Genomic DNA, 144,179 nt, shown 5'->3' with positions numbered 1-144,179 from the left:
TATTTCCTTGACCATACAGAGAAGGAATCCTCTAAGGATGACAAAGCATGCCTCATAAGTGAATCTTGGTAGCACAGCCTTTTCCACTCAGAGAGACAGAAAAAGCCTCTTGCTCTTTGACCCCTGGGGAGATTGAGCCTGTTGTACAGGGCAATAAAAGTAAATCACCAGATCATTAGCATGTCTACAGGAGAGACACAGTGCCTTGCTGGCCTGTAGGTCAGTTCATAACAATGACAGTCAGTAAAATGGGCTGGAGAGGTGACTCAGCTGCTAAAACTGCTTGCTACTGTTGAGAAGACGCAGTTCTGTTCTTAGCACCCACATCAGGTATAGCATGCTTCCTTTTGGGCCACCAACCAGCTCCCAAATCATGACATGGAGACTTTTTATTAGTTATGAATGCTCAGCTTTATCTTAGCTCTTACTAAATCTGTTTCTCTTTATCTATGTTTTGCTTTTGGGCTTTTTACCTTTTTACCATTCTATATATCTTACTTCTCTTTTTCCTCCATGTCTGGTTGGCGGCTGCCTGGCTTCTGGCCCTGGGCTGTCCCTCTCTTTCTCCCTTTTCTTCTTCTTCTTCTTCTCTTGAGCCTAGATTCCTCCCACTTATTCTCTCTGTCCACCAGCCCCACCTATCCCTCTTCTGCCTAGCTATTGGCCATTCAGCTTTTTATTAGACCAATCAGGGGCCTTAGGTAGGCAAGGTAAAACAGCAACACAGCTTTACACAATTAAACAAATGTAGCACAAACAACTATAACACATCTTCACATAGTTAAAGTAATATTCCACAACAATCAGGTGGCTCACAGCAGCCTCCAACTCCAGCTGCAGGGCATCTGTGCCACCTCTCTCCCCAAAACGGAAGCTTCCAGTAAGTTTCCATGGATGATTTTGAACATCTTTAGTTTTGTTTATGCCTCTTGCACCCCCCTTCTGACCTAGTCTCCCATTCCCACCCTCACCCTCTTCCCCTATTATTACATTCCCCCTTCACAATACCTGTGTTTTACTATTCTCCCTCCCTTAAGCCCTCCCCCAATTCAGCCTCTTTCTAGTTTCTATTGAAAGGACCAAGCAGATGCCATAACAGGCTGCTCAGTCTTCTCTCAGAGATCAGGCCTCAATTTCAGTTTCCTGAGACTTGAGCAAGCAGTTTCTGGGAGGGCCATGAACAAAAGACCTAGTCCTTGCAGTAGCTCCCTTTCTGCACGTACTCTGACTGCTCAAGGTTCAGCCAGATGTTTACTGTCTGGGACCCCTCACCAACTTAGAGCTATGTGCATGGGTCAGTGTGAGCATGCTAGGCCAGCCAGCCTCTGTAGCAGCTCAAGGACAGAGCCTGGGTCACTAAGTCAGCCCCCATAGTCAGCACATGCAAGGCCAGCCAGCTCCCATGGCAGCTCAAGGACAAAGCCTGAGACTTGTCCCAGACAGCCCCCAAAATGATAATTGTAAACCCCAACCAGTACATTCAAAGGTTACATACTCTCACTCAATTAAAAGAGAACAGAAACCTTCAAAAATAAAAATAAACCAATCCAAGTTACACCCATGCCAAACCCCCAACACCCCCCCACCCCCCCACCCCCCACCCCCCTACCTCCCCCACCCCCCCACCCCCCACCCCCCTACCTCCCCCACCCCCCCACCCCCCACCCCCCCCACCCCCGCCAACCGCTCTAAAGGGCTTGTGGTTTTTGCCTTTAAAAAGCCAGCCTCACAAAGAAAGAGCAACTCCTCCCTGCCTCACTGTATTGGGTGTAGAATAAACCTTGCTGTTACATTCTGGACATCCTCAGTCTTCAGTGTTCTCTTTGGGGTCACAATCTGGGCATAACACTATAGGTACTTCAATTTAAACACAGAAATCTAAAGAATCGAAGCTAAGATACAAGTATGAGAAACAACATGTAGTATTTGTCTTTCTGTGTTACCTCCCGCTGAATGATTGTGGGGTTTGTTGTTGTTGTTTTGTTTGTTTATTTTTTCCAGTTCTATCCATTTACCTGTAAATTTCACAGAATCATTTTTTCAGTTGAATAAAATTCTGTTGTGTATGTATATACTATATTTTTCTTATGTATTCTGTTGTGCCCAGATCCATTGAAGATAAGCTTGCTGGAATGCAAAAGCAAGGCTTTAATACAAGCCTAGGCAGGGACTCCCGTCAAGCCATCCAACACAGTGGAGGCTGGAGGAGGTGCCCGCCCCTCTGCAAGCTCAGTTTTTAAAGGCAAAAACCACAAGGTTACATCCGTTAGGGGTGCTAGAAGGGTACCGTTAGGGTACGATTCTGATTGGCTCACTTCTAGGGACTTTCCAGAAACCTAATCATCATCTTACTGCTAGGTGGGTGGTTGTTTGTCAGCATTTCTCATCGGCTGCCCGCGGGTTGGGACATTCCATGGCTAACCAGTCACTACCAGATGGTTAACTTGATATCAGCAGTTCTGAGAATTCGAAACTCAGGCCTGTTTCAAACTGGGGTTAGGGGCTTGCTTAAAATGGAGGTGCTTTGGTTCTTCACATTCAACAGTTGATTGGATGTCTAGGCTGTTTCCATTTCTGGCTAGTTTGAACTGAGCAGCAATAAACATGGAGGAGCTCTGCGGTAGGAACTACATCCTTTGAGTATACACCCAAGAGTGGCATTGCTGAGTCATGTGATAGATCTATTTCTAGCTTTGGGCCCCCACACTGATGTGCACAGTAGTTGCGCCAGTTTGCATGGCACCCACAGTGACTACCGGCTCCTCGTTCCCCACAGCCTCGCCAGCATTTGCTTTCTTCATCTTAGCCATGCTGACTGGGGTAAGATGAAATCTCAAAGTCGTTTTAATTTGTGTTTATCTGATAGCTAAGGATATCAAACACTTTAAAAATGATCATCAGCCTTTTATAGATCTTCTTTTGAGACCTCTATTCAGTCCTCTGCCCCAATCTTTAATTGGAATGTTTTATTGGTGTTTAGTTTTTTAGCCTTTTTTTTTTTTGGTGTTGTTCTTTGTATATTATAGACACTAACCTTTTGTCACATGTTGTGGTGATTTGAAAGAAAATGGCCCCCAAAGGGAGTAGCACTATTAGGAGGTGTGGCCTTGTGGGAGGAAGTGTGTCACTGTGGAAGTGGGCTTTGCAGTTCATATATGCTCGAGTCACGCCCAGTATCTCAGTTTACTTCCTGTTGCCTTTATAGATGTAGAATCCTCAGCTCCTTCTGCAGCAACACATCTGTTTGCCCAATACTCCCAGCCGCCATGCTCCTTGCCATGATGATAATGGACTAAACCTCGCAAACTGTAAGCCAGCCCCTCAGTGAAATGTTTTCCTTTATAAGAGTTGCCATGGTCATGGTGTCTCTTCACAGCAATAGAAACCCTAACTAAGACACATGAATAGATGCAAAGTTTTTTTCCCCATTCTGTAGGCTGCCTCTTTACCTGAGTGATGGTTTCCTTTGCTTCATAGAAGCTTTTTAGTTTCATACTAATTCATTTTTTTTGATTGCTGGTCTTGTTTCCTGTCCTACTGGAGTCCTTTCCAGAGCTTGTAAATTGAAGTGTACTCTCTACTTTTTCCTCCCACAGATTCAGGGCCTGTGTTGGGCTACCTGATCCACCTGGAGTTGAGTTTTGTGCCACTGAGAGATAAGGATCCAGTTTCATCCTCTCACGTATTGATGTCTGTTTTCCCCAGCACTTGCTGAAGATTCTGTCTTTTCTCCAATGTGGATTTTAGCATCTTTGTCAGAAATCAGGTGGTTGCTGTGACCCTGAGCTACTACCATCTGAAGAATGTGTACAGGACTGTGTATGCCTTCCATAACTAGCACCCCTAGATCCCCACACTCCACACCCCTCAGTCCCCAAAACCCAAGTCACAACTATCTGAAGGCCTGAGCTTGGAGCCATGTGAGTGTCCTATAGCAAGACCCTGCTAGTTCTGTGGAGAGTTCCTTCCTGTATTCAGAAGCTGCACCTAGTCCTAGCTCAGGTGGAACCATTTTTGGTACCCAAATTACACATCAACACATAATCACCCCAGGACTGCCTTGAGCACCATCCCAGTGATCCTAGACTGTTGAGTTGGAGAGATCCAACTGTATGTGAGGGGGCATAGTAAAAAAAAAAACAACAACAACAACTGCTAACATGACCACTCCACGATATGTTTAAAGTTTTTATTGTAGATATGAGCAAGAAAGCAGCCAGAGGCATCTGGAAGGGTCCAGAGCAGAAAGAAGCAGAAACAGCCTGGACATGGCCAGGGCCAGGGAACCAGGAGAGTGGGAGAGATTAGTGGAGATAGCAAGAGACAGAGAATAGAGCATAGCAGGTGTGACTGTACACGGAACAGTTGTATCATGTGAGGCGAAATTATGACATGGTTATTGTTTTCATTTGGATTTTTGTTTCTTTGTGTTTTGAGACAGGGTCTTGGAACTCATTCTATAGACCAGGCTGGCCTCGAACTCACGGAGATCCTTCTGCCTCAGCCTCCTGAGTGCTGGGATTAAAGGCATGCACCACCACTGCCTGGCTTCATTTGGAAATTAATCATGACATAAGGAGATATGATTGTATGACAAGTTGATTAAACCCCAAATGATTGGGTCTACTTGTGTGAGGGTTTTTTCCTTAATTAAATCATTTGGGGTGGGAAAACCCATTTCTAATCTGCATCTTTGAGGTGGAAAGATCCACCTTTAATCTTTACCACACCTTCTGCTGGAAGCCTATGTAAGGACATGAAAGAAGGAAGCTTTTGCTCTTTGCCTGCTTGCTTTCACTCTTGCTAGCAAGTCCTATCCTTCACTGGCATTAGAACCTACTTCTTCCATATTTCAGTATACACTGAAGATCAGATGAGTCATCTAGTCTCATGAACTGAAAAACTACTGGGTTCTTGGACCTCCCATTTATAGGCAGCTGTCATAGGATTAGCTAGACCACAGCCTGTAAGTCATTCTGATAAATCCTCTATAAGTTCTGTTTCTCTAGAGAGCCCCGGCTCATCAGGATGGAGTAAGAGAATAAGAGAGAGAATAAGTTAAGGTAAAAGAGTCAATAACAAGAATAGCTGGGTTAGGGGAAAGCCTAGCTGCTGTGAAGAGAACAAATGGGTACTGTGGGTATCTCTCTGTATAAATAAAACGCTGATTGGCCAGTAGCCAGGCAGGAAGTATAGGTGGAACAAGCAGAGAAGAGAATTTTGCAAAGTGGAAGGCTGAGGCAGAGAGATGCTGCCAGCCACCATGATGAGAAAGACATGTTAAGATACCGGTAAGCCACGAGCTACGTGGCAACTTATAGATCAATAGAAATGGGTTAATTTAAGATATAAGAACAGTTAGCAAGAAGCCTGCCATGGCCATACAGTTTGTAAGCAATGTAAGTCTCTGTGTGTTTACTTGGTTGGGTCTGAGCGGCTGTGGGACTGGCGGGTGAGAGAGATTTGTCCTGACTGTGGGCCAGGCAGGAAAACTCTAGCTACAAATGGATACCTCAGAGAAGGGAAGTCAGGGAAGTGAGGAGGGCCAGGTTACCAGGCTTTCAAACGTGTAACAGGTACTTCTGAGTAGGGACTGAGGGCACCTGGAGGCCCCATGGGCTTTGGTATGCAGCCACAAGTGTGTGTCAATGGGGCCACTTGCCCCTCTGGCCAGAGGGGAGGGAAATCACACCTTTCATCACACAGGAACTGGTGTCACAAGTTCCTGAGGGATGCTGGCTTTTACCTAACCCCCAGAAATCTTCCTACAATCCAGGTTGAGCTAATTTCTGGATGCATGGACTGCCTTTTAGAGTTGGAGGGATTGGAGTTTCCTTTGGACCTGACACCAAGCAACACCCCAGCTCTAGACACCCAAGTCCCATAGCAAAAAACACAAGTGACACACACACACACACACACACACACACACACACACACACACACACACACCAAGACAGTGTGTCTCCTCCAAACATTAGTATTCCTTGAGTAATACCGTTCCCTAGGAAGACAAGTGAGATGGCATCCAAGAAAATGAACTCAAGATATCCGTAATAGATATGTTCAAGGCTCTCAGAGAAGACACGCCTATCTACCATCCTACCCAGAAGCCTAGTTATGTTTTTATAGTGGAAAACACACACACAAACTGTAAAATAATTCCACAGATGCAGTAAGGTAGATGGGAGGAAGCCTTCTGACAGGGCGGGTTCATGGACTTAGTGTAGCTATTCATGAGTGACTCAGGATGAATCTTTGAACTCACTCTAACAGCACCTGCATGCTAGGAGGCACAAAGGAGAGCGTGACTTCTCAGTCACCATCTGTTGTCAGCACCCATGGGGTAGAACAGTTTTCTATCCAGCCCGGTGACAGAGAATCTGCTCCACCAGGTTAGTATGCAAAACAACCTTTCTGCCTTCTGGATGCTTCTACTCTAGTGGTCCAGGAGGAGTTAACATAATTGACCTGGATTAATTTATTTGGTAGTCTTACTGAAACTCTTGGGCCAGTGCTGTATTCACTTCCTTTTAGAGGCGAGGAAGTTGAGATGAGTAAGATGTTGAGCGCCTGTCCATAGGGACAGGCTGGGGGTGTCCCTGTCCTGCTTACCTCTATGCTAGACTGATATGTCGTGAACATGAGTTTCTGTGGACCCACGCTCATCTGAATCAGCCTGTACTGTTTGGTGGCAGCTGTCTGCTCTCAGGAAATTACTTCCTTCACTACCACAATCAAGTGGGAGGTGTTAGCATTGGAGTGTGAAAGAAAGACACCAGAGCGCTGCTTGCAAACTGATTATCTCCAAATTACTTTCCGTGTTACATTATCCCCCAGGTTGTGGCAAGAATGGCACCTTCAGTCCTCCCCAGGCCAGCACATGACAACACCAATTTCAATATTTTTTTCAGAGGGCACGCAGATGTAATGTTTCTTTCAAAAGTAAAATACTTTCTTCCTGGGACAATTTACCTTTGGGTATTGGGAGAGCTCAGGTGAGTGTGTCTGTCTCCACCACCAGCTCACTGTGGGAGTGCTGGGATTCACATGTATGCTGCTACATCACCTTTATGTAGGTTCAGGGGTCCAAACTTGGGTGCTCATGAGGGCATGGCCAATGCTTGCCCCACTGGTCTAGTCTGCTTTCTATTGCTCTGCTACAACACTGACTGAAATCAATTCTTGGAAAAGAATGGGGTTTATATGGCTCACAGGTTACAGTCCATCATCTGGGGAAGCCTTGGCAGGAACTCAAGGCAGGAACCTGGAGGCAGGAACTGAAGCAGGGACCGTGGAGAAACACTGCTTACAGTTTGTTTCGCTGCTCAGGTTTAGCCACCTTTCTTATACAGCCTAGGCCCACCTGTCTCTGGATTGTGCCACCCTCAGTGTGCTGAGCCCTCCTACAACAACTGGCCCTCAAGAAAATGCCCCACAGATGTGCCTACAGTCCAATCAGATAGAGGCAAATCCCCAGCGAAGGTTCCCAGGTACGTCAAGTCTACAACTGTAGCTAACTGTGACATCCCTTGAGTCATCTTCCCAGCCTCATCAGCACCCCTGTTTCCAAATCTCTCCAGGGTTGTCTTGGGTAGGGGTCAGGATCTCAGATGCCCTGCCTCGTATACCATGACTTCCAGAAACACTTCAGCCCATCAACATGCCCTGTCCCAAACCCTCAAACGTCCCCAGCTCACCGGTGGCTGAGCACTTCCTGTCTTTGCCGTGTTCCTGGCCCATTCTTCCACCTTACGTTTCCTACTAGCCTTCAAGTGCTGTAAGCTTTCTCCTTACATACTCATTTCCTCTGCAAATTCAGTTACTCCGCTAACCTTCTTTTTAGACTATTATACAGCTGGGCTCTGGCTTTTTGTGGTGTGACTTTTGGATTTTATTTTATAATAATGTATAATGTATAAATCTGTAAGAGCAGTGCATATTGGCTATTGCTGTGGTTTGGATTTTAAGCATTCCTTCAAAGGACCTGTATGAAAGGCTCGGTCATCGGCTTTTGGTGCTACTGGGAGTGGCCGGAACCTTTAGGAGGTGAGACCTGATGGAGGTGAGAGAGGCTATCGGGGGAATCCTGGGACACCGTTCCTCCCCTCTCACTCTCTGACCTTGTGCAGCACACAACTTCATTTTGAGCTTCAGCCATGCTACCACAGGCCCAAACAACAGGGCCAAGCAATTTTGGCTAGAAGTGTGTGTGCCGGCCCTCTCCCTTGATGCAAGGAGGACCCAGCTAGCCACGTCATCAGAGGAGAAGCAAGTCACACAGACAAGCCTGCCGTGCCGCCGCATTCAAACTTTCCATATGCTAGGGTATTGGTGAAATTATCAAGGCCACTCCACGTAGTTACAAAGGAGATTTATTTAATGGCGTAACTTACAAATGAAGGAATAGGTAGGTTGAGGGTTCTGGGAAAGACGCAGCAGTAGTCCGGCGATGTTCTCTGGAGAACTCTCCTCCATCCATCTCTAGCGTCCAGGCTCCCAGCAGCAAGAGAGCACGTCCCAGATCTCCGGTCTTCAGGCCCTCCCTTGGCCCCGCCTTGTGGGCGTGATAGTTACCAAAACCTCAATGGGGGTTGGAACTTCCAGACCAAAGCTGGAATGGCTACCCACTACGCTAGGGGCCTTAGCTCCATTTTCGATTTAAAGTACTTCTAATTCGTGATGGGTCTGTTGGGATGCCAACCCTAAATCAAGCAGCGTGTGCACCATTAGCCAACCAGGTGGCAAGCACATCAAGGTAAGAGTTGATGTCCTGCACCATGCCTGTGCTATCTAGCAGGAAGACTGAGAGGCATTAGTGAGGCCTGTGGGGTCGCAATACTTTGTGCATTGCAGTACCATTTCGAACACTTTATTTTGTTTTGTATGCATGTGTGTTTTGCCTACAAGTGTGTCTGTGTACCACTTGTGTTCTTAATATCCACGGAGGCCGGAAGACCGAATCGAACCTCCTGGAACTGGAGTTACAGATGGTTGTGAACCACCGTGTGGGTGTTGGGAATTGAACCCAGACCTTCAGGAAGAAGAACAGCCAGTGCCCTTAACTGCTGAGCCTATCTCTCTAGCTTCCTGCAAAGTCATTTCAAATACAAGTGGTTGGTACAAAAATAAGCTAACTCTCTGAGGGTCATGTAAAACTAGAATTTTGACACTAGAATTCCTATCCAAGTAACAAATTCAATTAAGGTTCTGTATTTTTAAAAAAGTGTGATATTCATTTTTCATTTTTTCCCGTCTAGTTGTTTCCAGGCAACCTTGAGCTTGTCAAATAATCAAGTATAAACAAAGATTGTGAAATGCCTAGGCTTACTTTGAAAATTCTGCTCTTGACAGACTAAGTACACGGTTCCACATTATGACTAGACAGTTGTTAAGGGCCACTTCCTTTTCCCCATATTGATTTTTCTTGGTTTGCTTTATGAAAACTTGGGCTAGGAAAGAACGAAGGATATGGAATTTTATGTTTCAAATGATTTGAACCCCAGCTTTACTGTTTTGAGAGCGTCAGAAATGCTTTGGCTTTTTTTTCCTCTCCAAAGTAGGCATGGTCACCTACCTGGGAGTGAGGTGATAAAAGACCCTAACCCTTTAGGCTTACACACCCCCCAAGCCCCAGGAAATGAGAAAAAATCTAGTTCCAAGGGCAAGCTGACTCAGCCATTGTTCAACCACCCCTGACACAATGTAACAATGTTAAAAGATTTCTGTTAAGAGATGTGCTCAACTGTGACTGGGATAGTTGCAGGTGTTCTAGGAAGGACCACTGTGACCTTTGTGTAAACTCCACTCCCGCCCTGATATCCCCCTTGAGGTTTCAGGAAGAATGTACCTGTTGACGTAACTGTACCCCCTCTGTGATCACTCTGTACCCAGACCATGATCTTGTGAAACAAAATTGTATGGGAATTGTAATCTTATGGCTTTTGTGGGTTTTTCCTTTAAAAGCCCCCATGGGGCTGCAGTAAATTGCGGCTCTTGCTCTTTGGAGCAGAGTTTGCCCTTCTGTACAGAAGCGTCAATTAAAAAAAAAAAACAAACTCGTGCTGTTGCATCAACTGGACTGGAGTCTGGGTTCTTGGGGTGCCCACTTGAGACCCTAAATTTTGGGGTCCAACAGCGATGGGTACTGGGAGGCCAATGAGTTGACGGAACAACAGTAATGCTGCTTATTGTCATCACTATAAACTCCATGATAAGGGCCCGGAGGATCCATGGCCCTTGGAATCTCTGATGCTGGGAATCTGGACACTTGCTTCTAGTTCCATCTGGACTGTCTGCCAGGGTCAGTAAGCATGCAGCTTTAACCAGTTCTTGAGGCACAAACTCTGCAATCTGTTTTCTGAGTTATCTTCATGCAGTAGAATTAGAATGTGATTAGCTCGACCTTTCTGTTTTCCAGATCCTTAATCCCTGGCCAAGGGTCACTCACTCTAGCACAACATCCCCTCTGCCCAAAGCCCCTGACTCAATGAAGAGACAACTTTTTTCCCTCCCAGGAAAAATCTGGACCAGTTTGGGGTGACCCTGGATGGCAATGACCATAGTCGTTCCTACCAGATTTCAAGTATATAAAACAGAAATCCTGTCTGTTGATGTTGACCTTGGTGTTGAGTCCTGATCACCATCCAGAGCTGCCTTTGGCAGCCTCAGGCTCCTGTGAACACAGCAAAGGAGCAATTATCGCCTGTGACAGTTCTCGGGACTCCTTCCTTCTCTGTTTGTGGGCAGCACCAGGGTGGAGCAGATGCACATTAAAGTGACTGGATATACCTCAGCTGATCACTTCTTTCTGCAAATCCCACGGATGTTCAATCTCACGATTGGCAGAAAAGGGTTTTCGCAAGGAAAGAGGAAGTGGACATGGTGGCTCAAACCTGTAACCCCAGCGCTGGTGAGGCTGCGGCAGGAGGATTGCCTGGATGTCGTAGTGAAGTCGAGGGTTGGCCTGGCCTCCAGCATGAAGCCCCAAACAGGAAATGAGAACAAAGAAAAGAGGATCCATTTTAAGTAGATCCATTAAAATGCTGGGCCCGAGGCTGCCAAAGGTCAACACCAAGGTCAACATCAACAGGCAGGATTTCTGTGTTACTTACTTGAAATCTGGTAGGAACACTATGTCAATTGCCATCCAGGGTCACCCCAAACTGGTCCAGGTTTTTCCTGAGAGGAAAAGAAAGTTGTCTCTTCACTGAGTCAGGGGCTTAGGGCAGAGGGGATGATGTGCTAGAGTGAGCGACCCTTGGCCAGGGATCAAAGTCCTGCTATCTCACCATGAAATGCCATTTCAGAAGAGAACATGTAATTTTTTTCTGTTATGACATAATGACATGTTCCTGTGCCAGGAATGTATGGACCTTAGAGAGGTGACACCCAAGCTTTTAGAGCAAAAGGTGGCTATTGGAAGACTACAGAGTCAGAGCGAATTACCTCATGTTAGTCTCAGTGAAGGGTTCACAACATGCCCCCCCCCCCACGGTCGCATTTACCAGGCGGACACTTCTGCCTAGCCAATTCCGGTCATGCCGGACACCTCTGCCTAGCAAGTTCCGGCCAAGGCATCTCGCGTGACCAGAATCCGTGACGTTACATGGCTACATAAGCACGCAACGTGACCATGTGATCTACGCACACACGTGGAGTAGTGACGTGACCTGGCCACGCCCCCAGCCGGTTTTTAAAGTGGAGCGCCATATTCCCGGTTCTCTTCTCTCCTCTCTACTTCTCCACACACGTGTCTCTCCCACAGGCCTACGCACTCTGTCCCTTTATCTCTAATAAACTCTATAAGCGGATTCTGTCATGTTTCGTGACATTTCCTTGCAGGGTAAGAACACAACGCAGCTAAATAACTAACACTTAGTCCTTGGAATTGATTCACAGTCCTGACCAATTACGTATCTCAGATTAAAGGTTCTTTTGTTTATTTGTTTTTACTTTAAATTGACTTTCATACAGAGTAAGAGATACGGGTCGAGTTTCATTCTTCCCCACATGGAAACCCAACTTTCTAAGAAGCATTTGTTGGAGAGGCTGGTTTCTTTCTCCAACACCTTTGTCGAAAGACGTCACTGTGTGAGTTTGTTGCTGAGTCGTCCTTCCTGCTGCATGGGTCTGTGTGTCTGCCTCTGCGCAGTGCCATGCTGCTTTTGTCTCGATAGCTCTGCAGTATAATTTGAGATCGGGTGCTACAGTAGCTTCCGAGCTGCTCATTCTCATAATGACAGCCTTGGAGATGCAGGGTCCTTTGTGCTCCTGGGGAAGCATAGAAAGGCAGGCAAAGCTGGGGGGCAAGGGAGGAGACTCAGAGGGAAGCCCCCCACTCGTGAATCTATTTGAAGCTCTTGCCAGCAGCAGAGCAAGAATTCCAGGGTAATTAACGACTGTTGGAGACTTTCTCCTGCTCCATCCATAAACCTGCAGTTTTCCAGGAATCTCACCAGAAACCCCATTTCCAGGGAAAGTCCATGCACAACCCTAGCGGCTTCTGGTTTTATCCCATCCGATTATAATTCCCCCAAAGGCATCTCTGGAGCCATCTCACAGACCCCTCTTGTCAAAAGAGAGAAGAAGAAAGAAATGTCTTAGCAACATTTTGAGATGTAATCTGACAGTCACCAGCAGGGTGTCTGTGGCTAATGCTAAGACATTAATTTCTTGCTGTCACATGAGGAGCCTGTATTCACATTTGGGGACCTCTTACTTTCTCCTTTCCTTTGGTGAGCACATACCTCCATTTGGGTATGTCCTGCTTTCTTCTGAATGCCTCTCTTTATCATAATGCCATGCTGAGGCACAGTTTCCAACCTTTCTTCACTATACCTGCTGGTCCTGAAATACTTTTGGAGCGATGAATGGCAGTTTGGCTTGCGGTTCTTAGGCGAACACCCCAGGCACTGAAGGAGGTAGTGTACAGATGGGCTTCCTCACCGTGACATTTTCATGGTTATCTTTTTATTGGAAGTTTGACGATGATTGCATTGAATCTGTAGGTTGCTTTGGGTACTGTGCCATTCTCACAGTATCAATCCTGTCAATCCAAAAACATGGGGAATATTTTCATTGCCTAGCATCTTTTTTAAAATTTCTTTTTTGTTTGTTTGTTTTTTGTTTTGGTAATTTCTTTGAGTGTGTTAAAAATTTTCATTTTAAAGATCTTTAACATTGGTTATTTATTCCTAGGTGGTTTTGTTTTATGTGTGGAGTGTGTGTATGTGTGTGTGTGTGGGGTGTTTTGTTCTTGAGCTATTGTGAGTGGAGTTTCCCCCTGATTTCTTTTTTGGAATATGTGTTGTTTGTTTTTCATACTTGGAATTGATCATTTGCTGAATGTGCTTATCAGGTCTGTGGGTGTTCTGATGGCATCTTGAGAGCATTTGTGGTCTTTTAAGTACAGGGTCATGTTGTCTGCAAAAAGGCAAGTTTGACTTCTTCCTTGTTCTGTTCACATTCCTCTGCTTCCTTTCTCTTGTTCCTCTGGCTGACTCCAGGTGCTGCCTTGAGTGGAGAAGTGGTTCAGCCTTCTCTCTCTCAGAGGCCATGTGCTTAGTTTTCCCTGTTCAGCACTGTGTTGACTATAGTGTTGACCTGGGCAGCTTTTATTATGTTGAGCTATGTTCTCTCCTAATACCTTGGATCCTCTTACCATGAAGGGATGCAGAATTATGTCAAAGTCGGTGTGACTTTTACTCCTGTGTTGTGGTACCCTTCTTGATTTGCATAGATCGAACCAAATCTGCATCCCTGAAATGGAACTAAAATTGGTCATGCTGTATGACTTCCTTTCTTTTTTCTTTTTCCTTCTTTTTTTTTCTTTTTTTAGTTTTTCAAGACAAGGTTTCTCTGTGCAGCCCTGGATGTCCTAGAACTCGCTCTGTAGACCAGGCTGGCCTCAAACTCACAGAGATCTGCTTGGCTTTGCCTCCTGAGTTTTGGGTGTTAAAGGTGTGCGCTAGCACCACCCAGCCTCTATGGTTTTCTTAATGTGCTATTTATCTGAGTTTTACTGGGGATTTTTGTTTCTACGTTCACCAGGAAATTTGATCTATAGTTTTCCTTTTTAGCCATGTCTCTATCCATATCAGAATAATGCTACATTCATAAAGTGAGCTTGGAGTGCCTTTCAACTTTATGGGACATTTTGAGGAATATTGTTAAACCCTTCTTTAAAAGTTTGGCAGAAATCGCCGGGCAGTGGTGGCACACGCCTTTAATCCCAGCACTCGGGAGGCAGAGGCAGGCGGATCTCTGTGAGTTCGAGGCCAGCCTGGTCTCCAAAGCGAGTTCCAGGAAAGGCGCAAAGCTACACAGAGAAACCCTGTCTCAAAAAAAAAACCAAAAAAAAAAAAAAAAAAAAAAAAAAGTTTGGCAGAAATCATTGGGGGAATTTCTCTGCTCCTGGGCTTTTCTTTGAGGGACTTTTTTATTACAGCTTCAAACACATTGATGACTGTGGATCTGTTTATGCTGTTTATATTCTCTTTGTTTACGTTTAGTAGATCATGTACGTCCATGAATTCAGACAGTTTTCCCAGTCTTCTAGGTTTTTAAAGTATGTTTTCAAAGTACTCCCCAGTGACTGGGTTTCAGTGGAAACTGTAATAAATCTTCATTTTCATCTTTAATTTTATTAATTTAGGTCTTCTTTCTTTTTCTGTTAGCTAATTAGAGACATATTTGTCAGGCTTGGTTATATTTTTCATGTCCAATTATTTGATTTCTTTTGTGTATTTTTGCTCTAGTCTCAATTTTATTAATTTCTGTCATGATTGTTAATATTTCTTGCATCTGCTGTCTAGGGTTTGGATTGTTCTTATTTTTCTCAAACATGAGGTACATCATTAGGCTGTTTATCTGTTAGTTCCAATGTTTTTTAAAGCGAGCACTCAAATTTATAAACTGCTTTGCTTAGAATTGATTTAATTCTATCCTAAAGGTTCTGTTAAGTTATAGTTTCATTTTTATTTGATTCTAGGATCATTTAAATGTCCTCCCTTATGTTTTCAATGACCATCTACTGGTCAGTCATGAGTTCAGTCTCCAAGTAAACTTCTCTCTATATTTTTTGTTTATATTCTGTTATTTCTAGTTTCATTTCACTAAGATCTGATAAGCTATATGAAATTGCTTTGATTCTTTTGCATTTGGTGAGACTTCAATAGTGGTCTATAGTGTAATCTATTTTAGAGAAGGTTCCTTGGGTTGCTGAGAAGGTGTAATCTTTGTTTGTTGGATACACTGTTCACCTCTGTGTTTTCTTTGTTAATATTTAGTTTGAAAGACCTATCTGGAGATGAGGTCGGGGTATGGAAATCACCCATCATTATTGTGCATGGACCTACAAAACCTACCATGTCCATTAGTGTTGGCTTTTATGAAACTTGAAGCCCCATTGTACAATCATTATATCTTCTTGATGAATTCCTCCCTCTGTTAATATATGGTGGCTTTGTGTCCTAGTATAATTTTTGTTGATGTGATAAAATACCTTGACAAAAAGAAAGGTTTTCTTGACTTACAGTTTTAGGTGACAGTTCGTTATCCTGGGGCATGAAAGCCACCACAGCCACAGTCCACAGCAGGGGACAAGCACACACATCTTTATTTGCCAATCTGCTACTCAGCAAGCTTTGTTCACCCTTTATAGTTCAAATATCAAAAGCCAAACCAAAATACTCTGCATTTTGAACATTTTGTGCATTCCAGCATGATTGAGTAGAGTTTTATGATGTCTATTTTATCTCCCCCTAGAAGATTTCCTCTTTCTATGTTAGTTAATAACATGGAAATAACACATGTTAGTTAAGGAAAATTCTGATATGTCCATTCCTGGTGGAGTGCGGTAACTATTCTTGATTGCCAAATTGACTACTTATGGAATTAATTAAAACTTCAAAATGTAGGAGCACAACTATAACGAGTCTTTCTCTGTTCGACCAGCCAGCTCCCAAATAATGACATGGAGACTTATATTAATTATGAAGGCTCAGTCTTAGCTTAGGCTTGTCCCACTAGCTCTCACGACTTAAATTAAACCATTTATATTAATGTGCGTTTTGCCTCACGGCTTTTTTATTTTTATCTCTATACTGTCCATTCTGCTTTCTCCATGTGTCTCACTTCTCCTGGGTGCCTAGATCCCGCCACCTCCTCTTTCTTCCTCTCTCTGCCCTGAAGTCCTGCCTATAACCCCTGCCTAGCTGTTGGATGTTCAACTCCTTATTAAACTAATCACAGCAATATATCTTCGCACAGTGTACAAAGTGTAAAAATATCCCACAACACACACCTGTGATGGATTTTTTTTTTTTTGCTTAATTTGAAGTGGGAAGATCCACCTCTAATCTGGATCTTTGAGGAGGGACAACACACCTTTAATCCAGATCTTTCGACATGTGAAGTCTGACTTTTAATCTGGGCCATGCCTTCTGCTGGGAGCCTGTACAAGGGCATGGAAGAAGGAAGCTTTTGCTCTTTGCCTGCTTGCTCTTGCCTTACTAGCAAGTCCATTCCTTCACTTAAATTAGAGCCTACCTCTTTAGGATTCCAGTGTCTACTGAAGATCCGCTGAGATATCCAGCCTCGTGGATGGAACAGCTACTGGATTCTTGGACTTCCATTCATAAGCAACCATCATTGGACTAGCCTGTAAGTCATTCTAATACACCCCCCATGTGTGTATGTCTGTGTGTGTGTGTGTGTGTGTGTGTGTGTGTGTGTGTGTAGAGAGAGAGAGACATTCATTCTATAACTTCTGTTATTCTAGAGAACTCTAATACACAGACCAAACATGAATAACTAAGCACTAAGAAAATTCTAGCAATTCATTTTATGAAGGGATGGTTTGGCCATTCTGCATACAGTGCAGTGGCAACCACTGGCTATTAGGATGGCAATGCTTTCGTTTTGTTTTGTTTTTGTTTTTGAGATAGGGTCTCACTGTGTAGCCCTAACTAGCTTGGAACTTGCTATATCGACCAAGCTTGCCTTGAACTCACAGAGATTCACCTACCTATGGTTAAGGATGTGTGCCACCATGCCTGGCTCAAGATCTCTGATGCCACTTCTTTCCACTTTGCACAAGTCCTTGTGGTCTTGTGAGCGTCGATTTGCACTTCTCTCAACAGGAAAGTTGTAACTAACACACCCACTTCATGGCAATTGTTTATTTCATGCCTATCTTCTCTTTCAGACGCCTTCTCCTGTAGGACTGGGCACACGGCACCCTACACAGAGTGGAGGAAAATGGATGCCTGTGGTGTTAATACTGTCTGTGGGTGGGAGATGGACATAGAAAGGGAGAAACTGGTATAGTCTAGAAAAGATGGAATACAGACTTTAGCTTGCCAAGGTGGCCAGGTCTTGGTTCAAATAGCCCAGCTATGTAGAAACAGTTTTGTTAATATTTAAATAGTATGATCTGAGGGGGAAACCACTGTCTTTGTCACTCTTGTTCAAAGGGTAATCATGTGAGATATCTTCGTTGTTAGGACTTGACCTCATGGAAATCACCACTCACTTGCGTTGGATCATTGTGGAGCAACAAAGGTTCCTAGTGAGATCTGAGCTTGCTCCACCCAGTGGGGCTGCATTAGAGGATTGCTTGACCACGTGCAAAGTCACCAGGTGTTTGGAAGGGTCTGCACTTGGCTGAGTTAGGGGGAGGTTTTTCTCCACCCATTGGCATTCCTATAAAAAGCCCTTTAGAAGAGACAGAAGGGGCTGGTGGATAGGGGTCCAGGTCATTCTGAGCTGTCCCGTGTTTCTGTCTTTTTCTCTCTCCTCTATTCTTCTATCTAAATCTCTTATTCCTCTCTCCTCAAGAATATCCTGGGGGTAAAAAAGTTGGAGCTGGTCTCCCACAGATCACCCTCAGTTTCTATGTGGCTGCCTCTCTGCAAGGTGCATGCAGATCAAACATTAGCCCAGACACTATCATCTATGGAACTCTTATTTTGTTAACTTATAAAGAGATTTATTTATTTTTGTTTTATGTGTTTAGGTGTTTAGTCTGCATGTATGTGTGTGTACCGTGTGTGTGCCCAGTGTCTATGGAGCCAAAAGAGGACATCAGATCCCATGGAACTACAGTTATGAATGGCTGTGAGCCACCATATGGGTCTGGGAACTGAACCCAGGTCCTCTGCAAGAGCAGCCAGTGCTCTTAACCTCATAGCCATCTCTCCAGCCCTTATGAATTGTTTATTTATCTTCAAGTTGAACTACACACTTCATCTGCCTTATATATGACCTCAAAATTGCACCTAGAAGATGCCTTTATACCCATCTTACAGAACAAAGAAGCTAAAGCTAATCCACACAGATATTAAGATAGAGCGAATTTAAACCCGATTGTTTTAAATAATCCTTTCCTGGGACTACACTACATCACCACAGAGACTGTGTTTTTACCTTGTCAGCATGTGGCTTGTGTAGGCCAACGGTTCTGGCAAGTGGAGATGGAAAGAGTTAACTTTTCAGGTCTGTTTTCCTCTAAAATTCTGCCAGTGGAAGAGTGAGGACGAGGTGGAGCTGTCCACGGTCCTGAAAAGGATGCTGGACCAATAAGGCAATAATGAGCTTATCAAAGGAAGAAACACAGGAAGCCAGAAATGCCTGTGTTAATAAAGATCTTACTGCTATTCCCCAGGTCTTTAAAGTAATTAAGCATCCTCTCTCTCACTGCCAAGAGTGAGGATTATTAAACAAACCAAGTCAGTGCTAACTGAAACATTCACTCTCCACCACCACGCGCCTGAAAAACTCCTCACATTTTATCCGAATAAGTAATGTGTGCGATGCTTTTATTTCTTTAACCTTGAATTTCAGATTCTTCTACGTGACAGGTTATTGGGGCTGACTTTCCAAAGGTCATCACCCCAAGAACCGAGATTAATCTAATGAGTTTTCTAAGAAGCCACACGAATTCCTTTGTTTGTAGCAGTTTTCATCTCTCCCTCCACTTGCTCACAAGAAGGCATAACTCCACACATCACATCAAAGGGCAGAGAAATTACTGTATAAATGGTAACATAAGCAAGAGTTTCATTTTCGTCTTGATTGTTGAAAACGTTTATGCGTTTATTGAATGTAGTGCACACACCACCACACGCACATGGAGGTCAGAGGAGCGCTCGAGCGAGTGGGTTCTACCATTTGCGTTCTGGGGGCCAAGCGCAGGCAGTCGTTTAGCATCACGTGGCTTACTCCACCGAGCCGACTCTCTGGCCCGAGTGTCAGTTTTTAAAAGGTGTAATTGATGCAGGATATGTGAAAATATTTAAGCTGAGCACCCCCTCCTACATCTTTCTGACAACGATTGCTAGTTTTTGAGTTCTGAAGCATCCTTCCTTATCATTCTCAACATAACCCTACTATGTACCTCCCAAAATCACATGGGATTTGGACATCTTTTCACTCCAACATGATCACTGAACAGTGTCTTCAAAAATGGTCATTTTGAAGATATAAGGAAATTTTGCCCATTAAATACATTAAAAGACTATATCACACCCAGAATTCATTATAAACTATTATATACATACATACATACATACATACATACATACATACATACATACATATACATGTATATTGGACCATAGCAAAACTAAAATTCTAAAAGGAACAAATGGTAAAAATTTTTATCTAGGTGCCCTTATGGTTATTTGGGAATGTGTGAGTGTGTGTGTGTGTGTGTGTGTGTGTGTGTGTGTGTGTGTGTGTGCTCAAGTGGTAAGTTCACATATATGGAAGGAGCTCTTTCAAATACAGCTAGATATATTTACACACATCCACATATTTGAAGCTGGAACTATTTGCCTAAGAGACCAGAGATCATCTGCATTTCTTTCTTCTGAAGGTTGAGCCTGAGCACTTTGCAAAGAGAAACCTCCCAGAAGTTGGAAGGATTGATTGCTCGTGTAGACCCAAATCTTTCCCTAAGCCAACACAGAGTCTGGAGCTAATGCAACTCCAAGGACTGGAATAAAATATAGGACGATATAAACATTTTTATTCCATGGGTGGAACCCTCACAGAGCTGGAGGCCCAAGGGTTAACACAGGTCCATTTGGGATCCCACAGTGTTAGTAATTTGGGAGATACTGGAAGCAGCACCCTAGACAGGGCAGCATCTTCCCAGGAGGCTGCAACAGAAACCACTAGAAGGAGGTGGTGAGTGCCCAGAACTCAAGGCAGATGCATGGGACTGGCTAAGCCAGGGCAGCAACCAGCTCGTGCAGAATTAACAAACACCGTGGACAGCATCGAGGATCTGAAAAATGCATCACTCAGCCAGAATAAGGTGGAAGAGCCCTCAGCTCCCATGATGGCTGATGTCTGTGTCTCTTGCTGCACCACAGGAAGTCCAGATATTTGCCTGAATATCACCCTGAGGATGTCCGAAAGGATGTTTCAGACAAGAAAAACAGGATTTTACAGTAGGAGGAAAATAGAGGGAGAGATTTGGGTCTACACGAGCAATTTGTGGGTTATTCAAAGGAGAAGGAAGAGAAGAAAGAAGAGCGGAAGGGAGAAAAATAGAGGAGAGAGAGAGAGTGTGTCCTGGTTAGTTTGTTGTCAATTCGACACAAGCTAGAGTCATTTGGGAAGAGGGAACCTCAACTGAGAAAAGCCTCCACAAGACTGGCCTGTAGTCAAGTCTCTCTGACATTTTACTGATTAATAATTGGGATGTGGAAGGGCCCATCCCACTGTGGGTGGTGCCACACCTGGGCAGGTGGACCTAAGGTTTTTGTTAGTTAGTTAGTTAGTTAGTTAGTTAGTTAGTTAGTTAGTTTCTTCCAGACAGGGTTTCTCCTTGTAGTTTTGGTGCCTCTCCTGGATCTCGCTCTGTAGACTAGGCTGGCCTTGAACTCACAGAGATCCACCTGGCTCTGCCTCCCAAGTGCTGGGATTAAAGGCATGTGCCACTGCTGCCCAGTATACACCTAAGTTATTTAAAACACAGGCTAAGTGGGCCACAAGGAGCAAGCCAGTGAGCAATGTTCCTCCATGGCCTCTGTTTCAGTTCCTACCTTGGGTTCCTGCCCTGACTTCCCTCAATGAAATAAACTCCTTTCTCCTCAAGTTGCTTTCTGTCATGATGTTTTATCACAATAGAAACCCTAAGGCAGAAGGGGTGGTAAGAAAAGAAGGAACCAGGCATGGTAATGTCCACCTGTGATCCAGCACTGGGGCAGGGCACTGAGGCTGGATGATCACAAGGCAAGCTAGATTACATATCCACATGAAGCGAACATCTGCTGATAATGATGACTCACTTTTCCCTGACTGCTGTTTTCACTGTGGGAAGCTGATGAAGTCCAGAGTGAATGTGTATTCCCCTGGTCCAAGTACGGATGTTGAGAGCATGTGCAGAAAGCATCAACCACAAAAGCTCCCTCCTTCTTGATGACTGCAGCCTGGGACTGCTCCTCCACAGAGACCTGAACCAAGATCAGCTCGCCCACCTCCGCATCCATGCTGTTTATCATAAATGTGTTTCCAATTACATTCTATGGCTCCATCCAAGTGCACAGCCAACCATGCCCCAGCTTTTCTGCACGTGTGTCTGTGATCTCTTTTTATCTCTTCCTCATGGCCCCAGCCAGGTCAAGTCCAAAGCCATCTTGTCTTCCAAATCTTGTCTCCACACTGAGGGTTTAAGGCATCTGAGAGATTAAAGGATTACTATTAGGATTAGAATCTAAATTGTCCTCAGCAGGCTCATGCTTTGAACTGCTGCACACCAACTGCTGCCACTATTTAGAGGGGGGCTGTGGGGTCTAGCTGGTAGCAGTGGGTCATTAGAAGCAAGCCTTTGGGGGTTATAGCCCATTCCTGCTGGTTGCTCTGCCTCCTGGTCAGCTGTGATGTGAACAGCCTCTGCCACGCCCTCCTGCCTCCATGAACCCCCCAAAATAGAGCCAAAATCCGTCCTTTTTTGTCTACATCATTCCTGTTGGTCCTGTAGCCACAGTGATGTGAATGTAGCTAAGACACTGCATCTCATGTGTGGCCTATTAATAAATTATTAGGAGGTGAACAGTTGGAAAAGTTCATAAATCGAACAAACGTTCCTGTCTGAACATTTTCACCGAACAGAAGTGCGTCTGGTTGCACACACAGCCTGCCAGGCCTCTGCGTGTGGTGCTCTCCTTTGTGTCCCTGTGTAGACACAGGGACACAAGAATTTAACTGGCTGTGGCAGGTAACTGCTCTGAGATGGTAATCTGTTAAGAGGGACTCTCGCGCAGAGAAGAACCACATAGCTTCCAGAAGTGTTCTGTAAGTGCAGTCAATGACATATTTGTCTTTCTGCGGCTGGTTTGTTTTGTTTCCTTCATTTAGTGTCCGCAGGAGTCGCCAGTGTTGTAGCATGGACCAGAATGCCCAGCTTTTTAAGGCTGAGTAATATTTGACTGCTCTCCAGCCTGTTGAATCTCTATCAGGCTATAGAGGATATCACTGGATGGCATCTGATATGCCATTCTGGGAATATCACTTTTATAGAGATGGCCTCACAAATGATTTGAAATGAAATGTATCCTTCTGTTGATGGTTTCAGGTTGTATATGTCTAAATTTATGAATGAACTGATCAAAATTCCATTGTGTATATAGAACCCATATTGTGTGAACAGGTTTCCATCCATTGCTTATACTGGTTTGCTTTGGCATTTCAGTAATCGAGAATGATATTACTACAAGCATGAGTATACAATCTCTCTCTCTGTATCTCTGTGTCTTTGTCTCTGTCTCTCTGTCTCCCTCCCTCCCTTCCTCCCTCCCTCTGTCTCTGCTCCTCCTTTTCCTCCTCCTCCACCAAGATGTGATGTTAGGGATTGCAAGCTTACTTAACACCAAGAGGACACTTGAGAACCATTAACACCTTGGTGCAAATGTGTTTGAAGTGCTGTAAATGAAAGCATCCATATCCTAAAAATTAGGCCAAAGTGAAAGTGTACATGAATATGAACACTACATCACCCATTTTTCATTTGAAGTCTTTGAGCACATGGCCATGCTGCTTACAGGCCTGAGAGCACCCCAGGGGTCCACAATGACAGCACAGCCCTGTTACCACTGTTTCAGGTCTGCTTTTCTTCTCTCTCTGTCTCTGTCTCTCTCTGTCTCTGTCTCTCTCTGTTTTTATTCTTTGAGATTTCATCTATGTACACAATGAAATATGATCATACCCACCATGCACTTCTCCCCCCACCCCCACCCCCCGTATGCCCCCATCCCAACTTTATGTCCCCTCTCCCTCTTCTTCTTTTCCCCTTTGATAATCCATCAAGTTCCATTAGTGCTGCCCATATGTGCATGGGTGTGTGGCCACCACTGGAACGTGGAAAACTTACCAATGGCCACACCCTTAAAATAGAATAACACTTTCCCCCACAACAGCTATCAGCTGGCACTCACTCTTCTCTAGGAGTGGGGCTTGACAGCAACTCCCGACCTATGTCGGAATTTTGGCTGGATTAATCTTCTGCAAGTCTTGTGTAGGTAACTAGAGCTGCTGTGAGTTTATGAGTTTGATGACCGCGTCTTGCCCAGAAGACAGTGCACAATGAACACGGGTATGCAAATACCTCTGAATTAGGATATGAAGTCCTTCTGCTGTATGCTCAGGAAGGGAATACCTGGGTCACACAGCCATCCTACTTCCACTGTTTTGTTTTGTTTTTGGGGAGGGGAGGGGAGGGGGACCTAAAGATTTTTTCCAAGGTGGCTTCACGCGTTTGCACCCCCACCAACTCCCCTTTGCCACATCCTTACCAGGATTTGCTGTTTGTTGTCACTTGGATTCTTCCTGATGACCATTCTGACTGAATCTTCAAGACATTTTAATCTGTGTTTCCCTGATGGCTAAGACTGCTGAGCACTTTTTTTTAATGGGGTCCTCAAAATAGTCTGGCTGTCCTGGAACTCGCTCTGTAGATCAGGCTGGCCTTGAACTCACAGAGATCCACCTGCCTCAGCCTCCTGAGACTTGTGATTAGAGGCATGTGCCACCACCCCCAGCTTGCTGATCACATTTTAAAAAATATTTCCTGGACATTTGCATTCCTCCTTTCGAGAATTTTCTGCTCAGTTCTGCAGCCAACTTTCTAGATATTGTTTCTTTTCTTAGTGTCTAGTTTTTTAGTTCCTGGTACAGTATGGACACTAATTTTCTATCGGCTGGTAGCTGGTGAAGACTTTCTCCCACCGTGTGGCTGATAGCTGGTGAAGACTTTCTCCCACTGTGTGGCTGGTAGCTGGTGAAGACTTTCTCCCACTGTGTGGCTGGTAGCTGGTGAAGACTTTCTCCCACCGTGTGGCTGGTAGCTGGTGAAGACTTTCTCCCACTGTGTGGCTGGTAGCTGGTGAAGACTTTCTCCCACCGTGTGGGCTGCTGTTCCCTGTTTCACAGCTTTTCAGAAGCTATTCTGTTCTATGAGACCCTAGTTGTCAATTGTTGGCTTTACTGTGCTATAGTCTTACTCAGAGCAGTATATATTCGGCATCTTTGTCAAAAATCAGTTAACTGTAGTTGCATGGACTTATATCTGGATCCTCAAATCTATCCCATTGATCAGCGCATCTGTTTTGTGCCAGCACTATTTTGTTTTTTATCACCATTACCCCTGAATGTCCTTGCCATCTGTGGTCATTTCCAAAGGACGCCCATTTAACCAGAAAGCATAGGCAGGAGTTATAAAGTGTGCATGCACCTCAAACTGCTACCATCTAGTGTTCCATCAGGAAGAGGAAGGCCTAACGGACTACAGAGGCTCATTTGGCTCAAATTACGGTTGGAGTGAAACCACAGCACACATCCCCACGCCTTCCTGCACACACCTTAGTCCTGCCGCGCTGCAGCCTCCCTAATCTCTTCCGGTTGTCTTGTCCTCGTGAAGGCTGCACTGACTGGCCACACCTGCCGTCCATCCTCCTCTCCGAGTTACACACTCAGAGTCTCCTCTAGACAACAGTCCTTCAGAGAAAGGTGTGCAACCGGACAAACAGTTGTCATCCTGCAAACTGCACATCCTGTTCTCAGAAACTGTTAATAACCTGCCGGGATGCTTGGCTGCCACGCCGCGGTTCTTTCTCTGATCATAATGTCACATCATCTTGGCCTGTTGTATCCAGTCAAGTCCTACATGCACAAAGACATGCTCCTCCCTAGTAACAACCACACCCACCTCAGCATGGTGGGTGTGGTTGTTACTAGGGAGGAGAATCATACAAACCTTTATAGCTCCTTCTTTCTCAAATTTGTCTGTATCATCCAGTTATTCTAGAGCCGGTATTTATTTAATTTTTTTTTCATTTTATTTTTATTTTATGTTGGTGAGTGTTTTGCCTATGTGTATGTTTGTGCATTGCCTGAAGAGGTCAGAAGAGAGTGCTGGATTTCCTGGAACTGGAGTTGCAGACAGTTGTGAGCTGCCATGTGGGTGCTGGGAACTGAACCTAGGTCCTCTGCAAGAGCAACCAGTGATCTTAACCACCGAGCCATCTCTCAGCCCTTCAGCATTCGTTTTAATAAAGAAAGCAATGAAAATGCATTGTTGGATTTACAAATATATGAGGTACAATAAACCCCGAGGGTCCTGGTCCATGCAAAGAGGGCAGAGATCTCACTGAGAGCATCAGTGCCAGAGCGGGCAGCTGGGTCCCAGTGTGTTGGGCTCAAACTACTGAAGGCAAAAGAAGGTTTGCAGATGGCGACTGTAAGCGATGTGTCTGGTTTTGTGCTCCAGTGTCCCACTGATTAGCTGTGCACACCTTCGCAAGTTCCTTAGTCTCTCTGTGCCTTGAGGCTTTGACTTGAAGAGTAGGATAGGTTTATTTTACGCATAATCCCCTAGGAACATTTTGAGGACTAATCCTTATGTAATAAACATACATAAGGGTACCTGGTACACAGTAAGCACTCAAGCAGTATTAGTTATGGTTCTAGGAAAAGGTAGATAAGCCTGGTAGAATCCTCCTGGCCCTCCAGCACTCATGGTCTAAGCCCCTTCGGATGCCTCTTTTTTTGTTCCCCAAGTCCACACATTCCTTAAGGTCAAAACCTTCTCCCAAGCCTGTCTTTTCTGAGCCTCCAGCCATTAGAAGTCCCATCATCGCCCGCTCCACAAACTCTCTCCATCACCTCCAAACATCTCTGCTGTGTATTTCTGAGCTTGCTTCCTTCCCTCTTTGAGCCTGTTTGCAGCAGGAACTGTGCTGCCTGTCACTTGCTGGAAGGCACACTAATTCTGTGGACTGAACTCCACGTTTTTGGAAATGATTGACTTGTCTTTTTAAAAAGTGTCAGTGGTGGTCAGGTGGTGGCAGTACACACACTTAATCCCAGCACTGGGGAGGCAGAAGCAGGTGAATTTCTGTGAGTTTGAGGCCAGCCTGGTCTACAGGGTGAGTTCCAGGACATCTAGGACTATACAGAGAAACCCTGTTGCAATACACACACACACACAAAAAAAAAAATAAGGAGAGAGAGAGAGAGAGAGAGAGAGAGAGAGAGAGAGAGAGAGAGAGAGAGAGAATGCAAGTTTTCACCTGGAGAACCTGCAGCATGTAGACCTGACTGACTGCCTTGATGGAATAGTTCACTTCTCTGCCTCACACCTACAGAGAGATTAACCTTGCACTTAACACTGACCTTTGTTCTATGGGAAGGCTGCAGATAACAGACAGTACCAGCTGGCTCACCCTTTTAATCTGCCATCTGAGTTGAAAATCACGGATGTCTGATGGGGTCTTGGTGCTAATAACTGTGCATCTCATTCTTGGCCAGTTTTAGTTTGGGGAGCCATGCAAAGCTGTGCTCTTGGCCTGAAGTCAGCAGCTTTATATTTAGAGATGCAAAAACGCTAAATTTGCTAGCGTGTTCTTTTCTATTTACCTCCTACATGTCTTGGCAAATAAAATGTATACCATTTATTAGTCTCCATCTAGACCACACTTCTTGTTCAGATATTATCTTCCATTAGTCAGAGAGCTACAGAATCTTAACTGCTGTGCTGTATCTGTTGCCCAGGACTGATTAGAGCACCAAGCACCTATTCACACAAAGCCTTGTGTACTGAAGTGACATTATCTGAAAATGAGGGCTGAGCGTCACACATTTAATATTTTATCTGTATCAAACAGTATGCTGCATGACCTCTTGCATGAAGCCTACTTTAAACTTGCCAGAAAGTGTGATTGCCTGGGTTGGAATAGATGTTTGATTGATCTTGAGATTTTCTTAAAAGGCATCTTTTTGGAGCACACAGAAATCGTGTCTGCACACAAGGAGCCTAGAGCGCTAATGGAGCCAATGTAGGCACACAGGCTAAGGTACAAAAGGAATAAGAGAATATTAAAGTATGGCTGCCAGGATAGGGTTTGGGGACATTGTGTCCTGGTGATGTTTCCATTGGAAAGATGGCACCTTACTCTTTAATGCATGCCAAAGCACTATGATTTGGGGGTGATGTGGGAGAGATGGGAGGTATCTTCCCTAATTCTGACCCCGGGGCCTTTTGTTTGTCCTGAAGCATTGTTCTTGATCTGCTTGACCCTTGGAGTTCCCATGCACATGTTGGGGTGAGTCAAGTACAGATTTATGGCTATCTGATAAGTTTGAAAATAGACCCCTAAACTGGAAATTTTTGAGGGTTAAAGTGGGCAAAGTTTTGAGGAGTGAAAAATGTATGATTTATTGATTATAAAAGACTTTTAGTCTTCATGATAATTGCTAAAATGAAATAAGGATAATTTTCAAAGGGAAAATTACTTCCCTTTGAGAGGTCTGATGAGGAAAACTATTGCTGGGTTGAATGTAGACATGAGTTAGGGAGCAAAACGGTAACGTTCCATGAAATTCCCACCCTGAATTCTCGGGGATGAAGAGTGGACAAGCTGGAAAGACGGGACACTGTGCAGCAAGCGTCCCAGCTGTGGTCTCTTTGACACGCCGAAGACATGAAGGTCAGAGGCATCAAGCCTGTCTTTCAAAAATCTGGAATTCAGAAAGATTGGGAGGGGCAGTGACAGCTTCCCTAGCTGGGCTCTCCTTGACCTCTTCCGGCTTCCACCAGTAATTGAGTGGGGAACTGCTTTCAATGAGGCTTCTCCGCAGTTGTCAATCGATCATTAGCTGTAGCTATATTTAGCCTAACAAGGATTGATCGCTGAGATCCCAGCAGCTGTTGTCCACACAGAGATGGTCCCTCAAAAAAAAAAAGTGTTAAAAACTGTGATTTTGCATCTTGGTAGACAGATAGATGATATGTGGATGGACAGACGGATGATGGACAGACAGATGATGGACAGATGGTTGGAAGCTTTTTTGCATCTAAGCATGCCTGTGTATACCGGTCCTTTTCCAGTAACATGGCTAGAGAGGATTGGGAAGAATTTGTAAGGATCCAAAGCTGGACTTGGGAATGAGGACAACTAGGAAATATTTTGCCGGTCTCATCAAGGTGTGGTGGTGCACACTTTTAAATCCCAGTGCTTGGAAGCTAGGAGCAGGTGGATCTCTGTGTTCTAGGCTAGCCTGGTCTACACAGTGAGTACAAGGTTGACTTAAAGAGAACTATACCAGTTTGTATATCAAGAATGCTCTTTCATCTTTCCTAGTTCTTGATATAAAACTGATGATTTGTGATGAGATCTCACCATGCAGAGAGTTCTGGGCCAACCAGGGCTACATACTGAGATCTTGTTTCAAATCAGTTTTACAGCAAGAATTGGGAGGTGTTGGAGTAATGTTGATAAGTCAGTAGATAGCTTTCCGTCAGAACCACACCTGTCACAGAGAGCAGGCGCCACACGTAGGCGTCCTTGTATTATCTGGTATTATAGGCCAGGCTCATCAAAAACATCAAAATATAGCCAAGAATAGCACTGAAGCTAATTAGCTTGAATTTGTCTAAGCAATGTCACAACACAAGATGTTTTCTCACCATCTAGAGAAGAATGAAAGTGATGAGTCCAGCACTGTGGCTTCTTACAGGGCTCTGAGAAGCGGAGCATCCCAAGTCTCTTTGGTAAAGTCTGCTACCATGGAGACTGCAGGACCACTCTTGGCCAGGGGAGTGGATGCACCTGGCCTCTTAGCGGTCAGAGGGAAAGCCAGATTCTGGCCTGGCGGCTCCCACTGAACTGTTTCCAGGTTTCCTATATGGTTTCAATTCTCTAGAGCTATGCATATGTCTCACCCAGCATATGCTAAGCAGTGTGACTGGTGGGCAGGCATTTTCCTAGACACTTGAGTAAGAGACCAAGTGCCCTAAGCTCCTGGGCCAGCTGAGATCTGCGGTGGTCAGGGGCAGGAGTGCTGTGCGGGCATCGGAGGGTGGTGTGGTGCTTGTCTGCATCCGGCTGCTCTTCGCCCGATCCCTGCCCACTTCTGGCTTAAAATTGCTGCATTACAAGTTTAGGGTTTCCTTCTATGATGCAGGGGTCCTAATAACAGACGGCAGTAGTGCTCTTGGCACACGACACTCTACGGAGTACCTTGCAGTTTGCCTCTCTACAAATGCTTATTGAATACAGTTAGTGTTTTGTAGTAACCAAGAACCTGATGGTCTTACACTGGTCGGGAGGGCTAGTGGACCTGACACAGGCATCATGGAATTGACTGAAACATGGTCCTTGCTAACAGACTGATTCAGACCAGAAACCTGGCCAGTCAAGAAACTGGGACCTGTGATGGCAGGCAAGTCATTCAATTTCCATATATATTAGGTGCCTGACTGACTGGTGAAATATCTTCTTATTGAGGGTTTCTCTGAGGAAAAATAAAATTTAACAAACATCCAAATCTGTGAGAAATATTTGTTTTGTAAGCAGAGTTGTTATACGATAACTCGTGCATATGGGCATAGATAGTTAAATGGCAAACCCCTCCCCCAGGCCTTGGTGTCAAGGGGACTCTAATAATGAAGGCAAGTCATTCAATTCTCATCCACCTGGGATTTGTTTGATTTCCGCCAAAGGCCTAGTGGCTTATATCACTCTACCTCACCACAGCACACAGATAAAAGCCAATCCTCAGTGGCTGCCACAGGTAATTTTGCACAGGATGCTCTGGAAGAGAGTGTGCGATGTTTATTTTAGAAGCAAACTGGGTATAGTAATAACCCAACCAATAAAATGAAGATGCTATAGTTTAATAGCCAAATTTGGGGCCATCCGAGGGCCATTGTCCTCAGCTACATCAGTCTGTAGGGTGTATTTCAAAAATAGAATTCTTTATTGGAAACTATAGGCATACCACACGACCTAGTTCCTATTTGTTTAAAATGTGTACAGTGAGCCTTATTTTGCATTACGGGCTTAGAGTAGGTCACCCGCAGGCCACTCTTCTGTTTGTCCTGTAAAACACTGACTGCAAACACACTTCCTTCGGGAGGTTTTGTTGGTCAGCTTTCCAACATTATAATTGTAAGTACCTGAGATGATTAGTTTGTAAAGAGGCAAGGTTAACTGGGCTTACAGTACTGAACGTTTAAGTCCATGAAGGGTGGGTCCAGTTGCTTTGAGCTTGTGGTTAGGCAGAGCATAATGGTGGGAGTTAAAGAGAGAAAGGAGGGGCCCAGGGTTCCCCCATAACCGAAAAGCCTCTCATTAGGCTCCACCTCAGAAAAATCTTCCAATAGTGCCATCCTGGGGTCTCAGCCTTTAGGATTTTTTTGGGGGGAACACTGCAGATTCAAACTACTTCAATGATGAAGGGAATTGATCTCACTAATCACAAAACATAAAGAGGAAAGGATGGTGAGAACGGTATTATTAATGTCTTTCTTAAGCATAATTTTTCTATTATTTTATTTTATGTACATGGGTCTGAATGTATGACTGTGTTCCACATGCATGCAGGCACCTCCAGAAGCCAGAAGAAGACACTGGATCTCCTAGAACTGGAGGTGTGAGCTGTCATGTGAGTTACAGGCAGGTGTGAATCACCATGTGGGCTACAGGCAGGTGTGAGCCATCATGTGAGTTACAGGCAGGTGTGAGCTGTCATGTGGGTGACAGGCAGGTGTGAGCTCTCATGTGGGTTGCAGGCAGGTGTGAGCCATCATGTGGGTGACATGCAGGTGTGAGCCATCATGTGGGTTATAGGCAGGTGTGAGCTGTCATGTGGGTGACAGGCAGGTGTGAGCTGTCATGTGAGTTACAGGCAGGTGTGAGCCGCCATGTGGGTGACAGGCAGGTGTGAGCAGTCATGTGGGTGACAGGCAGGTGTGAGCCGTCATGTGGGTGACAGGCAGGTGTGAACAGTCATGTGGGTGACAGGCAGGTGTGAGCAGTCATGTGGGTGACAGGCGGGTGTGAGCTGGGAACAAAACTGGCGCCTCTGGCAGAGCAGCAAGTGTTCTCACCAACCCCTGCGTAGCTACTTAAATACTTATTATATGAGGGCAGTAGGGGCGTAGAGATGCTAAGTTCACCCGAGTAAACTATGGATTTGGAATTTAATCCACATAGGCTTGATTCAAGAGGTCATGTCCTGTGCATCCAATCCTCTGAGATTCTAGAATCCAGAGGAAATGAGCAACGAGTCATGACTAAGTGTGTCCTGCACATATCTTGGTGTACTCACTGTCTCAGCAACCAGGTAACTGCAAGTCCTGATGTTTCCTATGTCTCTTCCCTCAGCAAGTCTAGCGCTGTGCGTCTGCCTCCTGAGGGTAAGGGGAAGCTAGCTGTGTCATGGCACACAGGGCTGAGCAGTGTGGGAACAGGTAACGTGCACTGTCCAGACTACATGGAGTATCACACTCTGCCAGCCAATAGTCACATGGCCACCAGCATCTTCCTGGAAATTTTTTTTTTTGAAATTTACTTATTTTTTAATTGTATGTGTATGGGTGTTTTGCTTGCATGTGTATGCAGTGCCAAGACAGACCAGATGAGGACACCAGATCCCCTGAAACTGGAGTTACAGACAGTTGTGAGCCACCATGATTGCTGGGAATTGAACCCAGGTCCTCTAGAAGAGCAACAAGTGCTCTTAGCCACTGAGTCATCTCTTCAGCCCCATCCTGAAGTGGGGATGCCTATTCTCCACATGTTTGCCACAGATGTTTTCAAGCCTGCTGCCTTGGAGCCCTCTGTCTCTTGTTGTTGTTGTTACTATTCTGGTTTTTTGAGACAGGGTTTCTCTGTGTAGCCCTGGCTGTCCTGGAACTCGCTTTGTAGACCAGGCTGGCCTCAAACTCACAGAGATCTACCTGTCTCTGCCTCAAAAGTGCTGGGATTTAAAGGTGTGCGCCATCATACCTGGCTTTGTCATTATTATTATTTTTAGTTGGCATAAAAATACTGAGTTTCGTTGTCACTCATGGATATCATTGCACTTTGATCATACTACCCCACGACCCTTTCACAATCCCCTCTGCCCTTCCCACGGCCTCTTCTTCCCCATATACACATGTGTATTCTATGTATGAGAAGACATATGAGATATGTCTTTCCTCTCCTCATTACGTTCTCTTATCATTTAGTCCTCTTTCTTCCCTCAGTCTGAATTATGTGGTCATATAATGTATAATGTATAATATATATATGTGTGTGTGTGTGTGTGTGTGTGTGTGTGTGTGTCTTTTCATATGCTAAAATCTGTATTTTGTATATGAAAGTAAACATGATATTTATCTGTGTCTGGCTCACTTCAGTAGCATCATGATCTTCAACTCTATCCATTTCCCTACAGGCGACGTAATTTTATTTTATTTCTTTTTTCGTGTGTGTGTGTGTGTGTGTGTGTGTGTGTGTGTGTGTGTGCTCCCACACACGCACATCTGCACACATATCCGTGTTTGCATATGGAGGTCAACCTTGGATATTATTCCCCAGGGCCCACTCACTTTTTATTGTTTTATGAAACAGTTTCTCCCTGGGACCTGTTCTTACCAATTAGTCCAGGCTAGCAGGTCAGTGAGTCCCAATGATCCACCGGACTCTGACTCCCCAGCGTTGGGATTACAAACATGTGACGTCACACCTGGCTATTTTTATCACCTGGCTGCTGGGTATCAGCTTCAGGTCCTCATGCTTGCACAATCTGCACTCTACTGGCTGAGCCATCTCCCCATGTTCCTTTTGAACCCACTGTCTAAGTACTGTTTAGATTGCTGGGACACTAGTTAATGTTAGGATATCATGAATATTCATTGAACAACCACAAGCTAGCTGCTGAGCATGTGATTGCCGCTGAGGAATTAGAAATAACCTCCTCCAAGGAAGAATGTCCACTGCTATAGAGAACAATGTTTTTATTTTATTTAATTTTTTAAAAAAGGCCCTAATGCCATGGAAAGCCCAGAAGAATGACAGAGGTAGTCAGGTCAACTACCCAGGAAAGCTTCAAAGAAAAGCAGGTTTTGAGCTATGAAGATAGCAGTGCCTCCCAGATGAAGACGGACAGACAGACAATGCTGAGAGTACGTGAGGACAGCTGGATTTGTTTGGTAGAGAGTGGGAACCTCCTCCGAGGGCTTCTGAACAGGAGATAGATGAGGTTGGGGCTATATTTTAAAAACTCCCGCCATCCTTGTGAGACAGACTGAGGGAGAATAAAAGAAGGAGAAACGAAGCAGAAGTGAGGATGCTGACCTTGGGTTGCGGGAGTGGGAACTGGGGGCGGGAGCTGCTTTGAAAGAATCACAAGCCAGCTATTTGTCAAATGCTGTCTTCCTGTGGCCATGCTACTCCCCCTGGCAAGAGCACCAACATCTGCAGCTTTATTAGTTACCTTTTCTTGCTGTGATAAAACACCATGACTTAAGGTACTTACGGACAAAAGTGTTTATTTTAGCTTATGGTTCTGGAGGGAGAGTCCATCATGGCAGGACAGGCATGGCAGCAGGGAGCTGAGCAACCATACCCCTTCCACAGGCCAGAGGCAGAGACACAAACTGGAAGCAGGGTGACGCTATCCATGCCCAAATCCACCCTCAGTGACATATTTTCATCAGCATGGCTCCCCCTTCTAAAGGTTACAGAACCTCCCCCAAACAGCGCCACCTAGTGGGGACCTAGTGTTTAAACATCTAAGCCTATGGGGGACATTTCTAATTCAAACCACCACAGTGACTGTCCTGGGTTATTGGAAAAAATAGCTTACCTGTAAAATAACCTGGATGGTATTAGGGAAAATAACACTTCTTTATATTTTCACTGCAGAATGGACATGAGAACACATATCTGCACACCGTGAGTTCGTGATAAACGTCTGTTATTTTCATCTCTAACATTGCTTCCCTCATGATAAGCTTATCACCAATATATTGTCCTGCTGCTGTGAGGTAATTCAGCAAAGATTTCCATTTAAGACCTGGATCTTTACATAACTGGAGATTTTATCCCTATGAAATGTATGCATACTGGATATGCTTACATGACTCTTGGGTCAAGATGAGAATAAACACTAATTTCTAAATTTTAAAAAGGATTTATTTTTAATTGTGCATATGAATGTCTGCATATATACATACATAAGCCAGAAGAGGGCACCAGATGTCCTGGAACTGGAGTTACAGGGGCTGTGAACTGCCATGTTGATGCTGGGGATTAAATATGGGTCCTCTGCAAGACCAGCAAGTGTTCTTAATTGATGCGCCTTCTCTCAAGCCTCCAATACTATTATTTTCTTTGATCTAGGGTTTCACTATGTAGCCTTTGGCTGGCCTGGGCTATGCAGGACACTATGTAGGACAGGCTGCCTCGAATTCATAGCAATCCACCTGCCTCTGCCTCTCAAGTCCCAATACTGCTTTTTTATTTTTATTTTTTAAGGAAGCTAGAATAAGTGAAGTAGATAAGTAAAAATTTATGCATGGATCTAAATTAATTCCCGAGAAGCCAAGTATCTGTAGTCATTTCACTTCATTCTGAGAACAAATACAAATGAACATGTCAGGAGCAATGGCAATGATTGTATCTTTATAATTTTATTTCTTACATATTTTAATTATATTCTCTTAATTAGTGGCACCTCTTTGTTCTTCAGCCTTCCCGAAGTGAGACTGAATTCTGCATCTGATACAAAACAGTGTGTAATTTTTCTGTAAGATGACATGCTATTAAGTGCAGAAGAATGACAATTGTTTCTCTACTAACAGGTTAACAATCACAAAAGAGAGCCTAAACCAATTAATGAGCAAATGTCTAATTTATAAAGTGTCTCAGAAAAGACCTGGGCCATCACTATCCATTCCAAGCACAGATGGACTTCTAGAGCCTTACTTCTTTTAACTTGGGAAACCTACCCAAGAGTGTGATTAGCCAAGGAACAAAGATGGCGTGTTTTGAGAGGTTTTAGAAATGTCACTGTGATGCTCTTACTAGGATTATGATTGAAAGCTGTCCAGGTACGTAATAACGCTGGACAGATGCATCCCATACATAGAAAGGGGTGGGCTCAAGTCTGGCTCCACCTTGTGCTGCTCACACAGGATTCCATGGAACATTAACAGTCACTCACATCACCAGAATTCTCACCACCATGATGGCTGATCCCCTCTAGCCTTGTTCCAAATTTAATTTTGCCACCTTAGTAGGATGCTGGCTCATATCAGGTGGCTGAATATTTATAGCAAAAATAAAAGGAGGCACAGTGAAGTCTGAGTGCCTGGTCTCTAGGATGCCACTACATGCCTTTTTTTCTCTTTCTTTCTTTCTTTTTTTTTTTATTTTTTTTATTTATTTATTTTTTTTTTTTTTGGTTTTTCGAGACAGGGTTTCTCTGCGTAGCTTTGCGCCTTTCCTGGAGCTCACTTGGTAGCCCAGGCTGGCCTCGAACTCACAGAGATCCGCCTGGCTCTGCCTCCCGAGTGCTGGGATTAAAGGCGTGCGCCACCACCGCCCGGCATCTTTTTTTTTTTTTAAAGATTTATTTATCATATATAGACGAGGGCACCAGATCTCATTACAGATGGTTGTGAGCCACCATGTGGGTGCTGGGAATTGAACTCAGGACCTCTGGAAGAGCAATCGGTGTTCTTAACCTCTGAGCCATCTCTCCAGCCCCACATGCCTTTCTTATACGCCTAAGAAGTGAAGGAAGTTTGAGATAGTTGTTTGAAGTATTTAGTGATATGGTTTGAATTTTAAATTTCTCCCAAAAGCCCACGTGTGAAGGTGCTGTTGGGAGGCCGTGGGTCCTTTAAGAGTTGGGATCTTGTATGAGGAGGGGGGTCACTGCGGAATTACCTTTGAAGGAGAAAGGGATAGTGGGGTTTCCACCTCTTCTTCCTGTTTTGCATAACCACTATGAAGTAAGCAGTCACCACAGGGTTCCTGTCATGATGTCCTGTCTTACTAGGAGCCCAAAGCAACAGTCATGAAGTCATGAGCTAAGCAAACAGGGACCTGGACTTCTGTATGTACCATAGTCAAAATACAATGCCCCACCTTTACAGTTAATTTTCTCAGGCAAAAATTTTTTTCCAACTCTGATGGAAAACCAACACATTTAGTGTCAAATGTGTTTGTGTTTGGAATTTGCCTCCAAGTGGTTTAGTTAAATAACTTAGGTGGCTAGAGGAAGAGAGGGGATGGAGAGGAGGGGGGATGGAGAGAGAGCAAGGGGGAGAGAGATGGAGGGATGGAGGGAGAGAGAGAGAAAAGAAGAGGGAGAAAGTGTGAGGGCCAAAGGGAGCGAGAGTGAGCACCTGCAGGAGGAAAAGCGGATGTGGCAGTGTGTGACAATGACAAAATACAACAGGCATTCATCCTACAATCCCTTACCTTTTCTGCTGCGTTTGGAAGGTTTTCAATACAAAGTTGCATGAGAACTTAATTATCTATGTGAGGAGAGACTCGGACGTAATTTGTGACCTCGCTAGGGCAAAGGTGACCTTTTGAGACGATGAAAGTTTGTCTTCATTGTGTTGACTACAGTTTCTATGGGTCTGTCATTGTCAACGATGAACTCATTTTAGAAAGGACATCTGGATCTACAAAATAATTCAGTATGTAAGCACACACATTTCCAGGCACCCAGCCTCTCCTCCTAGTTTTGGTTATAAATGTATTAGTGTGGCCCACTTGTTTCAATTGGTAGGCCCATGTAGGTGCATTTTGATTAAAGAGAGCCCACGGTTTACATGAGAACTTTTCATTCTTTGGGTCTGGACAAATGTGTGATGTACACGTGGCCACTGTAGTGTCACCTCCAGGGGCACTGCATTGTCCTAAGGGTCTACTTTTGCTTTTCTACTTCCCGCCCCCTAGCAACTACTGATTGGTGCTCTTCGTATTTTTGACTTTTTCAGAATGTCACATTTTCAGAATCATGTAACACACAGTTTTCCCCCCCACAACTGGCTTCTCTTATTTAGCTGTGAGTGGTTTCAATATTCTTTTGTGGCTCTGTGGCTCAATTTTTCTCCTTGTGGAATATCCACTATCTGAATACACCACTGGCTATCTCCTTACCAGTAAGGACATTTTGGTTTCTTTCAGTGTTTAGTGATCATGGCTAAACATTTAAGCATATGTTTTAAGATTTTAAAAAATATTTATTTTATGTGTATGTGTATATGACTTATATATGTATACCATGTGTGTGCAGTTCCTATAGCAGTCAGGACAGGGTGTCTGATCCCTGGAACTGGAGTTACAGATGCTTGTGAGCTCTCTATGGGTGCTGGGACTTAAAACCCTGTCCTCTGCAAGAGCATCGAGTTCTCTAACCATTGAGCCATCTCTCCAGTCTGAGGTGTGAGTTTTGTATGCACTTGGATACATTTTAATTCCATTGGATAAATTTCTAAAAATGTGTTTGCTGGACCCTATGGAAAAACTAGTCTTTACTTTGTGTGGAACTGCCAGATTGTCCTCCAGAGTGCCTGTGCCATTTGCATTCCCAGCAGCAGTGAATGAGCAGTCCTGTGGCTCTGCATCCTTGCCAACGATTGGCATTGTTGCATTTTTGGATTTCAGTCAATCCAGTATGTATGCTGTGCTGTTCAATTTGTGTTTTAATTTATAACTCCCTAACGGTGTATTTGGTGGAGCATACACCTATTCGATCCCTGTGCTTTCCCATGACCATTTTGACAAAGGGTTTGATCAGATATATTGCTCATTTTCAAACCCTGTACATTGTTTTCTTATACTGAGATTTCAGTAGCTTTTTATAATGCGGGTCTTCTCATGAATAAGGCAAATGGGAGACTCAGTCATGAATTTACTTATTTAGCAACTTGGGCAGGTACTGGCCATACACAGGCTCTGCACACTTTTCCCCTCTTACTAGCAGAAACTGGATGTCTTTCTATCTTAAATATGTAACGCTTTTGACTCCTTTGTAGCCACGTGACACAGGTCTGACTAAGAAGAAGCAAAGAGAAGGTGCTCACTGGGGCTTCCTGGAAAGACTGTTAAAAGGGGTCGAACCCCCTGGCATGGAAATCACTCATCTTTCACCCTTTGTCTGTCTATCCACCGTTTTCCTGAATGTGATGCAATGTCTACAGGAGCCATCTTGTAAAGATGGTGGCAAGCGTCACACATGAGGGACATGTTACTAATGACTCTAAAAAGCCCGAGACATGTGACACCATGGAGATGTTTTTGCAGGAGCTCTGGTGATTGCTCCAGACTTCTTGTTTAGAGGTGTAGTGCATTTGAAATAATTTTAGTATGTTGTGGACATGATGCTAACAGTAAGTTATATGCACTACATACTCAGTATGATGGTACATGGTATCACACTGGATGGAAGCAGAGAATAAAGTGATGTCTTCCCCAGGGAACTGAGATCTAGTTAAAGGGCAGTGACCTGCATGTAGCAACTGCCAACACTCCAGGAACAGCCAATTAGGGATCACAGTACGTTCAGAGCAAGTCTAGAGCAGCTCAGGTACGGGGAAGGTTACTGGGGAAAATGTTAACTAGCAAGACAAGGCATTCTGGGTATCAAACACCTTCAGCGTTTGGAGTTCTTGATCAATGACCTGGATATACACAGGGCACCCATTCCCCTGGGTAAGAACAGATGAAAAGGAGGAAAGACAATTTTAATTTGAATGTCAATTCATCTTTGGGCTGGGCATAAATTTATCATCCCAGTGTCAATGTTTAGAATATTGAGGAACTGAAATCTTGTTTACCTGTATATTCCACATTGCTACGTTGTGGAAACTGAGGATAGAGCTGTTAAAATTCTTGGAAAGCAGTGTAGATTTTGTGAATGGTGCATGGTTTTTCTGCTGTCTTTCTGGTGGTGTGAACTCTGCTAAAATCTCTATCAACAGTTAGGCATTTACGCGTGGCTAGTTTATTACATACCTTAAAGACGACCTGAATCAGTTTTTCTTGAGCTCTTTATTGGGATTATGTATATTGGGATTACACACACACACACACACACACACACACACACACACACACACACACACACACACCAGTTTCCATTTTGTGATCTGGTTTGTAAATAAAAACAAAAGGCATCTGTAACACTTCTGTTTGTAAAACTCATTTCCTTTGGAACCTGGGAGAGCATACTGTCTTCTCTTTTATTCCTTTTCTTCCCTGTCTTGTTTATTTTCGCTTATTTTTCAGTTATCTGGCACCAGCTGGGACTGGGATGAGTTGATAGTTCAAGACTGTCCTCTTTAATAGGTAGTGTGGCTTTCCTCATAGGTGGGGGAACAGGATTTGGAAATGGGTGAAGACAGAGGGAAGAGGAATCTGTGGGTGAAAATGATGGGAGGGCCCTGAACCGATCTGATCGGGGCTTAATGCCAACTGATGACAGGGCTATAATCCTCTCAGGCTTGGGTGAATCCTCAGCCCTGCACGGCGTCTGAGGCCCTACAGGTATGTAGACAGCTTGTGTCAGAAGCCCTGGAGACCCAGGTGAAGGGTAGGCTACAGGTGGTGACTCATGGGGTCTGCAAGCAGAGGGAATACCCGGGTCCTCTAGCTCCCCACCTTGGAGGAGGAGGAGGAGGAGGCCTGAGGAGGCGCCGCCTCCTCCGCAACGCCCCGCCCCCGCAGCGCCTACGCTGCCCGCTCCTGACCGCTCACCATTGGCCGCAGCGCTCGCCAATCCAGCCCCCTGGCCGCGAAGGGGGCGTGGCCGCGCGGTGCCGGGCCGGGGGCGGCGTCTGTCGCCGCTGCGCGCTGCGGTGCGGGCGGCGGGACGATGGAGCCGGGATCGCGGCACGGTGAGTGCGGCTGGGGGTCCTTGCCAGGCTCCTGGCCGACCTCTGGGGGACGTGGAGCGCGATTCCGGGGGCGCCGCGCTCGGGCTGCGGACCTGCCCTGGTCCCTCCCGGCCGCAGGTGGCGCCGCATCCTCCCTGCGCATCCTTCATCCCCATAGCTCCCGTCCCGCGTGCGGCCTGGCCTGCGCCGGGGTCCTGCGGGCCGCGTGCACCGAGGCTCCGGCTGCTCCCGGCCTGGTCCACGGCGCAGCTTCCCGGACTGAACATCTTTCCCCCCCTCTGGCTTTGGTTCTTCCCAGCAAATGCCGGTTTTTGCTCTTGGTTTGGCCTCTCTGCAGTGGAGAGCAGAGTTCTTAATTATTGAGAAACTATGCGATAGGCCTGGGATTAAAGGGAGCCTGTCATCTTCTTGGCTGCTGTTGAGTGGAGTAAGGGATTCTTTATCATTTAGGGGTTGGTTTTAATGTGGTGATTGCCTTCTAGCAGTGATTTTTTTTTTTTTTTTTGAGTTTTCAATAGACGAAGGTTAAAAAGGGTCCTTTTTATTCCGCGTCGAAGCTGTTGAATTCAAATGCCTAATGAGGCATGATATTTTGACTTTTAAGATTCTGAATCCACGTTTTTGTAAGGGGAGAGAGAGACCGAGCATTTGAAATGTTTTACATTTTGAAAGTTTAGCTTGTCTGAAACGGTGACAATACCTGCGACACTACACCACACCGAGCTTAGAGTGTTAGACACTTGGCTGGTTTCTCTGTCTCGTCCAGGGCAAATTCTCCCGAGCACCGGCTGTTTTGTGTATGCTTTACCAAACTTTCCTATTCAAGCAGCGAGACAATGCAGTGAGTGGATCTTTTCAGCCAGTTCTTTCATGTGCTTGAGAGTCAAAACCAGAGAGAGCAGGTTTGACCTTTCCCAAAGGCAGTTAAAGATCGTATCCTCTCGGCTTCCTTCTCCCAGGAGTCTCATAGCTGCTTTGTAGCGCTCAGTTTCTGAATTTAAAAGATCTTCAGAGTTGATTTTTAAGAAAGCTGTGTTGTTTTAGATGTTCAAAGCTCGCTGCATTGTAAAGGAGACCTCGCTTGGACTGGTGTTTGTGATGCTTTACTTACAGCAGGGGAAAGACTCTTGTTCTAGACCCATGTATAAACCTCACGTTTGCGCAGTTGGCTTTTTCAAGTGAAGCTGCTTTAGAGCATGGCTTGACCGGTCTGCTCAAAATTTATAACCTCGCTCTCACTGATGGTTGCCGGTCATCTCAAAAATTCTGCAGATAAAGCTGGAACACATTTCGCTAGGTGGTCGTGCCAACATTGACAACCCCCCTCACCCCCAACGTGGTCCGTCATCAGTGTGTCTGTGTAGACACACTGTACGGTTTTCACAGAGACTTACATGTTGACAGGCAATTGGAATGCTTGCATGGAAACGGTTTTGTCCGATGGATACGAAAAGACCTGTCTGTGCTGTGTTTTACTGGTTTTCTGATTCCAGAAATTTCCTTTGAAGAATGTAGGTTGTGGTTCTCCCTTGGGAGTGTGTCTCTAAATTGCTGCCCAGACTTCAGATTGCTCACCTTCTCCATTCTTTGCAAGTTAATTAACTTATTTTTAAGTGCTTGTTTTGGTGTGTCTAGTGTACATGTGTGTGTATGTGTGTCTGTGGGTCCTCTGTTGATCTCTGACCTTCTTGAGGCACAGTCTCATTAAACTTTAAGCCCTCAGTTTTTGTCTTTTTTTTTTTTTTAGCGGATGGTCATCAACCCCTGCGATCCCCTTGTCTCTGCCTCCGCTTCCTCCCCGGTGCTGGGGTTATAGGTGCACAGCTGTGCCTGCCTGGCTTCTTACGTGGCTGCTTGAGCCCCAAACCCAGTCCTCATGCGTGTCTAACAAGCTCTTACCCCCTGAGCTGTCTCCCCAGCCTCAGAGCGCTCTCACTTTGCTAGGCGTCCTTTCTGACATTACTTTTGGGCATTTGGAACCACATGTACGTGGGAAAAAATGTTTAATGTCAATACAGAGATGCATGGACTAAAGAATGTCGACTTCTACCCTTCCCGCCTGCGTCTGCGACAATGCTCTTTCTTCGGGACTAACTAAACTGTGGGGTATGTCTTTCCAGACTGTTTAGAAAGTTTTTATGTATTTAATGTGTATGGGTGTTTTGCCTGCATATATGTCTATGCACCATGTGCATGTAGCGCCATGGAGGCCAGAAGAGGATATCAGATCCTCTGGAAATGGAGTTATAGATGGTTTTGAGCCCACATGTGGGTGCTGGGAACTGAACCGGAGTCCTCTGGAAGAGCAGCAAGTGCTCCTCCTGTCCACGGAGCCATCTCTCTAGTCCCCAGATTTGGTTTGATTTTTTTTTTTCAAGCGGCCTTTTCTACTTAGGTGAGTGCGTACTCGGTACCAAGCATTACCTTATCCGCTGGGGTTACAGAGGTGAGAGACAGGAGATTTTCAGATCTCCATACTTTATTCTGGCAGACAGTGGAGTGTGGTCAGTATCATGATGGGCAAGCTTCCTGAGTGACCTAATGTATTCATTTACTTCTCTTCAGCCTTCAGGATGCCTTAGAGTTTGTCATGTACGGTAGCAATATACTGATAACAGGATAGATAGCTCTGCTGGCTGCTTGTGAAGCTTCCTGTGTGCACACTGGCTATAGTTTGTATCTTTTTTTTTTTTTTTTGGTTTTTGGAGACAGGGTTTCTCCATGTAGCTTTGGTACGTGCCCTGGATCTTGCTCTGTAGACCAGGCTGGCTTTAAACTCACAGAGATCCTCCTGGCTCTGCCTCCTGAGTGCTGGGATTAAAGGCATGCGCCACTGCTGCCCAGCCTACAGTTTGTATCCTGACTGGACCATAAAACCTCAGAGGAGGACCACTGACCAGGATTAAGGGGTTGTCCTGAGATGAGAAAAGCTCCCAGAGTGAGTGAATGAAAAGGAGTCGGCTCTAGTCTCAGAGGAGGGAGAACTAACGTACAGAGAGATGGGCAGGGTAGAGTGGAGTCACTGAAAACAGTTGGAGGGCGTAAGCGCACAGAAGTAGCCCGAAGTGAGACGGGAGAGTGAAGCAGTGTAGGCTGTTGCTGATGGTGGAGTTGGAACATCAGTGGACAGTAGGCTGTGGTTGAAGGATTTTGAGCAAAAGAGAGCCATGGTTAGATGTGGTGAACCGGAAGAGGGTGGGCTGGGAGGCGGGAGGTTTGAAGAGGTCGGATTGCTGGGACGCCATCGTTAGTTGGCTGGGTGGTGCTTCTAGGGTGGTCCTCTGTTGTCCTTGCTGGCTGTGATTTGGTTGGCAGCCTGGGATTTCTAGGCTTAGATTGGGACAGCAGCATCTGGTGCTAGTGATTGGGGGATGGCGGCTTACGCTTGTCCAGGCTAGGTCTCAGCTGCCACGGGACAAGTGTTCTGGAGTGTAAGAACAGTGGTGGGTGGCATGAGATTTGAGGAACTCTGCATTTGAAAGATAGGTGTGAGGTGATTGAGAAGCAAGAAGGTCACGGTGTCCAAGGGAGCCTATACCAGGAGAGCGCTGCAGCCAGGACATCATGTGACCCTGAGGTGACGGTGACACCTAGTGATGCAGGCTGGAGCCCTAAGGCCGGGGTGCAGCAGGGTTTACTAGTGGGTGGGGATCTGGAGTGTAGACTGCGCTGTTCTGGAACTTTGGGGGTAACGGTAAAGGGTGGACTTAGGGAGGGGAGATGAAGGGTGGATGCAGGGGATGGGGATGAAGGGTGGATGCAGGGAGTCCAGGTAAAGGGCGGCCTTTGGGGTTTTACCTGGATGGCTGTGCGTTAGTATAGAGAACTTGGATGGGAGGAGTCAGAGAGAAGTTCCTCTTCATAGGGACTTCAGGGGAGCCGTTGGGTTTGCCCAGGGGTTCATTAGTAGCTTTGGTGAGCAGTCTCCCAAGCCTTGCTGCTGTGGATTAAGAAATGAAGGGAAGAGAGAGGAGCCAGCCAGGGTAGGTGGGCTCCTAAAACCCCAGGAAGAGAGAAGAGCAGAAATTCTTTTTTCCAGATGGGAACCAGAGAAGGGCATCAGGTACAGGATAATTTTTTTGGAGATTTTAGAACAGGGTAGTTCTTATTTGAATGGATCCCAGCTTGGGCTAGTCTGTCTTTGGCTTCCCCTTGAGGTCATGTTGTCCTTAAAGGGGCAGTGTCCCTTTTTGGCTGTTTTTCTTTGATGAATGAGTACTCTCTCTGAGTTATGTTTTGCACTTGCCTCAAGGCCAGCTCTGTTTGGGTCAGAGCCCGCCCCCCTAGGCTGGTAGACAGCCCTAGATAGAGTGACTTTCCCATGCTCACATTTCAGTCGCTCTTCCATCGTTTTTCCCTGGTCCCATGCCCACTCTTGGAGCTCACCACTGTTTTTTTCTTTCTTCTGAGGACTCTTTTAAATTATTTTTATTTTAATTTTAGATGCTCCGAATATCCCACGGTACACTCTCGTGTTTCAGGTCAAGCTCCTAAGCCTTGGTTCTGATCTCAGGATCTGTGGATAATTTTCAGCTTTGGCTTTACCTTTTCTGGATGGTACAAACAATTAGACCTGCGCCCTGTCCACGCTAGGTATCCTTTCCACCACCAAATCTTCTTAAAGCGTTCTTAATTGGAGACAGGTTTCGCTGGTTACCCAGGCTGCTCAAGCAGAACCTTGGCTCCTCTTGCCTCCACCTTGAATAGCTGGGATTATTGGCCTGCATCACCAGACGTATGCCCCCCACTTTGTACTCTTTTGAAATTTTTCCTGGGGCGTGTTCTTAGGATCCCCTTTACCACCAGCCCAGTGGAGCAGTGGTATTGAAAGTGGTCGAAAATGTCTTCTGTCATTTACATATCTTATTATAAATATATAAATTAGAGTAAATATGTATTATATATGTATATGTTGACTCTTTTACCGTGTAATTTTATGGGTTTCTTTCCTTTTCAGTGTGCTAGTCATTGTCAGTCTGTTACTGAACTAATGCCTGAGCTAACCAGCTTATGAAGTGAAAGGTTATTTTGGGTCACTGTTCAGTCTGTGATCGGTCTGCCCTCTGGTACCTTTAGGCATATGACAAGATGTTACGTCATGATATAAGAGACTCGTCACTTCAAGGCCGGAGTAGGTGTAGGAAGAAGAAACTGAGTCCTACAATCCCACACCCCTAATTCCTTGAAACTTCCCATAAGGCCCCACCTCTTCACTTTACAATCTCCCTGTCGCATTTCTCTGGCAGTCAAACTTTAACACTAGACCTTGGAGTGTTTACATTTGAACACTAGCAGTCAGTCCTCAGGTTCGGATGCCTGTGTCTTAGGTCCCATTGGTTACATGATCAAGCTTCTATTTAAGTATCCTTTATCTGGAGTGCCCAGGGTCAGAAGTGCTTTAGGTGCTGGAAGTTTCTGCATAACATAATGAGGTATCATGAGTATGGGACCCAAGTACAACACAGAATTCATGAATGTTTTATATGTATCATATACATGGCCGCAAGTTAATCTTACACAATGTTTATATTATTTTTGTTTTGCATAAAACTAAGTTTTGTGGTGGGACATTTTCTACTTATGTCATATTTCAGAGCTGATAAAGTTCTGGTTTTTGAATTTCTGTTTTGGTGTGCACGTGTTTGTTTCTGTGTGTCTGTGTGTGCCTTGATGTGTGTGTGGTCAGAGGTCAAATCTCAGGATTCTGCCTTTTCCTTCCAACATGGAGTCAACCGGCAAGAGCTTTTACCCACTGGGCCATCTTGGTAGCCTAAAGTCTTGGTCTTTGGATTAGAAGTTACACTGGTTAGTGTTTGTCAGCTTGACCCAGGTAGAGTCACCTAGAAAAAGAGAACCTTAGTAGAAGAATGGCCTCTATCAGATTGGCCTGTGGGAGTGTCTGTGGGACTTTTCTTGACTAATGGTTGATGTGGGGGGGGGGCAGCCCACTGTGAGTGGTGTCACCCCTAGGCTGGTGGTCCTGGGTTCTACAAGAAGGCGGCTGAGCAAGCTGTGGAGAGCAAGCCGGTGAGCAGTGCTCCTCTGTGAGACCTGCCTGTGTGCCTGCCTCAGGTTCCTTCCCCGACTTCCCTCCGTGACAGGCTTTGATCAGGATGGGTAAGCCAAATCAGTCCTTTCCCCTTGGTTGCATTAGGTCATGGTGTTTAGGACAGCAGTGAGAGCAGATAGGACAGCTCAGCCCACTAAGAGGAAATTTTCCCCTGGTAAATCATGACTGTTTTATAGACGGTATTTCTTATTTACTTATTTATTTGTTGTTTTAAATTACTGTTACATGGTTTTTAGTGAAAGATCAGGCTCTAAGTTGTACTTATGGCCCTGGACTGGTGCTAGATGGATATATAGAATAGTTTACATTGCCCAAAAGAAATAAGATTACAAAGACACATCCTACTTTAAGAGTTAATATAAATGAGCCGGGCTATGGTGGCACACACCTTTAGTTCCAGCACTGGGGAGTTCGAGCCAGCCTGGTCTACAGAGTGAGTTCCAGGACAACCAGGCCTGTTTACAGAGAAGCCCTGTCTCAAAAACAAAACAAAACAAAAAACCCAAACAACAACAACAACAACAAAAAACCAGAGAGAGAGAGAGAGAGAGAAAGGGGGTGGAATATTAATGTTAATGGAGCTGTCCAGTCAACCACCTGAACACAAACAGCCCTAGTTATACTTTAGGTGATCTGTTTAACTATTCCTTTAATAAGAAATGTGCTTAAAATGTCTTTATTATTATATTCACTCTCTTTCTGCCCCCCCCCCCCCCGTGTGTGTGTGTGTGTGTGTGTGTGTGTGTGTGTGTGTGTGTGTGTAGATCAGAGGACAACTTACAGGAATTCTCTCTACCATATGAGTCCTGGGGCTTGAATGCGGTTCCTCAGGCTTGGTAGCAAGTGCCTTTCCCGTACAGCCGGCTTACTGCCCCTGAGACAGGGACTTTGGCCCAGAAGTCCCTTCCTCACTGCGGTCATTTATAAATCCTCACCGAGCCTCCCTGCTTTTCTGAGTTAGAACTCTGTCTTTTTCTTTCTCTCTTGATCTACCATTTTCTTCTGCTCTTCTGACCCCTTCACTTAAAAACAAAACAACAACAACAAAATCCTGGCTTTGTCTCTTCCTCTAATCCAGCTCTCATGAAATTGTTCTTCAGTTCCATTCTGGGTCAGCTGTAAAATTCTGTCATCTATGAGACCGGAAACCTGAAGAAGGGACCCTGAGTTCCTGCGTCAGCAGTATGGAATTCTGGGTGCAGCTGTTGGGACTTCGAGGTTTCTGTGTCTCTGAACAGGAAGGGGAAATGGACAGAGGCACGTGCCTGAGAAAGCTCAGATGTATTAAGAAAGACTACAGTAGGAAGCAGATCTGAGCAGGGAGAGGGAGAGGCCAGGCCCATGGGAGAGGTGCACCAAGGATCCAGGTGGTGTGTTGACTTCCTGGCCATGATGTTTGAAGAACCTTTGTCACGCCGGTGGAGTCTGTTACTTACTGGCCTTGCTGGGTCAAATGTCCCTCATCTTCTTTGCCAGCGGGGGCTTTTTCTTGAACGTTAATTTTGCAGTCTTTGTGTGAGGCCTGGACCTCTTGGCCCTCTCCAGCCTTAATAGTACCACCGAGCCTGGCTTCTTGATTTTTAACTTAAAACTAGAAATTACAAAAATCCCCCAATTCCCCAGTCACCAGGCAACTGGTTTTAATTATACAATGCAACAGTGTTTCTCAAGACTTTACTGCAGTTGAACCATTCCTTGAAATATTCTGACTTTTAAGCTGTTACTCCCCCGCCCCCAAAGTTGACCTTGCAGTTTATAGCAGTTTCAAGGTTTGTCAGGGATAATGATAAATTCATACCTGAGCTATCCTCACAATTTTCATGACTTCTTTGCTGTTTGAGCCTTACATAAGCTTAACTGAAAAAAAATTCTTCCAGTGTTGACATGTCCAGTTCCGTCTATATTTCCTCAAAACAAAGCAAACACACAAACATAAAACCTGGAAGAACTGTTTAAGGCTCACACGTTGTTACATTTAGCTTCAGCTGTCAACTTTACACAATCAAGTGTCTCTTGGGGTGAGGGAGTCTCAGAGAGGAATTGCCTCCATCAGCCCGGCCTGTGAGTATGACCTGTGGGGCGTTTTCTGATTTCTCATTGATGGAGGAGGGCCGGCCCACTGTGGGCGGCACCATCCCTAGGCAGTGGAGCCTGGGCTGTGTAAGAGAGACAGCTGGACACGAGCCTGGAGCAAGCCAGCAAACAACACAGCATTCCGCCATGGCCTCTGCCTTAGTTCCTGCCTCCAGTCCCTCCCTTGGGACTGTAATCTGTAAGCCAAATAAACCTGCTCCTCCCCAAGTTGCTTTTGCTCCAGCATTTATCATAGCAGTAGCAGCAAGCCAGCTAGGGCAGGCAGTTAAGTGGTTAGGACAGCCGCACAGCTGCCACACTCTCAGTCTATTTATTATTAACTTTGTTTCGCCAGTAGGCACTCAGAAGTTTATGGTTTCACTTTTTTGCTCTTTGGTGTCTAATGATGGTCAGACTTAATTTAGACACAGTATCTTACTCTGCATTTTAATATACTCAGAGTGCTTTCTCTTTTTGGACAAAGAATTTAGGTCTCCTTGCAGGTAAGTGAAAGTGACTAGTTGTGTTTAAGTGGGTGTGTTTATTGTCTGAGATGCTTATGGTTTTATTGGCCACAGTCAGTGGAGGCTTTTTGCTTGCCTTTCACTAAATGAAGATCTGAGTTGGCTCATAAGAAGGACCCATAACAATAAAGAGCTAACTGTGAATTCCAAGAATCATTAATCTATGGGGACCGAGAGTGAAACACCAAGGCCCGTCCCTCCGGTCTGGTTAAGTCTCCATGGCCAGCATTTTAGATGGCAGAGCTAACAGCTTCAGTAACTGCAAGATCTCAATGACTTGGCCGGAGCAGTCTGTGTGCGTGGAGGCTTGTGTCTCCGGCACAGCTGGCACCCCTAGAGAATTTCTGTCTGGATGTCCTGGTAGTCACTCTTTTCTCCTTGCATCACCTTGCTTTCTGTAGGAACTGAGACCCTGGGTGGTTTGACTGGTGGCTGGGGAAGATAAGAGCCTGTGGAAGGCTCCCAGAGCCAGCGGTCAACTCTCCAGCTGCTGCCTGGGCTGGGACGCAGCCTCGTTGTGCCTGCCGTAGGTGTAGCTGGGAACCCCCAGAGAAGAGACGGCGTCACCAGCCGTTGCCTGGGGCTGACTAGGAGTGATGGTTTTCATCCCGGTGGCCTTTAGTGAAGGGAGCAAAACTCAGCTTTGTGCTGCAGTTTGCACTATTCGCAAAGAATGTGCCAGCTTCCTTAATAAATCTTTGATTTCACATCGCATTTTCTTCAAGCTGCCATTCAGAAACAGTTTAAAAGACGTGCGCGCGCGCGCGCGCGCGCGCGCGCGCGCGTGTGTGTGTGTGTAAGGTGTCTATAGGATTTGTGTGACTGTTTTCTCAGCTTGGGGGCAGGGACACAGTATTTTGTGCTGTTCATTGAAGGCAGAGACCAAAGGGATGCTTCGTTCCCTCGGAGTGCTGCTCACTGAGTGCTGCAGCAGAGGTTGGTGCACCCAGGAGTTTTTTGGCTTTTATCCACTTGACACAAGCGAAGTTATCTGGGAAGAGAGAACCTCAACTGAAAAATTGCCTCTTTCAGATTGGCCTGGAGGTTGTAGGCCGTTTTCTTGATTAATGACTGATGTAGGATGAGCCAGCCCACTGTGGGTGGGTGCTGTGGGATGTTCTGTATGTCCTGTGGGAGCCCGTTTTTGGGTTCCTCGTGGCTTTACCCAGAAGGTCCGCATAGAGGATGATTAGGACCATGGGCCTGAGTGCAGGTGTCTGAGATGGTCTGAACTTGGCTGTGCTGGGGGATGGTCTGTATGTCAAGTTGCTCTGATTGGTCAATAAATAAAACTCTGATTGGCTGTGGCTAGGCAGGAAGGATAGGCGGGACTAACAGAGAGGAGAAGAGAAAGAACAGGAAGGCAGAAGGACTCACTGCCAGCCGCCACCATGACAAGCAGCATGTGAAGATGCCAGTAAGCCATGAGCCACATGGCAAGGTATAGATTTATAAAAATGGATTAATAATTTAAGCTATAAGAACAGTTAGTAAGAATCCTGCCACGGCCATACAGTTTGTAAGCAATATAAGTCTCTGTGTTTACTTGGTTGGGTCTGAGTGGCTTTGGGACTGGTGGGTGACAAAGATTTGTCCTGACTGTGGGCAAGGCAGGAAAACTCAAGATACAGGTGGGGCCACCCCTGGCCAGGTAGTCCTGGGTGCCAGGCCGCACAAGCCAGTCAGCAGTTTTCTTCCAAGGCTTCTGCTTCAGTTCCTGCCTGCAGGTTTCTGCCCCGACTTCCTCCATGATGGACTAAGGTTGACAGTGTTAGGGTAATAAAATCACCCATTTCCTCCCCAAGTTGCCTTTGGTCAGAATGTTTTATCTCATCATCAGAAAGTAGGACAGTTGGTAAGCTGCGTCCCGGGAGCCAAACCCGGATTGTTACCTGATTGGGTAAGACTGTGTTGGTATACAGACATACCCTTTTGTTTCTTCGTGGTATGTGACTGCCTTAGGACAGCTAGGTAGAGTGGAACAGAGGTCAGTGATGGTAACCAGAAGTGTGCAACCTGCCAAGAGTGGAATAGTTAGTGTGTGACGCTTTACAGCCGAAGACTTACCCCAGTTTCAGAGGATCGGCTTTGTACCGTTCACTGGGGAAAGATGATGGGCAGCTTATAAACACAGATAGTAGGAATGGTCTAGGAAGATACGGAATAATGGCAAAGAGTATCCCAGGTTTGTACAGTGGTCAGGGAAGTCCTCTCTGAGACGTAAGCAAAGGTGTGAGTGAAGGGAAGAAGGGAGCTGTCTGCACAGACACTTTGGGAAAGAGCTAAGTACAGTAAACGAGGGATACAAGCTGTCTGGAGGTGTGTGCCCAGCTGTGTGAATTGATTGCAACTGCAGGGAGGGCAGTCTAGGACCGAGTGGACCGAGGTGGCACTTTGTACTCTGAGGTGGGAGGTTTTTACACGGTTTTGAGCAGGGAAGAGGCTGGTATCATTTATGATGGATTCCTGGAACTGCTATGCAGAAAACAGGTTGTAGGGGGAACAGTTGAGGCAGGGTGTATGTGCAGGGCATTGCTGGGTTCTGTGTCTATCTGGATGACTCAGACCTCCCTTTCCTTGAGGATCTCACGGCGTGATCGCAAAGGGAAGGGGAGCCTGCAATGTGCTGTCATAGGCGGAGCAGCACCCTGGCCTTAGCGGAGGTGCTGGGTCAAATCGGGAGCTAACACATCACCGAATTTAGAGGGTGTCAATCAAGACTACTTCTGTACCCATGTTCTGAGGTTCCTGGAAGGACAGTGGCATACAGGTGTTTCACCCAGTCCAGGCACTCGGCTGGATTGTTAGAGCTTTTGCTAGAGTCCAGGTGGTCTGGCGTTAAGATCAGGTGACCATGCCAGCGGTGGCTGTCTGGACCCATGAGCAGGAGTGATGCTAGGCCCTCGCCTCAGCCCAGAAGGACAGTGCGTGGGCATTGAAGAGAGGAGTGACGTTTGCCTTCTTTGCAGAGAGTGAGGCCAAAGTAATTTTGATTTGGGAAAAATAGTATCCCTGAGTTATAAAAAGTCAGTAATCTGTCAAGAGTGTATTGTGGAGAATTGCTGTCTTCATGTGTACCCAGCAATATGAATTAGTTGCAAAATGCACCTCTGTGTAATTAAACAAATTGCTGTGCTCCCTGGAGTTATGGATATGACCCAATTAAACTTGGGAAGATGCCTAAAGAAATTACTTTATTTTCCAGGTAGGTGACATTAAGCTGTTTCGGGTAACGATTAGTTGAAAAAAAAGTGATAAAAAAAAATGTGGAGGAGGTCATTTACTTTCCTGTTCCCTATAACAGGATGTCTACATAATTAGAAATATTTTTAGTTTTTATAGTTTAGGTTTAAAATGAAATAAAGGAACTAAAACCGCAAATTGTAGGATTTTTTTTTATAAACACATTTTCTGCAATGGCTGGATCTAAATTCAGTAAAGATTTGAATGACATAATTAATCCATTTCTCCGACACGTCCAGATGTTGCTCCTAAAAGCTGTGAGTACACGTTCTTTAAAGTTCACACAGACATTTACACAAGCTTCCAGCTCATTGGGGCAAAAGAAAATCCCAGCAGATGGTAGACAATTCAAATAAAATAGAATGCTGTTTTTTAAATTAAACAAAAATCAATAACCAAATGTGTCCAGAAGATTATTCCCTAAGTAACCCACGGCCAGAGAAAATGTTATAATAGGAATGACTACATTTTAGAACTGTTTAGATTAGAAGTCATATGAAAATACTATATGTAAAGACTTGGGATGCAGCTAAAATTGTACTCAGAGGAACATTCTTAGCCATAAATGCATACATTAGGAAAGAGAAAAACCTGGAAAATATTTAGTGCTCTGAACATTCATTTAGGGTGTTAATGTTAGTGATTGTGCACCCTCGTGTGAGCATGTGTGCCTTCTTTCATTCTTTCTCATGTTTGTCTAAAGTCACATCAAGAAAGAATTCATCCATTCCTATTCACTCAAGAGACTTAAATTTTTTAAAATTATTTGTATGTGTGTGGGGATATGTACATGTGAATGCAGGTTCCTGTGAAGGCCAGAAGAGGGTACCAAATCCTCTGGAGTTGGAGTTAAATAGTGGGGTGTGAGCCACCCAATGTGAGTGCTGGGAATCCAACCCAGGTCCTCTGGAAGAGGAGTACACGCTTTGCTGTTGTTGTTGGTTTCTTGTTTTTTTTTTTTTTTTTTCCCAAAGACAGGGTTTCTCTGTGTAGTTTTGGAGCCTGTCCTGAAACTTGCTCTGTAGACCAGGCTGGCCGCCAACTCACAGAGATTCTCCTGCCTCTGCCTCCCAAGTGCTGGGATTAAAGGTGTGCGCCACCACTGCCCAGCACACTACACACTCTTAACCACTGAGTTTATCACTGGTGCCTCCTCAAGAGATTTTTTGTTGTTGTGATTATGAATGGGTGTTGAATTCTATCAAAATCATCTTCACCCTTTCTAGAGGTAACAATATAATTCTTCTCTTGCTGTTTATTAGTTTGGTGAATTTCTTGCCACAGTTGCCAGTAGTGAAACATTGTTACATTCCTGGTATGAGCCTTTGATGGGGTTTCTGCAGTTTTTCTGTTTCTTATGCATTATTTGGTTCACATGAGTCATTAGCTTTTCCTTCATTGGAAGTATAGCTTTCAGTCTGTAAGTAGTCATTGTCCATGTCAGGAGTTTCAGCCTGAATTTTATTTTAACTGATATTATTAAAACATAATATTTCCATTTGCCTAATAAATTTTTGTCTACTCTTTAACCTTTTGAGCATGCATTTGAACTTCCTATAAATGCACTAATTATTCTGAATATTAAACATGACTCATATAGTCAAAATAATTTGCCCTAAACAATTTGAAAATATTTTCATTCAAAGGCAAGTTAGGATCATTTACATTAATTGCTATTTAACTATGTTTGTTTTCAATTCTGTCACTGTATAATTATGTCTGTATTTCACTTCACTTTATTTACTTAGTTATTCATTGTTAGATTTGTTTCATTGATTAAATTCTTTGGATGTCAGGAAAGACTTTATTATTCTAGTGATTACTTTTGAAATTGCAACCTCAGAAGCACCTTAATGGCCTGCTCATTTGAACCTGTCCATTTTGACTAGCATCCTTTCTTCTCACCTATTGCCTGCATGGTAATATTGACCTGACTGTGTCTCGTCTCTCTCCCCATCTCCTCGAAATATCTTTGTGGTATTCTACAAAGTTAAGGCATAGAAGCTTTACCTCCATTAATTAATTATTATTTTTTTTGTGATTTATATTTTTTATTTTACAATACCATTCAGTTCTACATATCAGCCATGGGTTCCCCTATTCTCCCCCCTCCCACGCCCTCCCCTTACCCCCAGCCCATCCTCCATTCCCACCTCCTCCAGGACAAGTCCTCCCCCGAGGACTGTGATCAACTTGGTAGACTCAGTCCAGGGAGGTCCAGTCCCTTCCTCCCAGACTAAGCCAAGTGTCCCTGCATAAGTTCCAGGTTTCAAACAGCCAACTCATGCAATGAGCACAGGACTTGGTCCCATTGCCTAGGTGCCTCTCAAACTGATCAAGCCAATCAACTGTCTCACCTATTCAGAGGGCCTGATCCAGCTGGGGGCCCCTCAGCCTTTGGTTTATAGTTCATGTGTTTCCATTCATTTTGCTATTTTTTTTTTAATAATTGAGTAAAACTGAAATTTATTATATGCCACAGTCGTCCTAGGGACCTCCATGCTATATATATAGCCTCTATGGTTCTATGGGTTGTGGTCTGATTGTTCTTTATTTTATACCTAGAATCCACCATTGAGTGAGTACATACCATAACTGTCTTTCTGGGTTTGGGTTACCTCAATCAGGATGATTAATTATTTTTTTAAATCTAGTTTTATTTGATACATTTGCCTGCATGTATATATGTACACTACTGGCATTCAGTACCTGTGGAGGCCATAAGAGCGCATTGGATCTCCTGGAGCTGGAGTATGGCGTTATGGGCTGCCATGTGGGTTCTGGGAACCCAACCTGGGTTCTGTGGAAGAGCAGCCAGTACTCTTAACCCCTGAGCCATCTCTTCAGTCTCATGCCCGCTGTTTCTGTCTGGGACTCCAGTCTTATTTCGCCTTCATTCTACCACTCGGTACACAGATGTTGACTCCTTCACTAGCCTTTTACTCCGCTTGCCTTAGTAAACCGCAGTTAGCGAGACTTCCAGCTCTAACACATCTGTTGAAGAAGCCACCTCTTGCTGATGTATCTAGGGTGGTATTAGTTGGGTACCATTTGGGGATAACTGAGAGCTTGTTATTGAGATAATTGACTGTGTTTGTGGTCCAAGTGATGAACATGGGTTTTAGCATGGGTGTGTAAGTACTTTGAGTCTCTGCTTGTTCAGATGTGTGTGTGTGTGTGTCTGTGTGTGTGTGTGTGTGTGTGTGTGTGTGTGTGTCTGTGTGTGTGTGTGTGTGTGTCTGTGTCTGTATTTAAATGGCCTTGATATGTGAAGGAAGCTCACTTGGCTATCACTAATTAAGAACATGCCTATGGACCAAGCTTTTAGAGACATTTTCTCAATTGAGGCCACCCCCCTTAGATGACTTTAGTGTGTGTCAAGCTGACATAAAGCCATCCAGCATGCCTTCTGTTCTTGGCACCTATTGAGATTCAGTACCATAAGTCCTGGGGACATGCATCTGAAAGGTACTGCTTCCTACAGGAATGCTTTACCTCTGGGGTTTCCAAAATCCTAACTTCTGGGATCCAGTCTCTGAATTGTGAGGCCTCTGGAGTGCTACATGGGTCTGAGGTTTTGGGTTTTCGGGTGATTCCAGTTTGTTTGGGGACATGACCGGTCTGGCTTGGAGTGGTGTGGAGCTGCATACTTCTGCTAACTAACCATTGTACTTGCTGTTTCAAAAGAGATGTGAGATAGGTTCCCAAACGCACAAAAGGATCATCTACAGATTTTCATTTCCTTCTTGGGGGTTTGCTGTTATTATATAGAAATGCAATTAATATTTATTTACTTACTATTATTGAACATTGGATGTAGGGTCCTGTGAATGCCAGGCAAGCACTGTGTTACCAAGCTATATCACCCTCTCTCCTTTAAATATAAAATTTATTTATCGTTATTGTGTGTGCATGTGAGTGTGGATGCATGCATGCCCTGGGTGTGTGTGTGTGTGTGTGTGTGGCGGGGGTCAGAACACAACTTTCAGGAGTGGGTTTTCTTCTTTTCCTGTAGGATCTGGATCTGGGAATTAAACTCAGGTTGTCAAGTTTCTGCACCAGACACTTTTACCTGAGCCATTCTGCTGCCCCCTCAACTCCTATTTTAAACTTTTTATTTTGAGACCAGGTCTCACTAAATTGCCCAGGCTGGCCTTGAACTTGAGGCACTCCTGCCTTTTCCTCTCAAGTAGCTGGGATTTCTGGCCTGCATCACCAGGCATAGATAATTACAATTTATTTTTAACTTTTTATTTTTAAACAGTTGCAGGCTCATGGTAAGTTCAGGGAGGTTACTGAACAATCCTGTACTCTCTCTGCTCAATATCGCATCTGTTAGGAGTAGTGCGGTGTCAAAGTTAGGACACTGACAGGGTTGGAGACGGCTCAGCAGCTAAGAGCACTGGCTGCTCTTGCAGAGGAGGACCTGGGTTCCATTCCCAGCACTGGCATGGCCGTTTATAAACGGCTCTAACTCCAGTGCCAGGGGATCTGGTACCCTCTTCTGGCCTCCATGGGCACTGCATGCACATGGTACCCATATACATAAAATAAAATAAAGTAAAATAAAATAAAATAATTAAGAGGACTCATCCTAACTTCAAAAAATAATCACTGTAGGCAGGGCAGTGGTGGCTCACACATTTGATCCCAGCACTTGAGAGGCAGAGGCAGACAGATCTCTGTGAGTTTGAGGCCAGCCTGGTCTACGGAGCTAGTCCTAGGACAGCCAAGGCTACACAAAAAAACCCTGTCTCAAAAAACAAAAACAGATAAAATGAAACAAAACCACTTAAAATTATCTATGATCACTGTTGTGTGTGTGCACACCACAGCAGGACTCTGGAAGTCAGAGGACCAGCTTTGTGGGGCCTGTTCTCTCTCCTGCCAACTTCCTGTGGATCGGATGGTGGAACTCAGGTCATCAGCTTATGCCACAAGTGCCTTCCCCACCAACCACTGACCCAGCTCTTTTTTCCAAATGACCCCACCCTTGAATTTAGCTTTTGATTTTTGTGAGGCTTTTTTTTCCCCTCGTTTTTATGTGTGTGAGAAGTGTTAAATCTTCTTTATATTATAACCAAACCACTCAAAAACACTGTTCAGCAGTGAAAGGCGGCATTCTTTGACAACAGGGAATTTTAATTAAATTGGCATCATCAAGAATACAGACCGTGTGGTGGTGGCGCACACCTTTAATCCCAGTACTCGGGAGGCAGAGCCAGGCTGATCTTTGTGATTTCAAGGCCAGCCTGGGCTACAGAACGAGATCCAGGAAAGGCGCAAAGCTACACAGAGAAACCCTGTCTCGAAAAACCAAAAAGAAAACAAAAAAGACTAGAGACGGTTTTTTTCCTTGTGTGTGAACAGGAACAGGCCAGTGAACACAAGTGCAGACTCAGGGGAAGGAGTCTTCTGCTCAGATCTACGGCAGGGAGTCTCCCCACGTTTAGACATTTTCTGTAAATCTAGTGTAAAACAGTCATAGAAATCTAAGTGGAAGACCGTTCCATAGGCTTGAAGTTGGCATTTCCCATCTCTGCGGAAAGTTGAACATTCCTAATTAAATCTAACCCCATCCTTAGAAAGGACCACAGAGGCGGTGCCTCCAAACTGGGATTGTTACTGCGAGCCAACCTTATGTAAATCAGGACTGTCCAAACAAAACGGCGTTCTGGTAGCGCTCATGATCAGAGTACTGGTGTATGGCTTACATTATGGTTCTCACTAAAAGTCACAGGATATTTGTCTTGTAAATAAGGCGGTGGCTATGGTGGCCTTTTAAAGGTATCGGGTCTGCTCTTCCCCCTTCTTAATCCTGGCGAAGTCATTAATGCTCAGGGATGTTTCTCCAGACATTCACTCCATGCCTGCGTCATCTCCCAGGTGATGCCTCTGCTCTCGAGGGCATCTGTGTAAGAGAATGCAGTGGTTTGACCCATCTTCCGCCCCGGCAGACGGGGCAGATTTGGTCCAGCCTTAAGCTTGCCTCCCATTTCTACAGCGTGGCACCAGGCACACTTCTGAGCAAAAGTCTTCTTGCCCTTCTCAACATCACTCGTTTTTAACTCCATTTTTAACCAACACTGTGAATGTTACACCCCGAAGCCACGTTCCGCTCTCTGATTCAAGGAGTTTGATTGTGTGCTCTTTCAGACGTTCTGCATGTGACGTGATGACATGCCTTAGTCATGAAGCTGAGTGGCAAGGTGATGTCACTGTCTCCCTGGTCTGACTTGCTGCTCGTCTACCACGTTCCTGGTCACTGACCTCCCCTCCTCTCTTGCCTCACTGGCCTGGGTAGGATCCCACTGCAGTCCTGCACAGAGGAATGGCTGTGTCTGTCTTGGCTCTCGGTCTCAGCATTAAGTGTGATATTAGCTGTAGTGGCACTTTTTGCAAATGTCTCCTGTCAAGTTGAGGAGGAAAAGACTTTTGTTTTATTATTTATGTCTCTGTGTGTGGGTGTGCGCATGTGAGTACAGGTGTCCACAGAGGCCGGAAGAGGGCGTCAGGTCCCCTGGAGCTGGAGTTCCAGGCATTGTGAGCCTCCTGACTCAGGTACTAAAAGCCAAACTCCAGTTTTCTGAGATCAGCAAGCGCACTTCGCTGCTGAGCCTCTGTCTAGCCCCGGAATTGTTGTTATTTTTAAACGGCGAGAAACACAAGTTCTCTCTCACGAGGGCAGTGATGGATGGCAAAGCTGGGCTGAAAATTCATCTAGTGTCCGTTTATTTCTGAAACAGGTAAGCTGGAAGATGAAGAGTAATTCACATGAGTAGTTCAAAGAGAGTAGGCTGAGCTCAAGTCTTTCTTGCGGCTTTCGTTCTTGTTATTAGCTGTGTGCTAGCAGTTCACTGAAAATACCCCATTTTATTAAAAACTCAGTATTAGGGATGTGTTGGTCGTGGTCACTATAACAAAATGTCTGAGGTGGTCAGTTTATGATGAGAGGTTGTTGTTTTCCCTCAGTATTTTAGAAGCTCCTCTCTGTGATAGGTTGTCTTGTTTCGGGCCTGTAAAGAAGCAGTGCCTTATGGGAGACGTGTGTGGTAGAGCAAAGCCACTCACGGCCAGAAAGCAGAGAGGGGCGGTGAGGAGGAACAGAGGTTCCATACCCCCCTTCAAGGACGAGGCGCTTCCTGGCCCTCCTTACCATCGTCCCTCCAGAAGGCTCCATCACTTCAGAGTGTCACCACCTCCTGAGAACACTGTCACATCCAAACCACAGACGTGAGTTTAGTTTTGTTACCTTCTTGTGGTTCCTTAAACAGTTTTGCAGTACGATGGTCTTGACCATGACCATTCTCCTCTAAGGGCGTTTTGCGTTTTCTTTTAAATTACTCTTGCGCATGTCCATGTAGGATTTCCCTTTCTCTCTGTCAGAGCCTTGACGTCTGTTGAAGTCACTCCAGCCTTGCTGTGGCCAGTCTTTCAGTTCCCCCGTCCCCCCCCCCCCCCCCAACCAGATGGGTCCTCACAGGATCAGCTGCGGCTGTCAGAGGGTTTTCGTAAGAGGAGCCTGGGAGTCTGGAATGAGAAAGCAGACGCTGTACAGAGACGGCTTCTGTTCAGAAAGTCTCAACGCAGTCTGGGAAGATTCTCGCACTCATTGCGCTGTGCCTGTGGTCTCCAAGAGACAGTACATTTTTGCCTGATGTTTTAGTCCTTGATTTCTACCTGCTTCTGTCCTCATCCTCTAAGGTACATATTCAATTTTACAAGATTACTGATATCAAGCAGACACTGTAATAAAGTAATCCCTTCTTGATTCGCCTTTTTCTCTCTCATTTTAGATCAGTTTAGATTGGTTACAAGAGACCAGTAATTGAACAGAATGTTGGGACCTTAGTGATTTTTTTTTTCATAGCTAGTAGTTTTGGGTGATACACAGCTGGAGTATTTTAGGTTTTTAAAGATCTTTAAATTTTTTTTGGATTTATTTATTCTATTAGGGTTTGTGTGTTTGTGTGTGTCCCTGGGTGGATGTGTGTGCACCTTGTGCATGCAGGTCCCCCGGAGCTGGAGTTACAGATGGTTGTGTAGGTGCTGGAAGTTAAACTCTGGAAGAGCAGCCGGTGATCTCAACTGCTGAGCCAGCTCTCCAGGACCTTCAATATGACCAATGAGCCATCTCTCCAGACCCCTCAATAATGATTTGAAAGTCCTTTCTAATTTAGGACTGCTTAAAAATTTGATTGCTTCTAGTTCTTAGTGGTTACCATTGAAATACTTGACTTTCCTTTTGTACTTATAAAGTATCCAATAATGACCCCTCACGTCAATCTAGTTGTTATGGCAACACTGATGTGTTTGTTTCCCATACTGTCAGTTGGTTTGTTTGTTTCTTTCCTTCCCCTCTCCTTCCCTCCCCCCTTCTCTCTCTCTCTCTCTCTTTTTTTTTTTTTTTTTTTTTTTTTTTTTTTGAGACTAGGTCTCACTCTGTGCTTGGGGCTGGCCTGTAACTTACTGTTCAACCCAGATTGGCCTCGAACGCTCGTCTTCCCTCCTGAGCCTCCTCAGTGCTGAGATTGCTGGTCCTGGGTCGCCGAACTGGGCTCCGTTTCTGCCCCTTCTGTTCCTCATAGCTTTGTTTCCTTTGCTCTTCCTAACACAGCACTTCTGACGTTCATATGTGACAGGAGATGCTCTCATTCGTCATTCTTCTTCTGTAGATTTTCTCTTGTTTTTCTGTGAGGATTTTAAAGTCAGCCTGTCGGGGTCCTAGAAGATGGTCAGAGATACTCAAGAAAACCATTCTCTCTGCTGTAAGTTCTTGGGGGCCCTGTCTGGATTCCATATCTGGAGACAGGGTGTTAGACTTCAGTCTAACATTGGCTCTGGAAAACAATATTTAGATTTATGCTTTATTATCAGACAGTGTTCACAGTGTTTACTTTGCAGTGTTTTTTGTTTTGTTTTATTTTTGTCTGTATTTTTGTCACTTGTGAGGGTTAGTGTAAAAATCCTCCAAACCCATGAGCGCGGGAGCAGTGGTCCTCCTGTGCAGACGTGAGCAGTGGTCCTCCTGTGCAGACGGGAGCAGTGGTCCTCCTGTGCAGACGGGAGCAGTGGTCCTCCTGTGCAGACGGGAGCAGTGGTCCTCCTGTGCAGACGGGAGCAGTGGTCCTCCTGTGCAGACGGGAGCAGTGGTCCTCCTGTGCAGACGGGAGCATGGGAGCAGTGGTCCTCCTGTGCACACGGGAGCAGTGGTCCTCCTGTGCACACGGGAGCACTGGAGCAGTGGTCCTCCTGTGCAGACGGGAGCACTGGAGCAGTGGTCCTCCTGTGCAGACGGGAGCAGTGGTCCTCCTGTGCAGACGGGAGCAGTGGTCCTCCTGTGCAGACGGGAGCACGGGAGCAGTGGTCCTCCTGTGCAGACGGGAGCAGTGGTCCTCCTGTGCACACGGGAGCACTGGAGCAGTGGTCCTCCTGTGCAGACGGGAGCAGTGGTCCTCCTGTGCACACGGGAGCAGTAGTCCTCCTGTGCACACGGGAGCAGTGGTCCTCCTGTGCAGACGGGAGCATGGGAGCAGTGGTCCTCCTGTGCAGACATGAGCACGGGAGCAGTGGTCCTCCTGTGCAGACGTGAGCACGGGAGCAGTGGTCCTCCTGTGCAGACGTGAGCACGGGAGCAGTGGTCCTCCTGTGCAGACGGGAGCACGGGAGCAGTGGTCCTCCTGTTGTCAAACACTGCTCATCCCCTTCGTTGTAGTAAAACTCAACTGGTAATAATAAAAGGTCATTAAACCACCAATCCAGTTAAGGCTGGAATTAAAACGTTTGTAGGGAAAAGGCTTTCCTACGAAGAGAGAAGCTTCAGAAATGGTTTTGGCAAGATATTTCTCTCTGCCTTTTCCTCCGAACCAGTCGGTGTTTTGGGAGGAAGGGTGCTGTCCAGATTTTCAGAGTTCTCCAGAACCAGGGTGAGAGAGGCCCTCATGTCTGAAGCATGGAACACACTTGCATGTCTGCAGCAGAAGGAGGGCTTGAGTTCTTTGCCTGTCGTTCATGGTTGCAGTAAGCCTTCTTCTGAGAGCTGCCAACAGAACAGTTTACCAAAGACGGTCAAGACTGGTCGTTCGTGAAGGCTGAACTCGAGACCTTGAAGGGCAGATCAGATCCATGCTTCAGTAACCCTGTGAGAGATTGGAAAACAATGGAGCAAAGGGTGAGAGAAGACAGACCTTCTGTTGGTGAGCGACGGCTCTGCTAATTGACAATGAACTTCTTAAATGAGGTGGCTTGGCTTTGTTTGTTTTGTCCCTTTTGGAAAATTATTTTGAGGATTTGTTAAAGTTGCCACAGGATTGAAAACAACTTTTCTTAAACTTTAACCATAATCTGTCATTCCAGTCATGATAATATTTCACAGAAGAGGGCGAGGTTTCAGAGTCGGTGACTACACTAGACAATCTATTGAAGAATTTAGATAATGTTCTCAAATGGGAGCAAATATGATAACCAAGTGGACTGATGTAAACGATCATTATTGAAATTAGCAAGATGAGAGGAGGAAGTTCAGAAAAATATAAGCAAAAAATAATCCTGGAGGATAAGTGTGAAAAATTTAAAGCAGGGTCAGTTTAATGACCCCTCAAATGTCATTTATTTTGCTCTGAATAGGAATAAATTGCTGAGGCTGTGGGGGCAGAGGAGGAGGGAGCTCTTGATGGCATTTGTAGGTTGTTCAGTGTGTGTGACAGGAGAAAATCAGAATCGCTCAGTCACCATTCCACTTTTCAGGAGGGCTGCTTGGGCCCATTTTGGGTCATGCCTGTTTGGGTATCCTTCTCCAGGTTTATGAAGTGAGCTGTGACCCCTTCTCAGCTGTCCACATTTCCACTAGAGCCTGTAAGTACCTTCTTGCTCCCACATTCTGGCCTGCATTGGGATTTTTCATCTTTGCTAATCTAATAAATTAAAATTATTATGCATTGCATTGTACTGTACCTCTCTCTTCCATTTCTTTATGTTGCATGAGGCTGGACTTTTTTTTAAAAAAAAATATCTATTTTATGAATAATCAGTAGGTGCACATTTAATTTTATTAATTAGTTTTTGAGACAGGGTCTCACCTAGCAGCCCTGACTGGCCTGGAATTCACAGAGATTTGCCTGCTTTTACCTCTTGAGTGTTGGGATTAAAGGTTTATACCACATACCCAACAGGTATTGACTGTTTTTTTAAGATAGTGTGTCATGTAGCCCAGGCTGCCCCGGAAATGCTGAGCCTCCTGCTCCTCCTGCCCCCCACTCTGAAGTGCTGGGCTGTAGGCACAACCAGACAGCTTGTTAGGTACATGGTTACTTGGTTTCTTCTATTTTTTTTTTTTCCCTAGCCGGATTGGTGGTCAGTACTAAGATTCTGGGTTGGGAGAGTCAATCTGGAGGCCGTTTCATTCTGTCAGGAAGTTGAGTGCTACTTCGGGTTCATCTCAGAACTGACACGTGCCAGCTATGGCTGGACCAGACCTTTGATTGCGGCCATGCCGGTTGCTTTGCAGGTTCTGTTCCCGGCTGCAGCGCTGCACTTTGCAGACAGCAGGACATTCCCCTGCACGGGAAACTCACCATCTCCCAATGTGTGATTTTTAGTTTGCCATCAAAATATGCTTCCTGCCTCTGTAACTCTTCTGAGAGAGATGACAGCCAACTCTTGAGTGGAACTCTAAGAGTGATTCTCAGCTCTGTCTTCCCTTTTATCCTTAACTGGCTTGTAGATGCGATTTGTTATAGTTTGCATCCGAACCGTGCCCCAGAATCGCTGTGTGTGAACACTGGATTCCCAGCAAGCAGCGCTGTCTGGGGAAGGTACAGAGGCTTTGGTTGATGGGCCTGGCTGGCAGATGTGGGTGGGAATGGGTCTGTAGGGTGGGCCTTTGAGGGTGACAGCCCAGTCCTGCTTCCTGGTCTGAGGCCATGGTGTTAGCAAGAAGCCTCACACTCCTGCCTGTGCCGAGGGAGCTGCTTCGGCTGCCAGCCCAGATGACCCTCTCATCCCTCGGCCCCTCCCTCTCTCAGTCCCCATCATCCCTCAGCCCCTCCCTCCTTCCCTCAGTCCCTCCCTCCCTCAGTCCCCCTCATCCCTCAGTCCTTCCCTCCCTCAGTCCCCCTCATCCCTCAGTCCCTCCCTCCCTCAGTCCCCCTCATCCCTCAGTCCCCCTCATCCCTCAGTCCCCCTCATCCCTCAGTCCCCCTCATCCCTCAGTCCCTCCCTCCCTCAGTCCCCCTCATCCCTCAGTCCCCCTCATCCCTCAGTCCCCCTCATCTCTCAGTCCCCCTCATCCCTCAGTCCCCCTCATCCCTCAGTCCCTCCCTCCCTCAGTCCCCCTCATCCCTCAGTCCCCCTCATCCCTCAGTCCCCCTCATCCCTCAGCCCCTCCCTCCCTCAGTCCCCCTCATCCCTCAGCCTCTTCCTCCCTCCCTCCCTCCCTCCCTCCCTCCCTCCCTCCCTCCCTCCCTCCCTCAGTCCTCCTCATCCCTCAATCCCTCCCTCCATCAGCCCCTCCCTCCCTCAGGTTGTTTCTGCCAGGCTTTGTCATGGTGACGGTGACGGTAACGGTGACGGTAACGGCACAGCACACCCTTTTCATTTCTGGGCTTTTTGACGTGGCTTTGGCTATGAGGGTGGCTCTCCTAGACTGTTGCGTTATTGCCTCTTTTGTTTTTGGTGTGTGTCCCCCACACCCTCCCCTTCCTCTCCTAAGTGGATCCAGCCCCCCAAACCCTCCCAGTCGCTTGTAGAGTGATACTTGAACCTGTGGCTCAGCAGAGGCCCTGTGCTCTGCCTACCCACCCCATTTGCCATTTCCTAGGGTTTCTCTCTCTCCTCTCTCGGGTGTCTGGAGCCCGTTGCACGTCCCTCTCCTGTCTTCTTTATACATCCACGTTCTATGCCTGAGTATCGTCGCCCACTATTGACTACATTACTCCTTAGATCCACTTCGGTGAAGACTTTCTCTGGAAACTTCTGTGGAGGAGCTGACTAGCAGTGTGCACTGAACTAACGGATGCAGTCTCAATGGGAACCCACGGTGCCCAGTGCTCTTGGCTCTCCTGTGTCCGTCCTTCTCCACAGTTCAGTGCTTTCATTCAGCTTGAGGAACTGGAGGGTCTTTCTACTGTGGGTCTGCTCTAGTTTGGTTGACCAGAAAAAGTCTTATTTTGCCTTCCTCTAAAAAACAAAAACAACACTTTTATTTTCCAATAATTATACTCTCACCGAATATTCACACACACACACACACACACACACACACACACACACACACACACACACACACAGAGTATCCCATCTGTTTTTTGCCCAGGTTCTCCAATGATGACATCCTTCATAATTAGTAGAATATCTTAGCTGCTGAGCCATCTCTCCAGTCCCAAATATGTTTTCCTTTTAGCTTTCCCTTTATCATGAAGCAGAGCACCCTTCAGGTCTATTCAGGTGCTTGTATCCATTATGTATGTATTTCATTGCCGACTAGTCTGTCATAGTGCAGCTTGTCCAACTGCCCATCCAAATAGCTTCTTGGTATTAGCAGTAAAGCTGAAATGAACCTTCAGAGACGGTTTTTGTGAGATTATAAACTTTCATTTCTCTGGGATGAGCACCCATGGGAGTGATTGCTGAACAGTAAGTGCGGCGCGCTCCTCGGCCAGCGAGGAAGAACGACCACCATGCGAGGATCCGTCTCAGAACACACTTTATTGGAGCGCCTCTTGATCAAGGGAGAGTGGGAGGTGAGGGGCCCCGAGGACTAAACTGCAGCTGCTTATATAGGGAATCAGGCAAACGTGCCGTACTGTGATTGGTTCCCGCCAGAATGCTAGCAAGGGGAGGCACGGGATAGGCTGAGGACATAAGGCCAATTACCATACTCGTGCATCATAGCCAAATATGGAGTTGTTTACAGCTAGGCTCCCAGGAAGCCAGCGCCATCTTAGAATGGCGGCTCCCTACAAGTAAGCAGAAGTAGTATTTGATTTTGTATAGCCTGACCAAACTGTTTCCTAGAATGTCTGTGCTCTTTCTACTTGCACCAGGAGAGTGTGACTGACCCATTGTTTCTGGATTCTTAGCTGTTGGTGTTCTATCACAAATGTTCTGTTGGGTGTGTAATGTTCTCTCATTTTGGTTTTGGTTTTCATTTTCCTATGACTAGTGATGTCATGATGGTCACCATCTCTAAAGCGGTTCACTTGTCTTCCGTGTGTCCTCTGTGGTGAAATGGTTTTTTGTATTTTGTTAGTTTCATAAGTGGTTTATTTTCCCACCTAGTTCTTTTCATTTGAGGTCTGTATTTTGTTTTTGTTTTTTTACTTTATGTATACGGGAGTTTTGCCTGTGTATGTGTGTGTGTGTGTGTGTGTGTGCACCATGTGTGTGCAGTACCTACAGAGGCCAGAAGAGGGCGCTGGATCCTGTTTAACTTGAGTTAAGACAGTGTCAAGTGGATGCTGGGAACTGAGCCTCTTAACCACTGAGCCATCTCTCCAGCCCCATATTTTCACTTTTGAAAGTTCTTTATGTATTTCGCTGGATGAAGGATCCTGTGTGGCAGTCATTTTCTCATATCTAAGCAGTCTAAACATCTCTGCCCATTGCCGCATCATGCTCAGCGTGGTCCTGGAAACCTGACTGGGGTAACAGGGGATGGAGAAACTGCAGACTCACAGACACAGGTCCAGAGAATCTAGGTGCCCGTGGGCTGTGCTCGCTCTGATGCAACAACCTGGAACCTCAGTGGGAGGGTGAGCCGCTCTCCACAGGTGGTCTCTGTAGGTGAGTCTCGGGTTGCACTAGTCTGGGAGGAAGAAGCTGTGGTTGTTAGTTTTACATAGGCTGCCAACATCTGTTCAGAGACCAGAGGAAGGCTTTGCCATTCCCATGGGTCTGAGGTATTCATCTTTGTCAATAATACACATCAGTCAGGACTCCATCCGCTCCTCACACATTCACTCAGGACTCCATCCACTCCTCACACATTCACTCAGGACTCCACCCACTCCTCACACATTCACTCAAGACTCCACCCACTCCTCACACGTTCACTCAGAACTCCATCCGCTCCTCACACATTCACTCAGGACTCCACCCACTCCTCACACGTTCACTCAGGACTCCATCCACTCCTCACACATTCACTCAGGACTCCACCCACTCCTCACACATTCACTCAAGACTCCACCCACTCCTCACACGTTCACTCAGAACTCCATCCGCTCCTCACACATTCACTCAGGACTCCACCCACTCCTCACACGTTCACTCAGAACTCCATCCACTCCTCACACATTCACTCAGGACACCATCCACTCCTCACACATTCACTCAGGACTCCACCCACTCCTCACACGTTCACTCAGGACTCCATCCACTCGTCACACGTTCACTCAGGACTCCATCCGCTCCTCACACGTTCACTCAGGACTCCATCCGTTCCTCACACGTTCACTTAGGACTCCATCCACTCCTCACACGTTCACCCAGGACTCCATCCACTCCTCACACATTCACTCAGGACTCCATCCGCTCCTCACACGTTCACTCAGGACTCCATCCACTCCTCACACGTTCACCCAGGACTCCATCCACTCCTCACACATTCACTCAGGACTCCATCCACTCCTCACACGTTCACTCAGGACTCCATCCACTCCTCACATTGTTTAATCTGTATGCAGTGACCGCACCCCCCTGTTCAGCTGCATGTAATGAACACACCGACCTTCAGGGTGTTACGGTTTCTCCGTCAGAGGGCGCAGTCCACCCAGTCCCAGCTGTCTGTGTGAGCGTCTGCCATCTCTTCATTCCCCTGCACCCCCAGTCAGATCCAGGTCCCTGAACATGGTGAGTAGTTTTCCGTTAGGTTCTCTCACTGCTCTCCCCGACACCCTTTAATGGGCCTCTTTTTCTTTTGGTTCTTTGACTATTTCTCTTCAGTTAGCAGTTCCGCTGTTGGTTTGCAGATGAAGTGCCCTCGCAACGAGGCTCAGGTGTGAATGAAGACCTGGTCTCTACCTCAGGGTTCTGTCCATTCAGACATGATCAGCTCATGAGGCCTCTGGTGTCATCCCTGGACGAATCCTCTGAAAATTCATAACTTTATGGACTTGTTCGGAGAGGGGGCTTGGCCGCCGCAAGTAGGCTAGCCGGAGTTGATGTTGAAGGGCGTCTTGTCCTGCACGTCTCTGCCTCTTTGTAGGCTTCCCAGCGGCCACCAGGGGAGCAGCTCTGTCCCACGGTGGCCTCTGCTCATCTTGGACCCAGACGCAGTGGAGCAGCCACTGTGGGCCGGACCTCTGAGCTGCCACCCATGACTCTCGCCTGGCTCCTTCACTCTGACGTTTAGGCCTTGGTCACAGTGGCAGGAAGTAGACCCGCAGAGCTGTGAAGCCCCCCGCCCTGTTTGCCTGGCGCTCCCCGCCCTGGGGTTGGTGGAGCCCTCGGATCGCGGATGTCGCAGTTGCAGAGTTCTCAGTGTGATGGACACAGCTGTTTGCTTTCCCTTCCCATGTTTGTTCTTCCTGCCTTCAGGGTTCCTTGGTTTCCCATCTTGCTTTTCAGAACATAGACCTTTCTTTGTATCGAGTTTGTTCTTAAACTCATGTCCTTTATTTCTGAGATTATAATTTCTAGGTTTGCTCTTTGAGTATACAGTTGTATCTTTTGAAAAAACTTACATTTTCTAAATTTAGTATGTATGTTTGTAGTGGAGTGGGCAGCCTTCTATTTCCAGAGACATCTTGGCTTTGTTCTAAATAGCAGGCTAGTGGCTGGAAGCCCTGTGTGCTGGAAGCAGGTCTTCCAGGGTTGACTCACTTCTTCTTGTACCATGTGTAGAGATGAGAGGAGCTGACCAGGGATATCTAGTACTTGTTCAGTTCCCACAGCACCTGCATTGTCCTGGGATTGGTGCGCCCACTGTCACATTCAGGGATGGAGAAGGGGCGTGCCAGCTGCACACGAGTGTGAGGTGACGCCAACACTTCCTCCTCATCCCCCTGCACACGAGTGTGAGGTGACGCCAACACTTCCTCCTCATCCCCCTGCACACGAGTGTGAGGTGACGCCAACACTTCCTCCTCATCCCCCTGCACACGAGTGTGGGGTGACGCCAACACCTCCTCTCCCGAGCATCCAGGTGAAGCAGCTAAGTGTGGCAGCTCTGCTCTTCTGCGGCCTTGTCCATCTGCGGACAGGCTCCACACTGTGCTCCCCCAGCAGAGGAGTGATAGCTGCCATTCATGAAATGCACCGCCCACTGCCCTGGGTTCTTTGCCTGGGATAGCCCGCCCTCTCTTGGGATAGCCCACCCTCTCTACTTCACACCCTGAAGGGGCATTGTCAGCTGTGTTTTATACAAGGGGCACTTGAGCATCTTTCAGCAGTATCCTCACCAGTGCCCAGAGCTTTGGGTGGTTGATCTCTGCAGACACCCCCTCCCCTTACCTACAGGCTTGGGAGTCACAGAAAATGTTTCTGGCAAGTTCGTATTGGGTGCTATAATGAAATGAGTACCGCAACTTAGCCAATCAGAGGTGGACTTGATGTTAAAGACACCCGTATTGTGAATCATCGTGCTGGTCGTTTCTCTCCTTGGTGTGACAGAAATGCCTGATCAAAGCAGGTAAGGAAGTCGGGCTTCACTCTGGCTTATAGACCTAAGTAATTCAGTCCATCATGGTGAGAAGGCGTGGCAGCAGGAGCTGGGCACATGCCACCCACATCCAGGAAGCAGAAAGATGGATACTGGTGCTCAGCTCACTTTCTCCTTTTCGTTCAGTCTGGGACCTCAGCCCGTGGGATGGCGTCACCCACATTTAGGGTGGGTCTTCACACCTCAGTTAACCTATTCTAGACATCTCCTCACAGACGTGCCTGGGGATCTGGGTGATTCTGGATGCTGTCAAGCTGACAGTGTTAACCATCACAAGTCTACTTCCTTGTCAATTTGGCGTTAACACGCATCAGTGTTAAACCACAACCTTATTCTCCACACCACACAGTCCCCATTGGCCTGTGGTCATCTCCTAATTCATAATGCAAAATGCGTGCAATCCAACTTCAAAGTCCCCATGATCTTTAGCAGTCCCAACACTGTGAAAAGGTAAGTACAAAGTGTAAGGCCGTCTCTTATCTGTGAGTCCCTACATCAGAAAACCAGCTAAATGCTTCCAACATGAGCTGGCATAAAGTAAACATCCTTGTTTCCAAAGAGAAGACTGGGATGGTCAGAGCAAAGCAAGACAGAAACCCAGCAGGGAAAACACCAAATCTGCAGCCCCATGTCTGGCATATGGGCTCATGATGGAATCAGCTGGGCCCAAGGGGCTTAGGTAGCTGTCTGCCGCACACATAGCCTCTCTCTTGGGCCAGTTCCACTCCAGGTCTTCAGCTTTCCTCCCTGGATGTCTCATGGTTCCAACATCTCCAATATCCTGAGATCTCCATACAGCCTCGACTTCACCTCCATAGCTTTGCATCATCGCCCCTTGGAGCCTTCTTACAGCAACTCTGACCCTGCCACACGTCGCCTGGCCTCAGTGTCTCTTTGGAACCTCAGCTCCAGACCCCACACCCCGCTTACTCTTGCCTAGTTCACGTCTGCAAAAGAAGTGTCATATGGTCGGCACTGCCAAGGTCTGCTGCTAATTTGGGATAGATCTCAGATCACAGTTAGATCAGCTTCTGTGTACTGACCCTGGACAGACACTTCCCCGGTGATTGTTTTCAGGGAATCTCCTGGGCGGCCCTGCCCTTTCAGATGAATTTGCATATTCAGTAGATGGAAGCTTCAGGGGTAAGGTCTTGCCTTAGGGCCCCTTTCATGCTGTCCCAGTGCAGAGAGTATGGTTTCTCTTTAATGATATTGCTTCCGTTAGCTGTCACAGCTGCCTTCAAACCTGCTTTATCTGTAAGGCCAAACCTGCTCACACTTTTCCTGCACAAGCTGCCCATCTTAATCATTTTTCGGCTTCGCTTTTTGCTCTGGCTTGCTGTAGACCCGGATGATGACAATAGCCTAAATGCCATCCTGTGTCAACAGGCGAGGCCATTACCTTTGAATTCAACAGTGATACAGCCGGTCTTTGCCAGAGTGTACACGGGTGACTTCTAGGTGAGTTCCCGGTATAGTCCTTGTTCTCTTCTGAAACATCATGAGCCAGACCCCCACTGTCCACATTTTTCTCAGCATTCTGGCCTTCCGAGCTCCCACCAGAATGGTCCAGCAGGTTCTGTTTATAACATCCAAGGTTATAACATCTTTAACTTCATCCTGAAGTTCCAGACTGTTTCACATTCTTCCAGCAAACCAGCTCCAAAGGCTCATGGACCATAACAAAGATGTCATGTCTGGGTACCAGCTCTGTGGTAGTCACTCTCCTGTTGCAGTGGCCACAGTCCCTGACAGAAGTGGTCACTTAGCTCTCTGACTACTTTCTATGGGTCCCACCGGAGGCTCGGGGGAGCGGGGGTGGAGCCGTGTTGTAAAGCAGCCCAGCTGGGTTCGTCAGTCTTATTTGAACACAGTCCTCTGAGGGTAGAAGTTTATAGACCTGTTTGTTTCAATAGCCATGATATACTTTATCCTCAGGAATTTGTACACGAAATCTTTGTATCAGATTTAGTATTTATTTCACAGCTAGCTGTGAAATATAGTTTGATTCTAGAATAGTAAAAATTGTCATGGTAATAATGAAAACAACAACAACAACAAAAACCCCTGTAATGTTCCTCGGGCCTCTTTGCTTTCATTTGATACAGGTGCAGTTTTCCCAAGTATTTTTGCTCATTTATGTAATAATTCTCATTATTTTCCTTTGTCAGAACTAGAGTTACCACATCCAGTGACCCTGAATGGCAATCCCATGATCAGGCTAAGACTTAACTTTCAGTGTTGGGGAGGTTGCTGGACATGGTGTTTTAGGTCAGGATATCTGCCACCCGTTTGGAAGCAGGAGTTTGAAACAGAAGGAGGTCAGGGTCCTGGGGAGGCGGGAGTAGCCATTAGGGCTGCCGTTACATTTCCTTTCTCCCCAGACAGCTGTGGCAGTGCAGAGTTCCAGCTGTCAGCAGAAGTTAAAAAGAAGAAGAAGAAGAAAAAAAAAAAGGCACGACCCCTCTCTGGCCAACAGCAGAAGGCTGTGTAGTTCCCCTGGAGAGGCTGAGGAGGCAAAGGTTGGCCAGTGGGGCTGGGGCTGGCCGTTCAAGAGGATACTGGCACCTGTGGAGAACTGAGGAGTCAAGGTTAAATGCATTTATTTATTTAGTGTGCACTAGAAAGGCCGAGGGATGGAAGGCAGTTTGTGCGGAGCATCGCATGGGTTCTGAGTTTATTTGCAGTTATTGGGAGGGGTGCTCCTTCTGGGTGAGGTGGTCCCGGAACACGCCGAGGAAGAGAATGGGATGCAGAGCCAGAAGGAGCGGACTTTTGTGGGGGAGTGGGCTTCCATGTCCCCTTCATGTAGGGTTCTTTTGTTTTTCCCCAGTGTGGGGAATTGAATTTAAGGCCTCCACATGCTAGACAAGTGCTCTACTGCTAAGCTATGTATTCCCAATCCTTGAAGGATGACTTATAAGTGTGCATTTTTCACTCTTTAGCTTGTGCCCTAATTTACTGAATATATCAAAGTAATTCTTGGGCCTGGAGAAATGGCTCAGTGGTTAAGAGCGGCGAGTGTGCTTCTAGAAGATCAGAATTTGGGTCTTAGCACTAAGTCAGAAGGCTCACAGTTGCCTGACACTCCAGCTCCAGGGGACCTGGCGCCCACTTCCGGTCTCCACAGACCCATACACACGGCAGACATTTACATAGGCCTTACACACATTTACACATACATTTTTTAAAGTAATTCTTACCTTGCTGGTGTCAGTGTTGTGGATTAAATAAGATGATTTATGTGAAAGCCTTTTGTAACCGACCCTCTGGATTCAAATGTAAGTTGTTATTAATAAGAATAACATCATTTTTGATGGGGAACCAGATAGATGATTGCTTTGTTTTAATTCATTCATCATATGTAAATGATATTGTATTCTTGCAATCAGAGTCACTTAATGAAGGTCATGATTAGAAGTAGAAGGAGTAAGCCAGTAAACTGTTGTGTTATTGTTTGTTTTGAGACAGGGTCTTACCATGGAGTGCTGGCTGTCCTAGAACTCACTTTTATATAAACCAGGCTGGAGCCTTGAACTCACAGAGGTCCACCTGCCTCTGCCTCCCATGTGCTGGGATTAAAGGTGTTCACTCCAACATGCCTGGCTAGGAAACCATTTTTAAGTAAGATATAATGCAGAGATTTCAGTAGTAGATACATAATTAATATTGAAAATTAATGTTTTTGTGTATCTGAAGTGTTTTACATTTTGGCTAATAAGAAGGCAGCATGTTTGAAGGATACATTGAAGAAAACTGAACTGGGAAAAAAATAAGAGCAAGATGGTGAGATGTGTCTCATTCTGCATTCTGTAGCGGACTATTTTTAGCATCTCTTTGAATCAATGATGAATTCTCATTTCAAGATTCAACCATTAAAGGAGAGAAAAACATAAACCAGTTTAGTTTAGGCCAGGATGCTTTCCCCTCGGCCCAGATCTGTTCTGGGCTTTAACATGTGATGGGGCACTTTCTGGGAGCCAGTGGTTTGCAGTCTTTGAAGGAGCAAGAGCAGCAGGGAGAGAGAGCCAGAGGATCAGCCAAGGACATGCTGCTCCACTTTGACAAACTCCGGAGTCCCGGGATTGCTTAATGAGGAAGCTGCATTGTATCTGTGATGCTGGACAAAGGAGTCAGTCAGGCATCCCGTGGCCACACTGCCTCCTTCCTGTCCTCGGGTCCTGTTGTTACCAGTTGGTGTCCACCCTCTGGACCCCATCCCGTCTGCGGCCTGATCTGGCTGCTGCCCCGTCTCTTTCCTCAGTCTTGGGCTGCCTCTGAGGACCACTCAAGAAAACTGCTTCCGAAGCCAGCTGGGACCAGTCCATGCTGTCGATGTTCAGTGGTGCTGCTGTTCACCAGCCTGGCCACGTGCTTCTCCTCATCAACCTCTCCCGAAGTAGGAAGCCTTATTCCATTCTGAACAAATTATTCTTATTTTTATCTTTCGATGCTCATCCCAGAGAGGCTCATTAACCATTTGGTGGCCTGGAAACAGCTGCTCCCTGGCACACATTCTCACGTTAAGCCCATGTGATTCTTGAAAGTGGTGACCACAGATTCAGTTTGAGGTCATTGAGTCCAAGGCACAGCCAGCTTTCTCTTGCTCAAATAGGTCAGAAACAATTCTTCTTCTCTCTTTTTTTTTTTAGCTTAGGCGTTTGAGAAACTCGCTTATTTGTCAAATGATTGGGTATTGTGTGTGTACCAAGGGGGAAACGGGGGAGGGAGAGTGGAGGTCTGAGAACTTTTAGGGCCATATTCTCTCTCCCACCAAGGGAGATTAACAGAAAAAAGAAACACTAGCCTGGCCTGTGTAGGCTGAAACATTGTACAGCTGGAAAATCCGTTTTTCCTCCGAAAACCAAGTATATTTGCTATGAATATCTGGCCATCTCCAGTTTCTACACTTTTTGCTCTCCAGTGATCCAGTTACTTTGATATGCTAATGAAGAACACAACAGATTTAATACCAGAGCTGAACCTTTCCAGAAGACATCTCAAGGTTTAGTTTTGTGTGTTGGTTTTGTTCTAGGCTCACGTTGAGTGGAAGCTGCTGTGATGTCCTTTCTGGGTGAGCCCAGGGCTTAGGATCCATGTGACCCAGCTCTGCAGTCTTGAATCTGGTGCGGTGGCTGCAGGTCAGGCTGTGGCAGTGCTCGGTGGCTGGTGTTGTCATGTGCCGAGGCTGACTCTTCCATCATGAAGTCATTTAGTGACTCCCCCGGTCGCACCTTTGTAGCTTGGGAGCAGGTTTGAAAGAACTCCCCTTCTTCTCTTAGTGAGGAAGCAGAGGGAAGCCCATGAGAGAGTGAGGCTAGCTCAAGTGCCTTCTGTGAAGTGGGCACAGAGAAGAGAGATGGCCATCGCCTGGGTTTCTGAGTGGTACTCTTCCACAGGGGTCACTGCTGGTTGCTCACCGTTAAGAAAGGGACGGGAAATGCCAATGCTTGCCTGCTAGGCCTGGGGTGATGTGTGCTGATGAGAAGTCCTTGAAGGCCAGCCTGGAAAAGCAATTGGCATCCTGCATGGAAGGCCTTGGATGCTGTGCTCAAGAACTGGACATCACTGTCTGGAGTGTTGCAGGGTCAAGGAACAGGGACCCGATTTGTGCTGTCATTGTCAAGGACGTGGCTATGTACCGAGGGACAGACTGGTGTTGCAGCCCAGGAGGATGTGTGCCTTCCTGGTAGACCTCGTGTGGTGGGCAGGCATCTCTCCTGTGGCTAGAGAGCCCTGGGTACCTTTAGGCCTGTGTTAGACCTCAGGGAGGTGGTGGAGTTGTAGACTTCAGACACTGGTGTTGGGTTAGAGCAAGGAGTACTGATTTGATGTTTCAAGGATGTGGCTTCCTCCGAGTACCAAGCAAGCCTTATTTCAGACTGAGGTGCTTAGTCTTCGGATGACACAACATTAACTCCCTCTGCGCCTCCGCAGTGTTCAGGGAGAAGTGGACGGGAGCTGGAGGAGGGGAGATCTCTAAGTAGGAGGTGTGTCTCTCAGACTCCTCAACACCTGACACTGCGGAAGTCAAGTGTGAGAGGCCCGTCTCCGTGGAGACGCGTGTGCACCGTGTAACGTGTCAGGAGCAAGCAGCCGGCTAGCATGGTGTTCAGATGATGTCAGTCCTTTATCTTCACGTTCACTTTATATACTCTGCATCCAAAGGACGGCTTCTCGGTGTCCATGTTCCACGGGCAAATTTTAGATCCTCCTGATGTGCTGCAGCTGTTTCCGGGTTTCTCTCAGCACTCAGTCTGCCTCCCTCCAGCACTCTTCCAGCCCAGGATGCAGCCTCTTTCTAACCTGTAGTGGGAGGCTAGAGCCAAGGGGCAGAATTCAACACGTGCTTTCAAGGTGGCTGTGACTGGTGATTCTGTAATCGGGCAACTACTTGTATAAAGACAGTAAGTCTTCCCTGTGCTGAGCAGGCAGGCGTGATTCACTGGCAGAAATAAGGGATGAAGAGTGGATTGGCTGCTTTAACTTCGCTGTCCATCTTACACTGCAGCCCAGGTAACTGGACCCTTCTGATTGGCTGCTCAGTGTTTCTCTTTTCAGATCCCATCCCCCCCCCCTTCCCGCCTTTTGAAAGTCAGTCTGTTTCAGGATTGTGTTTGATGGTTGATGGTGTGGCTGGCACCTAGCATGAATGATAACATTCCTGTTAGTTCTGACCCACAGAGGCCTACTGGAGTTGAGTCCAAAATAGTAGCCTTCCATGGTCATCCTTTCAATATTTTCCACCAGGCACTCACTGTTAGCGTGGTCAAACACACGTTCCAGTCCTGAGTTTCTGCAAAGTCATACTATGGCAGGGATTGATTTTCCTTCCTTCATATCATATCAGGCTCACAGCCATCCTAACTTCCTGCATCCTCTGCTAACCTCCAAGGGCACCATGCACAATTGTGGTGTGCATACATACGTGCAGGCAAAACATTCATGCACATAAATAAATCCAAAAGGAATTTTCAGAAGCGAAAATACTAGCTGGCAGTGTGATTTGCGCTACAGTTGATGAATGCCACCTCGTGTTTTTATTTTAACTTACTCCACTATCTCTTCCAGCACTGCTTTATATTTATCTGTGTACTCCTACCAGTTCAGTAAAGACTTGTGAGGGCAAGGACCGTCCGTCTCTTGTTACTCAACAGTGGATCCCCCATCCTCTTAACAGTCCAGGTATATGTTGTATTGAGTTGTGGGGCCAGGTAAACGCGGTCCTACTGCTTCTGCTGAAAAAGGTGTCGGCGTGTAATGCAGTGGGAACTAAACTCCAGGAAACACAGAGAGAACACCAGAGCTGCTGCTGTTGGTGCCAGACATATGCTTCATGACCCCCCCCTCTCCCTCCCCTTCCCTTCCTCCCCCTCCTCTCTCTTTCTCTCCTTCTGTCCTTCCTTTCTCTTCCCTGTGCTGAACTATGTCCCCAGTCCCTTGAAATGTCGTGTTTCATGTTTTACGAAGTGTGCTTTTCCAACACGAATAGTGGCCACGCGTTTTATAGGATTGAGCAGGGGGTTGCAAACAGAACTTCATTGTGAACAGTCAAGGATGCTGCTGGCCTGATCGGGTAGATAGAAATGGAGTCTAGTTAAGGGAGTGGAACAAGGGAAGGAAGCCAGCAAACGGCCGCACCAGGAGGGGCCACATGTGAGTCGTGTGTGTGTCAGCTTCTGAGTTCTGTGGAACTAGGATCGGCAGGCTTAAGAGCCATGGCATGGACCAAAATAGCCATCAGGTTTAGTGCAGTCAGATTAGGGGAGTCTGGGCAGATTAACAGTGAGCAGTTTAGACACAGTCTGTTTGCATGTGAAGCACTTTCATATCACAGAATTCCTTATTTCATATTGACTTTAAATGTCATGAGCAAGTGAGATCAGCAGACTGGTTCCAGAGAATGCTAGATTGTCATTGGCTTTGGAAGATGCCCGTAGAAGACTTACCGAGCATGCGTAGTACAGTCGCCTTTCATGCTGGGCTCTGAGAAATGTGAACTGAAGGTAATTTGGACTGCTGCTGTTGCCGTAAATGGTCTAAAATGCATTTGAAGTTACCTGAACTCATGTTCGTTATCATAAAAGATGTCTGGTCCTCTCTCCTCTCTTGCTTTTAGGACAAAACTTGAAAGCAATAACAACAACAAAACTAGGTGGTTATTTATCCAAAGCTGTGACTCACTATGGCTTCACGATGTCCTTACGATAAGTGATTTTTACCTGGTGGCAACATTTGACAATTACCTGGAGACAACAGAGTGCGTTTGGATGCTGCCGTGTTGAGGCCGCTGATCAGAACCCAAACGGCCAAGGGTAGATACATCTTTGATGGGATTTTGGAAGTGGGTGTGGCTCCACAAAGACCACCCCTTTAACTATTGATTTGCTTGTTCTTGGAGTCAGTGAACACTTGAGCGTATGTATGCTGTTCTTCGCAGTATTTCTTTCTTAGATACTTGTAATAGGAGCGTCTGTCCAGCTCTCTGAGCCAGAACTCCCAGGGTGGTACTGTTTGACACGGTGGCCAGTTGCTTCATATTATTGCCTACGTTAACATTAATTAAATATAACACTAAGTCTCTCCGCCACACTAGCTGGATTTTTGGCACCCAGGCCAGTGTTCCAGGTCCCTGGAGGCTGTCCGACTGAACATTATTCTCTGGAGCATTTCTCTCATGGCAAGGAGCTTAGGTGGTCAGGCTACCTTAGGGTATTCCTCGACCCCCCAGTTCCACTTCTGACCGTGACGTGCGTCTCCCACTTTATCCCCTGTGAACTTCTCCGGCATCTTAGTGTGAGGCTGTATCACCAGCCATCTGAATTGTGACTCAAAGTCAGTTTCTACATCCATAGTCCTTCCGCTGCCTCCCTCTGGATGGCGGCCCCTGCCCTGTGCTGCCCTGTGCTGGTTTGGACCGCTGAAACCTGTAACGTGCTGGTTACCTGAAACCTCACTTGCTTCTTCAGGTCTGCTGAGGAAAGCTTTGGTAGGCAGGATGGGGCTTTGGCCATTGCAAAGTGGGAACTCACGCTGTCTGACCTGTAACTGCAAATGTATTGACTGAGGGGTGTAGTGTGGACGTGAATGAGAGATAGGTTGCATTCTGAAGGGCAGAGATGATTTGGGTACCTGGAAGCTAGAACTGAGATGGTGCTCCTGACGGAGGAACATGATGGGCAGGAACTGGCGGGGGCGGGGGAGGAGGGTGTTGCAGCTATAGTCTGCTCCTGGATGGTAGCCACATAGGGCTGCTGGGTTAACCTTGGGCAGGAGAAGAGCTGGAACCATGGAGCTCTCTGTAAACCTGTGCCCTGAGCTGGCAAGATTTCACCTCTTTAAAAATGTATCTTTAGAGCCAGTTGGTGGTGGCACACGCCTTTAATCTTGGCAGGAAGGCAGAGGCAGGCAGATCTCTGTGAGTTCAAGGCCCGCCTGGTCTACAGAGCAAGGGCCAGGACAGCCTGGCCTGTACACAGAAAAACCTCGTCTTGAAAAACCAAAAAGGAAAAAAGAAAAAAAAAATTGTCTTTAGATTTTCTCATTTTAGTGTATGACTATTTTGCCTGCATGTATGTATGTACATCACATACATACATACATACATACATACATACATACATACATACATGCTGTTCATGTGGGGGTCAGAAGAGGACAGTAGATCCTCCGGAACTCGAGTTACAGATGGTTGTGAACTGCCATATGGGTGCTGGCACTCAAACATTGGAAGAGCAACCAATGTTCTTAACCACTGAGCCATCTCTCCAGCACCAGGATTTCACCTCTTGGTAGCTGTGCTGGGTTTCACATGTAATAGCTTTGATGACTAACACTATCTAGTTAATTCTCAAAGACTTTTGTGGTTCCTGGCCCGTATTAGAAACGTTAGCAGCTTTGCAGGGAAGAAAACCGCATGTGTGTGTATCGGAAGAGAGACCACACGATCTAGTTAGTAACAGGATGCTGTGTCAGCCACGGTCAGTCAGCCGGCTGCTTGCTTGTCCTGTGTGGTCCTGGACAGGTCCCCTCCTGACGCGCCGCTTCTTCACTGCAGTGGAGGCTCTGCCTGCTTCGAGGACTAAGTCGGACCCGTGTGTGCTGTTGGTTCTAGAATGGTCCTGACCGCAGCCATCACCAGATGGCGGCTGGTCGTAAAAGCGGTGCTTTGGTGACTTCACGCAGGTTGGCAAGGCCTGGGGATAACTGATTACTCGGAAACCAGGACACTGGACACTTTCCTTCCCTGAGGTGCAGTTAGATGTACCCATTTCTAAAGTGAGCCTAACAGTATTGGCGGATTAGCTGCTTTTTTGTCGCTGTGATAAAATGCCATGGCTAGAACAACTGGTAGAAGGAATTTATTTTGGCTTACCATCCCAGAGCCAGAGTCCATGGTGGAGAAGGTATTGGCATGGCGCAGGAACAGGAAGCTGGGAGATCATATCTTGACCATACATGGGAAGCAGGGACAGGAAACAGGAAGCGAGGGGAGGTCATAAACCCTCAAAACCCACCTCAACAATGTGCTTCCTAAAGGTATCATAACCTTCCCAAAGAGCGCCACCTATTGGGGACCAACTATTCAAACACATGAGTCGGATTGGGGGAATGGTGTTTCTGATTCAGACCATGAGCTAGAGTTGTTACAGTCCGTTGTGAGCTGCCTCGCGTGGCTCGTGGAACTGAACTCAGGCCCTCCGCAAGAGCAGTAGGCAGGCTTCCTAACCACCCAGCCATCTCCTCAGTGCCCGGTTTCCTCTTTCGCTCTTCAAAATCAATAGCAAGCGACACAGCTGACTTTTAAACGGGTTCTCAGAAGGATGGTGGCCGGCTTCGCCGTGCTGGTTCAGTCTTTTGAACCTGTGTAACCGAGGCAGGTTCAGATGATTCTTCTGGAAGACTGAAGCTGCTTTGATCTGTTCAGAACCTGTACCATTTCCACTATCCCCTGTGCCTGGACCGCCTGCCCCAGGCTTTCCTGGTGACCGCTAAGAGGCGGTTTGGCAGGTGCGTCCGACTTCTAGGCTTGCTTGTTCTCCATGTCTCACACGAACTGATTTTGCAACAGAATCCCCCATGCGTTTCTCATTCTGACTCTCTTGTGAGCAGTCGTTTCTCAATGGTTTTATGTGTTTAGTGTCTAAAAGGGACTGACTTGTCTTTTTTGGTGTTTATCTCCATGTTTTTCACCATTGAAATGTTTGTAACACAATTATCAAGATTCTAATTAAACACAAATATTGTTGGGAAAAATGAACGGTCCTTACAGGAATGATCAATATTACTTGACTAATTCTGTAGAGGCGGTAACAATGCCTAAAATAATTTACTGTTGGATGAACAAAACAAATCACTTCGCTGCAGGTGCTTAGAATACAATTGACAGCTTTTCTGCCCTTATTAGGCAGAAAACTCTTATTAACTATGAATCCTTGGTGTTACTTCTAGAATTTCTTCCAGAATAGGAAGCTGAGCTAAATAAAGCTTTATGTACTGTATTAGATCTTTGCTTAAACTAATTTAAAAAAATTAGTTGTTCTGGGATTAGGGCTCCCTTGGTGAAATTGTTGAGTTGTAAAATCTGAACTCTGGGCTTAGGTGAAGACGTGAGAATGTCTCGGCTACTGTTATTAACGAGTTCCTTTATTTTCCCGTCTAGGTCTGATCCCGCTCGCCGTCCCTGCTGACACCTGAGCCGGGGCGGTGATGCTGCCGAGACCTCTGCAGCCCACAAGTCAACCTGCATGGTAGGAGTGCCAGCCGCCTAGCGTCACGGCCGCTCAGGTTCAACAACCGCGCCATCCAGAAATGAAACTGAAAATAGAAAGGCATAAAGGATAGTGATGGCTTTGGATATTTATGACAGTGTAATTTAACGTACTGCTAATAACTAAAGGCCTTTGATTCTAACCATGCTTCAGGATGTTAAAAGAGAAGGACTATGGCTGCATAGATTCATTTCATTTTCCTGTGAAGCAAGAAACATGACTATCTGGTTTACATCTTATTACACAGCTATTCTTATTTCCCCCCATGAGATTTTTTTAAATGAGATTTTATTTTTATTTTATGTGTATGAGTGTTTTTCTGTATGTTTGTGTCTATCTGTACTATGTGCATGCTGTGCCTGCAGAGGTCAGAAGAGGGCATCAGATCCCCTGGCAAAAGGCTGCCATGCAGGTGCTGGGAATTGAACCCGGGTCCTCTGGAAGAGCAGCCAGTGCCCTTAACTGCTGAGCCATCTCTCCAGCACTGCCCCCCCCCCTTCATTGAACTATATAGTTCTCAAGAATGACCCATGTACATGACAGAGTTGTGTCACAGTGTCAAAAGATCGGACATGCCCGGGACTTTTTCTTCCAGTTCTGTGCCCACTCCTTGTAAGGTGGTCCTGACTAACAGACCATTCATCCTCTATCCAAATGTAATCAAAGGTGCTCTTGCTGATTGCAGAACTCCAGTGATGAAAGGAGACATCCTGGCTGTGCATTCTCAATTAGTCCGATACTAAGGACTCCTGGTAACAAAAACATCCTGAGCACTTGATTTCATTAGTGTGAAAAGGAAAATATGGGATGCCAAGTGCTGTTTACTGCAGAGGCCCAGGAATCTGACAGTGTTTAGAAATCAGCATGATTCACAATATTAACAGAATCATCAGCAGAGTATTTTAAACTCCTGTGGTCGTTTATGTAGCTGCATCTAGCAATACTCATCATTTCGTGTAATGATAAAATTCATAATTGGTAAGGTCTCAGAAAATCAGGGATGTAAGAAACATTTTCAAAAACAGGAAAAGAAAATCCTTCCAGAACGTGGTAAAGGTGTCCGTGAAAACCCTGTAGCTAATACTGAACTCGTTAGTAACTGTAAATGTTGGGAACCTTTACCTGAGGTTGGGAACACGCCAAGGTGGCCCGGAGATCTGGGAGCACAATGAAGCAGGAATGGAAATCAGAGGACTCGGGAAGAAAGAAACCAAGTCTCCTTCCAGTCTGTGAAGTAGGGAAGGATGAGAAGATAACAAAGTCTAGACACTCGTGACAGCAGCTCAGTCTGTAACTCCCCCCTGCCGAGAGAGAGGAACAGAAAAAGAGAAAACAGCTGGCTTGTAGTGCAGCACAGGACAGTGGTTTTTACATCCCTGGACATCTCTGTCCTTCTCCCCACAGCCCAAGACCTGACCCTTCTACAGCCCCACCCTGTTGGTTTAGGCCGCAGAGGGCTTGCGGCTGCCTCCGTTTCTAATTGTGTGCTCTGTCACAGAGCATCCAGCCTGCGACTCTCTGAGTTCCGAGACAGGCAGGGGCCAACAGCGGGGGGAAGGGGCTGCTCCCTCAGCACCTGTAATGCTGATGAAGTCTCAGTGCGCCTCATGAAGATGGACCATAGCAACTCATTTCTAACAAGAGGACTGGGGATAGGAATGGATGCTGAATGTCAGCAGACACTGTCTGCTAAATGTGTGTGTGTGTATGTTTGAGCACATGTACAAGCAAGCGTGCATGTATGCGTGTGCTTGTGTGTGTGCTTGTGGGGAATGTGTGCATGTGCGCACTCACGTGTGCATATTCATTAGTGTGCCCGTGTGTGTGCCCGTGTGTGCGCGCGTGCGCACATGTATGTTTGTATGGTGTTTATCATTTGAGTCATATTGTATAGCACTATAAGTCACATATTATGGCTTAGTGCTTCCCAAATCTTTACTCGTTTTTATGAAGTTTTGCAGTATGGAGGTGAGGAAATTTGAGTTCTGGTCCCAACGGCTTGGAATAGTTATGTGACCTGTCTAGTGGCTGTGGATGATTCCAGAATTATTCCTAAGTCACTTGAAATAAGTCAGTTACTTTAGCCTGGGTAGGGCATTTAGGCATTTTATAAAAGCCTGTGGCAGTGTGCCCTTCCCTCCGAGTGCCCTTCCCTCCGAGTGCTCGGTGTGATGTTTGGAATAGTGCAGTGGTGCACACACAGCGTGCCCTTCCCTCCGAGTGTCGGTGTGGTGGATAGTGTGGCGGTGCACACATTAATCCTGAGTGTGGCGTAGACAGGTTTAAATGGTGTCAATCAGCTGCTCTTCTTTTCCTTAGATTGGGTCGAAGTCTTGCCAACGCAGAGTCCATCTTCTTAAGTGTTCCAGCCTTGAGCTTCGCGTGTCAGCGGCTCTCAGCTCCCATCTCCAGCAGCTGTCAGCAGCTCGTGTTGACGGCTGCTCTTGGCCGCCCTCTTAGCAGCTCTGTCGCTGTCCCCAGCCAGAGCCGGGAGCTCCTGGCAGCTCTCTTCACAACTCTTTGCCTGCTTGGCATTTTCAAAGCCAGTAGCTCCTGGTGTTACCAGCTCTCGGTGAAAGGAACTCAGCCCACTCAGTCCCTGACGCAGACACGAGCAGGTGATAAAACCATCAGAACATGGCTATACTGGGGTTTACATAAGACACTCTGCTTGGAGCAGAGGTCTGACACTGGCCCGGTGAGGACAAGATGGATGCTGCTTCTATAGACGTAAAGGGTGGGCTCATGCGCAGGCTGCTGCCTCACTGTGGACGCCCTGGATGGCCAGGCCAGCCTGCACATTGGGCTTACCTACCCTGGCTGTCATAGATGGGGGTGCGGGTCACAGACCAGAGTTAGGAAACCTGAAATGGCTGCGGTGTGGGTGGAGCTAGCTGGGGTGCCGAGGCCGTGTCCAGGGCACTTGCAGAGGGGCCACTGCACACAGGGCTGAAGGAAACAGCCAGGACAGCTTTAGTTCAACCTGACATCACGCAGTTGAGAGACCTCCCCTGTCAGACTGGCCTGTGGCGAGCCCGTGGGGAGCTTTTCTTGACTGATGATTGTCGTTTGTTGTTTTCTTACTCTTTAGGGGCCCGCCACCCAGCTCCCAAATAAATCACACACGGAGGCTCATTCTTAATTATGAATGCCCGGCCTTAGCTTCTTGTTCCTTACCAGCTTTCCTTAACTGTAAATTAACTCGTCTGTCCTTTGCCTCTGGACTTTTACCTTTCTCAATTTTTGTTTATCTTTCTTTCTTACTCCGTTGCTGGCTGTGTAGCTGGGTGGCTGGCTCCTGATGTCCTCCTCCCTCTCTTGCTCCTAGATCTTCCTCTCCCAGATTTCTCCTTCTGTTTATTCTCTCTGCCTGCCAGCCCCGCCCATCCTTTCTCCTGCCTCGCTATTGGCCATTCAGTTCTTTATTAGACCATCAGGTGTTTTAGACAGGCACAGTAACACAGCTTCACAGGGTTAAACAAATGCAACATAAACAAAAGTAACACACCTAAAAATAATATTCCCCGACAGATGATTGATGTGGAAGGGCCCAGCTCACTGTGAATGGGGCTGGCCCTGGGCTGGTGGTCCTGTGTTGTACACAAAGGCAGACTGAGCAAGCCAGTAAGCAGCACTCTTCCATGGCCTCCTCTCAGTTCCTGTCTCCAGGCTCCTTCCCTGTTTGAGTTCCTACCCTGACTTCCTTCAGTGATGGACTATGATGTGGAACTGTAAGCTGAAATGAATCCTTTCCCCACTAAGATGCTTGGGGTTGTGGTGTTTTATCACAGCAACAGAAACCCTAAGAGAGGAATTAAGACCACCCTGGTGGTTGCTATAACAACTTCAGAAGTGATGGTGCCTGCAAGGGGCTTTTCTGTGCTGTCAGAATGATAGCCTAGATCGATCCTCAGGACGGCCTGTACACTCACACGCTCGGTGGAATCCTCAGCCGCAGTAGAAGCCGTGACAGGTGTTGTGGCAGCTACGATGCAGAGGTCCAGAATTCAGAGCCAGGGCTCCCGGCAGCCATGCCTGATCTGGGCTGATCTGGGCTTCTGTGGACCATCTGGACCCCTCTAGGATGGAAGTGGCAGCCGTACCAAGGAGCCCATCATTTAGGGCTGCGGTGGGAGGTGCAGGCTGGATTGTCAGTTTACTGGCCTCCCAAGGGAAAGGTCTTGGTTGATTGACATCTGCTGTTTTTATTTCGGGGGAAGGACCCTCGTTTGCCCTCCTGTTTGCCGGCCATTTGTGTTTCCTGGATGGAACTTCCTTCCCTCTTCTGTTACGTCTCTTCAGCCATGCCTGCGGACCAGCGCAGCCCTCAGCACGTGTCTGGCTTGTGGTTTCTTCGTTGCTTTTTAACCGTTGGGGGTTGCCTGTCATCTGTAGCTCAGCAGCAGCATTCAGACATTTGAAATGTGGCTCTTGATTTCTATGAATTGGAACCTGAAGGACAAACCTACACAGGAATGTTTTTATTATTAAACTTTTGAAATAATTCCTATAAATAATTGTTATCACTCTAAACATACCTGTTGACATGCACACCTAGTCATACATCTCTCTTTTTAGTCAAGAAATACATACATTTGACGTGTGCTGGGCCTTGAAAGGAGAATAGATATCATGGGGTACTGAAGGAGAGCAAGATGTTTCTTCCTCCTCCTGTGGGAAATCGCACTTTCCCTTGGCCTGGCCACAGCGTTTCACTGAGTCTCCTTAGTGACTCTGTGCATTCTGGTCTTGCACACTCAGTTTCTTCACAGTTACCGAATAGAATTAGTGTCACAAAGGGCCACACTGCATCCTGGCCCACAGAGACTCGGGACTATTCCTCTGGCCTGAGCAAGTGTAGGCTATGGCACAAATATCTACATCTCTACAGTGGCCAGCCAACAGCTAATCGTGTGTGTGTGTGTGTGTGTGTGTGTGTGTGTGTGTGTGTGTGTGTGTGTAGAGTGCAGAAGAGAGTGAGACAGGAATCTTAGGTCATGCACACAGTCAGCTACAAGGCAGTGTGGGGAGGTGAGGATCCAGGCTGGTCGTCCGTGAGTGAGATAAAACCTCGGATACAAACGGAACAGTAGAAATGTAGCCAGCTTATCTTTCACATGCTGGAGTTGATGTTCATGGCAAATGAGAGCTAAATTGGGAGGGAAGGAGAGAAAATGGGAGCGCTGCATTGGAAGTCAAGGGCCTCTCCAGTTCCCAAGCCGACATCAGACCACACTGCGGGCAGCAGAGGGAACCGGTTAGCACAGTGCAGTTCTTTGGTGAGTGTGATCTTTATGGTCCCTCTGCCCCTCAGATTGCATTTCTCTAAAGTGTAACAGAGGGGATATGCTCAGGCAGCATGACTGCAGAGGACCATGTGACCAGTGGGAGCTCAGGAAGCCAAGTCCTGGCTTTGACTGTGGGAAGGTAGAGCTAGACAGATGGCTGTCTCCTGGGAGATAGCAGGAGGCTCTTGACTCCACCCAGGGTACCGTCACACAGAGGCAAATAGATCTAGACTGAGTCCTGACCCTTGCAATAGAAAGGGCACCCTTAGGTGAAAAGCAGAGTGGCTCTGGTCAGCATCATGTCACTCGCAGTGTGACCACAAGGATGCCGCTGGGACCGCTTGTCTTCCGAGGTGAGTTACAAGTTCATGTAATTAGAAAGCCAACATCTGCAGCACGTACAAACCTAGTTCAGTGTGTATAATGCACTCTGTACCACCCAATTTAGCTCTGCCACATGCTGCAGTCTTAATTGCCTGGCATGCAGCAATCAGACTAAAGGTCACCAGCCCATCAGGAATAGAAAAGACAGAATTGTCAGCCCTGCCCGCTCTTGCAAATGGATGGGGCCTTTGAGTTGCTTGTGTAAAGCATCATATCATCTACAAATAGGGGCAGCCTCGATCCTTCCTCCCTGTTTTAACCCTTTGTTTTCTCTCTCTTGTTTCACTGCTGTAGCAAAGACGTTAAGCACTGTAGTGAAGTCTTCCAGTGATCTTAGTGGAGAGGTGCTGATGTTTTCTCCATTGGGTGCTATGCTGGCCAAGGCGTTGATGTTTTCTCCATTGGGTGCCGTGCTGGCCAAGGTGCTGATGTTTTCTCCATTGGGTGCCATGCTGGCCAAGGTGTTGGTGTTTTCTCTATTGGGTGCCATGCTGGCCAAGGCATTGATGTTTTCTCCATTGGGTGCCATGCTGGCCGAGGTGTTGGTGTTTTCTCCATTGGGTGCCATGCTGGCCAAGGTGCTAATGTTTTCTCCATTGGGTGCCATGCTGGCCAAGGTGTTGGTGTTTTCTTCATTGGGTGCCATGCTGGCCAAGGTGTTGGTGTTTTCTCCATTGGGTGCCGTGCTGGCTGAGGTGTTGGTGTGTGCCCTTGTGTTGAGTTACAGTCCCTCTATTCTTTTTTTTTTTTTTTTTTTTTTTTTTTTATCATGAAGGAACCCTCAGCCCAAAAACACAACTCTCACCTCACAAGGGTTAAGAGGTGGTCAGTTCTAGAGTGAAATATGAGTGACTTGGCCCAGGAACACAGACTCAGGTTATCTTAAATAATATGTTCCAATATGGTGATCGTTTGGTGATGTTTTTATAGTAACAGAACAAAGACAGTCATAAATCAAAGCATTTTTCAAATGGAAAATGTTAGGCTCCGGGTTACAGCAGAGCTGGGAAGTCTCGGCTGTGACTTCAGATGCTGTTTGGTGGCATCTTGGACTTTGCGTGATGAAAGCTAGGGTTTTGTTAAGTTAATCTGTTCAGGAGGTTCCTCTGTGAGTCACGGAATGGAAGCTCAGACGCAGAAGTAGACAAGGGATGGTTGTTTAGGGGACTGAAGGTGTGTTGTGTATTGTACATACAAGATAAACTGTAGCTGGTTCTGGACCTGCAGTATTCCAACCTCTCTGCAGTCAGTGAGGTTCTGATTGGTCAGTCAGCCTTGCAGAAGGCTCAGTGGCCGGTGCGCTTTTGGGGGGCTTCAGCTCACAGTTCCCCCCATTGGCCATGTATCCCATTTTGTGCATGTGAGGACTGCATATAACTTATTAAATATTGTTAGTGTCTGCATCACTAGGAAGGTTTCATTCCTGGGAACTGATGTAGATGAGGCTGGGTGCTGGGCAGAATAGCCACTCCTCAGGAGATGGTCATGACTGGTAAAGCCACTAGGAAACAAACTACAGTTATTGGATCCTTTCAAAATCTGCTAGCCAGTGTCATCCAGATTTGATTTTTTGGTCTGTATTTGTCATGACATGTAACAGGTCCCAGGAGTAATCTAAAATTAAAATAATCAAGAACACTGGAGGGCTAGCAAAGCAAATGAGAGAAACAGATCATTTAAACAACCGAAATTTACAGTTTTGAAAATGCTTGATTGATTGCCTGTTTCCTCCTGTACTGACAGTTACTTGTAGCCTAGGAGCTTATTTTATTGTTTGGAGTATTTGAAAAAAACTGCTGTCTTTTAATTTTAGTTGGCCTTCTGGCCGGCTTGATCTTACAGCTACAACCAAGAAACAGCCTGCTCTAATTCCCAGGAAAGATAACTTGATTAAAAGTTAATACTACCAAGATTAATATTGCTTTACCATACAGGAATAGACAAAAAATACTAAATATTATAAGCAACTTTAAAAAAATCTAATTTAAAAAGAATTTAAGAAACATAAAAGAAACGTTCAGGTGTTAGGTACTGCATTGCTAATGTAGTTGAAGGGGAGTATCATCCAGTATTCTACATGGTGTGGATGTGTTCTGGGATGGAGCCGACACTTATAGCAAGCTAACAGTTTGTCTCCTGAGGTTTATAGCATAGGAATAGACTGGACCTAGCAGGCTGGAACCCTCTTCTTGTAGGCCGCGTGGAGGCTTGGGTGGGATGATGGCATGCCCACTTCCCGGTTGATGAGTTCATCTGGTTTCCTTTATCCTTCCAGAAAGGCTCTGTAATTCAGAATTTTTAGTTATCGTATTTTAAAGTCTCACACTTCCTGAGATATTGTGCAGGAATCCACTGGACCAGATCGTGGGAACCATTGCCTCAGACAGGCACTTTCATTGGCTTCATGCTCAGTTTCTCTCTCGTTGTGGGACATTGTGTGTATGGGGGGGGGTTAATTTTGTTAGTTTGCAGAACATGAGGCTTTGTGCCTTAATCACGACCTGCTTAAGAAGCCCGACTTGGCTTGACGGTAACCTTTGAACTCAGACTACTCTCTCTGCACAGCGGTGGACAAGCCAGTTACTGCCCACAGCAGCTCCTGTCGGCTCCTCCTCTCCTGTCTCCCATCACCGTCACCATCACCGGTCCCCATTGCAGCTGTGCTGGTTCTGACCAGCACCCACGTGCTGAGTCACCACTGTGAGCACCAGGCTGCGGCCTCCGCTCCATCAGCCGGGTCTGCCACTCCAGTGGAGACTGGGAGGCCTGACCGTGATGCTCCCAGGGCTCCTGTGTGCTCTGTCTCGGGTGCTGCTCTGACTTGAGCAGCCCTATCTCGTGCACTGTTGCTGGCTCAAATTGGTAACTCAGCTGACAGAACCCCCACTCATTCTGGGAATCCCTTGGTGTTGTGTGGTCTCTAACAAGACCTGGTGACACACCAGAAGCTTTGTACCGAGGGCCTTCTCTGAAGTGATGGCAGAGTCACTAAAATCACTATAACTTACTATAATGTTAGTAAGGCTGTATAAGAAAGGAGGGTCTCAGCTAAAATTGCACAAGAAATAAAGCTATCCTCCTGGCCTAGGATACAGGCGTTGTTTCCATAAGGGTGTTACCTTAGGTCAGAGGATCGTTTGGCTTTGGATGCTTGGTAGGTATTTTAGATAACTACACTGTTAGAAGTTCTTGGAACCACACATAGCATACAAGAAGGTCATCGTAGGAATCAGCTAATATATACACAAACGCTAAAATATCACCAAGACTTCTCAAACCATGGCTTGACCTTTGGAAGTAGTAGCTTTTGTGATAGTAGCTGGATTCCATTACATTTTCCTGTGACCTGCAGCACACAGCAACTCTTATAAAGGAAACATTTAACTGGGTGGCTTACAGTGCAGAGGTTCAGTCCATTATCATCATCATGGTGGGGAACGTGGTGGCCTGTAGGCCAGGTACTGGAGATGGAGCATCTTCACTTGTAGGCAACAGGAAGTGGTCTGTCTCACTGGGCATGGCTTGAGCATACATGAGCCCTCAAAGCCGGCTTCTGCAGTGACCGCACCTCCTCCAACAACACCACACCTACTTGAGCAAAGCCACGTCTTCTAATAGTACCATTCCTTTGGGGACCATTTTCTTTCAAGCCACCACAGAGGACAGCCCATCACAGCCTCGACTACTGGATCCCATCCAACATTCTAAGGTCAACATTCTACGGTTCTCTGTAGAATTTATCTGTCACCCTTTGAAGACACAGACCTCCAGCATATCAGCCACCACGCATCCTTTCTGACTAATCAGCATGATGCCCAGTGATGTCTTTCTTTTTTACTGGACTCTGCCCTTCTGAGGCTGGGTTCTGCCACTGTCTATGCCTAGTCCCCAGCTTGTTACAGGGGAAGGTGTTTGGACTCAGCAGCATCTTATACATCTACCTGCATGTCCCCTCTGAGTCTTCAGGATGCCAGGTGTCTCCGCTGGGCCCCAAATGCTGCTCCTGTCTTGGCTGGCAGACTTTCCCACCCTTTTACCTGCCAGCAAGGCTTTATGGTTCTCATCCTTGGCCATGATCTGCTCATTCACGGCTTTCAGTCTTTCATTGACTTTCCATGGGACAGGAGTACAGCTCAGCTGTCACGGGCTGCCTTGCTCTTTTGTGGCTGGTGTCGCCTCTGTATCTTTCAGATGTCTGTACGGTGGCCCCACCATGCCACATCCCTCCACCAGGACGTTTTCCAGGTTACCCAGTGAAATCCTCAGTAACTGAATCATACTGCATGGCAAGGACTGCTTGTTACCTATCAGCTAGGCATCGGTCCCTCCCCTCCCCCGCAGAGTGGTACTCAGGCAAGTCCTAAATCCCCACATGCTCCCCTCCCCCCCTGCTCTCTTTCACCATTCTTGGGGTCACTTGTGTTAGTTTTTGTCTGAGAAACCAAGGCCAAGATGTGATTAAGGAAGTCCCCTCTGTGAAAAGGGATGAGGTGGGGCAGGGCGGGTGTCACTGAGGAAGCCAGAACTCCAGCGAAGCGCAGGCCAGCCCCGCAGGGACAGAGCGTCCTCCCTGCTCCGCCATCCTCCTGGCAGGGTGGCGCAGCAGAGGTGCAGGGACCCTGGCTTTTCCCGCCTTTGCCAGTTGCTCAGGTGTTTCATTGCGGTTTCTCTCTGCAGACATTGTCGATCTGTCTCATGCAGGGAGATCTGTCTGTCTCCTCCATTAAAGAGCACAGTCACTCCAAGCTGGGCATCGTGGTCCCACTTCCAGATTCCTAGGAGTCTGAGATCTAGTTCACAGTTCTGGGATCTAAGTTGATACCATTTCTCAGAAAAAGTGGGACAAATCAACCGTACTGCTAACACTGATTCCTCACAAAGCCACTGATAACCCATAAAAATTTCTCTGGCAACCTTTGCTTCACACTTAGCAGACAGACAGACTTGAAAGCATGGTTTGATGCATCCTGGTTCTTCCAATAGAGGCTCGTGCTGAGCTCTTCTGTGGGCAGCAGTTGGATTAATCAACTGTTTGTCTTTGTCATTTGTAAAGCATTCTCAGGAGTAATGACCAATCCAACATTAGTTTCCCTCTCTCATTCTTGTGCTCAGTTAATTCAAGACTGAATTAGTGTCAGATAAAATAAAGGCAGCCAGGGAAAAGTGTGCAAGAACTTCACATTGGCCCAGAAAAGCGTTGCTTACAGTGGGATTGAAAACCTATCTTGCTAAAATTGCAGGTAGGGACTTGAGTCCCGTGTGTGTTGTCAGTGTTTGCATGTGTGTGGGAGCTTCAGAGAGAGACAGGAGTGAGAAACAGTTGAGAGGCTAGCCAGGACTGAAATTCTAGAACAGCAGCGGGCAGAGGAAACAAACGATACATAAGCACGTGGCTGAATAACCAACGGACTCCTTTTTCCAGAATCAGGCTGTGCTGAGGGCCATGCGTAGCATCGGCGTGAGCAGAATTCTTAAATTTGGATCACTTTGGAGCAAAGGCAGCTGCAGGCCTCCCTGTAATAGTCACAGACATTCCTGCAGCCTGCAGGAATGTGTTTCAAGTGGGAAAAGAGAAAGTGTCAAGTTGCTGCGTCTTCTCCATCCTCAGACCTCCTTGGAGCTGTATAGTGTGATGAGTGAACACTTAAGGTGCAGGGACACCAGCCATTGAGACGGTTACCGCTACAAAGACGGTTCCCAACAGGACAGGGTTGGCCATGCCGAATGGGAAGCACCTGATCCATCAGGAGGTGAGGGTGACGGGGACCCTGAACAAGACCTTCATCATAGTCTCTGTGGAAAAGAATCTCTGAGGTAGGGCAGAGTCAGAATTTGCTGGTTTGAATAATTTTGTGGTCTTTGGGTTATGGAGGCTGTAGGTAGCGGTCTTGTCAGGTGGCCCAGAATCGATTAGGGGAGGTGGGCAGTAGTCCAGGGCAGGGACCTGGCAAAGGAGGTAGTGGGTATGAGGTTCTCCTTCTGGAGAGCTGCACTTAAGAGCACACTTAGTTGATATTTGTTTCTAGAGATTGGCAGCTCTTGGGGGAGGCGGGCTGAAAAGCCAGGAAAAAGCCCATGTTCCACTAGGACTATGAGGTTGCTTTTCTCATTTGTGCCCTAAAAACATTTTGTTAGTCTCAGGTTAGCCTTTACAGCTGTTTCCCAAGGAAGCCACGAGCTTCCCTGTACCACACATCACTTAGCCAGCAGCCCACTCGGATCGACAGAGATGTTGTACCCTTTGGCAAGATGGGATAGGAAGGCACAGGATATAGACTTGTACAGGTATATGTGAGAGACATTTGTGTGTGTGTGTGTGTGTGTGTGTGTGTGTGTGTGTGTGTGTGTGTGTGAGAGAGAGAGAGAGAGAGAGAGAGAGAGAGAGAGAGAGAATGAGAATCAGTGCAAGCCAGCTGCTTGATTGGCCGAAAGAACAGGTGTGCACATTTAACCCCCAGCCTGGGAGGTAGTGGTTAGCTCTGGAGAAATGGAACCCAGATCTCTCATTTTAGCTAAGCTGTAGACTTGAAAGCGAGGCATCAGTGATATGTGTGCGATTAGGGATCGGTCCAAATAGATGTGGGTGATGACTTCCTGTCCGAAAGGTTTCTGTACCGACCATGTTTCTGGCAGGTCCAAGGTTAAAAGTTTGGCCTTGAATTCCAAACAGATGTCCAACCCAAGTGTCATACTTTGTGGGGGATAAAGGACTGAGAAGGCAGTGAGTGTGAGGCAGTCTCATCTGGCCTTGGGAGCGCGATCCTGTCTGGCCTCTGCTTCATCGTCTCCCCAACTTCCTCTTCAGAAATCCCGGCCCTCCCTTCTGCCTTTGCTGCTCTGTGACTTTTTTTCAATTCTTTGGCAGTTTCATACATGCGTACACCGAACTCCGGTCATTTTCACGTCTGTGTCTCACCCACCTCCCTGTCCTGCTTGCATGAGCACCTGTGGAGGTTAGTCATGAATCATGGGCAATCCCATTTCAGTCGATGCCACCCTTTCACCCCAGCACCCATTAGCTGCCCATAGCCCCACAGTCTGTGAGGGATGGGCCTCATCGGCTCCTCCTCCATGCGCGGTAGCAGGTGACCAGCGCAGTCCGGTGCAGGTAACCACAGCCGTGGTGAGTTCAGGAATACAAGGGCAGTGCCGTGACCAGACGCTGTTACACATCACTCCTCCTGGACCTCCGGTGCTTAGATTCTTCCTGCCCCTCCCCCGGGGTGTTCTCCAGCCTTGGAGGGGGGTAGAGATAGCTTGTGGACCAAGCATGCCAGCCAGTGACTCTCAGTACTTCGATGAGTTGTGAGTCTGCACTCACCACCACCATTGCAAAAAGGCGCCCCTCTGGTGAAGGCTGAGAGCAGAACCAGTCTGTGGATATAAACGCAAACATTAGAAGGCAGTTCGTGTCCATTTACCAAACAGCAGTAGTGCGTTTTCTCCTGGGGCCTATGACATCACCAGCCACAGATTCTTGACCAGGTTTACAGGCGGGGCATGAGCCCCCTCCTATGGAAAGGAATAGAAAGAAAGTTGATTAGTCCCACAAAAGTCATGCTACTATTGCGTCAGCAAGTGCATCTGGCAGGTCGTTGTTGTAACCGGTCGAGTCCACAGCTGGGTAGAAACATTGGTGGCCTTTCTCTGCCAGCAACCTTTTGGCACCGTGAGAGCTAGCTGCCAGGGAGGAGCCTCCCAGCCACAGCTGGGCAGACAGCTGTAATGCAGCAGCTGCTGTGAGTGGTCGTCCGGGCTGGGTGAGTCATTTCTGCTCCTGAGTAACACCAGTCACCTCCGTGGTTCACCACGCTCGACTGGAGTGGTGTCCTTTGGTCTGTCCTTCCCCAGTTCGTCCCCACCTCCTGGGATCAGTGTCTCACGACACGGGTGTAGCAATCGGTTCTCTTCCTTTTCCTTCCGCATACGGAACCCTAGTTTTGTAGCTCACTGTGATGACTTACCGCCTTGTTTTAAAGGATTCTCCCACAAGTAAACATTAATTCATAATAAACCTTTTACCCCTTTACTCAGAGATTTTACTGTCTGGAATTTCATATGCTAGCACGCCCACATTGAACATGTACCTCTTCAGTGATGTTTTGCAAATAATGCTGGGAATTTCCTTGGGTCTGTCCTTTGTCAGCCAACTGTTCTCATTACAATGAGACTAATAATTAAAATCATAATCACTGGTGTATAAATGCAGTTATTACAACCAGTTACTGTTTTGTGTTATTTCATACTAGTCAGTCTCCTGAGTGATTGATGTATGTGTGGAAGCTCACAGCCCCAGTTCCCCTTGGGGAAATGTCATTGTCCCCACTTTTTAGAAAGACATCTGAAGTGCAGATGGCTGAAGTGATGTGCCATAGACACTTAACAGAATGGATGAGGTAGTTTGGTCTGAAATATCACCAGTAGGCTCAATTGCCATCATGGTAGACTAAGGCAAAAATAGCAGATAACAAGCTGTGATTCAACAAAACTTTTCCTTAATTCCTCATGGCTTGACTCCCTCCTCCTCCTCCTCCTCCTCCTCCTCCTCCTCCTCCTCCCTCACATAGTCTCTGTTACGAGCTTTTTGGAAGTTGGCCGTCATGCATTCCCTAGGTTTAAGTTCATCAGTCACAGTCACAGAGAGTGCCCGTGAGCCTTGAGATTGCTCAGCACCATGTCATTGCAAGGATTCATAAGCCCCAGACCTCTGCTCTGTTGCCGTCACAGTGGGCACGTCAGCCCTATGACTTGGCCAGTGTCCTGCTTCTCTGCTACAGCTCCCCTGGAGGAAGGTCTCTGCAGATCTTGTACATCTTTCCCCCACTGTCGCATCCTCAGCACCATGCATCTCACGGGTGGGTACCTGGAAGGTGATCAGAAGGTTATTGTTTTGGAGTCAATGAACTCCGAGCTCATGAAGAGAGGAGGAAGAGAATCAAGGGTTGGTCCACGCTTGTGACTTCCTGGCTTCTGTCCATGCAGCATGACATCTAGTTACTGTATTGGCTGACCGTATGTTTTTACTTCAGGTAACGGAAAACTCAACTACATGGGCTTAAACATAGGTTATTAATCTCCCTCGAGCTATAGGAATCCCAGATCAGTGTGTCAGGACTGATTTAACAAGAGTCATCGGTACTGGACTTCTCTTCCTAGAAGTTGAAGAAGCAGTAGGAGAAGATTGTGAAATTGAAAATTCATCTCAGTGGTTGGATTTTCTAGTGTTGTATAAGGAGCGATGTTTATGAAACTCATAAATATTTCAATGAGTGTGCAGTTCTGATTGCATTTATAATTTATGTGTAGGAGCTGCAGTTAAGAGCACTGGCTGCTTTTCCAGAGGACCGGGTTCAATTCTCACATCTGTATGATGGCTCACAACTGTTTATAACTCCAGCTCCAATGCCTCTTCTGGCCTCTGGGGGCACTGCACATACACAGTGCATCTACAGACAGCAGGCAAACACTCATACACATGAAATAAAACATTTGAAAAATGTTTTAAAAACCAAAGAATCCCATCTCCTCTTGGGGAAGCAGTTCTTTGTTTAAAAATATGTAATATATTGTAGAGGGAAGACAGGTGGAAACGGGTCCTGTTGGGGAGCATTTTCCTGCTGTGACTGCCTTTTATTGAAATCTGCGGCCCCAAAAGCTGGTTGAACATGTGTGCCCGGGCGACTTTTGACAAGTGCTACTGCAGGGTGACCTGGCTGTCATTTTAGTAGGGAGAAACCAGTGTCAGTGTTTGTAGATTTTTTTCTTCATATGTTCCCTGGGGTAAATATCCCAGTCTTTGGGTAGGGAGTTTTCTGACGTGTAGTGTTCTGGGCAGTTAAGATGTTTGCTCTACTGACTGCATTTCCCATCTCTATTCCTGTGCCCAGCGTCATGCCGAATGGGCAGAAGACGGGATTCCCAGCAAGGGAAGAAGGATCTTTAAGTGCATTTTTAAGCAGCCACTTTTCTAATTTTCCTGTATTCCATTCCCATTTTTTTTTAGTACCCGGTGCCCCTGACTCCTGAGCATTTGGTAGCGAGGGCGGGGAATGTTCTGGAGTTCAGGTGGCAACAGCCTTGTCTGTCTGCAATCTGGCTGTGCTACATTGGTCTTGCGGCGACTTCCCGTCTCTCGTGTTCAGTTCTGTGTCTGTCAGCTTTTCTCAGTGTATTAGAAAATGCTGGAGTCAGTCATCAAAGAGGAAAGGCTAATTTGGCTCACAGTTCAGGGTTCCATCCCACGGTTGGTTGGCCTGTTGCATTGGGCCTTTGTTGAGGTAACGCGTCTTGGAGGCTATAGTGGGACAAACTGTTTACCTCATTGCTAAGAACCTTGCAATGAGGGGCATGTGACTAAAGTCTGCCAGCCTCCTTCAGTGGCACTCCTGAAGTGACCGAGTCCTGGACCCCATTTCTTAAAATTTCTACCCTGCCCTCATCGCCGTGCCTCAGATACCAGGACTGTTACACTTGAGTCTTTGAAGGACATTGAAACCCAACAGCTGGTGCACTTGTATGTGTCCACGTGTAAGTTTATCTTTCAAAGTAGCATCCTTTGTAATTGACTCCAACTTCAAATGACTTAAAAGCATTCAGCAGTAGAATGTGTAGGTAAATTGTGGCAGAGGCACAGCTGATGTGTAAAAACAAATGTTGAATAGCAAAGAAATAGAGGAAGAATGTGTAGTCTGTTTTCATGAATACTCACAAGTATTTCTGGACATTCCATAGAAGTATTAAAAATTCGCCGGGCGGTGGTGGCGCACGCCTTTAATCCCAGCACTCGGGAGGCAGAGCCAGGTGGATCTCTGTGAGTTCGAGGCCAGCCTGGACTACCAAGTGAGTTCCAGGAAAGGCGCAAAGCTACACAGAGAAACCCTGTCTTAAAAAACCAAAAAAAAAAAAAAAAAAAAAAAAAGAAGTATTAAAAATTCATAAAAATGAATGCTGTGGAGTCTTTTTAATTTTTACAATGTTTTTAATTCCAGGAGAATTACATCATTCCCCCCTTTCTTTTCTCCAGCCCCTCCCAGGAACCTTCCCTCAAACTCCTTCCATGCCCCCACTTTCAAGTTGACAGCCTCATTTTATTTGATGATTATTCTATATGTACACCCTGCTGAGTCCATTTTTATTGATGTGTAGATATGATTTCAAGGCTGACCACTTTGCTTTGGACAACCAGTGTGGGGCTCATCCCTAGGAGGGCCTAATTCTCGTTCTCCCAGAAGTCACCAGTTGCTTGTAGTTGGTTGTCTAGAGTGGGACCCTGCAAAATGTCCCCCCTCCAATGTTGGCATGTCCATTGATATTGCCACTGTCCCAGCCTTGTTTATGTGGCCGTTTCTAGAAGAGACGGTTTCATAGTAGGATTCCCGGTATGCTGGCTTACAGTCTTTCTGCCCCGCCTTTCTCGATGTTCCCTGAGCCACAGATGCAGGGGCTGTGCGTGTCCCCTGGAGTTGAACTCCCCACAGTCGGTTACCTCTACACTCTTCAGTTGTGGTTTTCGGTGATGGCCCCGTGGGCTGTAAAGAGAGCTGTCATTGATGGGGGTGGTGGTGACACTTACGTGTGATAGAGAAGGTTTAGATGCAGTAGGGATTGCGATGCTCTGGTGATAGAGAGAGAAGGTTTAGATGCAGTAGGGATTGCGATGCTCTGGCAGTGGCAGCTGTAGACTCTTTTCTAAGGTCCGTGACCTCACTGGCCCCAGGAAGCTGGCTGGGTTTTCCTCCTGTTGTTTTAAAGCAATGAAAATTAAATAAACCGACTCTGGTAAGTATTACAAACATGATATTGAAAGAAGACCCACAAGCCTTGGTGTGACTCCAGTTATATCGAACCAGTCAAAACTAAACATGTGATTAGAGGCTTCAGACATAGGTGGTAAACTCTACAGAAAGGACTGGGGACAGGACACCTGCCAGACACTCAGGGTCTCGGGGAGTGAGAACGGAAGACTCACTGTGACCGGGGAGGGACGTTCAGAGACGTTCCTGGCTGCCAGCAGTCCCTCACCCATGGTAATAACAGGAGCATGCAAAGCATCCTTGAGCATTGGGAGAGATGTATGAAGAATTCTGTATGTATTTTGCTTTAACTAATACTAATGGGTTTGTTTTTGTTTTGTTTTTGTTTGGTTTTGAGACACGGTCTTGGTTGTTTTTGAGACAGCTTTGGCTGTCCTGGAACTTGATTTGTAGACCAGGCTGGCCCCAAACTCATGGAGATCTGCCTGCGTCTGCCTCCAAAGTCCTGGAATTAAAAGTGTGCACCACCATGCCCTGTTGTTAGAGTTTTCCTGCCTTGCCCACAGTCAGGACAAATCTCTGTCACCCGCCAGTCCCACAGCCGCTCAGACCCAACCAAGTAAACACAGAGACTTATATTGCTTACAAACTGTATGGCCGTGGCAGGCTTCTTGTTAACTGTGCTTATAGCTTAAATTAGTCCATTTCCATAAATCTATACCTTGCCACGTGGCTGGTGGCCCACCGGCATCTTCACATGCTGCTGGTCATGGCGGCATCTGGCAGTCAGTCCTTCTGCCTTCCTGTCCTTTTATTTCTCCTCTCTGTTAGTCCCGCCTATCCTTCCTGCCTAGCCACAGCCGATCAGGTTTTATTTATTGATCAATCAGAACAACTTGACATACAGACCATCCCCCAGCACAGCCAAGTGCAGACCATCTCAGACACCTGCACTCAGGCCTGTGGTCCTAATCATCCTCTATACGGACCCGCTGGGTAACGCCACAAAGAACCCAAGAAGGGCTCCCACAGGACCTACAGAACATCCCACAGCAATGCCTGGTTGTAAATTTTTTTTTCCGGCCCCTTTCCTTTTCTGTCTGCTGTCATTTCAGTGGAGAGGGAGCCAGGGAATGATTCGTGTCCTCGGGCTCTTACCTGTACCGGGAACTCTAGAGTATTCTTCTATTAAAGGAGAATTCTATACATATCTGAAATCTATGAAGTTTTAAGGTAATCAAACATGTATCGCACAGCCAATTCTTTCACAGGAATGAAAGGCTAATTAAAATTCCTGGCCAAGAGTCCATTTCCAAAAAAATTAAAACTCCAGGTTTGTTTAAATGAAATCATGACTTTTTTTTTAAGAACATATATATCTTTTTACTTTTTAGATTGTCAGCCATGCCTTTAGTGAAGAGGAACATCGAACCCCGGCACCTCTGCCGCGGTGCTCTGCCGGAAGGAATCACCAGTGAGCTTGAATGTGTAACTAATAGCACTCTCGCCGCCATCATCCGCCAGCTAAGCAGCTTGAGTAAGTCCCCACTTTGTCCCGGTTATTGGCAGTATATTATGGACTTCACACTACCCAGTGGGTTTTGACTCAATAGTGGCAGCTGTGGAGATAAGAATCCTCCTCCATCCGCCGTGACCAATGAGTGTGCCTGCCCTAGGCTCCCGAAGCCTGCCTCTGCATTTCAAGTTATCATCATGGAAACTGAGCTTGCACATCACTAGAGAGGACCAAATGTGTAGACTTCGCATGTTGTTCATTTTTAATGCCTTTTAAGATGAACTTAATTGTAGATTAAATTTTTTTCTTTAGTGAACTGTCTTGTTAAATTGACAGGACCAAGTTTTTTTTTTTTTTAACCTGTTAGGTTGAAAAGCAGTTAGCATCGCAGTGTAACAGTATGCTGTTGGTGTGCAATAGATATTTGCCCAATTCCAAATAGAAAATAAATAGGTACGCTGATTATAGCATGCATGACACGTGTGTTGTACATATATGTAGTTGATTGATAATGGATGCACCCTTAAGGAAGGAAAGATTCCGTCACTCTATCAGTGAAGGTTAATATTAAATATCCAAGGGACTATTCTGGGAATTCAACTATGCATGAAAAGGCTTTTTTCTTCAAAGCTTTCTGAAATTATATATTTCTCCCACTTTGACTTTTCCGTCCTGACCTTCTTTTCTCACTTGTCTCCACTCCTTTTTAGTGATGAGAGATTTTCACACTTAAAATCTGTAGGAACTGGTCAGAGCTAGAAAATCTCCATGAAATTCTATATTCTGGTAGCCTTAAGCACAGAAGGTAGATGTGTGTGTTTGTGTGTGTGTGTGTGTGTGTGTATGAGAGAGAGAGAGACAAAAAGAGAGAGAGAGAGAGAGAGAGAGAGAGAGAGAGAGAGAGAGAGACTCACGTGTACCTTAATGTATTTATTTTGGAAAAGAACTATTGCACATGACTATTTCTTTATAAGAATTATATTTGGTACTGATGTTTTTAAGGAGATTTGTAAATTATGGAAAAACATAACTTGGAAGTTGATTTTGGAAATTGATTAACATGTATTTTGAAATGGATTTGCTCAGGAATCTAAGCTTATTACAGTTGACTTTGGGGTAATAGTTATTCATAGAATATATACATTTATATAATTACAGGGAAAAATCTCTTGCAAGTTACTGATGGACACACATTTCTATTTGCTTTTGTGTATTTTCGCAAGTTTATTTTCTTGTTTGTAGCTAGAATGTCTGCTGACAAAGTATAAGTAATGAAAACTGACTTTAACTTAAAAATTTAATAACCAGGCTACGCCTTGAAGTGTGGTATTCAGTGGAATGTTATCTTAATCAGGTTTATTCTGCCTGTTCGGGCACAGTCCCATGTAAAGGGGTTTCCCACCTGTTTCATTGCACACAGCTCGTGGGATCTCTACCCCCAACCCCCCTCCAGGTGTAGCCACACCCCGTGCTTGAAACCTGTAGATGTGCTGAACACTCAAGAACATTCATAAAGCAGCTGCCCTTAGGGTAAGGATATTTCCCGAGCCCAGGAAATCACAGATTGTGGGATTCCTTTAAATGTGGAGGGAGCAGTAGAAAAATTGGTGCCAGAGTGTTTCCTATCAGCTCCCCTGCCTTTCAAGGTGGAGAACAGGCACTCCTTCGAAGCTAAAGGCAGGGGAATGGATCTCCTGAGCTCCCAAAGGAACAGCCTTGCTAATATCTCGACTTTAATCCCGTACAGACCAAGTCCATTCTAGGCATCAGTCCCCCAAGTATAGGATAATATCTGTGGTTTAAAGCTGTCATTTGTGAATCCATCTGTTACTCTGGAGTGGATTTTGTTGTATTGCACAGGATCAAACAGAGACTTGGCACCACTGTGCACCACTGATCCTCTGGGGCCTCACAACTGGACCAGCAGTGGTACCTGCCTCTCCAGGACACTCAGTCCCTACCTAAGTTCCCTCAGTGGCTTCCAAACCTCTCTCTCCTCCAGACTCACTTGAAGAGCATTAAAACAAGATTCCAGGAAGCATCCCATAAGTAGAGATTGGAACATGGAGCAGAGATGCCAGCCACCAAGTGGAGACCTGTGTGTAGCTAGAGTTTTCCTGCCTTGCCCACAGTCAGGACAAATCTTTGTCACCCGCCAGTCCCACAGCCACTCAGACCCAACCAAGTAAACACAGAGACTTATATTGCTTACAAACTGTATGGCCGTGGCAGGCTTCTTGCTAACTGTTCTTATTGCTTAAATTAATCTATTTCCATAAATCTATACCTTGTCACGTGGCTCGTGGCTTACCGGCATCTTCACATGCTGCTTGTCATGGCGGCGGCTGGCAGTGACTCCTTCTGCCTTCCTGTTCTTTCTTTTCTCCTCTCTGTTAGTCCCACCTATACTTCCTGCCTACCCACTGGCCAATCAGTGTTTTATTTATTGACCAGAGTAACTGGACATACAGACCATCCCACAGCACCTGTGTGTCTGCATTTAAAAGATAATCTAGGCCAATCAATTCATTTTAGGAAGTTTGAATGAAGAAACACAATGAATTATGGGACCTGCTGTTAAAATGTCATCCCAGGATAAGGATCCTTGATGACCACCCAGGAAACCCAAGTTGTAGAGCAGGCAGATCTGAGAAGAAGGCTGCAGTCCATGGTGTCTGTCTCTCCAGATAGGTCCACGACTCCCCAAATAGCACACTCACAGGGGGGCACGTGAGAGAACCTGAGCCGGGGGGGGGGGGGGGGGGGGGGATGTCCTCATTCAAATCACCACACTTACATTTTGGCCTTGCCCTCCACTTGCCCTGTGCAATTCCTTCTGCTTGGCTGCATTGAATGCTCCCCCCCCCCCATTATGCTTCAGTCTGTGAGGAGTCTTTCCTCGGAGCGTTTATCAGTGACTGAGTTCTAAGTGTGTGTGTGATAGGGTGGGGGCTGCTCACCTCAGATACTCATTAGTGACGTTCTGACGGTGAGGGTGGGCAAGACTGCAGGCCAAGCGGAACCACGCAGCCTGATTTTGGTCGCTTAGACAATGGCTGAGATGGCTTCCCCTTGGTTTTTTTCTCCCCTCCAAGGCATTTGTGGCCAATCTCAGCCTCACTGCCTCCATCTCTGCACTGACCCTCTGTCATTCTACCCAAGGAGTGTGCCACCGTGAGAACGTGGGCTGTGCTAGCACCAGAATCAGAATTTACAGTGTCATTTTTAAATGGGGTGGAGGAGATCAGTATTGCCTTTGTCACAGTGGGCTCCACCCCCATTTTGCCATCACCAGGCTGGACAAAGTGGTGCAGGATTGTAATCTCAGCACCAGGAGCTGGAGGCAGGAGGACCAGGAGTTCAGAGTCATCCTTGAATGTACAGAGAGCTCCAGGCCAGCCTGACTCCATTAGACACTGTCTTTCATGGTCTTGTCTTTTCTAATTATCATCAAAAGGTGTTGTTGTTTGTCTTGGAATTAGGATTCTGGCTAATATCTCCATCAATCCAGCCCCTCTTCTCCTCCATCAGATCCAGCCCCTCTTCTCCTCCATCAATCCAGCCCCTCTTCCTCCTCCCTCCATCAATCCAGCCCCTCTTCCTCCTCCATCAATCCAGCCCCTCTTCCTCCTCCATCAGATCCAGCCCCTCTTCCTCCTCCATCAATCCAACCCCTCTTCTCCTCCATCAGATCCAGCCCCTCTTTCTGCCATCCACCATTAGCACTTTCAGGTGCAGTTCCAGATGGGTCATGTTCAGCACCTGGATTTCCTGCAGGCATGAGAGAGAGGCTGTCTGACAGGCCATCATGGTGGAGGGTGTTAGTGGGAGCTAAAGCATTTGCCTTAATCTTACATTGGCTGTGCCTCGCTGAGAGCAGAGGCTGGCCTGGGGACCCACCATTTTCTCGTGGTTCTAGAGTAGACAGAGACACCAGAAATCCCCCAAGGAATTGTGGATGTCTGTTACTCACCTGGTCATTCTGCTCCTCCTAAGTCTATTGGAAACTCAAGAAAGTGAGGACTGATGATGCCGTTTAAAGCCTGGAGAGATTCTGGTCCTATGTACTGAACAGGATCCAGAGCCCTGCTCTCCCGAGTCTTTGGGCTGTCAGCACATTCCTTTTTCAGCCTAATTGAACACCAGCTTTCAAGACAAAGGATTTTCGCAGCATTGTTTTTCAGTGGCATTTTTAGGAAGCCTTTTCAATGAGAGGATAGTGGCTGTTGCTACTAAGGTTAGGGACAGTCATAGGAGGGAACACTTGTGACTTGAGCAGTGTTAGTATGAAAGACAAAGGCCCACAAGCCTTTGGAGTTTATCCAGTAACATTTACAAAGTTTTCATTATGAATTTTCAGATGACTTCTGAATGGCACTAACTCCAGTACCGGAGATTGGAAGAGTAGGTGAGGGAACAAAGCCCCGCTAACACAGCTTTGGCTAACTCTGGTACTTGGTGTCCAGCTGAGGAGTGTTGAGGCATTTCCTTCAGATAATGACAGTTGGTTCTGCACACCAATTAACATGAAACCGAGAATGCTTCTCCACCGTCTTCCTTGATTAATGATCTCAAGCTCTTGCTCCTCTCAGCCAGCTGATCAATTAGAATTGCAGTATCTTGCAATCAGCTCCGTGCTGGTATTATAGTGCAATGTTTTTATAAGTTGAAACTTCATTAAAGCCAGAAACTTCCAAGAAAGATGCTTTTTAAAGAATGGAAAGACGAGCCACTGAATAGAAGAAATATGTTTTGTACATAGATCTGATAAAAGACTTATCAAAGAAATTTAAAAACTCAGTAGTAAGCAAGGCAGGGAACTAACAAGAAGAGAACAAATACTGAGGGATGGAGAGATGGCTCAGTCATAAGAGCACCGGCCGCTCAGACAAGACCTGGATTCAGTTCCCAGCACCCACATGGCAGCTGCAGCCATCTGTAACTCTAGTTTCAGGAGAACCTGACGCCCTCTTCTGGCCTCCACAAGCACTGCATGCCTGTGGTGCACATACATACATGCAGGCAAACACTCATACACATAAAACAAAAAAATCTTTCTTTAAAAGTAAATAAATAACAGTGCACGTTCACCAAGGAAGAATGAGATAACAAATACACATGTAAGAAGATACTCAACACCATTAGAATGTGATTTCACTATAATTTTCCTTTTAAAGAAAGAATAACACCAGGAGTCTATGCCAGCTGTGACAGGAGTGATTGTTACTGAATTTCTCTTTGTTCTTGTGATAATAAATATTTCCCCTTCTTCCCTTTAGAATGTTCCCAAGATGTCATAAAGAAAGGAATTAGAACTTTAGTGTATTCTACACACACACACACACACATACACACATACACACACACTATACTTTGTACTATCAATTATATGTAAAAAATAGAGCACAAAGTTATACAAAGTACACAATATACAACATTGCATCAGATGAAATTACTGATGATGCTTTGTATATGACATCTCAGGCTTGGCGGTGGTGGTGCATGCCTTTAATCCTACCACTCAAGAGGCAGAGGCAGGCAGATCTCTGTGAGTTTGAGGCCAGCCTGGTCTACAGAGTGAGATCCAGGACAGGCACCAAAACTACACAGAGAAACCCTGTCTCAAAAAAACCAAAAAAAAAAAAAAAAAAAAAAAGAATGAATAAATGACATCTCCGTATACAAAATAGCCCATCCTTGCTATATAATTATTCTGTGGATTCTTCTAAGACACATTTTTGATAGTTAAGGATTATTATGTACATAGAATTATTTAACCATTTTCACTGTTAGAATTCATGAGGCTTCTTTGTTGGGGGACATTATTATAAATTTATTTTACGAAACATAACAGATCTTTGGGTGCTCTGGAAAAAATGTTCTGTTATCTTAGTAGCCATTAACTTACTCTTTTTTTTTTTTTTCCGAGACAGGGTTTCTCTGTGTAGCTTTGCGTCTTTCCTGGAACTCACTTGGTAGCCCAGGCTGGCCTTGAACTCACAGTGATCCGCCTGGCTCTGCCTCCCAAGTGCTGGGATTAAAGGCGTGCGCCACCACCGCCTGGCGCCATTAACTTACTCTTAATGAGAGATAGTCTCTGCAGATGGCTTAGTATTCTATGAATTCATTCATTTTAAAATCTGCCTCTTTTTCCCAATCATTGCAGTCCTCTTAAAAGAGAGATCACCAAGTTAAAATAGTGAGGCTAAAATATATATAGTTTAAGGGTAAATACACAGACTTAAAGACAATCATGGAAAGAAAATATATCATTCAAATGCAATACATAGGAAAGCTGGTTGGTTAATATCAGACGAGAGACTAGGAAAGAGATGAAGGGTATTTCATAGTGATAAAAGGGCTAAGAACATGGACCAGTCTTAAATGTGTGCATCTAGGGGAAACATTTCAAGACACAGGTATAAACAAGAACTTTCTGAACAGTACTCCAGCAGCACAGGAAATTATACCAAAAATTAACAAATGGGATTTCATATCATTAAAAAGCTTCTCTACAGCAAAGGCATGTAGCTGAAGTTTTCTCTGGTCCTGTCCAGCCCCACAGACCCCACAGCCACTTATAAAGTAATCACTCAGAAGCTTATATTAATTAAAACTACTCGGTCATTAGCTCAGGCTTATTACTGACTAGCTCTTACACTTAAATTAACCCTCAATTCTTACTATATTTAGCCATGTGGCTTGGTACCTTTTTTCAGTTCTGCCTTGTCATCTTGCTTCCTCTGTGTCTGGCTAGCGATTCCTGACTCAGCCTTCCTCTTCCCAGAATTCTTTTCTCTTTGCCCTGCCTATACTTCCCACCTGGCTACTGGCCAATCAGTGTTTTATTTATCAACCAATCAGAGCAACACATGTTCAGAGCATACAGAATGACATCCCACAGCAAAGGCACCCCTCAGCAGATCAAACAGTCCGAGGAATGAGAGGCTCTTTGGCAGCTACACTTCAGACAGAGCCTCACATCGTGATTATATCGAGAACTGCAAATGTGATACACCAAAAGATAAACCTCCAGTCTATAAATGGATTGAATGACAGTTCTTCAAAGAAGAAACACAGGTGATGGTTCTGAAAACTGCTCAACATCCTTCACCAACAGGGACATGCAGATCAAGACTGTTGAGTTTCCCTCTCTCCCAGTCAGAATGGCAGTCATCCAGAAAACAAATGACAGCAAAGGCTGGTCTGGGGAAAGAGAATATTCTATGCGCTGCTAGTGGGAAGTAAACCAGTACAGTCATTATGGAAACCAGCATGGAAGTTTCTTGAAAACTAAACAGAATTATACAATCCAGATATTCTATTCAGGGACGTATTCTCTAAAGCCTTCATGCCCTGCCACAAAGACACTTGGATAGCTGTGTTCCTTGCTGCTCTGTTCAGATCCCACAGAACTGGAGTTGTAGGTGGTTGTGAGCTGCCTAACATGGGTGCTGGGAATCAAACTTGGGTCCTCTGCAAGAGCATTCACAATAGCATGAAAGTAGAATCTACCTGGATGTCCAGGGACAGATGAATGGATAATGAAAATATGTACACAGCTGTAAAAACAAATTATGAAATTTGAAGGAAAGTGGATGGATATGAAGATTATTAAGTAAGACAACCTAGATTCAGAAAGACAGAGATGGTATGTTCTCCCTAACATGCAGATGCAAGTTTAATTTTCATGTATGCTTATACAGATGGGTGTACTATGAGAAGTGTTGAGGGACAGTAACAACGTATGTGGAATGAGGACATAAAAGAAGCTTGCAGGGTTAGAGTCCAAGGGAGCAAAGTGGGGGAAGAGAAGGAAGAGAAGACAGAAGAAAAGTTATATTTGAAGATGATACAATGAAGCCTAACTCTTTATAATTAATACATGTGCGTGGATATGTGCATATATATGTTACAGAGACAGAAAAGTAAATTATCAATATAAGGAGTGAAAATGTAGGGATCACTTCATACCTGATAATACGAAAGACAATATAGTTCAAAGGTTGAAGGCATGCATCTGATAAGAGAGCTCCAAAGCATATTGAAGAAAAATAAACAGAACTTAGCAACTAGAGAGATGGCTCAGTGGTTAAGAGCTCTCACTGCTCTCGCAGAGGACCCAGGTTCAATTCCCAGCACCCACAGACAGCTTACAACAACCTGTACCTCCATCTGTGGGGAATCTGATGCCCTCTTCTGGTTTCTGTGGGCACTACACCAATGTGCACATACTAATACATAGACACACAAACAAACAAACAAACAAACAAAAAATCCGGAATATTTTAAAAATAAAATAAGCAAAACTAACAAGAGGAATACACGAGTCACAAATAACAATTGGGGTGTAATTTTAAAAAGCCCTAATTATTGAAATAAAATGTATACAAAATAATTTATAATAATATAAATGTTCAAACAATACTAATCAGTTTGGCTTAACTGATCTTTGTATAGTAAATTCCCAAGCTGTAGGGTATACATTTTCAAACAGGCAAGATGGCTGAGCAGATAGATTGCTCCTTGCCAGCCCCAGTGGCCTGAGTCTGGTCACTGGGAACTCATGGTGGGAGAAGAGAACTGGCTCCTACAAGTTGCCCTCTGACCTCACTGTGTGCAGGACAGCATGCACACACATGCACATGTGCACATACTTTTGAGATTTTTAAAAATTTATGTGTATATGAGTGTTTTACCTGCATTTATTTCTGTGGACCACATATGTACAGTGCTCACAGAGGCCAGAAAAGGGCGTCAGATCCCCTGGAACTGGAGTTACAGATGGCTGTGAGCTGCCATGTGGACGCTGAGAACTGAACCAGATCCTCTGCAAGAGCAGCCAGTGCTCTAACCTCTGAGCCATCGCTCCAGCCCATATAAATTTTGTCCTTTTTTAAAGAATATACATTGTTGTAATTCCCAGGTAACATTCACCAGATGGAACATCTGCTAGAATATAGCAAATCTGTCTGAAGAGATTAATATATAGAGTGTGATGATAATGAGATGATAATTATCTTTAAGATAATTTTCAAATATTAGAAAATCAAGCAATATTTTTTAAAGTATTCCTGGTCAAAGAAAAATCCAAGATGGGAATTAGAGACACATTTATAGTGATAATGAACACAAAATACCAATGTCTTTGTGGGCTTTACTTACGGAGATCCACAGTAAATTGCTCAGTGATGCTGCTGTAATTTCTTCATTAATTAGTGTCTGTATTTTTAGACTTGCCGCTTCATATCTCCTCTTCCCACCTCACATGTAGACTCGTGAACTTGCTGTTTATTTCACTTATAAAACAAAAGAGAACTACATCCCCTCGGAGGAGCTCAACCCCAGGTTGGCGTCTGTACTCACACTGGTCTCCCCTTCTCAGCACGGATGTGACATTCATGCATCTGTCAAATCCGATTCTGCCACTGCAGCCCACACACTCCTGTTCAGCTCTCTGCTCTGTGTCATCTCCCATCAAATAGAACCTAGTGTGAGTGCTCCCAGATCTCTCGGTCGTCCTCCCCCGTTGGCTGATTCTCTTCACAGCAAGGCTCCTCCTTAAGAACTCCTCAGGCTCAGCAGCCTCCACTTCCCTCCCTGTCTCCTGTTCGCACTCGGGTTTTGTCCATCCAATCTTCTGAACCTACATCAACATTTGCAGAGACTTCCAAGTGGCTAATGCCCTCAGTCTCACCCACATCAATTGATCTGTTACTGACATTTGTTCATGGGTAGCTTCCTGCCTGGAGAGACTGTCTACACCTGGCGTCTGGGACACCTCACTGTGATGTTTCTCCTGGGATGGTCTCTTCCCATCCTCTCTGTTGGAACAAACGCTCTAGGGACTGGCCATTAGATTTTTTTTTTTCCTCTTTCCAAACATTTGGGAAGCTACTCTGTCAATATTTATGCTGTGACTTCAAAGTTTACATCTATAGTTGTGACCTCTCCCCTAGATTTCAAATTCATTTATACGACTGCTCTCTTGATATCATTGCTTAGGTGTCTCTCACAAGCACATCAGATTCAGTATGCCTGAAACACAAATGTATAATTTCTACCTTTGCTTCTCCTTTCTCTCAAACCCGATGTCCACTCCGTAGCAAATGAGTTCAGTCTCCCTGAGAACAGATACGTACTTTGCACACCCACTCGCTCCCCTGCTGCCAGTACCCCCATCCCAGCCATCATCGCCTTCTCTCTGGTGGACGGGGCCTCCCATCATCTCACCTTGCTGACATTCCACCGCCCCCAAGGGCAGACATGAATTTCTCTGTTCCGCCATTCTCCAGGCCCAGCGACGCTGCTGGCCTCCACGGTGTTGCTCACACACACCAAGTGCACTGCGGTCTTCTGCTGGACAATTCTGCCCCAGACAGAACCCTCTGTGCTTCCGTTGATACACTTGACCCAAGGCCATGTGATGCACACACACATACAGACAGACAGAATGCCCATACACATAAAATAATAAGAAAATTCTCAGCTGTCAAATATGGGCGAAAATCCCTTCACAGTCTTTATACTTTGACATTTTAGGAACATATCTCTCAATCTGATGTTATTGGTTCGCAAGGTCCTGATAAACCCAGAAGCCAAACCTTTGTCAGTAACAAATGAATAACTTGCAACTCCCTCGATACAGTCATGAACTCACTCCCGAGTTACTTTACTTTAGCTCCTACTAGACTTGCTATATATATTAGTAGAATTCAGCATTTTAGATCTTTTTGGAAAGTTGAAAACTGTAATGGTAACACTTTTTTCGTATTCACCAGAAAATACACTTCCTCCCATTTCCTTCCTTTTTAGCCACTTATCTGCTTTCTGCAGCTGAAAAACATTAATTATACAAGTCTTTAATTTCTGTATCTTGTTATAAATCAAGAGCTTCTGAGTGGAAAGATACCATCAATTCATGCTCTCCAAGTTGTTAAGTATTCATGGTAGAGGCTACATGTCATCTATCATTTTGTGCTCATACAGCATCTCATAGAGTGAACAGGTTTCTCAACAGGACTCACCATGCTTTGACAGGATGCTGTGACTTCTGCAAGAGACTGCAGTATACACATCTGTCTTGGTGATGAACACTGTCCATAAGAGTAATTTTTATAAAAGCTAAGGGAGAAGAAGAGTTCTTGATGCTTCCTTGGGGTGTGTGTGTGTGTGTGTGTGTGTGTGTGTGTGTGTGTGTGTGTGTATGAATGCATAAGCATGAACATGAGTGTGTGCATCTGCATGTGTGTGCATGTGCACACAAGCTGTGTCTGTCCCTGTGTGTTCGGAACCATGAATGGTCAGGTAGAAAATAAATTAGTGCCATTTGGGTGTGTCACACACCCACACACAGAGCACTGGTAGACTGGGGTTCCTCACACAGGGTCTGAGCAATGCTCTTCTTTCACATTTCCGCGCCTGTTAAGGATTTTGAGGTGCCCCCGAAGTAGTAGAAACATTTGATATCTTTAGCTAATCTTCTCAACAAGTCTACGGGCAGCATGTGTTGTGTGCTTACTCATTAACAAGAAGACATTGGTCCAGTCCGTGTCTTTCCTCTTCAGTAGCCATCTGTGTAAGTAGTGCAGAGGTCAAATGTTCACATGCTCAGAAAGCTGGTGAGTTAAAAACAGGGTTAGCTTCATGTGAGTCAGGAGCAAGGTAAGCTGGGTATCATGGGAACTCAGTGTTGATGTCTTACAGAAACCCCACCTTGCAGGGCTTGGTTTTAGGTTAACCCGCTCAGGATTCGGTTCATGTTTTCATTCTTGGATTCCCAAATGCTCTCAACTCCAGAGCCGTTCCCAAGAGCAGTTCACTCATGGCAACTGCTGACTTTGGTCACTAAGTTTGTGGTGGCCACGGCCCTGGTGGCTGCTCAGCATTCACAGGACAGCCTGGGTGTGTGTGTTCACGAAGTTGTCAATGGAAGCTCTTATGTAAATCAGGAGCTGGGGAGTCAGTGGGAGCAGCTTGGCCCTGAGGCGAGAAAGCTCGTCCATCTCCTTAACTACAGTCGATGACGTTCAGACCCAGCTTCCACTCTGCCAACAACCTGCCTCCTCAAGGCTTCCACATGGTTAGTTTTAATTGTGACAAATATGGATACCATAAAATTGACCATTGTTTGTAGTGGGTACCTGTTTCATCTATGACCTCGAGGTCCCAGCCCTTAGGGCGTGGCCTCTGGGCCAGCTTAAGACCCGAGGGCACATATGCAGCCATTTTCTTCACGCCCTCATGGGCGTGGACGGTGGGGCTGACTCAGGCAGCAGCGTGGGACCGGCCTTCCAGCACTCTGCAACAGATTTGCCTTATCCTGTTTAGTAATTGTTCTTCTCAATATAAATAATAAATAATTTCTTTATCAGTATCTATGGATTCTCTGCAATATCTGGCGCCTAACCCTGTTACAACTTATAACCAACCCCTAACAGATGACAATTATCCATAACCCTGAGAAAATAAAACCTTTTGGGAGTGGGGATGTCATTTTCTTAAAATTACTGCGTTAAACTACCCATGCTCGCCCTTCCCCAAGTCCATGGTAACCACCGTTCTACTTTGTGTCAGAATTTGCTGTTCTGTAATGCCTGTGCATGAAATCATACAGGATTGCCTTTCTGTTCCCATCTTGTTTCACTTAGCATAGTGTGATTAAGGCTCATCCAGGCCAGAACTCACTGCCTTCTAAAGGTGAATATTCTCCTTCATCATCCGTTTATCTGTTGATGAACACATGAGTTGCTTTTACCTCTTAGCCATACTGAGTAATGCTCCTGTGAACATGTGTGTGCAAACATCTGTTTCTATTATTTTTATTACTTCTTTATGTGTACGAGTGTTTTTTTATGTGTGTGTGCGCGTACCTAGTGACTAGAGGCAAGAGGAGGGTATTGGAACCCTTCCAAGTGGAGTTTCAGATGGTGTGAGCCGCCATGTGGGCTCTGGGAACTGAACTTGGGTCCTCTGCAATAGCAGAAAGTGCTCTTTGCTTTATTTATTTATTTATTTATTTATTTATTTATTTATTTATTTATTTATTTATTTATTTATTATTTTATTTATTTGTCTGTCTGTTTATCTATCTATCTATCTATCTATCTATCTATCTATCTTCTATCTATCTATCTATCTATCTATCTATCTATCTATCTATCTATCTATCTAGGTTTTTCAAGACAGGGTTTCTCTGTGTAGTTTTGGTGCCTGTCCTGGATCTCACTCTGTAGACTAGGCTGGCCTCGAACTCATAGAGATCCACCTGGCTCTGCCTTCAGAGTGCTGGGATTAAAGTTGTGCGCCATCACCACCACCACTCGGCTCAGAAAGTGCTCTTAATGAACAAGCCATCTCTCCAGTTCATTAAAATTTTATTTGACAGACAGACAGCTGATTTTCTGGGCTGTGCTCAAGTGAAGTGACTGGATTGTGTGTGATTCTGTGTTGCATGCTGTGAGGATCTGTCACAGTGTTGTATGTGGCCAAGAAGGTTCAACAAGGTAGATGATAGAAGCTGAAACTAACAGAAGCAAATTTTTTCTCATCTATTTCTGCCACTTACAAGGTCAATCATCTGTCACTTAGAGGTCACTATTTGTGCTTCTCAGTTTAATCATCAAGAGAATGAAAACAGTACCTCTTGTCTGTGCTGGGCTCACTCATTCACTTGCTGAATGAATGATGGGAAGGCGCAGCTCTGTTGCTGGAATCACAGTGGTACACAGGCACAGTTCCTCTTCTCATGGATTTGGCCACGAGCACCAAAACCAGCCCTGATTGGTTAGCTGCAGATGCCTTCTACAATGTGATTGTTGGTATCAGTTACTTTTCTGTTGTTGTGATGAAATACTATGACCAAAATCAACGTGTAGAAGGAAGAGTTTATTTTGGCTTACATTTCCCAAGGGAGAGTCCATAATATCAGGGGAGGCATGGTGGCGGTTGTTTAGAGCAAGAAGCTGAGAGATCACATCTTCATCCACATGCAGGAAGCAGAGAGAATGAACTGAAAGTAGGTGAGACCAAAAACTAAAAGCCCATTCCCAGGAACACACTTCTTCCAGCAAGGCTCCACCTCCTACAGGTTACACACACACACACACACACACACACACACACACACACACACACACTGACTGGGAACCAAGTGTTCTCAAACATGAGTCTGTGAAGAGCATTTCTCTTTCAAACCACCACAGTGTTCTTGGATCAGTCAACCCGTCTCCCTGAAGTGTTCAGATTCTCTTTTGTCAGTAGGGCAAAGACTCAATAGAAAAGGAAAATCAGCATAACTGCTAGTTGCTTCTGTCAGAGATGTTAATTTCTTAGAGGCACTGAGTGCTCATTCACTAATCATTTGTAGAATGAATAAAGAATAGTGATGGGATTTGGAGATTCAAGGCGAGGAAGTACATCTTTCCAGAAATACTAAATAGATTTTAAGAAAAGGAGGGACCCAGCCATGGTGTCAAATGCTAATAATCCCAGCCCCAGGGAGGCTGAGTCAAGGCCAGCCTGGGCTACATAGGGACCCTGTCTACACTATTATCTAGCATCCATAAGAAAGTGGATGAGCCTGGCTGGAAGGTTTAAACCTCAGTCTTAGATGCTGATTGTAGAGTGTGTGAGACTCAGTACTGCATTTCCAAGTGTTTGGAGACTATAATGCCATTAGAAGACATCAAGCACAGTGCCAGATAACCAGTGCCATTCATTGATGACATCCTACACTCAACGGCCAAGGTGATCTCTTGAATTTCATTGAGCAATAAAAGGGGAGCTTCATTCCTAAGGTAAGATATCTGTTTTGTGCAAAATGAGAACTTAGTTTTTTCCTTTAAAGAAGTTTTGTTTAGTGATAACAACTTGAGTGACAGCTTAGGCCACAGGAGGACGCTGTGCTGTCTGGAATCTTTTACTGTTGTGAAGGCCGTGGACCGAGACCCTTGCTGTGACACTCACTTGCACAGCCCTGTGTGGTGGCGGCAGTGAGTCTGGGTTGCAGTTCCTCAGCAGGTGCCCTTCTCCCTTCTCCCTTCTCCAGGCAAACATGCAGAGGACATATTTGGTGAGTTGTTTAATGAGGCCAACAACTTCTACATCAGAGCAAATTCTCTGCAAGACCGAATCGATCGCCTCGCTGTCAAAGTCACCCAGCTGGACTCCACGGTGGAGGAGGGTAGGTAATTGCATGAAGCAGTGAACTCCGCAGATGTTGGCAGGACAGTAGTAATTAACCACTTCCGTGTAAGCTCTGCTGTCTCCCTTTGGGCAGCATGCTGCCGTTTATCTTGTCTCTTCCTGGAAGAATGGGAAGGGGAAGCCCCAGAGCACTGGCTTAATTAGTGACTTTAAAAAATTAGAGTCCCGTCTCATCTACTTCATATGTCATGCTCCTGTTTTAAAAGTTGCAGATGGTACATTTGAATTCAGTAGTAATAAATAATCTTAGGACAGTCTCATTTTAATTGAGTTTTGAAGTTTCATTTACAGATTAAAAAAAAAAAACTTTAATAGCTACTTGGTCTGCTCAGGTAAGGAATTGGTAGTATCTTCTAAAGAAGATTTATTTTATTTTTAAATTATGTGTCTTTCTGTGTGTCTGTGTGGGGGTCAGTGCGGGTACCTGTGGAGAAGACAGCCATGAAAGCCCTGGAGCTGGAGTTAGAGGGGGTTGTGAGCCACCCAGTGTGGGCCCTAGGAACTAAACTCAGGTCCCCTGCAAAAGCACTAAGTGCCATCTCTCGGGCCTCAGTGTTTTATTCTTAATTATATTCACTTTGTAAATGTGTGTCACAGATGAGTTTTAGAGAGTCTCTCTTGTGTATTGTTATTGGTTCTTAGCATCGAATGCTTATGATAAACTCTACACTGGAAAAGATGAACAGGTTAAATGATAGGACGTTTCAGGGAATGTGTCCTGTCTTTAAACTCCTTTCCCAGGCACAGTTTTACTATATTGTTTGCACTGGCAAGAATATTAGTATCGCAGAGACCTTTTCCTAGAAGCTACGGAATCTAGGTCCCTTCTCTGGGCTGTCACATTATTGGTGATGTCACACAGCATACATGAATTATAGTTACGATGATCTAGTGGGCGGGCAGATGGGACCAGCTTGGACACCTAAAAGAGTTGCCGTGGTCAGAAGAGTTAAAAACAATGCAAAAGTTGGTGGGGGGGGCGGGCAAGACGGCTCACTTACCCAATCAGCTGAGTGCTTACTTAGCTCAACTTTGTTTCCTAGATCAGGGTGCTTATTGTGTGGGTCATAGGTGGGAAAGCTTCGTGGTCTCTCTCCCCATCAATGTGAGAGATGCTCCCATTTGTGTGTGTTCTGTGCAGGTATTTCACCGAAACTGGGACTAAGGATTTCTCCTAAGATACCCAGATCTGTGCACATGCCTGCACATGCCTGCGCATGCCTGCTGTGCTCAGCTGTTTACCGTGTGGGGACCGAGAGGCGCCCATTTACACAGCAACAAATGATTCCCTGGTCCAGTGACATATTTCTATTATTACAAAAGACAACAGAGCAGTAATTGACCTCATGTCATAGAGAAACCTTGTCTTTTAGAGGAAGGAAAGGTTTTAAAGGAGCAACAAACACCATCATTTCAGGAGCTAGAGCAATGGCTGAGTGGTTAAGAGCTCTTGATGCTCTTGCAGAGGACCCAGGCTCAGTTCCCAGCAAACCACATTGGATGGCTGGCTCACAACTGCCTGTAATTCAAGTTCCAGGGGGATCCAGTGCCCTCTTCTGGCCTCTGCTGGCACTGCACACATCACTCAGGCACATACACATACACATACAATAAATCTCTTTTAAAAAGCCGATATTGGGCCATTCTGGGAGATGTTTATGATTCTGAGTCAAACAATGGTTCTTACTTCTAAACAGAAATCCTTCTGTGTAACTCAGCCTGGGGGATTTTTCTCTCAATAGTCTCACTACAGGATATCAACATGAAGAAAGCATTCAAAAGCTCTACCATCCAGGACCAGCAGGTGGTTTCCAAAAACAGCATTCCCAACCCTGTGGCTGACATTTACAACCAGAGTGACAAGCCTCCGCCTCTGAACATTCTCACCCCGTACAGGTACGGCTCCCTCACACTTCCCACAGCCTCTACAGTGGAGCTGGATAGACGCTTTGGCAGAGGCAAAATGTGCTGGTGTGCTGGGTGGGACCACCTTTGAGGGCTCTTTGGGTTGCAAAAGAACATTTTGAAAACAGTTAATGGCGGAATCATACCCAATGAAATGAGCCATTGCTACAGAACTGTTGGAGTTTGTAATTGTAAGGTATATACCAGAAGTGTGAGTTCTGGCTTTCACACTCAGACATGGCTGTCTTCAGCAGAAGTAGCACTTTGCGCTGCATCCCAGGTGTGGGCACGCCATTCCTTATGTTCACAGTGAGCTGGAGAGAGACGGCACGGTTCATTTATACCATGGTACAATCCTCGTCCCCGCCCTTCGGCACCGCACAGGCATCTGCCGTTCTGTTGTTGCTATGGTGGTTGGGCATGTCGGGGACAAACTCCAAGAGAAAGGGTAGAAAAGCAGCATTCACAGGAAGAGGCCGCCTGCACATGCTCTGTCAAGCCCTGAGTGCCCCTCCCGTCACCGCGGGGCTTTCTTCTGGCTTTCACACCTCCTGTCTTCGCCTTTGGATCTTCCTCTCTCATTCTCACTGCCCCCTTGTCCTCCGTGGTGGGCCTTGCCTGTCTGCCCGTCTTTCCTCCCTCTGTGGATCTCACTTCACCAGCGCCTGCTGGACACGGCGGTGGGAGCCGATAGTGCTCACTTCACGGAGTCAGGGCTGCAGCCGCGTGTCTGATAGTCATGGAGAAGCCTGTGTGTTCTTTGTCTGTGGTTGTCATCCTGACATTCCTACTACCGGGCCATCCGGTCCTCCTCAGAAGAGCCCAGGCTGTTGGTCTGGTTTGGAGCAAGCCTCCATGATAGGATAATCAGGAGTGTCATCTTTTCTTTCTGCTGGACAGAGAGATTCTCTTAGACAAATGGGCATGCACCCTGGAAGCTGACAGGAGATAGGCAACATGCCTCGGCTTCAGTGGGACAAGTGTGCTTTCCTAGAATTTAGAGCACACACATTTAAAACTTTATTTTTGATGACGTATCTGTCTGTGTGTATGGGCCCAAGAGTACAGCGCCCCCAGAGGCTGGAAGAGGAGGGTGGAGTTACAGGCAGTTGTGGGCCACCTGACATGGCTGCTGAGACCTGAGTCAGGTCCTCTGGAAGAGAAGTTGGAGCTTTCAGCTGCTGAGCCGTCTCTCCAGCCCCCTTGAGTAGTGCAGTTGATTCCTGTTACAACCTTGAGTTCATAGTGGCTACACTGTTACTGGTTAATTGATAAGGGAGTAATTTACATAATGACTTGAAATATCGTTTAGACTATAGTAATCATAGCAGTACTTGAAACTGGCACAGCCACAGGGAATGAAGTTTCTTGATAATGCACTGTGTTTCTGCCGTGTCCACATACCGCAAGCATTTTGCCTTCTTTCCCAAATGGTGCTGAATAAACCTGAATTGACCAAAGGGACAGAGCACTTATTAGTTTTTATATAAGTATATTTAAGTTCCCAGGAGAGGTTAGTATACACTGAGCATCCAGCTGCTTCTACATGTAGCTTCCTATTGGAATAAACCAAATAATTCCTTAAATACATGAGCTATTAAAACTGGATATTTGTGAGTTGGGGGGAATTTTCACAGAAAATTTACACCTAGTTAGCTCTCAGTTTCTAAGATTGTAGAGTTATTTGCTTTTGTGTATGTTTCCATGTTTTTCCAAATAGGGAAGTTTAGAGTGTAATACATAAGGTAGTTAGGATGCCTCTTATAGTGTTAGGATCCAAAGAGTTAAATTTGATGCCATCCTCCCGACGAAGGCCACTAACGACCTTTCTCGCCCTGACTTGGAATGCGTGGGTCCACAGAGATGATAAGAAGGACGGGCTGAAGTTCTACACGGATCCCTCTTACTTCTTTGACCTCTGGAAGGAAAAGATGCTGCAGGACACAGAAGACAAGAGGAAGGAGAAACGGCGCCAGAAGGTGCGTGATTTGTGGGTGCGTTCATCGGTGCGCGCTCATCGGTGTGCACTCATGGGTGTGCACTCCTCATGGGTGTGCGCTCCTCGGTGCACCCATCGGTGTGCACATGGGCCCTCTGCTCAGGGAGTTGAGGTGTTACCTCTAGGGCTCAGGTCTTCTGGGGTGCCCTCTTCTCACATGACAGCCCTGACACTTTACAACAGCAAGGCTATGTTTAAATCAGTACGACGGGGTTTGTTCTACGGCATTGCATGCCTCTAACAGAAGAAGTCTTCCGTTGGGTGTCTGACGTCTTTGATCGCCCCTGTCCCTCTGCTCCCCCAGTGTCATAGAGCAGTCAGAGCTCCTCTCAGGCACTGGGGTGCTTTCTCCTCTTCACACTCAGGCTGTTGGGTGCCACCTCACCTGTTGGGGTGACCGAGAACTTGGTGGGGTGTTGGCAAGAGACTGGGAAGCATGAGTGGTCTGTGCTTTCAGAGATATTTCCTAGAAATGATCCTCCCTTGAGGAGGGCAGAGGTAGAAAGGAAGAGGAATCCAAGTCGCACATCAGAAACAGCTGCCCTACACACCGTCTTGGAAGGACAAGGTGACTCATTCAGCTTCAGGAGCTTCCACTTTGAAACTCACCCCCTCAGGGCTGAGAGGTTAGATCTACCCCATTGAGAGGAGTGATTTTATATATAAACTGTATTCAGAAATTAACCCCCCAGGCCATGCTTTTAATCCCAACATGAGGAGGCAGAAGCAGGCAGATCTCTGTAAGTTCAAGACCAGCCTGATCTACATAACAGATTCTGAGCCAACCCTGGCTACATGGTGAGACGTTGTCTCTAAAGAAAAAGAACCAAACACAAACCAGAAAAACAAGAACAAACAACAATAATATAATATTGTGGGCAGTGGTGGCACAAGCTTTAATCCCAGCACTCGGGAGGCAGAGGAAGGCAGGTCTCTGTGAGTTCGAGGCCAGCCTGGTCTACAGAGCTCATTCCAGGACAGCCAGGGATACAGAGAAAGCCTGTCTTGGGAAAAAAAAATTATAATACCAAAACACCGCCCAGCTTGCTTGACAAATACTAGGCCACATTGGAACACTAGCACTCTGTGGGATAGTCTTGAGGTTTAAGGCACTTAAATATATTGGCCTAATGGAGTGTGAGTTGAAGATGAATAAGAACATGAGGCTTGGAAATTGGATCTCTGAACGGGCCAGGTGTAGCTCAGCAACGGAGCACCTGATCGTATGTGTAGGTCTTGACTCCACTTCTCAGCAGCGACAAAAGGAGGAAGAGAAGAGACAGCAGGTAGAGAGGAGACGGGGTAGAGAGGAGACAGAGGGAGATAGAGAGGAGACAGAGGGGGTAGAGAGGAGACAGAGGGGATAGAGAGGAGACAGAGGGGGTAGAGAGGAGACAGGGGGTAGAGAGGAGACAGAGGGGGATAGAGAGGAGACAGAGGGGGATAGAGAGGAGACAGAGGGGGTAGAGAGGAGACAGAGGGGCTAGAGAGGAGACAGAGGGGCATAGAGAGGAGACAGAGGGGATAGAGAGGAGACAGAGGGGGTAGAGAGGAGACAGAGGGGGTAGAGAGGAGACAGAGGGGGTAGAGAGGAGACAGAGGGGGATAGAGAGGAGACAGAGGGGGTAGAGAGGAGACAGAGGGGCTAGAGAGGAGACAGAGGGGGCTAGAGAGGAGACAGAGGGGATAGAGAGGAGACAGAGGGGGTAGAGAGGAGACAGAGGGGGTAGAGAGGAGACAGAGGGGGATAGAGAGGAGACAGAGGGGATAGAGAGGAGACAGAGGGGATAGAGAGGAGACAGGGGGGGTAGAGAGGAGACAGAGGGGCATAGAGAGGAGACAGAGGGGGATAGAGAGGAGACAGAGGGGGTAGAGAGGAGACAGAGGGGCTAGAGAGGAGACAGAGGGGCTAGAGAGGAGACAGAGGGGGTAGAGAGGAGACAGAGGGGGTAGAGAGGAGACAGAGGGGTAGAGAGGAGACAGAGGGGCATAGAGAGGAGACAGAGGGGCATAGAGAGGAGACAGAGGGGTAGAGAGGAGACAGAGGGGGTAGAGAGGAGGAGGGCCCAGATTCTGGAACAGGGTTTCTAAGATGTGGGTTCGATTACACTCTCTTCTTACACCTGTGCTGTATACAGATGTAACTGGGGGATCTGGGAAGAACTGCTGAGTTTCACAAAGAATTCAAGCAAAGAAGTCATAGAAGAAAGAAGTACGTTGAAAGGCGTTTTTCTCTAACACACCATGCCTTTCATTGTAAAGGGCAAAACCTAGGACTTTCAGGAGTGCCTTCCATGGACACTTCCTGCCCCTCCAAAAGGCCCTCCCTTAGGATCCTTTTCAGGAGAGGATTCCCCTTCTGAAAATTTTATTTATCTGTTGGTTTATTTGTTTAATGTGGATAGTTGTTTTTGCCTTGTATATACATATCGTACATTACTTGAGTGCCTGGTGCCTGCAGAGGCCAGAAGAGGGCGTCAGATCCCTTGAAAGTGGAGTTACAGATGGTTGTGAGCCACCATGTGGGTGTTGGGAATGGAATCTAGGTCCTCTGGAAGAGCAGCCTGTGTTCCTAACCACTGATCCACCTCTCCAGTCCTGAGTATTTACTTTCCTGGTCAATAACCTGTTCAAAAAAAAAAAATCTTTTTGTTGTTGCTGGCCTACATTCATTGTATTCATAGTGGTTTCATAAGGATAGTGTGTGTGTGTGTGTGTGTGTGTGTGTGTGTGTGTGTGTGTGTGTGTGTGTGTAAAAGAATCTATGTTTAATAAAAGAGAAAAATAAAATCTAGGGTCCATAAGTGAGGAAATGCACGTGATATTTGTCTTTTGGAGTCAGACTTCATTCACTTAGTATCAGAATTTCCCATTGACCATTTTCCCTCCTCCTTCTTTGTAGCTGAATTCAGTTCATTGTGCGTGTGTCTGACGTGGTTTTCTCCACTCCTCTGTTGGCAGGCAAGAGTTAGCTGTTGTGAGCGACATTGCCGTAAAGCTTGGGGAGGAACCATCTCTTCAATAAGTTGACTTAGAGTCCTGTGAGCAAATCCCCGCAGTGGGAGAGCTGGTCTGGTTTGGGTTTTAGGGGACCTCTATATTGCTTCCCTAGATGTGGGATTAATTTCCATCCATGCCCGGAAAGTGTTTACGGGTCCCTTCTCTCTCCGTCCTCACAGGCAGTGCTTTTCTTAGTGAGTGCTGACGGGGACAGATGCTGGTTGTGGCTGTCATCTGTGTTTCCTAAGAAGGTACTTGCAGGGCTCCTTCCTGTACTCTGTGAATTTGCATATCCCTGAGGGTAGAGCATTTTTTCATGTGTTACATGGGGTCTTACCCGCCAGTGTACAGATGCTGAACCATCCCCACACCTCCAGGACGAAACCAATTTGATCATGGTGAATGATCTTTTTGATGTTCCATTTGCAAGCATTTTACTGAAAATGTTTGTGTCTCTGATAAGGGAATTGGCCTCTAATTCTCCTTTCTGTTGCTGTTTCATCTTAATCCTGTTTTGTATCTGGGTGGTGCTCGTCTGTACGGAACATTTGGTGGCATCTCTCTCTTTCTAGTCTAGGAAGCAGCATGAGAAGCATCCCCGCCAGCTCTGTGACAGCCTCACGGACGTCAGCAATGGCTCCAGCAGGCACCTGGGGGGTTGAGAGATTTTTTTTTTCTTTTTTATTACTGCTTCAACATTGCTTTTTATAGAGGTTTAAGTAGTTTTTATCCTCTTTGCTCAATTTGGTATGTCATAGGCACCTAGAAACACACCCAGTTCTTTCATGTTTACCAGCTTACTTTCAAGCAGTTCTTCAGTTACGGCCCAGTGAGCTTCTGAATTGTGTGCTGTCTGTTCCTGAATTTCCCTTTTCATCTCTAATTCTGTTCATTTGGGCCTTTGTTTGAATTCTTTCTATTGGTTTGACTCAGCGTCGATCTTATTTATCTTTTCAAATAACCAACCTTTTCATTGATTTTTTTTTTTTAAATTTCATTTCTTTCTCCTCTGATGTCTGTTATTTCTGTTCACTTGCTTATGGGATTTTTCTTGTTCTTATTTTTCTAAGGCTCTGAGGCACATTGTTAAGTTTGTATTTCAAATCTCTTGTGTTTTCAAGACGTGGGCACTGCCCAGCTCTAGGGCTGCTTCCATCCATCATGGATTCCTTTCATTTGTATTCTTTATCATGAAAGTGAAGGAGAAACTTCAACGATGATTGACAGTTTTGCTGGATTAACAGAATTCTGGGTTAGCAGAATAAGAGCATGCATGAGGTGGCATGTAAGGTCAGTAAGGACAGGCGCAGGTGTGATGGATGGGCTTCAAGAGTCCAGGGGTTTCCTTGGAACAAGTGTGAAGGTGCACCCTAGGGCAGGAAGCTGTGTTGCATTGTCTGGGGATGCATCAATGCAGGTTGATGTAGTTGAGATACGATTTATTACCTTTAATATTCAGCAATGATGGCCTGGTGTGTGTGTCTCTATCTTATATACGTGTTACTGGATAGAACTGAAGGATGAACCATTGTGAAGAAATAACACACTTATTCCCTGAATATGTCAGTCCATGTCTGCCTCTCGAGAGGAAGGGTGATTGTTGTTAGATGCCTGTCACGCTGTGGCTCTTAATTAGCATGCAGATTGGCTTCACATTGAAATTCCCTTCCCTCTTTTTTCTTTTGGGTTTTAAAAGTACACAAACAATATGTCCTGGCTATAGCACAACCAAGTGGCTTTGAGGGTGACAAAGGCACACCCTCTCTGTGAGGTCATAGCGTTCCACAGCAGTCTTGTGAACATCTTTAAAGACCATTAGGCCATGTATAAAGGCATGCATACACATACGGTGCAGCATTTTTTTGTATGTAAAATCATACCAGGCGGGATTGTGCACACAGAATTGTTAGAGATGTGGTTTTCTTTCTGAATTGCATAGAGTGTTCTGAAATACAAGTGCTCCATGAACTTCCTACCCATTACCATGTTGATGAATGGATGTTGATTATAAATTGCACTCTTAAAGCACCACAGTTGGATTCGTATAGCAGTAGAGGTAGTTTTTAGGATAAATTCCTAGAAGTTGAATTGCTGTCAATGAGGAGAAAGCAAGGCAGGGTTTGCATGGTCCCATCACACCACTGCTGCCTCTGGAAAGGCTGAAGACTTAGTTTACACCACCAGCGGACCTCGCCAGCCTCCAATATTGTTAGTTGCTGAGTGTCCCATCTCATCTGCATCACGTCTGTTCATATCCTCACCTGCCATTCTATGTCTTGTGTGCATTTTATGTCTTAGTTCCAGAGCTTCTAAACCCTCTGAAAACAATCCAATCTGTCCACCATCTCACTGCCTTAAGCTGCAGATGATGACACTTGGTATACATATATACACATGTACAAATTTAAATATATGAAATGTATGAATATATAATATGCATGTCTAATATAGAGTTGTGTATAAAATATATCACATTTTAAAATATAGATACATTTATGTTTTACCACATTCTATAGAGACACTTGTTTACGCCAGCTTTCAGCCTTCCCCTTCTGGAGTACAAGCTCCATTAGGATAGAAACTGTGTGTGTGTGTGTGTGTGTGTGTGTGTGTGTGTGTGTGTGTGTGTGTGTTTGCCATCTGTGTCAACAGTGCCTGAATGCTGAGCATGTTCCATGGGACATGCCTGTGCTTGAGGCATGGTGTGTGGCTTTGATCATTCAGCCAGCATTCACTGAGTGTGTGTTTCCTGTAACGGTGAAACAGTGTGGTGAGGTCCATAAGGGGTAGTGTGTGGGGGCGGGGGGCGGGGGGGAACGGGGGACGGACAACCTTTGTCAAGAAAGATCATAAATGCTTGTGTAAGAAAAGGGGCAGATGCACAAAGAGGGTCTCACCTTGGAGGAGGGGCTTGCATGGGACCACAGTGAGCACTGAATGCGCCTTATGACAAACAGGACTGGTGTAAGAATGGCTTTGTGTATGAACAGGTAAGTTTTAGTTGTGTGTGTGTGTGTGTGTGTGTGTGTGTGTGTGTGTGTGTGTGTGTGTGCGTGTGTGCGCGTGTGTGCGCGTGCACATGTATGATCAAAGTGTGTCAATGAGAGAAATGATTTTTCTGAATGGTTTTACCAGATGCATGGGCAATGCAAATCTAGGTGTGGGTGTGTTAAACAGGCCATAACCCTAGCAAGCAAGAGTCCTGTCCGGAAGGCGGAGGTAAGTGCTATGGTGGGGGTGAGAGCCTTTCGTTTCTTTAGAGATCCACTTTATTCTGATGGACCTAGGGAGCCCGAGGCATTTGCTGTGTTAGGATTTCCTCACAGTTGGGTATGAGCAGGATGGAAATGCCTCTGTGTATGCACCAGGCTTGTTTTCTGTGCATTTAACTGCATCTAACCTGCTGTTTTCCTTCCCTTCTGTCTTGGCATGCTTGCTCTCTTTTCCTGGACATCAGGAGCAAAAACGTGTAGATGGCACCACCCGTGAGGTGAAAAAGGTTAGAAAAGCCAGAAACAGGCGCCAGGAGTGGAGTATGATGGCGTATGACAAAGAGCTTAGGCCCGACAACAGGTTGTCTCAGAGTGTGCACCACGGAGCATCCTCCGAGGGATCTCTGTCCCCAGATACTAGGTGTGTGCGTGTCACGGACCCCTCCCCATGTCTGAGCCCCGGTATTTTGGGTTTCTGTGGGCCCCACTACGTCCTTAAAAATGACGTCTATATTTTGTTTTCAAAACAATGCTTTAAGGCAGTGCTGTTTGGGGTTGGGTTACTTTGCATGCTTTTCAATTGAAGTTTGCTCTGGGGTTAATCTGGGAAGAGGAGTTTTAATGTGGATCCTGAACTTGGGTCAGTGACTCTACTTTTGCTTAGTTGTACCTTACTGCTTGAATGTGAATGTTGAATTTCCTTCGCTCCTTGTCATCTCACAAGGATGCAATCGTGTTAGTATGATCATGGGGGGTCGCAGTAACCCAGGGAGACCTGGGTTTGAAGAAGACACAGACATCAGAGGCCTGGTGTCTCACTCCAGATAACTCACTTGCATGCTCTCATTTCAGGAGGACTTCCTGCCGAGTTTTCTTTTCAAAATTGACAGACCCGAGTAAGAATATTTCTTGCAGGTGCAGACAGTGAAGTCATGAGGTCACAAGGAGACTTACCGGGTGGCTGACCAGCCTGTTTTAACTTTGATTTAATGTCTTGTTCTGTTTTATTGAATCATCATGATCCGTTTGTGTGGACTTCTAGTCCTCAGCATTTACAAGTTAGAATTCAAGCTGGGCGTACAGCTCAGTTGGAACAGTGGTCGGCTGGCATGTGTGAAGCCTGGGTGTAAAGCCTGGAGTTTCATAAGCCCAGCGTGGTGGCACATGCCTCTGATCCTAACGCTCAAAGGTGGAAGCAGAATATCAGAAAACCAGGGTCATCCTGGGCTACATACTTGAGGCCATCCTGGGATACATGACACTCTGTCTTTAAAATAATAACAAATAAACAAAATGCCATGAATTTATCCAAGAAAATGTCAAAAATAGCAAGAAATCAAGTATACACCTCGTACTTCTGGTTCTTTCTTCTTTTCACCTTTTAAACCTCAGAGTTTAGAGCAGCCTCCGCCTACCCAAGGAACAGGTGGGTGTTTGCTAGGAGACAAGTTTAGGGATTGCAGGGCGTTTGATATTGCTTCCTGCCCAGGCCTATGAGCTCTGAAAAGGCACACCCCAGGTAATCTTTCTGTACACCTGCTACCTTAAGCATTCAGAGAACTCTGGGAGCTCTGGGTTCTAGCCTCACAACTGAACGTTATTGCTGGTTATTGATATTACAGCTCTGCTCCTAAGGTGAGGGATACAGGGACCCAAGCGTCCACTGGTGTCCATTTGTTGTTTTGACAAAAGCTTAGTTGGGATTTTAATTTTGTCACACAAAGCACATACCCATGTTCGCTCCATACATATGCTAATTTAAACACATGCAGATGGAAACCTTGGGATTTGTTTAACCCCTCGGTGGAATGCTTCTCATGCACCATCTGAGATGAGCTTGTTCCACGCCTGGCATGATGCTGACGGCCTTTGGAATCATTTGATACTTTGCTTGTATGTTCACGTGGCCTAGATAAGGTTTCATTTCTCTCAGCGTACAAAACCAGAGCTAGGTGGATCACTTCGTCAAAACTTGCTTTTTTCTCATTCACTTTCCCATGACTTATATAACATGGCATACATAACTAACTTACTAATAAACAGATCACAGTTCATCATTGGTCTTAGACAGAACTCCTTGAATTAATTTGGAAAGTTTGGCTTATTTTATTAAAACTGCAGCCTTTTCTCTTTTTAAGAAAATGTTTATTTTCTTTTCAGTTATTTGTGTGTATTTGTACATGACATTGGGTGTGTGAGTGCAGTTCCTGCAGAGGCCAGAAGAGGGTGTCAGATCCCCTAGAATTGGAGTTACAGATGGTTTTTAACGCTGTGAGTGTGGAACTCAAACCTGGGTCCTCTGCAAGAGCAGCAAGTATGTTTAACTGCTGAGCCATCTAGCACTCCAGCCCTAACTTTTTCTTATTATGAAATAAAACATACTTACAATCTGGATATTACAGAAAGAAATTAAAATTAAATACTCATCATGACATCATCCAGAGACACCATCTGCATTTTACGGTATCTGTCTTTGGTCTTTTTCTGTGCCTGTGTGTGGGATTTTTATCTTTACAAAATTGGAATCATGCCGTCCATCATTTTCCCCTGACTTCTTTTACTGTTTTTTTGTTTGTTTGTTTGTTTTTTTGTTTTTTTGAGGGAGGTTGTTTGTTGGTTTTTGTTTTTTTGACACGGGGTCTCACTATGTAGCCCTGGGTGCCCTGGAACTCAAGATGTAGACCCCAAACACACAGAGATCCATCTGCCTCAGCCTCCCAAGTACTGGGATTAAAGGTGTGTGTCACCATACCTAGCTCTTGACATCTTAAAAATATTGTATTTTTTAATATTATTTGATAAAAGCATGGTTTTTAGTGGTGCAGCCTCCTCTCATGTGTATATTAAAGATACCAAGGAAAGTTTAATCTCCAGTTTCATGGTGTGTGTACAAGGCAGTTGTATATATAAAATGTTTTAGCTCACACAGTCCAGGTGAACTAAACTTAAATTCTGCCCTCTCCCTACAGATGTTAGGCATGGCTTGTCTCCAGCTGTAAGTTTCGGATGCACAGTTGATGAAATGTTCTCTGTAGTCAGAAATCAGTACATCTCCACATCCAGCCTGCCTTAGTTTCTGCCATCTTTATCTTAGTTTCATGCCATCTGAGCCATGCTTTAATGCTGTGGCTCTGCCCACCTGCCTCTACAAACCCTGGGGATTGGTGGGACTCTCCCACTAGTTGAACAGCCTCCTTCCGGCCTCTTTATCTTAACCCGCCAGTTCTCTCTGCTGCAACACACGAAGGCTGACCATTGCAGAGCCCCAGGATCACACCCCTCATCACCACATCGGCGGTGTGCCTCACGGCAGCTTCTGCCTGCCCACTCAGCCAGCGTCCTCTGAGCCCCCCCTCCCTCCACACACACACACAGGCTGCTGGCAGCCTTCTGTGCCCTGGCCCTTCGCTCTTCCCTGATCACCCTCTGCTTCTCCTGTTCTCACCTTCCTCGGAGTCCCGTCCTGTGGAAATCACCTGTGTGTCACCTCTCTCTCTATCTGCTCACCTCCTTTGTCGTGGCTCCTTTTCCTGTTTCTCAACTCTGTTTTCCAAGAATGGCATTCTCATTTGTACCACAGAACATGCTGTGTCCTGGCCTGTGTCTCACTGGAGACACTCCACGCTGTGCTGGGTGACTGTTTCCTTTAAAAAGTGACACGTCAGTGATCTAGTTACTTAGCAGAGTGTGGATGTTATCACCGACCCCATAGTTTTAGAGCTTTTATACTTTTGAAATGCACTGAACCCGAGTACAGGACAGATAGCCTCTGCCCCTAAAATACTGGAGCTCATTTGCTAGTGGTTGGAAGAGTGGACCAGACATCTTCACAAGCACATCATCATCTAGACTACAACTCACAGACAGGGGAGACAAATAAGCTATTAATTCTCATGCTGTAGTTAGGGGACAGCGGGGAGGAGAGATTCTTCTGACGTGTTCTGTGCTCCACTTGGGGAAAGCTACCCACAGAAGTCCAGAGACAGACGTGAGTTTGTGTCTTCATCCTGCTCCCTCTACATCCCCAGTGTGTGTTTACCTGTCTCCCTTCAGAGAGAGAAACACAAGCTGAACCCTAACAGGAACCAACAAGTGTATGTGAGAAAAGTCAGAACGAGACGAGAAGAATGGGAGAGGAGGAAAATGGGCATTGAATTCATGAGTGACGCAAGGAGGCTGGAGCAGGCAGGGAGCGGCGCGGAGGAAGACAGCAGGCCCAGAGGGTGCGTCGGGTCGCTGTCTTGGATCCCCAGCCCGAGGTCGAGCCCTGCTTCAGCGTCATAGAGGATGTGCAGCCCTACTCACTGTCCTGTAACTCAGGCGAGAGCGTGTGCCCCCTATTAACATGCTTGTGGCTGCTGCACATGCCAGCTCACCCTCATGCCAGGCTGTGCAGGATGCCCGTCATCAGCCCCTTCCAAACTGCTCACTAACTAACTCAAGGTCTCCTTCCCTTTTAGAGCTCTGTTGTGGCGGCGCGCTCACAGCCCAGGAGACCTGTCAATGCTGCTTCTCCTTCTTGGGTTTAATATATTTCTGCCATTTAGGACAAGTGCCGCTCACTGTTACACTCTGGGCCCTACTTTCTCCTCTTGCCGTTGTTAACATGTATCCAGATCGCCTGCCGTCTAATTATACGCTGCCATATTTTATTGCCTCTGAAGTTCTCTGTCAATCTGAGATATTGTTTGTCAATGAAATGGGGTTTGACATATAGCATTGTCTTCATAAGGAAATACATGGAATGCTGTGGAAATGAGGCTCCGCTGGTCCCCACTTACTGGCCTGACTTATCAAAGCTTCAAATCTGAACCCATGTAACACTGGGGCTTGCTGCTGAAATAATTGTGCTGTGCTTGCAAGCTCTCTTGGGGCTGGACCTAGCTGATCATAAAAGAAACAAATGTCTCATCCTTGTCTACTGACAATGTTGCTATTCGTAGATATATGCATCTACCTCTTAGGGGACATTTTTAAAACTTCCATTTTCCTCACCCCCTTCCCTCCGAAATCAGGTCTCACGCATCCGACATCACCGATTACTCTTACCCTGCTACTCCCAGCCACTCTCTGCAGCCACAGCCCGTGGCACCTTCCGGCACAGCGGGCGACACACCACTGCATGGCACCGCAAACCAAGGCGCCGAGCATGAGTACCGACCCTCATCTGCCTCGGCCCGGCACATGGCCCTGAACAGACCTCAGCAGCCACCGCCCCCACCTCCTCCCCAGGCCCCAGAGGGGTCCCAGACTTCTACATCAGTGGCTCCAGCCGACTATGGGTAAGTTGCTGTTCTTGTTTCTTGTTGCTCTTGAATTTGTGTCTTGGCAGAATTTTATCACATAGACTATAGACACGAATGAATGGGCAGAGTGTCGGGGTTGGCAGAGTCTGCATCCAATAAAATAGGTGGCGAAGCCTGCCTCTGGCCATCTCCTTTTGTAGCCACATCTCAGGTGAACAGTGCACGTGTGTGTGCGCTCCCCTGGTCCCCTGCTCACATACTGACTCTAAGCCAAGGCATCAATAAAGGGTAAAATGCTGACTTGTGAACCTGTCCACACCCTCATGTTTCTGAGGCCGTGCTGGTCATGGACAGTGAAAACATGTAACATCACTCTTCACCATGCATCCTGTGACCCCTTTCCCGGCCTCTGGGCTCCTGGAGCATTGTGCCCTACACCCTCTTGTTTTCTGCTCTGTTGATGCCTCCACTGTGTACAGACTCTTCCTGACCGTGTGTGAGTTCATTTGCGCCCCTCCCCTTTATTTTGGTAGGTTGCCTTTAGCCCTTTTACACTTAGTCTTTAAAATGCTCCCTGGTGTCTGCACCCAGGAAAGTTGAATATAACAATGTGTCTTCTCCATCCAAGTGCCAGCCTTGCTTTCTAATCGTACCCACGGCCTGAAAGAGGAGACCACATGGGTCTGGGTGTCCCCTATCCTTAGGCCTTGGCTAAGCTGGGGTTACTAGAATGTGTTTTAAGGCCACTATATCAGATGCTTGGAGAGCCTTTGGTTTTGAAAACCATTGCCCTGTCTCTTGGGGTGTTTGACATGCTGCTGGGCTCTTAACTCTGAGGATTCTCATCGAACGGGGTCAGAGAAGGCAGCATCCTTCCAACCCCCTGTCTCCTGGGTCTCAGAGGCCTCATAAGATGAGGTAAGCAGCTACACAGCATCTTTGAGAACCCAGGATGGAAAGCGCACTAGCCTTTTTCTGCCTTGTGTGTACCCTAGCCACCCACAGAAGTCACCACGCTCTTCAAATGGTTGTGTTAGGTCCTTTCAGTGGGTTCTTCATTGTCGTGATGAATCATGTAAGACTGGAAGAAACTGACTCTCAGAGTGGACACATGTGCCCTGCAGTGACTCTCTCCAGCTGGTGGCAGCATGCACCGTGTCCGAAAGGATCCTCTCTATAAGCTCTATTAGAACGAGGATGATGTGACCCTCCCTGGTCACTTGAGTGACTGTATGTTATTGTTCCTTAGGATGCTTCCAGCACAGATAATTGAATACTACAACCCCTCAGGACCACCACCACCTCCCCCTCCCCCCATGATTCCTTCAGCACAAACTGCCTTCGTCAGCCCTCTCCAGATCCCCGCGCACCCCCCACTCCCTGCCTCTGCTGGTTCCACGTACCCTGCCCCTTCTCACCAGCCCTCCACTGGGCTCCTGGCCACAGCACCACCGCCTCCAGGCCCCCCTCCTCCTCCCCCTGGCCCTCCTGGCCCCTCTTCTCTCTCATCCTCTCCTCTGCATGGTCCCCCCGTGGCTGAGGGAAAGCGCCCCGAACCTGCACAGCCACCCATAAGTGATGCAAGAAGTGACCTCCTGGCTGCCATCCGGATGGGTGAGTGCACACCTCATGTCACAGTCTCCCTTTTGGAAGACACACTTGGGTTCAGTCAGCTACGCTGCCTCAGAAGATAACTGTACCTTCTGTCATTTGTTACTTTGTTAATAAGTTGGGATTCTTTTACAGGTAGCGTGGAAACACATTATAATAAAAAGGTAAAAATTCAGGAAAGGTATACTTGACAAGAAACCAGAAATTAGACATCACATGATAGATTAAGTAATAGGACCTTTCTCCACTTTGTACCACAAGAATAAAATGGAAGAAAGTAAGCAGTCAGCAGTGGTTTCATTTTAAACAAATCTAAGTTTACTCTGGACTCGTCAGAGAAGCTCGATGTGCCGAGCCAGTGGCTTCCAGTATTTATTCAGCAGCGTACAGATTGTGCCAGGCAAAAGTCCTGCCCTCACCACCGGCCCAACACAGGAGAGGCGTCATGTGCACGATGTACACTCAGTAGAGGGAGCCTGGTTCCTGGCCTGTTTGCCTGCCCCAGAGCCTCCCAGGAAGACCTGTGTGCGGTACTGTTCATCCTTAACCAGTCAAAGCCCAGGGTGGCCAGCACAGCAACAGGCTGTGGAATATTCAGAGAGCTTCTTGAGCCTTAGGGAACCATATGCCTCCTGACTATAGTTTGCTTGTCTCAGCTGAAAACAACCGAGAACAGTTGCTGGTCTGCAACCCTAGAACTCCAGTGTTGTAGCATCCCTGACAGAGCTATGATGCAGCTGCCTCGGCCTGAGTTCACTGAATCAGGACAGTACACACACACACACACACACACAGACACACACACACACACCACACACACACACACACACACACACACACACACACACACCACACACACACACACACACACACACACACACACACCACACACACACACACACATACACACCACACACACACACACACATACACACCACACACACACACACACACACACACACACACACACACACACACACACACACCAGACACACAGACACACACCTGCCACTCAAAGATTCCTCCAAGTACTTTGAACATCATTGATAAACTTCAGTTTGTCAAGAGATGAAGTCTGAAAGCCAGAATACCTTAAGGGAGGTCAGCTTTCCAGTCACAGGAAGAGAGTATTAGATGTGCTTTTGTATACCCGTGGCCAGTCTAGTGAGTCGGTAACCAGAGGCTGCCATGCTCCAAAAGACTATATCTGTTCTCTACAGATGCAAAGCTTGTAAATATAGAAATCGAAGTACTGTCCAGGTTAAGGTTTACCAGAAATGGGAGCAAATGGGTCAGGATGGTTGGGTCCTGAGTCAGGGAAAATGCCCCCGTAGATTGGCTTTAGTGATGGCATTTGAATAATATTTGTAAGGAAATAGTAACAGGGTTTGTCTATGGTGACTTCTGGTTTTCAAGTTTCCTTCAGGAACGAACATGTGAAGTATTTTAGTAATATAGGAACATCTGTGTCCCATGTAACTCCTGAACAGTCTAGAGAAAAGTACATGTGTATTTGTATGTGTGTGTGCCTGTCTGTGTCTATGTCTGTATGTTTGTGTGTGACAGATTGGGAAAGCTAGCTCCAACATTGCCAGGGCAAATAATACAGGAATATTTTTCTCCTGGTTTCATAGCTAGCTCATAAATCTGAAATTCTGTCAAAGAGAAAGGTTTAAAATAAAGTGGTCCAAGTCAAATCCGCTGCATATTGTCTTACAACCCAGCTGTGCAGAAGGTTGTGTTTTGGGTCCGTCCCTGCAGACTTAGCGCACACATTCTTTCCACCTGCCGATGGCCACCACCTTGTATTTGTAACTCGGTAGAAAGCTGTTTGGTTTTCCTTCACCGGGAACGAGCAGAGAGACTGATTCTCTCCCCACTGTGTTTCCAGGAATCCAGTTGAAGAAGGTGCAGGAGCAGCGGGAGCAGGAAGCCAAGCGGGAGCCGGTCGGGAACGACGTGGCCACCATCTTGTCCAGACGCATTGCTGTGGAGTACAGCGACTCAGATGACGACTCTGAGTTTGACGAGAACGACTGGTCGGACTGAATCGCAGGGGCGGGCGGCATGGGGCCGGCGGCACAGGGCCGGCGGCAGGGGGACAGCCAGGGCACCGTACGGAAGTGTGTTAGGAGCGCGTGTGATCTCTGCACCCACATAGTGGTATTTCCCTGTAGCTTTAGTAACTTTTGTATTAACAGTGTGCTATTGCTTCTGCACATCCTTCTGGATCTGTTGAGTATTTACTGTGTAATACTTAAGTGCCACCAAACACACACTCCGTGCTGCACACCAGGAGACACGCTGTCACTAGTGCATAGTCCTGAAGTAGCATCTCGCTTCCCTCTCGGCCGTGAGAGTCTCGCTCTTGTGCATCCTGATTCAGCAGACTTGCCGTGTGTCTGTGGGGCTGCCCAGTGTCAGGTTTTCGCAAGATGAATGCCTGTGTGTCACAGTGGTGTCTTCCGACCAGTCGGCGATACTGCGTTCCCGTTTCTTTCCTTCGCAGGGTGGTTTCCAGACGGACTTGGTTCTGGAGGGGGAGGTTTAGCAAGTCTCTAAAGAGACGTCTCTGCGTTTGGACTCTTGGCCTGGCGGCCTTCGAGTGAAGGAAGGGCCTGCTCTGCTTTCCGTGTCTGCTCTGTTGCTTTCTGCTACCTTTGCACCACATCAGGGGGCTCCCTTGACAAGCAGGGGCCCCTCTGGGTGCGCATGTGGAAAGCGCCCACGAGGGACTTTTGTACAGCGTTGCAAATGGAGCTCACTGTAGGGGCCAGCCCTGATAGTGTGGACACCCGTTAGCCAGGCCAGGTGCGAGCTGCCCGGAGTCTGAAGAGCTTACATGACAGCACATCTGGTCCCCTCCTCCTCCTCCTCCACCCAGTGCAGATGAGACCTACACATTTCACTTCCTGGGATCCCTGCCCCTCTGTTCACCAGGGAGGGAGCAAAATTCAGCACCTCACCCCACTTGCTCAGAATCTTAGGAGCTGGGGTTTAGCTGAGAAATGCCGCCAGCTGTTCACAACCCACGGTGCTGTGGCTGGATTCACACTCAGTCTCTCAAACAGGGCCTTCACCTGAAGCACAGTACTCTTCTCTCATGTTGTTGGCACATTTTAATTGTAAAAAGTACCTCACAAGATAAACTGGATCCAGCCGGTTGCCAAGGCAGAGAACCCTGACTTCCCCTCTGCTGTCTGGTCCCTGGCGTAGGCAGGGGCTTAACTGCAGGAGGACAGTGTCTCCTTTGCTGTTCTGGAAGGACAGCTGCTCATTTAAATAAGTCACTGGATGTCCCCATGCTTGGGTTACGTAGGACCTCACACACATGCTGGGTCCCCAGGGCTCTCTAGGTGCACACTTCAGATGGACTGCAGCCAATAGTATAGCTCACTTTTGATGAAAAGAAGAATCTAGATCTGGGGCGCAGTTGTGTCAGTCGATGTGGAGTGTCAGTGGGGTAATAACAAGTGATTTTTGCTCACGAGTTTGGGGACATCCCCCAGCTGCCCATGCCACCCTGTGTGAGTGGACACCTGTAGGAGGTTCTCGTCACATCGGATTTGACACTAAAACCCATCTACAGCCCCGCCCCCTCTTATGTCCTGCTTTGGTGTGGGTCCCGGTGCTGCCGGGGGACTGGCGTGCACTTGAGTGATCAGCCTGGAGCCTGTGCAGACGTGGCCACTGCTGTGACTCACGATCATAGTGGTGACTGTAAGAAGCCTTTCTGTTTCTTTCTCGTTTCTGTTTTTTGGGCACTGAGACCTACCATGTCGACATTACCCTCAGGACTGGGACGTCTTGAGTCTTTTGTTATGCTGACAGCGGTTAGCCTCTGTTGTTCCTCCTGTGTCCCTGTGCCCTGTGGAACTCCAGACTCACGTTGTCTGCACTCCTTCATTTGGTAGGGTCCTTATGCTCTCAGGGTGGAGGAAATACATAAAGCTACTAGCCATTGCCAGGATTTCTTTTACTGATTGCATATCATAGTGATGTTAGTGGCACTTTATTCATAAATATTCATGAGCTTATCAGTTGTTGGTTGTCCTGTAGTTTCATCAACCAGTGAGTTTTAGTTTGTTTTTATAGCTAGTGAGAAGCTTTTGCCCAATGTATTATGTAAGCTTTAAAAGAATGGAAAATGGCTAAAATCCGATTTAGATCATTTTTAGAGTATCTTTTCAGCAAATTTGATTTAGTCTAAAATTTAAATCCAAGATGCTTCTAAATATAATACTTTACAAAAGAGAAAAAAGTAAAAGTTTAAATTTTTGATTTTCATTTTTTAAAAACTATCTACTAAAACAAATGGAGAACAGAATTTCATAGCATATTTCATTTCTATAAGTTTCATGCTTAGAATTATAGCTACAGATTTTAAGATTGTTTTAAATTGTCCCCAGCTTTAGTCTTCTCTATGTATTTCAGCTGAGCATCTGACATATTTTTTCTCATTATATAGACTCAGGCGAATGGATAGATGGAGGTGTGGGTGGGGAGTGAGAGGGCAGATGGATGGATGTGTGGGTAGGTAGGTAGGTAGATGGATGATAGGTGGGTGGATGGATCAGTGGATGGGTGGGTGGATGGAGGATAGGTGGGTGGGTAAGTGGATGAGTGAATGGATGGATGGATGAGTGAGTGGATTGGTGAGTGGATGGATGGGTGGTAGATAGATGAATCAACTGTAGATGATGCATGAATGGTTGGAGGCATGGATGGGTGGTAGTGGGTGGATGCATGGGTGGGTGGTGGATAGAAGATGTCTGAGTCTGCACGTCCCTGCAGTGCCGAAGGGAAGTGAGCGCACAAACCATGAGCTTCGGTACTGAGATCTCATTCACTAAGACGCTGTTAGAAGATGGGTGTTGTCATCCTCTTGCATTTTTAACACATCAGGATTGTTATGAGCACAGGATGGGAAGGGTCATGAAAGCTTTGTAATATTTTAAACAGAAATGTGTGATACATTTGAATCCCTTAAAGACTGCAAAGAGTGTATCAGCAAGACTAGCAAGGAGTTTTTTGTTTTATGCAGGAGAGTATCTGTTATCTTGCAGTATTATCAATGCAGTTGTGAATTGAATCTAAAGTGGTATTAAAAACTGTCAAACAATTTTTAATCTGTTTGTATATCTTACTATAGATCACAAGTAACATCTAAATAAAATTACACGTGTAAGTCTACCTGGATCTGCTTATTTACAACAACACTGTGTGTTCAGCTCCTCAGGGAGAGAAGCTGGGCATATACAGTATCTTCAGTTGACATTATCCTCAGGAAACGGCAGAAGATTCCCACCAAAATCTGCATTAAGTTTCTGTGTGACCACAGGTTCAGAGTGAATTCTGCGAAGGCCATGGGGAAGCACTCATGTGTAGGTAGATGTCTCTTCAGAAATGGTGACAACATGGTCATTGGGGAGAGAGACCAGGAAGGTGAGGGTCTTAGCTGCATTGAGTCTCTATAATAATCATGAATGATCTGTGGCACTCATAGCATGTGAGGTATTTTTACGACTTACATCTTCTCAGGAGGATGCTTGCCCTCTTTCCCCCAAGGAAACTAGAGTAAAGCCACGTTGTTCAATGTGACTTGGCTGGATACAGATGCAAGCTAGGGGTAGCATTTCATTTGTGAAACAGTGGAAATAAAGCCTAGGCTGGGTAGGTAGGTGTGAGAAATTGAATGTGTGCCTCCTTGGATGGCTGCTTTTGAGCACCAAGAGTGCCCTGTGTGCCTCCACTATGAGTCTTCACACAGGACGCCTGGGACTTTGCAGAGCCTGGAGTAGTGCTCCACCTACCCAGAAGCCCTCTGTACTGTGCCCAGGCTCCTGGAGAGTCAGCAGCTTCTTGGTAAACGATGAAATGAGAGGCTGGATTTCCCACCTTCTTTGTAAACAGAAAGTAAATGTAAACTGTCTCTAAAGACATGGCATATCTAGTCTTTGATTGTGGGTGCTGCCCCCCAGGCATCTGCTGTGATTTTCCCCCTTGCTTTCACTGGAAGCAGGATTTCAGTAGAAACTCCTCCATCTTCCAGGGCAGAGCCCAGAAGCTAGCCCACTGCCTGGGGACAGAACCAAGATTCTAAACCAGGCCTTCTGCTCAAACCTGCTCTTGTGAACTTGCTGCTCAGGCCACAGGGGGATGCTACTGGGAGCTCAAGACATTTGTCACTGGGCTGGGGCTACCTGGAGCCTCCAAGATGTGCTGCCGCAATGAAGGTGTGAGTCCGAGGACCCAAATCCCTCCTAAAGATGTCTGTCTTACAAAGTGAGTGACTATTCTGAGTCCTTTCCTAGCAGCTTGCAGGCCAGATCCCGGGGCCAGTCTGCTCCCACATGTGTGATTCTAGCCAATGGTTGAACCTCTAGAGCTGTTGTTCCCACAGCTTGATCCCCTCCCCTGAGCCTCACTCTGGGTCACAGGCATTGGGGCAAACACGGCACACCAGTAGACAGACATCTGTCTGTCTGCCTTAATAAAAATGTTTCCCATGGAGTAGTCATCCTGTGATAGCTATGCTGTGAAAACATCCTGCTTTCCTCCCTACAAAGGCAGGAAAAAAAACAAGGTGTTTGGGATACAAAGTCACTGGGCCTGGTCCCATCTGTGATAGTCCTGATTAAATACGGTACCTGTGACCCTCTGTGGTGGTTTGAATGTAATTGGTCCCCATAATCTCGTAGGAAGTAGCACTATCAGGAGGTGTGGCTTTGTTAGAGTGGGTGTGGCCTCGTTGGAGGAAGTGTGCCACTGTGGGGGTGGGCTTTGAGGTTTTCTGTGCTCAGGATACCTCCCAGTGTCTCAGTCGACTTCCTGTTGCCTGCAAAATGTAGGACTCTCAGCTACTACTGCAACACCACTTCTACCTGCATGCTACCATGCCCCCAGTCATGAAGATGATGTGTTGAACTTCTGAACTGTAAGCCAGGCCCAATTAAATGTATTCCTTTAGAAGAGTTGCCGTGGTCATGGTACCAGAGAATGGGGTATTGATTGTGATAGACCTGACAATGCTTTTGTTTGGAGGAATTTGGACTTTGGCACTTTGGGTAAGGAAAACAGTGGAATGCTTTAAGCACTGCTTAAATGGGCCATACTAGTAGGAGCATGGAAGACAGTGGTGCTAAGCATTATTTGAACTACCGGGTGCTCACTCAAGGTTTCACAGGAGAATTTTAGTTTGTTGCCTAGAGATCATTCTTGTGATATTTTGGTGAAGAAAGTGGCTGCTTTTTGCCCTTGTCTGAAGAATCTGCCTGAGGCTAAAGTGAAGAGTTTTGGATTAATTCCATTGGCAAAGGAAATCTTAAAACAGCCTAGTATAGATTCTGTCCTGTGGTAACTAGTGTTCATGCTTATAAAGATTTATAATGAAAAAGAACAAGCTGAGCAGGGTAAATTACAAATTGTAAATTTTGAAGAGAAAAAGAGCACCTGGGAGTGGAATGGAGCTAATTAAGTCCTGTGTTCAAGGAGATAAACAGATTAAGAAATGGAATAAAGGGAGTGGTGAGCTCGGGGTAAGATTCCACCCAGCTAAGTTTCCAACTTGTGGAAAGAAACTAAAGAAAAGCTTAGAGCTGGGTGTGGTGGGGCACACTTTTAATCCCAGCACTGGGAAGCCAGAGGCTGGCAGAACTCTGAGTTTGAGACCAACCTGGTCTACAGAGCAAGTTTCAGGACAGCCAAACTTAGGCAATGAAAGACAGAATGTTGGTGAAGATGTAATTGAATTAGGGGGCCATGTTCCAGCCCCAATAATCAGCAGAATTTGGCAGCTTCAGACACATAGTTCTGGCTTTAGAGTTAAGGATAGAAGAAACAGGTTATGGAATTTGCCTCGGTTCTCAAAGAAAGCCACTGAGGCCAGGCTTGTGTCAGGGGTGTCCCTGAGTGGAGGCCTAGAGAGGCCATTGTGTGAAGCTGTGAAGTTGAAGCCTGGATTGCCTTGAGAACCCAAGATGTTAGAGATGCCAAAGTCATGGGATCCCTGCTGAGGAGAGCTGCAGGGGATGGAACCAACCCAAGAGAAAGAAGTGTGCTGCGGTCAACAAAGCTGGACAGAGCTGAAGATCTAAAGAGCAATTTGACATCAGACGTGGAGATGCAGAGTTTGGCGTTTGCCCAGTGGTTTTTGGTCTTGTTTGGGGCCAGTATTTCCTCATTATGCTCCCTTCCCTATGTTTTGGGATGGTAATGTATATTCTGTGCCATTATATGTTAAAAGTATGGTCTATTTTTTTTTATTTTTATCTTATAGGGGATTACAGTTAAGAGATTGCATGAATCTCAGAAGAGACTTTAAACATTGTCAAGAATGTGATAGACTAGGGGACTTTTGAAGTTGGACTTAATGAATTTTTTTTTTTTGAGACAGGGTTTCTCTGTATAGCTTTGCGCCTTTCCTGGATCGCACTCTGTAGACCAGGCTAGCCTCGAACTCACAGAGATCCTCACAGATGCTGTGGCTCTGCCTCCTGAGTGCTGGGATTAAAGGCGTGTGCCACCACCGCCCGTCCGCAAGGATTCTTAATAGGGAAGGGAGATATTCAACTACTCACCTACTCACCACAAAGAGACCTGGGGTTCCTCCCGGTCTGCAGCACCTTTGGTGAGGTCCGTCGGTAGCCGGCACTTCAGGGGTCACCTTTACGACTCCCCGGAGAGACTGCCTCGTCTCTGGACAGTCTCCGCCAAGCACACCACTGCTTTTTGAGTGTGCTTGGTAGATTACTCTTCCTGAGACTGGGTACCCAAGGGCGCCAGGTCTTGTATAATATTAGAGGGACCAGCCTTAATATTATACATCCCAGGGGCTCAGGAGAGAGAACTACTAACGGCGAGGACTATTATCAGGAAATATAATCTCAGCACACCGAGTTCTATAGTCCACTTGCTTTAATTCCTCTGGCATAACATCCTTTATACACAGCTTCAGTTCTGTTCTCATGTCTAGCTCCTTTCTTGTCTGATTTCTCTCTATATTTATCTACTGTCCCCTCTAGGTTCTATCTTAATTCCTTCATCTAGTTCTGCCCCTTCTAGGTTCTCATCCATCTTGTTCCTTCCCATATCATCTCCTCTCCCGTCTCCTTCTCTCTTATCTGGCTCTTCTTCATCTTCCATCTCGTTCCTCTAGTACTCTCCTGTAGCCCTTCAATCTACTTCTTCCCCATCTCAGTTTGTTCCTCTCAAGTTCTTACCCATCTCGTTCTTCCATTCTCTTCTCCCCCGAAGTTGGACTTAATGAATTTTGCATTATGATATTGTTACAAGCTTATGGGGGCCAGGGAGTGGAATGTGGTAGTGTGAATGTAATTGGCCCCCATAATCTCATAGGGAGTGGCACTATTGGGAAGTGTGGCTTTGTTGGAGTGGGTATGGCCTTGTTGGAGGAAGTGTGCCACTGTGGGGGTGGGCTTTGGGGTTTCCTGTGATCAGGATACCTCGCAGTGTCTCAGTCGACTTCTTGTTGTCGACTTCTTGCAAGATGTAGGACTCTCAGCTACTACTCCAGCACCATGTCTGCCTGCACACTGCCATGATGATAATGGACTGAACCTCTGAAACTGTATTCAAGCCACCCAAAATAAATGTTTTCCTTTATAAGAGTTGCCATGGTCATGGTGTCTCTTCATAGAAATAAAACCCATAATCCAGACACCCTCCCTTTTCTGTCAGACTATTGAAACTCACAACTCTCACCTCAAAGAGCATAAGAGAGTTTATTCTGGAGCCAAGTATGAGGGATCATATTGCACCTCTCCATGTGGTAACAGAACAAGGAAAGTTACAAATGAAGGTACACTTCAAATACATTGGTGGAAGTATCAACAGGTAGGCAAGTTCAAGAAAACAGAGGAATCTGGAGGCTGAACATGTGGCTCAGTGGTTAGAGCACTGGCTGCTCTTCCAAAGGACCTGTGTTCAGCTCCCGGCACCCACGTGGTGGCTCATCCATCCATAACTCCAGATCCAGAAGATTCAACTCCCTCTTCTGGCCTCTGAGTGCACTACATACACATAATATATGTACATACACTCAGGCAAAACTCCCAGACACATAAAATATAAATAAAACTTATTTTTGTAGGCTGGCTATAATGAGCATAGGAAAAAAAGATGCCTTTTAGACGTGTAAAAATATCTTAGGAACCCCACTACACCCAAGGCTGCACCTAATAACCAAGACTTAGTGACATCACTCACTCAAAATAACCAGACAGTCCTAGAACTACATGACACCCATTGGACAGTATATAGGCAGAGACCAAGAGCAATGCTCAGCTCTGCACATCTGGAGAGATGCCAGCTTGATCTACCCAGCAGGATCTGGACCCTCGAATCAGAGAGTTGTGTTAGAGACTGGACCTGACCTTCAGCTAAGACACGACACACAGGTGAGCAGCCTTGGGGAGACAGATTTGGGATCAGAGTTACAGATTTAGAGTGTGAACCTTGTGTGAGGACCCTTAGCATAATAAAACACAGCTTTTGTTATACCAACTATGCACATCTACCTTGTTGCTCACAACACTGGCCATGTAGCACAATGGGAGGCACTATCCCTAGGCTGATGGGCCTGGGCTGTATAAAAATGTAGCTCACCCTGAGCCTGGGAGCAAGTCAGGAAACACCTTTTTTTTCCCCATGGTGTCTGCTTTGGTTCCTGCCTTCAGGTTCCAGCCTGAGTCTGCACTGACTTCCCTCAAGGTTATAAACTGAAAATATAATCCACATAAACCATCTTCTCCCTAGGTGGCTTTTGGTCATGGTGCTTATCACAACAGAGAGCAAGCTAACTCCCTCCCTATTCCCTCCCTCCCCCATCCCCTCCCCTTCCCCCATCCCCTCTTCCTCCCTATCCCCTTCCCCTCTCCTTATCCCCTTCCCCTCTCCCTATCCCCTCCCCCTCTCCCTGTCCCCTCCCCCTCCCTATCCCCTCCCCTTCCCTGTCCCCTCCCCCTCTTCCTGTTCCCTCCCCCTCCCTATCGCCTCCCCCTCTCCCTATTCTCTCCCCCCTCCCTATCCCTGCCCCCTCTCCCTCATCCTCTGTCTCCTGTCTTTGTCTCTCTTTCTCTGCCCTTTGTCCCTCTTGGGCAAAGAAATCTCCTTTGTGGTGAGAACTTGATCTCGGGGTGTCTTGTGTTGATACCGCTCCTTTCATATTTTGTGCTAAATATTGCAAGATTGGATATTTCAATATCTAATTTGATAAGGACAGCTGACAGCAAATATGAGTGGCTGTGGTCCAGTAACACAGATTTAAGTTTCCCCCAAATTCCATGTTCCTATGTGATGACTGCTTCATGGAGTTTTTACAGTAACAGACAAAGAGAGTCATAAATTAGGGCAACTGTCACATTCTTTGGTGGAAACATTAGGGGGGTGAGTTAAAGCAAAGTGGGGGATCTATTGGCCTCAGATGCTGTCTAAGGACATCCTTAGTTGTTGATTGGTCAGAAAGTAGTGCTCTGTTTGTCTATTCCAATGAGTTACCCA

General features: G+C 46.2%; 1 protein-coding gene across 4 annotated transcripts; it reads left to right on the top strand.

Moving 5' to 3' along the window:
- Nucleotides 1–40,081: 40,081 nt before the first annotated feature.
- On the top strand, nucleotides 40,082–137,852 carry Wasf3 (WASP family member 3). 4 transcript variants are annotated; one of them, XM_015998283.3, is made up of 10 exons: nucleotides 40,082–40,198; nucleotides 81,430–81,517; nucleotides 100,358–100,500; nucleotides 115,529–115,663; nucleotides 117,429–117,582; nucleotides 119,453–119,570; nucleotides 129,856–130,025; nucleotides 130,818–131,084; nucleotides 132,298–132,662; nucleotides 134,551–137,852. In XM_015998283.3, the coding sequence occupies exons 3-10, from the start codon at nucleotides 100,368–100,370 to the stop codon at nucleotides 134,706–134,708; spliced, it is 1,500 nt and encodes a 499-aa protein (XP_015853769.1). In that variant the 5' UTR covers nucleotides 40,082–40,198; nucleotides 81,430–81,517; nucleotides 100,358–100,367; the 3' UTR covers nucleotides 134,709–137,852. The 4 variants fall into 4 exon arrangements, with proteins under 4 accessions (XP_015853769.1, XP_006979702.1, XP_076417167.1 ...); XM_006979640.4 differs by lacking the exon at nucleotides 129,856–130,025 and adding an exon at nucleotides 126,048–126,223; XM_076561052.1 differs by having other exon boundaries at nucleotides 81,430–81,554.
- Nucleotides 137,853–144,179: the final 6,327 nt, after the last annotated feature.

Source organism: Peromyscus maniculatus, chromosome 23, assembly GCF_049852395.1.
Source record: "Peromyscus maniculatus bairdii isolate BWxNUB_F1_BW_parent chromosome 23, HU_Pman_BW_mat_3.1, whole genome shotgun sequence".
NCBI classification, from domain to species: domain Eukaryota; kingdom Metazoa; phylum Chordata; class Mammalia; order Rodentia; family Cricetidae; genus Peromyscus; species Peromyscus maniculatus.
This window is presented reverse-complemented; position numbering and strand designations above follow the sequence as displayed.

Bases quoted from the DNA above. Each gene is read 5' to 3' on its own strand.
- Wasf3 (XM_006979640.4), top strand. From the start codon at position 100,368: ATGCCTTTAGTGAAGAGGAACATCGAACCCCGGCACCTCTGCCGCGGT. The intron at 100,501-115,528 runs GTAAGTCCCCAC...TCCCTTCTCCAG, and splicing joins CCGCCAGCTAAGCAGCTTGA to GCAAACATGCAGAGGACATA. The intron at 132,663-134,550 runs GTGAGTGCACAC...CTGTGTTTCCAG, and splicing joins CCTGGCTGCCATCCGGATGG to GAATCCAGTTGAAGAAGGTG.